General features: G+C 43.8%; 2 protein-coding genes across 10 annotated transcripts; both read right to left on the bottom strand.

Annotated features, from left to right (window-relative positions):
* Window positions 1-10,792: 10,792 nt before the first annotated feature.
* CCNJ (cyclin J) lies at window positions 10,793-26,940 on the bottom strand. 4 transcript variants are annotated; one of them, XM_084749691.1, is made up of 6 exons: window positions 26,764-26,938; window positions 26,116-26,225; window positions 20,527-20,737; window positions 14,507-14,806; window positions 14,257-14,380; window positions 10,793-13,708 (listed from the first exon to the last, which is right to left on the bottom strand). In XM_084749691.1, exons 2-6 carry the CDS (start codon window positions 26,182-26,184, stop codon window positions 13,309-13,311), a joined length of 1,104 nt encoding a protein of 367 aa, XP_084605817.1. In that variant the 5' UTR covers window positions 26,185-26,225; window positions 26,764-26,938; the 3' UTR covers window positions 10,793-13,308. The 4 variants fall into 4 exon arrangements, with proteins under 4 accessions (XP_084605817.1, XP_084605816.1, XP_084605815.1 ...); XM_084749690.1 differs by having other exon boundaries at window positions 14,257-14,383; window positions 26,764-26,937; XM_084749689.1 differs by having other exon boundaries at window positions 14,257-14,416; window positions 26,764-26,935.
* A 2,925-nt stretch (window positions 26,941-29,865) lies between these two features.
* Window positions 29,866-105,539, bottom strand: CC2D2B (coiled-coil and C2 domain containing 2B). 6 transcript variants are annotated; one of them, XM_084749615.1, is made up of 36 exons: window positions 105,432-105,539; window positions 103,240-103,632; window positions 100,961-101,025; window positions 96,851-96,908; window positions 95,075-95,145; window positions 94,240-94,305; window positions 91,653-91,736; window positions 85,060-85,258; window positions 84,765-84,901; window positions 84,533-84,661; window positions 82,663-82,872; window positions 80,274-80,371; window positions 75,969-76,109; window positions 72,862-72,958; window positions 72,589-72,707; window positions 69,126-69,303; window positions 68,098-68,248; window positions 66,276-66,423; window positions 63,967-64,105; window positions 63,023-63,226; window positions 61,624-61,716; window positions 59,369-59,460; window positions 58,298-58,468; window positions 56,761-56,857; window positions 55,899-56,008; window positions 51,983-52,079; window positions 48,398-48,496; window positions 45,920-46,102; window positions 45,553-45,750; window positions 43,798-43,887; window positions 41,917-42,030; window positions 39,933-40,067; window positions 39,496-39,618; window positions 34,311-34,369; window positions 32,325-32,499; window positions 29,866-31,077 (listed from the first exon to the last, which is right to left on the bottom strand). In XM_084749615.1, the coding sequence occupies exons 2-36, from the start codon at window positions 103,271-103,273 to the stop codon at window positions 30,889-30,891; spliced, it is 4,353 nt and encodes a 1,450-aa protein (XP_084605741.1). In that variant the 5' UTR covers window positions 103,274-103,632; window positions 105,432-105,539; the 3' UTR covers window positions 29,866-30,888. The 6 variants fall into 6 exon arrangements, with proteins under 6 accessions (XP_084605741.1, XP_084605743.1, XP_084605740.1 ...); XM_084749617.1 differs by lacking the exon at window positions 103,240-103,632 and having other exon boundaries at window positions 105,432-105,538; XM_084749614.1 differs by lacking the exon at window positions 105,432-105,539 and having other exon boundaries at window positions 103,240-103,734.
* Window positions 105,540-106,327: the final 788 nt, after the last annotated feature.

Genomic DNA, 106,327 nt, shown 5'->3' on the forward strand with positions numbered 1-106,327 from the left:
CCATTCAAGCCTGGTAATGCCAGATCCACATACACATCACACACAATAATAGCAAGAAAATTAATTAAAACAAAAATAAAACAAACAACATGGTGAATCTCAAAAACAGGATGGCAAATAAAAGAAGCCAGTCCCAAAGGGAGCATTTGTGTGGATTCATTTGTTTGACACTCTAGGTGTCCAGAACCAGCAGGAATAAGAGTCCTGCACACACAGCAGGGTGTGAGGTAGAAGGATGGAGGATGCAAAGTAAAGAACACAAAACAATAGCTGGGACCAGGAGGTCTTGCATAAGCGGATGACTTATGCCCCAAGCAAGTTTATTAAGAAGTACGGCATCATATATACTATTTTCAGGGTGTGGGGTGGGGAGGACAGCCAAATCTCACAGAGAGTTAAGTGAGACAGTGTTGGCAAAGAGAACGTTGGATACCTCAGACACAGCTGCCAAAGTACTGATAAAATCACAGCCCAGGAGGGTCGGGTCCCCAGAAGCCACAACCTTGACTCTTTTGAGGCCCTGGCTCCAGCCCTAGACTGGCCCTGCCAAGTCCATTCCTGGATAAGGACACAGAATTAAAGTTCCCCTTGTCTTCCCACTGGGCCTCTGAGAAAGGCTTGGGTTGGTCTGGCTCCCTCCATCTAGGAAACACAAGCCTATTATACATTAGGTCCTCACCTCAAGGAACTGTTCCCATGGGTGCCTCAGCCATGGGCTTGAGTGGGAAGGGACACAGAGGAGCTTTTGGGGACAATGGAAATGTCCTTAGTCTTGATTGTAGCGGTCATCACACAGGTTTATATTTGTCAAAACCTACCAGAGGTGTGCATCCTGTTGTTTATACACTATACACAAGCCAAGTGTGGTGGTTCACACTTGTAGTGTCAGCATTTGGGCTTGAGATAGTAGGAAGATTACCAGTTTGAGCCTACCCAACAGGTGTGGTGGTGCTCGCTTTAATCCCAGCACTCAGGGAGGCAGAGGCAGGCAGATCACTGTGAGTTCAAGGCCATCCTGATCTACAAAGTGAGTCCAGGATAGCCAAGGCTACACAGAGAAACCCTGTCTCAAAAAAAAAAACAAAAACAAAACCAAAAACAAAACAAACAAGTCTGAGCCTCGCCAGGACTACGTAGTGAGACTCTGTCTTGAAAACATATACAATGGCTAGTTTTGTGTGTCCACTTGACACAAGCTGGAGTCATCAGGGAGGAAGGAGCCTCAGCTAAGCAAATGCCTCCTGAGATCCGGCTGTAAGGCATTTTCTCAATGAGTAGGGAGGGCCCAGCCCATGGCGAGTGGTGCCATGCCTGGGTTGGTAGTCTTGGGTTCTATAAGAAAGCAGGCTGAGCAAGCCATGAGGAGCAAGCCAGTAGGCAGTAAGACCCTCCATGGCCTCTGCATCAGCTCCTGTCTCCAGATTCCTGCCCTGTTTGAGTTCCTGTCCTGACTGTCTTTGACTATGAACAGTAATTTGGAAGTGTAAACTGAATCAACTCTTTTTTCCCACAACTTGCTTTTTGGTCATGGCGTTTCATCAAAGCAACGAAAACCCTAAGTAAGACACTGGGCATGTAGATCAGTGGTAGAACACTTGATTAGTGTGTGTAAAGCCCTGGATGAGACAGAGACAGAGACAAAGACAAAGACGGAGGCTTGAGGAGCCAGGACTAGGGAGGAATGCTGATGCTAAACATGACTGGCAATTCACACAGACATAAGAGACCCATGTGAAACAGAACCGAGATGAAACTGAGAGAACCATGCAAAACAACACAGAGGTTAAAGTGTTACTTCCCAGACACAGCTGGGACCCGGATAGACTAGCTCAGTAGTTAAGAGCGCTTGCTGCCCTTGCGGACAACCAGAATCCCAGCCCCCAGGAGCCACATGGTGCAGCTCACAACCACCAAGGGCTCTGATGCCCTCTTGTGGCACCTACACATTTGGATATGTTCTATGGCTGTGAACGGACACCATCACCACGGCAGCTCTTTTGAAGGAAACATGTGATTGGGGCTGGCTTACAGATTCAGTGGTTTAGTCCATTGTCATCATGGCAGGAAGCATGGCGGCCTGCAGGCAGACATGGAGGTGGGAAGGAGCTGAGAATCCTACATCTGGCTCCACAGGCAGCAGGAAGAGGGAGACTCTGGACTTGGCATGGGCTTTTGAAACCCCAAAGCTCACCGCAGTGACACACTTCCTTCAATAAGGCCACACCCCCTAATCCCTCTCATAGTGCCACTCTCTAGTGACAAAGCATTCAAGTCTATGAACCTAGGGGCGGCAGGGGGTGGGGTGGGGGGGAGGGGTCATTCTTATTTAAACCACTGCAAGGAGCCCACACAGACATAGCCATACAGAGATAAAGTAAATAAGGGTTTTCTTAAAAAGAGTTGTAAAGCTTCTAGAAATGAGTCTTTTAGTGCTGAGACTCCTGGGTTTCTTCAAACTGGAAAAAAAAAATCTGAACAAGTATCTATTGAAGCTTCCATCTAGAACCTTCTCTGGGGTGTAATGAAATCAGTTCCCTTTTTTGACATAAGAAGTTTTTTCTCTTAAATATAATTTCCCCAATTGGAAACATTTGCTGCTCTGCCAGAGGGCCCAGGTTTGATTCCCAACACACACAAAGCAGCTCAGAATTATTCCTAATGGTCCAGAGGATCCAGCGTCCCTTTCTGGCATATATGTGGTGCACAGACACACAGACAGACAAAGAATCCATACACATAAAATAATTTTTTTAAAAAATCAAAGTGAACTCGAGGCCATGTACTCACAGTAGCTTACTTCTAAAGGCAACTATCGGAAAGACCCAGCCCCTTCCCATCATGCACTTAGCCCAAGGACCAGTATCTATGCATGGAGGTCAAGTCCAGGCAGATTCTGCAGACGAGATGAGTGCTGCTTCCTGAAGGTGCATCTCATGTCTATAATTCTCTAACTGGGGTATTTTTTTTTCTGCTCTATTGAGAAACTTCCAGAGAGAAATATGAACTCCAGATTTTCCCCCTTATACTATGATGTTAATTGAATGGAATGGCCAATGGCACGAGAAAATGAAATACCAGCTATACATTTTGGAAGGAAGGAGGCAATTTAAAAAAACACACACACATTTTAGTTGCATGGTGGTGGCGCTCACCTTTAATCCTAGCACCTGGGAGACAAAGGCAGGCAGGTCTCTGAGTTCAAGGCCAGTTTGGTCTATAGTATGGGTTCTAGAACATTCAGGATTGCACAGAAAAACCCTAACTAGAAAAAAAAAAATCTAGTTGGATCAAATGGGTAACCACCTCAAAAAGATTAAATTGGATTCATAGCTCAAAAGAAATTACATTTTGACCTAAGAAAAACCATGCAAGAATTATTTTGTAATTAAAAGAAAAGTAACTTTGCCAGGCAGTGGTGGCGCATGCATTTAAACCCAGCACTCAAGAGGCAGAGGTAGAGGCAGGCAAATCTCTGAGTTTGAGGCCAGCCTAGTCTATAGAGTGAGCTCCAGTACAGCCAGGGATACACAGAGAATCCCTGTCTCAAAACAAAACAAGAAACAAAAACACAAACAAAGTAACCTTTATAAACAGGTATAAAGCTGGGTGCAGCGGAACACACCTATAGTTCCAGCACTCTGGGTGGCAGAGGCAGGTGGATTTCTGTGAGTTCAAGGCCAGCCTGGCCTACAAAGGGAGTTCAGGACAACCAAGGCCACACAGAGAAACCTTGTCTTAAAAAAAAAAAAAACTCTAAAGGTAGCCCTGTGGGGGTAGCTCACACCTGTAATCCCAGCACTCTGGGAGGCAGAAGCAGGTGGGTCACTGGGAGTTGGAGGCCAGCCTGGTCTACAAATCAAGTCCAGGGCAGCCAAGGCTACACAGAGAAACCCTGTCTCTTGAAAAACCAAAAAATAAAATAAAATAAATCTAAATGTGATGAATTTTTTACAGAGCTATACAGATATGAAACAAGATGGGGGTGATTACCTATTCCACTGTTATTGACAGAGTGAAATACTACAAATGACTGATATTCATTAGTAAGAGGCTTATCTTGCTATTAAAGTGTCATTAAAACAATAGAGTATTTCTCTACTATACATAGATATGTATATCAAAGGATGAAGATATTCTTACACCAGCACTTACAGGATCACATGTCTCTTACATGACCTGTATATTAAACATATAATTTATATCTTACCTTTTCTATTTTACAATGTATTAGTACAAATTTTCATGAATTAAAATATAACCAAAGCATATTTTGAAAGGTTGTCAGAATAAGTTAAGTATTTTCTAATGTGTTGAAATTATTACAAATGCTTTAGTAAACATGTATTTTTACTTCTCCAAAAATGGGCATTGTAACCAAATGATTTCATGCTTGTAAGCCTAAGTTAAAATATCTTTTAAAAAGTGATTTATTTATTTATTATGTATACAGTGTTCTGCCTGGGTGTGAGTCAGCAAGGCAGAAGAGGGCACCAGATCTCATTATAGATGGTTGTGAGCCACTATGTGGTTGCTGGGAATTCAACTCAGGACCTTCAGAAGAGCAGCCAGTGCTTTTAACCTCTGAGCCATCTCTCCAGGCCAGGTTAAAATATCTTGGTTTTGCTTGTTTGTTTGTTGTTATCTTTCTTAAGTTCTGAGTGTGGTTGAACATCTTTGGAAGAGTTTATCTACAGCATAATTATTTTCTGATGAAACACCTGTCTGTGACAGGGCTTTGTTTCATTTTTCTGCCATATACAGCTGGCTAGCTGGCCTGGTGTCATTATACCGGTCTTGACTGTGGTGATTTGAATAGAAATGGCCCCATGCATAGGCTCATAGATTTGAATGCTTGGACACCAGGGAGCACCACTGTTTGAAAGGATTAGGAGTGTAGCCTTGTTGAAGAAAGTGTGTCACTGGGGGTGGACTTTGAGGTCTCAAAAGCCCATGCCAAGCCGGGCGTGGTGGCACACACCTTTAATCCCAGAACTCGGGAGTCAGAGGCACGCGGATCGCTGTGAGTTTGAGGCCAGCCTGGTCTACGAAGGGAGTTCAGGACAGCCAAGGCTACACAGAGAAACCCTGTTTTGGGGGGTGGGGAGGAAGTTAAAAAAAAAATGCCAAGTCCAAAGTCTCTCTCTTCCTCTTACCTGTGGATCACATGTAGCACTCTGTTACTTCTCCAGAACCATGACTTCCTGTGTGCCGCCATGCTTCCTGACATGACGCTACAGATTAGACCTCTGAACTGTAAGCCAGCCCCAATTAAATGCTTTCCTTTGTAAGAGCGCTGTGGTCACAGTGTCTCTTCACAGCAGTAGAACACTGACTGGGACAGTTGTTAAGAGTTGATGGCCACATCCCGTGTCATGTATAGAAGACTCTATGTCATAACAGACTGAACCTCTGCTTTTACAATCTTTCTCATATTTACTGCTAGGCCATCTGCCTTCTTTTGGAGGCCATTTAACTAAGTGTGTCTCGCAGTATGTCAAGTTAGTTAGTCTTATTTGACTGTATGAAAGACACTTTAATTATGTACCCATACTGATTTGCTGAATTAGCTTGAGGACTGCAATGCCTTTTTTAGTAACTCTATTGCCATTTCTGTCTGTACCTTCCTATCTGCAAACAGTGCTATTTTTTCCACCTCATTCTAACTTCAAAATATTTTTTCCTTGTTTAGCTACACTTCATGTCTTTCTGAACATTATCACATTTGCATTTTGTTTTTCTCTCTTATCATTCATTAATCTCCACCTTTATTTTTTTTCTGACCTACTGCTTTTGTTTGATTTACTTTCTTTTACCTTCTAAGACACTCAACTAGATATTAATTTTCTTCTGAGCACAGTCATAGTTTTATCACGGAGTTCATGATGTATAGAAAATTCTCTACAGTGACTATTCCATATATCCTTAATTTCAATTTATATTGTTTTGTTTGAACCGGAAGTTGAAGACTTTTTCTCCCAGTGCCAGTGTTTGGATCTAGGACCTTGAACAGGACAGAGCAGTGCCCCACCCCTGAGCTACATCCCAGCCCTTTTGAGTTCTTATTGGTGCCAGTCTCTTTGCTTGTCTGGTTTTGTTTTGTTTTGTTGAAAGGGTGTGTGTGTGTGTGTTCCTCTACAGAGCCAGGCTGACCTCTCCTGCCTTGGCATCTCAGGTCCTGAGGTTATAGCCGTGTGTTTACACCATCTGATGTTTAGCTGCATATTCATGACAGTGTTTTCCACATTCATTCTAGTCTTTGAACTTGACCGCAGCTCTTCTTTATAGATTAAGGCATACCCAGGTGTTTATCTTCTTTCTTTTGAAAGTTCAGATTAGCCTTAACTTTATCCAATGAAACATGAAGATCTATGGTCAATTGCAAGTTCACTGTATTCTAATGGGAACCAGTAATGGGTTGGTTCATTGAATAACATCAAAAATGAGTGTTTTTTTTTTTTTAGCAGTTTAGAAACCATAATTTCGTTCTCCTTGAGTGAAAGTGGAAGTGGACAAAGAAGCAAGTTACTGTGTTCAACCTTAGGCACCTGCCCAGGCCAATAAAGAAAGGAACTTCAGTGTCCAAAGACTTGGGGAGCCTAGAGATTTGCTGGTGGCCTGGTGACAAGCTGTCTCCATTTTTTGTACCACATTCCTTCTTAGAACTTCTGTGTACACTGTGAGATTATCAAAATGATACACTTAGATCTTTATATCCTTATGCATAAATAATTGATTCCTGCCCTTTATTTCTAATTTTCCCTATAGTTTTTGCTCAATGTTGCTAAATTATTTGTTCCCAGCTGCTCTGAACTGTTCATCCTTATTGGAGGTACAACTTTGACACTAGAATATGTGTCTGTTACTAAGATTGTCTTTTTCCAATTTGTTTTTTTTTTTTCTTCCCTGTTTGTGTGTCTGGCTTTGCACTGGTGCCAATCCTCCTGCCTCAGCTTTCAAATGCTTGGATTACAAAGTTGAACCACCATGCCTGGCCCGTTATTAAAATCCTGATTTTTTTTTCCTATGAGTTTTTAGTGGTGATTCTTAATTCTTTATGTTCAGCTCTTCTTAATCATTTCTAAAATATCATTAATATTTTGCACTTTGGTTCCACATCTTAAGTAGTAAATTCTTTTAATGTTGTTGTGTTATGTATGACATATGCTTGTATCTGCATGTGTGTGCATGCTTATGCTGAGGCCAGAGGAGGATGTTGGGTATTATCTTTTATTCTTTTCTGCCTTTGCCCCTTGAGACAGGGTCTCTTACTGAACCTGAAGCTCACTTGCTCAGACAGGTTGGCCTTCCAGGGAACTCTGGGGATCTGCTGGTCTCCCCTGTGCAGCACTTGGGTTACAGGTATGCCTGGCTACTAAGAGAGTCCTGGAGATTCAAACGCAGGTCCTCATGCTTGCACAGAAAGTGCTCTTACCCACGCTGTCATCTCCCCTGAAATCATCTTTCCATTAACAGCCGAGTTACCTGAATTATATTGACTCGTTACTTTTGGACTTAAGTTTTGTTATCTTTTGTTCTACTTCCCAGCTCTTGAACCTAAAATAAATAAATAAATAAATAAAAATTTTAAAAAATTAATGAGTAGTTTGATTTTTTTTTCTGTATTTCTTTTAATAATCAGGTAGATTTGTGTTTGTTCTCACAGTTATATCTGTGCAATATCCTGATTTTTATAATAGCCTGTTTCCTATTTCTTTAGCCAGCACCTTAGTATTTCTAATTCACCTTTGTAAATAATACAGGATTAGTTTATCCCCATCTCCAATTCCACCAGTTCTATTCTCTCTCAGTGTTTGCATCTGTAATAGTAAGTTTCCATCCACCTCTGCCTCTTGATGTCATTACTGCAGAAACCCTCTGGCCCGCAGTCTCCTCTTACCTACCATGCTCAGTGCATTCTTTCCTCACAAAGTCACTTGCATTACATCACACACCCCAAGGTATGGGATGGGCCTCACTTCACTTTCAAAGCTCCGTAGCCCAGTGTTATCCCCACATCACCCTTACCATGACCAGAATATTCTTTCCTCTAAATCGGCACATGCCTGTTTAATAGGCATGACCTATTTTAGGACTATGTCTTAATTTCTCTCAAATTCCAAGAGCCTATGTTGTTGCAGGTACCCTATCATACATAAAAAAGATAAGGCAAAGGCACCGCCCGTAAGAAAACGTATTCAAGTCAAAGTCAGTCTCCGCTCTCTACACTTTGACATGAGCTCTGGTGCTCCATATTTGACCACCTCCCCTTGGTGGGGAGGCCTGGTGGCGCTCAAATAAAGAATAAGCAGGCTACCAAGAGGAGACTTGATAGTCTGTGACCAAAAAGTGGGGGAGGAGGTCCCCCTCGGTCATAGTCTTAGGGGAGGGGAATAGGGTGAAAGCAGGAGGGAGGGAGGAATAGGAGGATACAAGTGATGGAATAACAATTGAGTTGTAATCTGAATAAATTAATAAAATAAAAAAGAAAATGTATTCAAATACCTAACCAAGGACTGCTATTCAAAGCTGTCAAAATCATCACTCAGATTCTGTTACAACCCAGAGTTGCCTAAAAGGAAACCTGGCTAACTACTAAATGTGATATACTGGGTAGGAAACTGTGAGGGAGGAGGGATGTTAGGGACGGTGTGAGTTCCCAGCATTCTGTTGCAGCTGGGAAGCAAAGAGAGCGAGGGAGAGGAAGGAGTCCCAGCATCCCCTGCAAAGGCCTGCTCCCAGTGACCTAGCTGCTCTCCACAGGCCCCATGTCACAAGGGTTCTACCACCTCACATTGAGCTAGCAACCCTACAGTGATTAAGACAGCTGCATGCACGCACATGTGCCCCCTCCACACACACACCTACAAAAAGAAGGAGGAAGGAAGGAAGGAGGGAAGGAAGGAAGGAAGGAAGACAGGCAGGCAAACTGGAATCAACAATGCAAGTCTGTAATCCCAGCACTGGGGGTAGGGACAGAATTCCTGGAGCTTGCTAGCTAGCTGCTCTAGCCAATGAGCTATAGGTTCAGTTAGAGATCATCTCAAAACACAAAACAAAAAAGGTATAGAGCAATTAAAGAAGGCATAACCCTCTGGCCTCCACATGTAGACACACGGGAATGTGTACACATAAACTCTTGACTAAATGCAGACTTCCATTAGTGCCCCTCGGTCATTGAGACAAATGTAACACAAGAGGAGCAAGAGACGGGACTGGGTGTGGGGTAGATTGGAGTTCTGTAAATCTCAATTCGTTCTAAAAGGAAATTTTATTAAAAAGTAAAGGGAACATGTCCTACTAGTAGAAGAAGGCTGGCAAGTCGACAGAATGCACGGAATGGTACTGTGGCCCTTTAAGGCAGATCTCTGATTTGACAAACCTTCAGGGACAGAGGCTGTCTTCTTCAAGCTGCCAGAGGCCCATGACTCCAGGCTAAGAACTCCTTTAACTCATGGTGGCAGTTGAGTCTCTGGCAGTGTCCTGGGCACAGAGGTAAGAAGAGTGATGGTGGGGTGGGGGAGCGGCAGCATATATTCCTCCAAGAGGGGGTGACTTCAACCTTTCTGTTATCAACTGACTGTACTTGTTACTTTGAAACAAGAAACAAGGATTTAAAAACGAATGTTGGGTGATCCCTAAACCAACACAATCATTAGGCAGAGTCACAGACTCTATACCTAGTTGTTTTTAGTGTGCCAGCCATATTTATGGAGGTAGATGCTTGTGGGTAGTGGGTGGTGTTTCACCATCTGTTTCAGAAGCAGCTGTTTAGGAGCTTATCTCCTGGGTTAGAGTCACAGTGCAAAGCTTAGCCTGTTTAAAACACTTGGTGCTTTTTCCTGCTTCCTAAACTCAGGTCCCAAGGACACCACACACTCTGTGAGAGCAGGTGCTAACGCCGCACCCAAACCTGGTAAAGCCTCAGCTGAGTAACGGATGATGTTTGTACTTAGGTGACTAAAGGCTTGCTCGTTGCTAACACTCTCACAGTACTGATCACGCTCCATGCCCAGCAGTAGGTGGTCAACTCAAAATGAACTCAACGGTACTTTAGGTTTTTGTTTGTTTTCTCATGCTCTGTCTGGGCATTCTCCTCCCCTCTCACCCCTTACTGGTCTTTTACTTACACTTTGGTTTCTGATTTTGTGTTTTAATGGGCGTTCTGTGTGTGGGTCTGTGTGTGTAAATGTGCTTTTGCTGTTTTGTTCTATTCTGGGGTTTGGTTTTTTTCCCCCGTTTGTTTTTTAAAGATTGAGATAAAGAGGTATGGAGTTGAGTGGGTGGGAAGGATCTGGGAGATGAGGGTTAAAAGAATCAGAATATATTGTATGAAAAATACTCTTTCTTATGCAGTGTTCTGCCAGCATTTATGCTACAGGCCAGAAGAGGGCACCAGATCTCATTATAGATGGTTGTGAGCCACCATATTTTTGCTGGGAATTGAACTCAGGACCTCTGGAAGAACAGTTGGTGCTCTAACCGCTGAGACATCTCTCCAGTCTCGGGGGTGGGGGGGTGGGGGTGCGGATTTTTTTTTCAATTAAAAAAACATTACAGTTACTAACATAAAGCTCATTTTAAGGTCAAAAGGCAGCAGAGTCGTGTGCTATGGGATTCAATGCTCAGGATGGAATACACAAGGACAACCGTTTCCTGCCGCTGGGGTGGTGCTCTGTATCTGGATGCCTCTTATTATATACACTTGTGACTGCAAGTTTGGCATGCATGACAACATGATTCGATAAGGTTATAACCTACAGGCCTATATTTAGAACAAAGCCAAGCAAGACCATTTTAGTGAAAACTACTTTTATTTTAAAACCAAGTGCATAGCACTCATCTAATCCTGCTGTGTAGACTTAGCACCGTATGCACTGTTTGTAGTTAGTCATAGCACAGGTATTTTGGTTTGTATTTTCTACTTGAATAGTGTTTATTTAATGGACTCTGGTTAAGTCCTTTACACACATCATTAATCTTTTCACAGTACACATTTAATGATGGTCCAGTTATCTCAAAACAAAAACTTTTAAGACTAATTAATAAATTAAACAAAACAAACCCCACACACCCTCCCCCCACGCTAACTGTTGTTGAGTTGCATTTATATTGACTCTCACTGTTTTTAAAAATATTCATGATTCTCCAGCCTCCGCATTTGGGTGTGCAGCAATTGTCATAATTATTTGACTCTACCCCACAGAAAGATTAATCCAGTGTTCTTTAGCTTTTTAAATATAAACTGGAAAAATTGTTAATAAGCTTCTTAAAAAGGCAAATATTCTTTGACAACAAGAATGACATATAACCACGCAATAAAAGTATTTGACAAGACACTCCATCACCACAGGCACTGGCTGTTGTTTCAAGTTAGGGTTCTGTCCCAGTCTCTTACATTCATAGCATTACTGAGGTAGTTACAACACTGAAAATTGGACTCCCTGTTGCTGGGCTCTGACTGTGAATGTGAAAGATACTTTATCATCTTTTGAACCTACTTCCTCCTAATAATTCAAGTTTTCCTAAGGTAAGAATTACAAAATCCAATTAGCAGCCTTTTAAACTTTTTAAAGAGCAAAAGTGACATGTTCATAGGACAGTTCCCATGCTTGGAAACTGGCCTGAGTGTTCTGACCCGAGTGGTCTCGTCACCAACTGGTAAGTCCACACCACCCCTCATGAATTCTCATGTCAACGTCAGCTTCCTTTAAGGAAAGAACATTTCTCTAAGAGTCCCTGCCAGCAGACGCTCCCACCAGCACGCTCCACTCACTGCCTCTATCGGTCCGTCATGCTGTGGAGCCCTTTCCTCCCCAACACAAGCCATTGGCTGATTACTACAGGCTCCTGCTGCACACCCACGTCGTCGTAGTGCGCTCCCATCAATACACACTGTGGCTCCACAGCTGCCAGTTTCCCTTCTATTCAAGTGCTAGCTTACAAAAACACAGACACACCTTACCAACTTTAAACCACAAAGTTTCCCTCCACCAGATTTGTCTTCTTCCATGGATAAGAGGATAACATATAGAGTTCATCGGTTATTTTTTACCTTTTAAGTGTATCCCCCCTACCTCCCGCCAATATTTTATGGCCAGGTTGCCCTTGCTAAGACTATTATTGCTGTTTTTACTCACGACAATAATGAATTGTCCCTGGACAATAGTGAGCTGTCCCAAGGCAGCTGCACAGCCAATCTAATGAAAATGGCTACTGAACTTTTGTAATCAGTACCCCTGCTTGCTTAGCTTGACTTGCTAGATTCCAAGGTTGCTTATAGAAGCCCCGTCCCCATAACAAAGTGCTGCATAAGCCCAACCTGAGTCCTCCCCTGGCCACCCTCAGCTCCAGAGCAACCCTACCAGACGCCATTCTAGCACTGAACCTGACGGTGCAGTGCGCCTTCTCCTGAAAACCGTCTTAAAGAGCAACAACACAACTCAGTACAAGCGCTGACTGCACTTGGTGATGCAGCCCGTCCATGCGCGGACACCACAGGACCCACTGCACTGATCCTGTGCTGGCAGGCTCTCACCCTAGCAGGAGCACTGTAGCCTGTGTTACACAGGAGTTCACGACCTAACAGTCCCAAGGCATGTTGGTTACAGCTAAGTGTTCACAAGTACAAGTTCCCTGAGTTAAATGTGCTTAATCCTGAAGAGTTGGGGAAAAATTAGCAGAGCAAAATAAAAATTATGATCATGATTTCAAGGCATGTATCTGCGTCACCCCTAATTTTAGTATACAAATCAAGACTCCTATACTTATGATAGGAAGTTACATAAAATAATCTGGATTTTTTTTTTAACTGCACAGATTAGGATACTTAGTGACTAGTGAGTTTCAACTTAGAAACCCACCAGTAGGTCACAAAAACCCTGGGCTGCAAGAATTAAAACAATTCTTGAAAAATTAATACTGTAACTTTCCTTCATAGAAGATGGTTTGGCAAGTCCACAGGTAAACACTAAGTCTTTGACATAGATGCCAGCATAATGCCCAGAGCCCACCACAGGTCAAATCTTAGAATGGCCAGTTTTCTGCTGTACTGAGGATTTTGAAATATTTGGACCATCAGCCAAGAGCTGGGACATTTCTATCACATAAGGATTCGACACATGTCAGTGTCTGCTGAGTCCTCCTAGGTATTCACGGTACTGAAAGAGATACTCAGTCTTCTGGTGTTGGTGCCTGCTGCATTGTGATGCTATTTGTATTCCCTTCTTTCTGAAGAGGAGTACAAAAAGCCTGCCCAGAGCCAGCCATCGGGAACAGTCTGGGTCAGTCATGACCTGCATATGCATGTCATCACCTCTCAAAGCATGGGGTGATGCATGGAAAATGTTCATTTATCTGGTAACTCCGGTTGTAAGAAACACTGAGACAGGGTTTAACTTCTACTGGTATTGCCAGGGACATCCCAACACCAGTCTGCAGGTGGCCAAGGCCCTGGACACTAGTTTGGAAGCCCGTAGGACAAGTCTGTAGTGTGTAAGTCGAGGTGTGTGTGGTAGACACAATCTGCTGACGACTTGGCTGTTCTGCCACAGGATGTCGATACTGCATTGAGGTCTGATGAAGATACTGAGGCTGCTGGAAATGAACTGGCCGTGAGGGCTGTGCTGTCTGGAGCACACCAAGCTGTGCTGACTGAGGAGCTGACTGTCCCCTCTGTTTGTTCGCTTCTTTCACATCATTATCATGAGCACTGAGACAAAAGAAAGGAAACAATAGCATTACAAAAGCAAAACCTGACAAGAATGCGGCAAAGCCCACTTCCCATCTCTGCCCTGCCTACTGCATAACCGGCCACTGCTGCAGAACTAGCAGCCACTGTCCCATCATTGGCAACAGTGAGGCCTTTTTTGTATCTGTCTCAAGGGTTTATCTTGGTGTGAACACTGCTGGAGCTTCCAGGACTCTTTCCAACTTGGAATTTGAGGTCACATCCCAGTAATCCTTAAATTCAGCGGCATGGAGATAGGAATGGGTAAGATATGCGTGGTCTGATCTCAGGGCTGTGGGCGTGTGCACATACAAGAACAGCTCCTTTTCCCAAACTTAGGGTTGTACCAGCAATGTTAACTCTTACCTGGTTCACAGGCTATGCTGCAGAGCACTATTTGTTCACAGCAGTGAGCAACTGACAGAAGTATACTAAGAGCCCCGAGCTTTGGGGAAATAATGCTTAGGGTACACTATACACAAAGGGAAATGGTTGCTAGAAATTATAAATGCAATAGCAAAGAGGCTTACACCAACAGCCGCTCAATGCACTGCACCAAGAAATCCCAGGAGTAAGCAGTAAGACGATGCAGTCTCGTGGGCCATGTTGGAGAAAGACGAAGGATAATCCTTGAAGAAGCCACACACGCAGCAGCTACTAAAGAAGGTGCATAATTTAGAAAGGCATAATCTGTGGAGACATCAAAAATGAACTTAAGCAATAGAATGAATACAGGAGTCACCAGTGCACAGTCGCATGGCGGTATTCTGAGCAGCTCACCTTGCAGAGACACTTCCAGGAAGTAGTCTGCGTATTTGGCCATGTAGAGTTTAGTCTTTTCCAAGCAAACCATTGGCCAGCCATCATGAAGGTCTGTCTCATGGACTGCTTCAGAGAGGTAATACTCAATGAAATGGGCAGCCGTAGGAAGGCAGAGGTTCCACTGAAAGGTCTCTAACAGTAACAGTTCCATGTGCAGCAGGGTCTGCTTCGTTAGCACTAGGTTCATGTTAGTCATGCAGCCCAGGCTGTTGAGCTGCTCCAGCTTAGGCACACTGTCTTCTTTTTCTTCAAATTTACCTTGTAGAAAGGGATGGAGAAACATCAGGAATGCCATATTTGGAGGTCTTGCCAACTAAATGGGACCTGCTGTCTTGCTAGCAGGATACAGATTTAAGGACACGGTCTGCTCTGTCTCATACAGACGTGCCCGCTTTAGAGTGCTCCTCTGCTCCATGTCTGCATGTTGTCTTTCCTAGTAACTTCCTCAACCTTGACCTTTAACCATTCTCTGGAAAAAATGCACATATATGAATAGTGTCTTACGGCATAAAGGAAATAGTCATATATGCTAACAAGGCAGTAACTACCCAGTGGATTTATGTATGTGTGTGTGTGTGTGTGTGTGTGTGTGTGTGTGTGTGTAGAAAAGTGTCCTCTTAGTGGGCAGGGGGTAGTTGGTTAGAGGAAATTAGCTTAGAGCGTCAAGAATTTGACATCAGAACATCATCTGGTTCAATGCTCTGCTACTGAGCTACCCCCCCAGTAGTTCTTAGCCTTTTCCCAAAAACTAGTCAGCATCACGTATTTAATCTTGTCAAATTTTCAGCATAATCTCAATAGCAGAGAGAAAGGAAATCTGGAAGAAAAACTGAGTAAATACAGGCACTGCTGTTTCACAAATACATACACAAAGACCAAACCTTTCTCTATCTCCCCTCCTCTTTCAGTTTATTTTTAAGGAAGAAAGGGGACTAGGTATGGTGGTGCGTGCACATGACATGTGTGCCTGTAATCATTTGGGAAGCTGACAAGTGACAGGAAGTGTGACTTGAGAACCTGTCTCAGAAAGCTCAAAAGTTGGGGCACAGAGGTGGCTCACTGGGCAAGCCTGACTACATGAGTGCTATCCCAGAACCCACAAGGGTGGAAACAGATCAAATTCCACAAGGTTGTCCTCTGACCTCCACACAGCAACACACCCATGTGTGTGCTTCCCTTCCCTCTAACAATAATGTTTTAAAGCCAAGGGGGTGGTGGGGAAGGGAGGGAGATTCTTCTTTTAAATCCCCCACTCAAAGCAGAGCAGGAGAAACGGTGACACTGGAGAGTTCACTGTTTGATGCACTAACTTTCATTTAATATTCTGACTACTCACAGCTGAGGACTAAGATTTCCTTTCCACCTAAGAAAAATCTTTCTATGGATTATGAACCAATGTACACTTACATTTCTAGATAAGCATTACTGCACATAAAGCATGCATTCGGGACTCCTGTAACCTTCGCCTGTCTCTAGGACACAGTAGCCCACAGAAGGACAGAGATTAGGACTAAGGCAGTCTACCTCTCAGACTTTGTTCTGTTTTACACTCAAGTTTACAAGTCATAATTACAGATTTCTCTCAAGGGGATTTTACATTAATTCTTGTTCAAAACTATTGTTAGTCATTTTTTTCTGGGTGTGGTGATGCACGCCTTTAATCCCAGCACTCAGGAGGCAGAGACAGGTGGATCGCTGTGAGTTTGAGGCCAGCCTGGTCTACAAAGCGAGTCCAGGACAGCCAAGGCTACACAGAGAAACCCTGTCTCAAAAAACAAACAAACAAAAAACCAAAAAATAAACAAGCAAACAAAAAGACCCAAAAAACAAAAATGAAAAACAAACAAAAAAGAAAGCTATTTTTCAAAAGTACACATTCTTATATATAAAAATTGTTTTAATATCTTGATAATGATTTCAATGTCATCTGCTTTCCTTGGAAACCTTGTAATTCTATTCTACTCATTTATAAACATTTTATAGGGGAAAGAAAGAAAGACTGCCAAAGCAGGGACACTGTAACACTTCCGGGTGAAGGCTCTCTTCTTGAAGGGCGGGATTTTTGACAGATGGCAGAGGCCGGGACCACTCCGCTGACCAACATGCTGGAGAGGGTAGCCAGTGGGGCTTCACTGGTCATCTCAGGCTGAAAGTACTGTTGTTTACTTAGTTTTCTTAGGGAATAGAACTGGGGTGCAAAGTTTTGTCTTTGATGCCAGGAGATTATGAGCTCCTATCTTGAGAAAAACTTCAACCCAAAGAAGCAGGAGATGGTGGCTACTGCTGCTCTAGAGACTGAACTTCTTTAGATCTAAACCACAGCTGGGTCCTATTTGAGCTTTACGCTTGTTAGCCAACTGCTGTACAACCGAGTTACACAACTGGCCCTTTCAATTTTAATTTCAAAACACTGATGAAGTTGCCCAGGCTGGTCTTAGACTTGACATCCTCCTGGCTCAGTCTCCTAAGTATCTGGAATTACAGATATGCCCCATCTCCAGCTCAAAACCACTCTTTATGTATTACTGCAGAGGAGCAAATGTAACAGAATTCAGACTTTAAGAATATAGATAGCAGCCGGGCACAGTGGTGCATGCCTGTAATCCCAGCACTCGGGAGGCAGAGGCAGGCAGATCTCTGTGAATTTGAGGCCAGCCTGGTCTACAAATCAGGTCCAAGAAAACCAGGGCTACACAGAGAAACCCTGTCTCAATAACCCCTGCCCCCCCAAAAGAATATAGCCTTTCCCAGTTCAATTTATGTAAGAATGGCATTTTATAACACCACAGTGGTCTTCACAACAGTGATCTGCATCACCACTGAACAGGACAGGAAGCCACTGTTCTTAGAGTAATAGTGTAAAGCTCTGCAGAAGGAAAATGATGCAGGTATTTGTCAATCTCTCCAGATGAATCATCAAGGCTTCCAAGCACCTTGCCATGTGTGTAGCACAGTACCGGCTGCATACTTCAAAGGAATGTCATAAACATTAATGAGTTTATTTATATCATGCTTTAAGTTCCTTTGAAGAAATTACATACCATAATTCACCATAATTTAAGGATCAAGGGTGTTTTAAATTCTCCCTTTGAAACTTTCATCATCAAAAAATAAAACTGTTTATGGTCAATTTCACAACTCAAGAAACCAAGATGTTACATAAGGTCAGCCAGTTTACACAAGGTCAAATAAGTTGAGTGAACCAAACCTGGAAGCCAAAAAACTTTTATATTCCCAGATCTGCACTTCTAAACCAAACCACCATTCCAGATCACATGGGGACAACTATCAAGATGATAAGACTTCTGCATCTATGTTTATAAATATATAGCTAGTAGGTAATAGTCAAGGAGTTTATATGCTGATTTTCAAAGTTAAAAATGAACTGCGTGGGGCTAGAGAGAGGCTCAGCCATTAAGAGCACTGGTTCATCCAGAGGACCAGGGTTCAATCCCCAGCCCCCGACATGGCAGCTTACAACTCCAGTTCCAGGGAATCTGACACCCTCATATAGATAGATATACATGCAGGCAAACACCAAGGCACATAAAGTAAAAACATCATTTAAAAATAAAATAAAAAATAAATTGTATGCCAGGCACAGTGCCACAGGCCTTTATTCCTAGCACTTGAGAGACAGAAGCAGGTAGGTGGATCTCTGTGAGTTTAAGGCCAGTCTGGTGTATCAAGCCAGCCAGCTAAATAGTAAGACCTTGTCTAAAAAAAAATTAAATAAATAAATAACATGCTACATCAATAATCACATTAGGATTCTAATTCAACTTAAGTTTTTGGAAACCTTTCCATTATGTATAGCAGTATACACTCAACTCCATGGACACGAATTTCAAAAGGTGCGAAAACATAAATGAGCGACAAGCATTCACATCTGCCATCGTCGTGTTAACTTCTGCGTGTGGTTTAAATCTACTTGTTCATACACACAGATCACAGAGATCTGGGGATTTTTCACTTAAAAGGAAATACCAGAAGCCATATGAGTGTATTGATAAAGGACCCGAACAGGAAATGAAGATACAGGAAATTCATATCTGCTTCCAAGAAAATAAAGAATTAGAGGCCAGAAACAAAATCCCAGGTTCCTGTACAGGAATCGTACAGATCAGTCATGGAAACCACGTGTTTTTGAAGACAGCAGCACACAGTAGCCTTGTGGAGAGAGGATCGATTCGGTGAGCAGGTAGGTGATGCCATCTGGATCTCAACCAACATTCTATTCTTTCATTACAAATAAAAAAGTCATCTATGCGATATTCAAAGAATCCTCAGGAATTACTAGAACCATCAATTTAATGGAGAAAAGGGAAAAAAAACAGGAAAAGGCAACTCATGGGGAAGGAGGAGGCTAAATTCATTAAAAATTAAGACATAAATCAAGTTTTTATTTTTAATTTTCCACCTAATAAAAAAATTAAGCAACAACAACAACTTAAGCCAGTATTGGTTGAGTCAAGAGAAACTAATGCTTGTTACAAATTATTATCACTGACAGCCTATGACAAAATCTTCACCCTGAGTCCAAGATCATGAGCATCTATCAGAAGCCTTATTTTTTAAGGCTGCTTCCAAACTTCCTGTAAACTCAGTGCTGCTCAAAGAAGCCAAAGCAAGCCAGGGAAAGCAACTGAAATATAATAACTTATTTTCCTGGACAAACAGATCTACTTTAGAAAAAAGGCAGACTCTTTAGGAGAGCTGCTGTTGGTATCCAAATGGAAGAAAACAGGGTGATATATAAGGAAATATAAGAATACAAGAAACACTGGGGGTGTGGCCCACACCTTTAATGCCAGCACATGTGAGAAGCAGAGGCAGGCGGATCTCTGAGAGTGAGGTCACTTTAAAAATCACAGCAAGTCCTAGGACAGCCAGAACTGCAAAAAGAAACCCTGGGGAAGGGAAGGGAAAAAAAATACAAGAAATACCAGACTAATCCCACAGATTTATAAGAGGTATCAGACACTAAAAGTAGGCTATCAATTTATAATCAGCTTATAAGCATTTTTTGACATAATATTAGAGTTTGCGATCAGAGGTCAAGGTTGGTTGTAACAACTATATATACTTTGTAATAAAGCTTAATGACATGGATAATATAAAAACATTATAAGAAAAACAATATTATCAATTCAAGTTCATATCAAATTTAATTATTTTACTTGCCCTCTTACTTCAGTTCAGACACTAGCAAACAACGAAGTGAGTTTTGGCACTGAGAGGCCAAGCAGCACATTCTGTATGGGTGATAAATAAGATTCTATCGGATTATATGCCAAAGCCACATTTGTCTCAGCTGGTCATTAAGCCTGTGCTGGTACTCAAGACAAAGAAGTGTGTGGTGCCTTTAATTTCAGCTACACTGATGTTCTGAGGCAGAGAATCTCTGTTCCAGGGACCTGTCCTTCGAATTACAGGACACTGAGCAGGACCCACAGCATTTACACATTAGATACTAGCAGCAGTCCTGAAGTTACTCCTAGTTGTCAATCACTGATCAAGAAAAACGGTTCTCAATCAAAATTACCTTTGGGATTTTTAAAGTGTTAAAAATAAGCACATCCAGTCAGACTCTGGCACAGTGTGCTAGCTACTGCTCTGCTGCTGCGCCAGTGTCTGAGCAGAAGTAAGCTAATGGGCAGGAATTCCTGTGGCTCACAGTCCAGAGGAAGGCAGTCTGTCATGGTGGGGAGAGCACAGAGGCAGGAGAGGCTCAGTCTGTAGAGCTGGCTGCGAAGTAGTGAATTTGTACTTCTATCAATCTTCATGATGTAGGGTTTGGACATATATATTTTTTAAATGACAGAACTATTTTTTAGTATCTAGCTAACAACCATAATATATATTTCCTAAAAGCAATAAATGGAAATGACCGGGAATTGTTAATCCACTAAGTTCTCCGTAGTTTTATCAAATAAACAATGTACATTTTGAGGCACATAAATCAGATTCATACTCACTTGCTAGAAGCAAACAGGAAAGCGCAACCAAGTGCAGCTGCTGGATAGAGATGTCATAGCGATCCATGAAGAGGTCCAGCAAGTACACAGCAAGGTGTCGGGCAGAAGGGCACAGGGTGAAGCGATTGCTCACGATGGCGATCAAATCAGCAAAATAGCGCCTGAGGCTTAGCTGAGGGGACTGGCCCTTATAAGAAGGCAGCTTCAGCTCCTAAATCAAGAGGAGGAACACTTCATCTATAGAAATACCACCACAACGTCAAGACTTAACATTGCTTTCCCAACATACTGTGTTGTAAGAGCCTAGAGACAATCCCCAGCCAGGTGCAGTGGCGCACGCCTTTAATCCCAGCACTCAGGAGGCAGAGGGAGGCGGATCTCTGTGAGTTAAAGGCCAGCCTGGTCTACAAAGTGAGTCCAGGTCAGCCAAAGCTACACAGAAAAACCCTGTCTCAAAAATAAATAAATAAAGTAGGTTGTTGTATTGCACTGGGTTGTAGGAGTTCTTTGTGTAATTTGGGAAGGACTGGGGATGTAGCTGAGTAACAGGCTGTCCAGCCTGTGCAATGCCATAGGTTCCGTTCCCAGCTTCTAGAACAAGACAAAGCGAGAGTTTGAAGTTACTTTGGCTACTAACCTCTTACCAGATCCATGATTTTAAATGCTTTCCCCCATCCTGCGGCTACCTTTTTCATTGATGGTATCCTTCAAGATACAGCTTATCTATCTATCTATTTATTTATTTATTTGGTTTTTCAAGACAGGGTTTCTTTGTGTAGCCTTGGCTGTCTTAGACTCACTTTGTAGACCAGGCTGGCCTCGAACTCACAGGGATCCACCTGCTTCTGCCTCCCAAGTGCTGGGATTAAAGGCATGCGCCACCACGCCCGACCCAAGATAAAGCTTATTTTTGAAGTCCAGTGTACTTCCCTTTTGTTTTGTTTCTGTGTTGCTTTTGGTATTCATGGTTCTTCCTTTTATTGTGATTACTTGTCAGGTTTAGTCTCAGTGTTGCACTGACCTTACAAAATGAATTTGAAAACGTTCCATCTTGATACACATTTGGACAACCTCCCCCACCCCGTGTGTGTGTGTGTGTTGTTGTTGTTGTTGTTGCATGTTGCTGAGAACTGAACCCCAGGCTTACCACATGATAGAAATATGCTCTACCACTAAACTATACTCCCAGCCACAAAATGTTTAATATTGTCCTGATTAGAAAAATGGCAAGTATATAAAAGGATGGTGGCAAAGTAAAGATCCTAACTGATTGAAGGGAAGTAAGATTGAAAGCTACTGAGGGATAAGTCCTGGTCCCTGCAACCCTGCAAGTATATTGTCTACACTGCTCCAGGAGCATACTCAGCCGCCTACACCCTTTCAGCCAAAGCTTTGATCTCCTTGGAGAAAGAGTGTATTTGTAGAGTGGTTGGCTTTGTGTTTTACTTTCTTAGAGCCATACACCTTCTTCCCCACTCAACTTTATTTCTGCATTTCCTCAAGCACAGTGTGTGTGTGTGTTGGGGGGGAGGTTGTTTTTTCCGAGACAGGGTTTTTCTGTGTGGCCTTGGCTGTTCTGGTCTCACTTTGTAGGACACAAACTAAACCCCCAGAACCTGCATAAAAATCTGGGTACAGCTGCACATGCCTCTAACTTCTGCATCAGAAAAGGCAGAGACAGGCTTGCTGGCCAGCCAGCCAAGAGCTGCAGTTCAGTGAGAGGTCCTTTCTTAAGGCGATACAATTGGAAGAATGATAGAGGGAGCCACCCAGAGCTTTAATCACATACACATAACACACACACACACACACACACACACACACACACACACACAAATTCAATGTAACATAAAGACACACAGAGAAAAAACATAAAGAAACCAAAACAAGCACATAAACAGATGCTCAACACTATTAATCATTAAGAACATGCAAACCCAAACCACAAGCTACCACTTTATATCCGTTTAGATAGTTATTATCTCACACACACACACACACACACACACACACACACACACACACACACAAAGACCACAAGCAAAGGGGAAATAACAAGCATTGACAAGGCTACGGAGAAACTGTACTCCTTATCCATTACTAATAATGGTAATATAAAATGATGTAACTGCTGTAGACAACAGTGTAGTAGTTTTCAAAAATTTAAATATGGAATCACCCCATATTCCACCATTTCCACTTTTAATTATGTATCTCAAATATTTGAAAGTAGGGAGAGAGATGGGTGTACACCCATGTCCGTAACACCATTACCCACAATGGGCAAAAAGTGGAAACTAACGACCCAAATGCTGATGGGCAGGTGGATGGATACACCGCACTATTCAAGTTCACAAGGCGAGTTCTGACACATGCTGCATAGGTGAACCTTGAAGAGAATATGCTAAGTCACACAAATGGACAATTATTATATTAGTATGGTTCCATTTACAGGAAATATTTGGTCAAAGTCACAGAGGCACAAAGTAGAAAAGTGGTTACTGGGGCAGTTGACAGGGAACTGGGTAGTTGTAGAATGAGCACTGAGAAAGATGAAAACGTGCAACTTATAGCCCCAGAGATAAACAGAGGAAATTGTGTCAAGTGAATTAAAATGCAGGCCATTACAATTCACTGTTGATACCAAAGAATATTGAGACCACCAAAGAAGCCCTAGGTTGGCCAAGGGGGTAGGGAGTTCTAGAAAAAGAGGCCTGGATATTACTTTAAAAGACAAACTGGCAATCATACCTGGAAAATATTGGTGGGCTTTACTTTTAACTATGTTAATCTAACCAACATTAGTAAAAACAGCCTGGAAACCCAGGGCCATCAATACCAGATTTTACTTTTACTTATTACTGTGTGAGCACGTGGTCTGTGGGTAGGCATGCATGCCACGGTACATGTGGAGACGGGAGAACACCTTTGTAGAGCTGGTTCTCCCCTGCCATCTGGAGAAACTTGAATTACAAGTACCCTTACCTGCTGAGCTATCTCACCACCTCAACAGAAGATTTAAGAGAATATGTACAGCACAGTTCATCGTCTTCTTCAGTGGGAAGGCACAGTGCTTAACAGATGACTGTCAGTACCCGTTAACTTGCTGAGGTGCTACAGCCTCACAGGCATGGAAAGAAACCACACTTTTCTCAGCCACCCTTGTTCCAATTTGCTTCTCAGGAATCCAGAGGACCAAAGCACAGGGAAGTCAAATGCTCCGTCTTGAGTCTCCTCACCTCTCTAGTCAGGATGGAACTTAAGGCCTGTAGGAATCTCACACGTGTGGCTACAACTCCTTGGGACCAGTGCTGTCCTACTGTTTCTCACAAAACTGTAATTGCTTCCACTCGTCTTCACAGCTCATCAAGTACTTTCCAAAGAGTTACAGCACGGGGATACAGAGCAGGATGACAAGAGGAGGAGACAAGCAGCTAAAGGAGACAGATGATTGCTAAGTCGGGAAACAATACTTAAAAACTTGTACAGCTGGTGTTCACTGTATTTCAGTTTTCCCCAGTAGAAACAATGCTGGTCATATCAACTATTTCTTTAAATGCTGGTGGGTCTAAATATGGACCATTTTCACCAAAAAATGAATGGCAACTGCCACGGGGAAGAGCTGCCTTTGACTCATAAAGCAGATGATGGAGTCTGTGCAGGCAAGGACCATGCCTGTGGCATTCAGTTATTGCTCTAATGCCTTGTGTAGACTAAGTACTGAACACAGTGCATAAACAAGGACCAACGCACCGATTAACAGCCAATTTTAGCATTTTTTAGTGAGAAAAATTGACTTAACTTCCTTGACTCCAGTGCATTCCGGTGATCTCTCCAGCTGTAAAGTTTAAGTCCTACTAATTAATGCAAATCCTTTGTAAAAGGTTACCACAGCCTGAAATCAGGACTAATTTGGTCTAAACTGAACATCAAGGCAACCCCAAACTGTTTGCAACAGGCTTGACACCGGCTTCAGAAGTAACCCCTCACGTCCACTTGTCTGAAGGCTGCCTTCTTGTCTGGCTCCCTCAGAGACTACAGAGAAGCACACAACAAACCCTAATTTAAAAAAAAAAAGTCACGCCTTTAATTCCAGCACTTGGGAGGCAGAGGCAGGCGGATGGCTGAGTTTGAGGCCTGCCTGGTTTACAAAGTGAGTCCAGGACAGTCAAGGCTACACAGAGAGACATTGTCTCAAAAAACCAAAAACCAAAATCAAAATCAAAAAAGTCTATGATCACCTGCAAAATCAATTCAAACTATTACTTAGTATTAAAACTACCTACATATAAAATATTAGAACTAAAAATCATGGAACCCAAATTTTCCCATCCACACATCCAGGAAGTATCATTTATATCAAGTAACTAGTTTTGCTACATATTGGAGAGATAGAAAAGCCAAAATCTCTCTCCCCGGAATTGAAAGTGTATTGGGACAACTTTCCCCCTACCATTCCAAAGAATCACCCCATAGCTGGAACATTCATGAAGAGCAGTCTCACAGGGGTTTGGGTGTATTCAGGGTAGGAGACCGAATACCTGGATTAGTAAAGAGCATTTAGAAATTTCAAATTTCTCTGGGGGTGGGGGTCAGGGTGGGTGGGAAGGTGCAATTTTAACAACCTAGGCCAGGATTCGTGTCCCAATCTGTTTAATTTGGTCTGATAGACAAGATACAAATCCATCACCATCCTGGGCCCTCAAAACTCAAGCTACACGAGCTCATTAAAGAGTCAGCTGTTTCGATTCTTTCGTGGTTTTTCTACACTTAATGTAGCTCTTTCGATCCAAGGTGAAACTGAGTTGTTAGAGATCTTTCTGGCTCTTTCCTCTGGCTGTCAGAGAAGCGGAGCTGTTCCATAAATCTGACACTCAGCATAAAATCGTTACTTAAGCAACAATACACAGACTTAGGTCCAAAAAGAGAGTATTCTTTTTTTCTGTGTTTACTGAGTGCACCATGTCCACTTTCTACACGGTTATCACCAAGGAGTAGCTCCTTTCCTTAAGACTTTTTGAACAGCGGCTGAACAACCAAGTAACAGCAGGTTAACACATAGCTCTTACTAGACGCTGGGCACTGATCTAAGTCCAGTCCAGTCCAGACTTATCAGATTTCATAACCACCCCATAAGAAACGCTCCATCGTTGTTAGTTCTCCTTTTACAGATGAGGAAACTGAGAAACAGAAAATTTAGCCTGAAGTCTCACAGCAAGTTAGAGGAAAGGCAGGGAACCGAGTTACGTACAAAAGTGGGGCTTACAAGAGCTGCATGCAGCATCACGTATGAAGCAAGGGCGGCTGTTCTCTTGATACAAATTCAACACACACACACCACACGATCACATCCACGGTCCATCTGACAATATCGGAACCTGGCTTTTCTCCTTCTCCCACCTACCACGCCCCACTCATTTCCACATTTACAGGTTCATCCGATGCAGGACAGGGAAGGAAGAAGTTAATTAATTTTGACAAATAAGCAAACTCGCCTTCTCTAACCTGGAAGGTAGAGAGAGTAAAGAACCCGACCGGCCTTTCCAGAGGCACAAGAGCCAGGATGGGAAGGTCGGGCTTCGGGGTTACCTTGTACCGGAGCGCCTGGTGTATATCCGCAGCCAGCTGTCCTCGCCACCACTGCCCCTCCAGCTCCATGGGAGCCGGCGGCGCGCTCCGCCAGACGCCGCAACTTCAGTCTGGAAGACACGCCCCAGACGCGGTCACCACGCCAGCAACTACCCCCACCCCCAAGACCCTCCGCGCCCCCTTTTCTAGGGATGTGACCTCAGGTCACCCCGCGCGAGGCTGCTCATCTTCACCTGACCCGACCCCAAGCCCCCGCCCCCCAACCCCCTCCAATGCCCGATCTGCACAGTGCAGAGGAGCGGGCTTAGTCTGCAATCGCCCGCTGGATGAGCTGCGGGACGGTGTAAGCAGGGGAAGCCCGGGGCGGACTGGCCAGGCTCCCGCTCCCCGAGTCCTGGGTTCGAACAGTGTGGCTCGCGCAGAGGCGCGGGAGCCCTGACATGGTCCGGACGCCGCCGGGTCCACGCGGACAGCCGGGCACGCTCCACCCCCGGGGGAAGGGGAGGAGGGGGGTGTCCGAGGGACAGTCCGCCCGCCGCGGCCCCAGAGCGGCAAACAAAAGGCCGGCCGGCCGTGCTCCGTGCCTCGCCTCCCCCTCGCCGACGCTGCCCTCCCGGCCGGGCCGGCACGGCCCACGCGGGTTCTTACCCGGAACCGCGGCCCTCAGAGCCCCAGCCCGGCCGGCGTGCGCTGGGCTCCCGCAGCGCTCATGCCGCGGACGGTCGGCCGCCCAGCGCCCCCGCCTCAGCTACGGCCCAGCACCGGGGCGCTCGCGCCGCCCATTGTTAAAGGACCGGCTCGCGGCTCGGCGTACAAAGCCAGCGCTGGGGCACGGGCCGCCCCGCGCTGCCAATCTCGTCTCGCGATACAGCGGGGTCGCGCCGCGCCGCCCAATCGGAGGCCCGGCCGAGCCAGGTGCGACTCCGACTCTGCGGCCCCCCGCCGGCTGCCGGGCTGTCTTCGCCCAGCAGCCCCGGGAATCGGTCGGCGCCCACCGGCCACTTACCTGCGGAGAGCCTTCGATGGGCCCTGGATGCAAGCAAGGCTAGTTGCGACGCCTCGGCCCTGCGATTAAAACCCGGCAGTGAGGATCTAGCCCGCTGTCTCCCACTTCCGAGGGGCTGCCTCCCAAATGGGCTTTAGCTGTCACCGGTCCCCAAAGCGCTTTGCTTGTCAAATTCTGCTCAAGTCTCACCTCTGAACCCAATATTCTTTTAGCAGTCTAATTCAGCTCTTCTTGTAGCTTTTGCTTCAGCGATTCTCAAGAGCCGTGAATGGAATTAACATCTTTAGTAACCTGGCTTGTCAAATCCATAATGAATGTAATTGACCATCTGCGGTGGTCAATGAAGAAACCCCAAACCGTGGAAACACTCCTGTGTCAATTCAGGTGATGCCGGAGCTGGAATGTGAGTAACAGAAACTACCGATTGTATCTGAAAGTGTTTGGTGGACCACCACAAAAGAAGGGACCGTGGTCCCTCAATTTTCCACAGAGCATTGAGTGACTTCTTACACTATTTAAACATAAATCATGAGCCCTCACCCCCTACTTTGAATAGTTTGCTTAGAAAGAGGAAGAATGATAAAGGGTTAGTGCAGAATGGTGAGCGCACATTGCAGGAACAGGGCTTATCACTCTGTGTTTGCATACATCCCGCAGGAGCTGGCCTGTGTGCTAATGCGTGCGCGGGGAAAGCAGGGATTCAGGAACCGAGGGCAAGAAAAGGGAAACAAACAAGTGAAAGTCCGCAGGACCCAGCCTAGCCCAGTGCAGTTCAAGAAGAGGCTACAAGCAGAGGAGGGGCACAGACCAGGCGAAATTTTCCATGTCATTTATGGTATTTAAATAGTACCAGTATCCATGTCCTCAGTTTCCAATTCATGACTACTAAGCAGCTTTATGGCAGTAATTTGGCTTCCAAATGATTTGGAGTCCAGGCCTTTCTTAAAGACCTTTTCAGAAAAGTGGGTCACAGACTGTAATCCTATGTGTGATCCTGTAATAAGCAGGTTGTCCCACAGTCTCTACTTTGAAGACGTTTGTTTGCCAAGAGATACTTGTGTAGAAATCATGTATTATTTTCTAGACGTAGATGGGTCATTATAAGATGTCAGTGTTCGTTCCTGTTAATGCTATGTGTGTGTGTCTGGTGGTCTTAAAGTATACATCCCAAAAAGGCAAATTTCAGTCTTATTATTTTTGCATTCCTTTGGGGAGAGCAGGGCACGTGGCAGTTACTTCAACTCTGCGTTCTACTGGGAAGAGAGGGTCATGATAAATGAAAGACAAATGCATACCACATGGTAACAAGTGCTGTGAGGCAAACAAGGTAAAAGGCTAGAAAGGTGGCCATTGTTTTATGACATGGGAAGCCATGCAAAGTCCTGAGGGGAAGTAAGCGACCTGGTATCCATCTGGTGGATGGGTGTGCCAGACAGAGGGGACAGTGAACAGGAAAGGACTCGCAGGGGAGAACACAACTGGAAGGAAAATGGAGGACCATTTGTGTCTTGGGTAAAGATACTCCAAGGTTTAAAAGGGAAAAAGGCAAGGCACCTGCACAACCGAGAATGGTTGCAGCCTAGGATGCAAGTGGTTTGGCGAGAGAGGAGGGTAGGACCAGGTTCTCTGGAAGGCTTCTGTAACTCTGGGAACTTTAGGCAGGAGGAAGCCACTGTGCTCTGGCAGCAAAGGCACTAACATCAGAACACGCAGAGGAGATTATCCATGAAGCTTTCCATACTCAAAGCCTGTGTTTATCCAACATTGTATGCTGAGATCTAGGGGATAAAGACAGCAGTACAGGGTTGGCCCAGTATCCCCAAGACTTTGGGTTCAAGTGCTAGTACCACAAAACCAAAACATTTTTGTAAACCAACCAGAAAGAATGTATTTAAAGGTTTGTTTTTTTTTAAAAGGCCATTGCTTTTCATTAAGAAGAAAACACGTTTAATCAAATGCATGCAGAAGACAAACACTCAACCAGGTCAGAGCTGTGTATAACTAGCAGCTTCCTTTCTTCGCCGACTGCACGTCTTCGAAGCGGCACCACTACTGCTGTGTCTTTGCTGTACCTTCCCAGAAATACACAGGTCGTTATAACAACACGTGAACGTAGCCCACTTGCCTCATTTTGTGGGTAAAATGGCAGTTTGTTCTGTGGAATCCTGTGTGCCTCATTTTGTCATACGTTCTAGCCTAGCGAACATTCCGTAATGGAACGTTCAGGATTCTTCTTGGGCTCCATCAAATTCTTTTGGATACAGAGCACTAGAAGCCCTGGGCCCCGTCCTTGATTTGTTTCCTCGGTACAAATTTACACCTGTGTACTATTTAAGCCACTGCAACTGCATTAGCACCCAAGTACCTTTGCCTACAGCACCATCATCTCCCGCTTAGATTTGGATAAGCCCGTAGCTGGTCTTCCTGCCATGACACCTTCCATCCTTCCCTCCAATATTTGCCACTCGTTAGTTGGAGAAGTTGAGGAAAGGTAGACCACACATTAATGACCTTGATATTGGAAGATCCTAGTTAATATTCCCAAGCCACTATGACGCAGGATGTTAAGGATCGTCTTTATGCTAGTCTCAAAAACAGGGGACAAAATATGCAGTTATTTATAATATGTAATTTGCCAGGGAGTGCTCCAAAATTAAAACTGTAAAAAAGCTGGGCGTGGTGGCGCACGCCTTTAATCCCAGCACTCTAGAGGCAGAGGCAGAAGCAGGCAGATTGCTATGAGTTCAAGGCCTGTCTGGTCTACAAAGCACGTCCAGCATGGCCAAGATAACATAGAGAGACCCTGTCTTGAAAAAAAGGAAAACCTTGTACATACATATTTACTTCTGTTTAAAATGGACATAGATTGTTATTAATGTGTTGGGCATAGATTGTCATATCTACCTGACTGGGCCACAGGGTACCACTCAACAAACATCCTGAATGTGCATGTGATGGCCTGGAGAATGTGTGTCTTGGTAAAGCAGGTTGCCCTGGTGAATGTGGGTAGTCCTCATCTAGTCAGCTGGAGGAGGTCTGAGTAGAATTAAAAGACCATCCTCAACCGAGTGGGAGGGATGTCCTACTACTTAATCTCTTTAAGCTGGGGCATAGGCCTTCCCTGACCTTTAACTCAATCTGAAACAGGCATTTCTTACATCAGGAGCCTCCTGGCTTTCAGACTAGGACATGACCTCCGGGTTCCCTCTGCGGAATTTTCACCTGGCGTTGTACCAGGACTAGCCTCAAAGGTGCCCATGTCTCACTACTGACAAAATTCTGCAAGGGTGGGCTCTTGCTCAACGGGGGCTCACAGCTGCCTGGGAGCTTGTTGAAAATAATGCTGCTCTCCTCTCAGGGATTCTGATTCAGGAAGTCTTGGGTGGATCTAGTAATCTTCATTCTTAGTAAGGCTCTCCAGGTGGCTCTGACGGAGGTGGTGTGGCTTGCACGATTTGAGCAGCGTGCCCTTAGGGAGCAGGCCAGAATTGCTGCTTTTCCAGAATGAGACATAATGCAAAACTGTGGTACACAAAGCAGCCAGACGACTGGAAGGATCTCCCAGAAGACGCGTGTTGCTAAGGAGGTTATCTAGACTCATCATCAAAGGCTAGGGAAGGGTTGCTGATGTGTTATCCATAGTCCCCGCCTCTACACAGGAGTCCAAGTTATGCCCAGCATTGATGAACTTGAAAATTAGCATCAAGGTGTCAGGAAAGCTTGAGTCTAGGACACCATAGTATTCTTTGCCCTTCCCAGTTTCTGTTTCACTGATGTCGGGCTAAGGAAGCCAGATAGACCCACACGGATAAAATGTTGTTTGGATACGGATGAATGTACACAGCAAGAGCAAATTCCGTCTGGGGAAATTCAGAAGAGTGAATTCCAGTCTGGTACACAGCATCAATGACGGCCTGGACATCTGTGTAGGGCATCTGGATGGGAAATCCTGTGACCTGCATCAAGTTAGAACAACACAAAGACACATTACTGTCTTACAAGTCTGGAATTACCATAAGCAGAAAGACCACAGAGGCCTCGGGTGATATGGCAGTCATAACAGTAACTGTCCTCTGTGAGTGACTGTGATACTCTAGATAGAGTGTTAAATAAGCCACAGATAACTTGAGGTAAGATCTGTCATCACCCCAGCTCTAAAGACTGGGTGGAGCAAAACCAGGCCTGTCGGATGCCCGGATCTGTACAGTTGACATAGCACAAACATGGACCCTCTAAACAGCACACTGCTAATAAGGAAAAGTAAGAAGGATGTAAGTGGAATTTTTGAGGGGCTTACTCAACAGCAATCATGTTTATATGAAGTCACTACTGTGAGGCCATATTGAAGGAGTGGGGAGCATGGATCTAAGACTGTTACATATAGCACGCAGATGGCAACCATGAGCCCTTTATTCAGCCCCCCACTGCTTCCCTCAGGCAGTCTTCTCAGCCTTAAACCTGCTCACGTGCTTTCCCCATGGGCTTGAGTAATGCACTTCCCTTCATTGGCTCACCTAACGAGCTCTCCTTGTTAGTATTTCTGATCTGCCACTCTAGCCCACCACCTCTGTGAATGCACTTGATTGTATCTTTACTGTTCACTGCCATAATCCCAATGCTAAGTGTAAACTCTTAATCCTCACCACAACTATAAAACAGACTTTTTTTTTTAACCTTTGTTATCCAGTGAGGCAAGAGGTATAGACAGGCTAGGTGACATGATCTGGGTTGAAACCAATGGATGGTCAAATAGGATCTAACTACAGGTTGCAGTGCTCAATCTTGACCTAATTATTGCCTCCTGTGTATTATAAGTCAGATATTTTTACATCGAAACTTCAAGCTTTATACCTAACTATATTTTACTTATCTCTTTAACTCCAAATTCTATCAAAAACAAAGAAAGTTAGCGACTTCCTCCCTATTTCTGAATGAATGGTGCCTGCGGACTCCTCCCTGACAGCAGAAGTACTCAGCTCCTAAAACAGAACTCTTCTTCGCCCTTTGGCTCAGCGCATTCTCCTGGGAGGCGTCCAGCCTCCTGGATGGTAGAGTGGGAGATTCTCACTCTTCAGATTTCCAAGTCATCTGTCTTTGGTGACCAACAACCAGGTGTTTCAGAGATAGTTTTAGATTGCTATGGCTTGCCAGTTAACAACAGGTTAAAACCAAATGCCCTTTGCACATTAAATCATATACAAACCCAGTAAAACTGTAGCAGCCTTTCCAGTTCACTGTCTTCAAATGAAACAAAATTTCCCATGTAAAACTCTAGTTTAGGAAGGATTTGTCGCAGAATAGCAGTGCACTGTCGATTCCAGCACGTTGGCTGCTTCGGTCGCCATTCCATCATTTTACACTTTAGCGCCCTTTCTATCCTATAGTAAGAATGCAGAGATAATCGTGACAAGTTGCTACTTGCGTATTAAATATCACAAGAACGTTGTCACTTCACAGATGAAAAAGAAACCTTAAGATTTGGGGTTGAAACCAGGCATTTATGGTGAGAAGTTCCAACTATGATTCACATTGACCAGTCAGGTAGGGAGAAGCAGGCTCTTGTTGGCTCTGGAAGGCCAGAAGCTTCCATGCATAGCCAGAAATAAGTCTACAAAGAGTGTCTCTTCCAGATACCAAAGTATAAGGAGCTGCTGTTTGACAGCGTCTGTCATGTGATTACCGACTGAGGTTTTTTTACTTGTCAAGACCCCTCTGACAAAGGGCATCGTGTTTCCAGGAAATTGCCTTTACAAACACTCAGCTATCTAGTCAGGTGTTACGGGTGGAATCATTTGTTCAGTCAACTCAGGATGTGGACTTGGGAGGAAAGGAGGCGGGCAAGGAACATTTGGTGGTTACACTTAACCCACCCACTCACACTAGAATGTCATTTCACAGGGGCACAAAGCTCTGGACCAGCCTTGTTCTAGTGCCTGGTGGAGCCATGGTGGAAAACCAGGGGAAGGATGTGAGTTGGTTCAGGGGGTCCTGGGAGTGAGATGACCTTGTGGAGTTGAGTCTACAGGTTTATTACAGAGAAGCTGCCAAGAGTGTCTTCCTGACTGGGTTTACATTGCAACTCCTGACTTTGTAGTGTGTTGGCTGAAGTGTGCAGTGGGTCTCAATGGGGTTTGGCATTGGAGTGATTCACCTTGGCATAATGACCCAAGTGGGGCCTGGGCCCCTAGAGCCTGGAGTTTAGATAGTTCTGGAAGCAGTTTGAATGCAAACCAATTGAGAAACCTTTCTCTACTGTGTGTGTTCCTTGTTTTCTTAAGAGCTAGGACATGAGGGCTGGAGAGATGACGCAACAGTTAAAAGCACACTGGCTGCTCTTCAGAGAACCCACGTCTGATTCCTAGCTCCTATACAGTGGCTCACAGCCACCTGTAACTCAGTTCCAGGGGATCCAAAGTCCTCTTCTGGCCTCTGTGGGCACCAGACACACACGTGGTGTCCAGACTTACATACAGGTAAACACTCACACATATAAACATATTAATAATAGGGTTTTTTTTTAATCTAAGAAAGGGGTAGTAATGGTTGGGGATGGAATAGGCTTGAATGCTCACAAGAAAAGGCAGTGAAAAATGATTTTGGTCACAGCATTTTGCGTGGCTGACAGTGGGTCACAAGCCAGGCTGCTGTGTGAGTGTGAGCCCCTGCAGGAGGTCAGATCCAGAGGGTGCTGTCACATGTGGAAAAGGAATGATGCTTACTATAGTCTATAACCCGTTTGGAGCTTGACTGAAGTGCTCCATAAGGCAGTGACTGTATGTGTTTGGGGAAGTGGGGAACATCCAGAAGTGACAGTGTTGTTGGGTGTGTATACTATGCAACTGATGTATTTTCCCCACAACTGTAGTCTTAGCTATTAACCTTCATATTCTTCTTGAAAGTGTTGGCTCTTGCATAATTATTACCATAGGCTTATCAACTATTTACACTAAGGATACTTCAACCATGGCCAATGATGTCCAGAGTTAAGTTAGACCATGCTTTCAGGGGATACCTCTGTTGGTAGAGGGACCATTTATCCATGTCAACACCGAGATATGGTAGTTCAGTAGGTCTAGCCATGGTAATCTCCCTTTCTTGCTTCTGTTGTCGAGTCTAACGAGTAATTTGAGAGGCTGGGCTAGATGACTAGAAGGTGGCTGGAGAAGGGGAGGGTGGGAGGACACGGTACCTGCTCTTTAGATCTTCTACCATGCCTTTATTGGTATCAGAATAAACTATTTCCTCAGGCTGAAACAGAGACAGCTGAAAGTTAGCAACAATCCTAGAGGCCACATTTATATTCCAGTCACCCCTGACGTCCTGGGCTGGGAAAGCTCATGCAAGAAGTCAAACAAAGATCACCATTTCCTTTGGTCTCTACAGGGTTATAAAAGAGATTTGTTTTAAAGATTTATTTATTTATTTATCAGGTATACGATGTTCTGCTTGCATGTGTGCCTGCCCCCCAGAAGAGGGCACCAGTCTCATTATAGATGGTTACGAGCTACGATGTGGTTTCTGGGAATTGAACTCAGGACCCCTGGAGGAATAGCCAGTGCTTTTAACCTCTGAGCCATTGTTCCAGTCCATAAAAGAGATTTCCCCCTATGGATAAAGCTCATTTGTTATTCTCATTTCTTTTTTAGACAAGCATCTGGCATATTTACTGATACCACCAAATAATCTCACACTGTGATCTCCTATAATCATGATGACTTTGACAAAATCACATAACATAACATAACATAACATAACATAACATAACATAACATAACATAACAACTCTGTTCTAACTCGCAATTACTTTGCTCATTAGAACAGGAACAACGGTTGTGACTGCTGCTCTGGAGTCTTAGAACAACTTAAAATAAAGCAATGCATGTAAAGCCTGGCATTTAATGGGATGCTCAGAAGCATCAGGTAATGCTATTATTCTTCCAGCGTGGTCTAGAACCATCCTTCTCTGGGTCTGTTTCTTATAGCTAATAGGAATCAATTTCTTGTGCCTATATGTGCCTGCAAATGCATGTATACTTAAATACACAGAGAATCCATTTCATGCTCCCATCTCCAAACCTGTGCTCCACTCCACACCTCTAGCCAACAGTAGGGAGCAATGTTCTTCATGTTTGCTCATTTCCTGTCCTGGCTTGGGTTTACCTTCCAAGTTCCTGCCTAAGCCAGCTTTACCTTCCTTGTGAGAGTCACAGGACCAGTTTTTGTTTTTGTTTTTGTTTTTGTTGTTGTTTTGGTTTTGGTTTTGGTTTTTGAGACAGGATTTCTCTGTGTAGTCCTGGTTGTCCTGGACTCACTTTTGTAGACCAGGCTGGTCTCGATCTCACAGCAATCCATCTGCCTCTTCCTTCCAAGTGCTGGGATTAAAGGTGTGCGGCACCATGACCAGCTCTGTTTTTGTTTTAAAGTTTTATTTATTTTTATTTTATGTGCACTGGTATTTTGCCTGCATGTATGACTGTGAAGGTGCCAGATCCTCTGCAATTGGAGTTACAGAGAGTGGTGAGCTGGCATGTGGGTGCTGGGAGTTGAACCCAGGTCCTCTGAAAGAGCAGCCAGTACTCTTACCCACTGAGTCATCTCTCCAGCCTCCATAAGATCAGTTTTAAAGGGCTGGTTTCCGACAGTAGCTACTGGGACAGGTGATCCCCAGAGAAGAAAGAAAGTGTAAAAAGGGAACCACACTTGATAGGTCACTAGGTTCCCAAACTGTGGCCCCAGAACTAACCCCAGACATGGGAACTTGTTAAAAATGCAAATTTTCAGCTCTGCTTTCATGGCCACTGAATCAGAAACTTGCCTTAACAAGTCTTCTGATGATTCTGACACTTGCTGTGGTTGGACAGCTGCTATAGTAAGAGCAGCCTCAGGCCCACTGAACATGGCAGAACAAGAAATAAAAGTCTGAACTCCAGAGACACCTTGAAGGGGCAGCATCAACTCCAGACAGAGTAGGGAGACGGATGCCCTGACCCAGCAGCCATTGCGTACCTACGAGGCAGCTCCTGGGGCATTAATGAATCCCTTCAGGCCTGAGAATGAGTTTGGCTGAAGGTACCTCTCTTTGCAAGGACTTGTGTTCCTCAAAACTTCAGAAAGGTTCCTGTTAACCCTGGCTCTGGGTGTGGCTGTCGTGCACAATGAAATGTGTGTTCTTGATCATGTAAAGTAGTGGTCATTCAGATAGTGGCTTATTCTGCAATGGATGTGGTAAGGCAGGAGACTGACTGGAGAGGTCCAGCTCAATGGCAGTTCTTGCCTTGCATGCACAGAGCTCCGGGTTCAGTTCCAAGCACCATAAAAAGCCAACAGAGATGCAAGTCCAACAGTCACAGAAGCTTTTGAAAAAGTGTGTTTGATTATGGCCTCCCATAGTGATGTTGGCTTCTGACTTTCCTGAAGATTAAGGCTCAAGTCCCTACCAGGATTTTGCTCATATCTCTGCTCATGCAACATATAAGCCAGTCTGAAAGCTCCTGGAAAGACACTCCCTGGCCACTGCGGTCTTGTTGCAAGTTACCCCCTGGAGGCCACGCCCCTGCCCCACCCCAATCCCTTGCCTCCCTGAATGAGGCAAGTTTAGCTTATCACCCACTTTTCTGAAGTTCCCCCTCCTCCTCTTCCTCTCTCTCATCCTGCTATAAGCTCCCAAGAAACCCAGTCATGACTTCTTCGGCAGCACACATCGCTCCCCCTGACTACTGTTGGGAATAAGGATATGTCTTTTACCTTGTGGCAGCTACATCTAATGCAGCACCAACTGGAAACCACTAAACCCCACCTGACTGGACAAGAAAAAGTAAATAAATAAAAAGCAAAACAGGCCACAGCGAACAGACACAAGACCTCTGAGCAGATCATTCTCTCTCTAGGAGGCAGCAGAGCTGCAGCCACCGCTAGAGCAGCGTGGAGGAAAGGCATGATGGGAGAGGTGGTGCGTGTGGTTTGCACAAGGAAGATAAGCACATTTCCCCTTTTTAAAAATGGCACTTCAAACAGGAAATATAAAAATACGCACATATGCTTAATCTGTGGAGAATGTTTAGAAGAATGCATAAGCAAACGGTGGATGGCAGTTATTTCTTGGGAGATGGGGAAAAGGACAGAAGACTTTGAAGCTGGGGAAAACTCTATACTGCTTGGCATTCTTGACGTTGGCCCCTGTAACTCTGCATTCCTTTTGATACTGTGAGTTGCCTTGCAGCCACAGACAATCATAGGGAATGATGTAATGAACACCCACCCAACATGCGGCCACTCAGCTATAAGTAACCATTGCATTCTCTTCTGTATGTGTTTACATTTTTACCCATTAGTTTTATTTATTATCTATTTTCAGTACTGAAATTTATTGAACCCAGTGCCTTATGATTTGCATGATAGGCAAATGCTCTACCACTGAGCTACATCCCTGGTGTCCTTACTTTAGATTAAAAAGCAAAAACAAAAGCAAAAAAATGACAAGCCAGCTCTCTATGTGTAAGTAGTTCTCAGCTGTTGTTCCGGTGTCTGCCTGCACGCCACCAGGCCTCCTGCCATGATGGTAATGGACCAAACCACTGTGTCTGTGAGCAAGCCCCAGTTAGGTGCTTTCTCTTATAAGAGTGGCCTTGGCTATGGTATCTCTTCAAAGCAATAGAATAGTGATTAAGTCAGAGATTGGTACCAGGATAGTGGGATGTTGCTGGGACAGACCTAACCATGTTGTGTCAGAGATAGCAAAGACTTTCTCAGGCCATTTGTGTGAAGACTCCGCAGTGTCTGCTGAGCTGAGGCTGAAGAATCAACTGTGATTAAGAAGAGGGCAGCATCACAGAGGTGAAACCTTTTGGGAAGTGTTTCCTCAGAGTCAGCACATATGTATACTATACTCTCTAGATCTCCTGCTACGCATGCTTCTCTTTGTTACTGTTCTCCCTCTGCCAGTCTAAAGGTACCTTCTAACCTGAGTTTGGTATTTAGCATTCTCGTAAATGCCTTTATAAATCCATTGTATATAAAATTATGTATACGTGTACATCAATACATTGGTACACAATGGAGTTTTCAAACTTCACTGAAGTGGGTTTGTACTTAGTGCATTACATCATATCTGCTTTATTTTTCTTCACACTACAGTTTTTATATCCACTCTTGTTGATGTGCATAGCTCCAGGCCAGTGCTTCTCTACCTTGGCTGGAAACTGCACATCAGGGAACTTGAAAAACTACTGCTATGCAGATACTTGTATGTCCTAAGGTCATACACGCACTGACTGAGAGCCACTGTAGACTGGTTCAAATGTTTTCCACTGCTGCGGAAGAATTCACTGTATGTATTTCACAACTCACAGACGAATTTCCTAATTGTGAATTGTTTCTAGTTCCTTGCTATTTCAAGTAATTCTCTGGTGACCACTGTATTTTTCTAGCCCTGTGCACGATCTCTAGGGAACAGCTAGACGGTTGAATTGTTGGGTCACATGTTGTGCAAGTTCAACTTTATCGTTTTATCAGGCAGTCTACACCTCCTCCATTTTCTGCTTTTTGTCAACATGTCTACAATCCTCCATCTTTTATTTAAGTTATATTCCCTGAGGCTAAACATTTGAATTTCTGCTCCTATGAATTGGCTTTTTCCTATTATTCTATTCTCTCTTTTTCCTTCTTTCCTCCTCACCGCCCCTCCCGTTTCTCTTGTCTCACAGCTCCTAGTTTGTGGACTCCATAGTTGTCCTCAGTCTGCGACCCTGTGACCCTCAATCCAGAAGGTGCTATTTAGATCACAGCTCAGATCTGCTCAGTCATGGCATTTAAATTCTGGTCAGTTCTGGCGTCATGCCTCCTGAACACCAGGGCTTTTCCCTCCCATCTTATTTCAAAACCAAGGAGAAGGAGAACGTCATCACAACCAAGGCTTCAGAAGCGCTGCCTGCTCCAGCTCCGTCATTCGCTGAACTGGTTATAGACCTTTCTGCCATCCTTGCTTCAGCCCCACCCATGGGTACTGTTTCTGTCCAGTTTTCATTCTGCAAGGCAATGACTATGGTTTGGAGTCCATGAAGCACTTTTGTTTATCAGTTTTCATACTTGATCATCACTAGACATAAAAACTATGCCATCAGAACATTATATTTGGTGTTTCTGATGGGAAAGGTTGTAAGAGCTAAGTGACATTGGAGAGGACATTCTTTGTTCCCAATTTCTCTTTTTCTGCAGATAAAGGAAAGGAGTCAAAGTAGCCCAAACATAAGCTGGATGGCAGAGAAGATTGATTTTTGATGAACACTGCCGAGTAATTCAATATTCGGGCTGTCACAACTAGCAAAGATTAGAAGCAATAGTAACACTCGTTCAGATACACCTGAGTGAGAGCTTACCTGTATACTCTGGGCTTTGGTCCCCTGAGAGTTTTTTGGAAGTAACTGTTTCCAGATGCTTTCTTTTGAGTAGTCAAAATGCACAGCCATAGGTGCATTGTTTTGTTGAATATTAAACCAGACCTATGAAAATTTTAACAAAAGGTCAGTGTAAGCCCACAGGGATACCCATAGCGGGTAAGGATGATGCAAAGTTTTACAGCCAGCACAAGTGGCTCAAGCCTGAGCCAGGAGCAGACTCAAGGGCTCTCCAGGGCAGCATGAGCTTGGAGGCACCATCTCTGGAAGTGTACAGACCAGCTTTAAGGGTAAAAGATGGCCTGACCCTTGACTACAGACACTACTGAGTACCATGACTTTAAAGTTCCTGGGTGATTCTAATGTGTTCTCAGAGTTAGTTCAAGAAATAAATCAAACTATTTTCTTCATATACTTACATTTTTTTCGTTGAACAAACAGTCCACACTTTGCAAAGGACAAAATGGGTCAAACTGCTTATGACACTGCCCTGTTGTTGGATTCCAGAGCAAACACTCTCCGGTTTCTTGAGTCAATACATAAGCCACATGCCCCTATATAAGGAAGAAGATTCAGTTATGTTTACTGTATTTGTTGACTACCTTCTATATGTGGAAATTATAATTATTCTGAGTTTTAAAAGGCTTTCTTTGGGGTTTAAAAAAAAGTTGTTGTTTAAAGAAAAACAACCTGGCAGCAATAACTAAAACAAAACAAAAACAACAAACAAAAATTGAAGTTGCAGAAATCCTCAGACTAGGTAGTATGAAGTCTTAATGAGAGAGCCTGCGACCCAGGGCCACTGCTAGAGGTTCTTTAGCGTGCACCGATGGCCGTGAAATATGGGACTCTAACAATATCAGCATTCTATGATGACTTTCCAACAGACTTTCCTAAAACATTTTGTGGCAGCGTTACTTTTGTGTAATTCACGCAGAACTGCTGTGGAGACTCATTCTGGTTAGAATATACTTGGAGACTGAGTACCAGGCTAAGTGAGATAAACTGGCCTAAGGCTCAGAGGAGATTGTTAAAGGAGTTTAAAATCTGCTAAATTCAGATTGAGAGAAAGACTTGGAAGTAGAAACTAAAGTACACAGGTGCGCATGCACACACATTGATAAGATAGGATTAGTTATGGGGCCAGTGAGGTGGCTCAGTTGGTAAAAGCCTACTGGCCTGGTCCCAGGAACCTGTGTGACGTGGAACGAGAATGCGCTCTCAAGGTTTCCTATAACCACCACATGGTGCTGTGGCATGTGACTCCTCACTAATAAGTAAAATTGTAAAAAGTTTTTTTATATATAATTTGCTTTCCATGTATCTTTTTAATAGTGTTGAGGCTTAGTGAAAATAAATAATTCAAGTAATAATAATATTTAACATTCATTGTTTATGCTAAGACTCACATGGATTTTCTCCTTTTAATTAATTCACTCTCAGTTCTGAAGGAAGGAATGTTTATTATGCCCTTCTTTAATGAGAAATCAGAGTTTAAGGGGCTAACGTGATCGTGACGGTGATTTACTTCTGTGCAGAGGTTAACAGGATATGAGAGGCAAGTCAAGCGGAGCCCAGCCCAGACCAGTCTCAACTCTGCTCTGTGCAGCCTGACACTCCTGCGTCTCTGGCCCATAGCACTTGGTCTTCATCACTGTGCACCTCCACAGCAAAGAGGAGGCTCCGCCCTAACCACCAAACTGAGGTGAAACTTGCCTCCAATGGAGTTCCTTTCTGGATACAAATAAAAGTATTTATTGAGCGCTTGTGTGTTTACTGCCACCTAGTGGCATTTACAACTACGGCAGGGCATCAACAAATTTGATATATTAATAAGCTATGGCATGGAATTTGGGGAAATAAGTCATAGTGACAAAAAAAAAAAAAGTCCACAAGGCAAGACTGGAAATGCTGAAACATGAGAAGATATCCATATCAGGCTAGAAGCAGGCAGGGATACATTCTGAATTGTAAAATGCTTCCTCCCAGTAAGCACGTGCTTCTGGTCAGTTCTCATAAGGTAAAGTCCAGAAAAGACGCCATTAGAGTGTTTGTTCAAGGACTTGCCATGTGCTATCTAGAACCCAGAACGGTGGTGATGGATGAAAACAGCCACAGCTCCATGCAACTGGCGCCACACACCCCCTGAACTCATTCCCTGGCCATTTGCCACAAACAACTGCTGCCCTATGAGGTAACCGAATATCCCCAGTGGCCCTTTTGAGCAGCACCGGTTCACAAGGAGAAGAGTGAAAGCTAGTCTTTGCACTGCAGACATCCTGGCGAACCAACATTGCCCTCCAGCCACAGATGTTTGCCTGTGAGCTCTCTGGCTAGCCGGGAGTCTGTGTGTGACGCGGCTTACATCTGCTTTGGTTTTGTTCACACTTGCCCGGCACTTACTTCTAGCACTGAGGTCCCCAGGATCACCGATGCCTTCTTTCCGAAGTACAGAAAGAAATTACAGAGAAGTATGGCGTGCTCCTCTCTATTTCCAGTAGCCAGATTAATGCAGCACTGGGCAAAAGAGGAACAAGAGTAATACGGTGCGCTCTGAGGGAGCAGGGGAGGGAGGGGGAGGGCGGGCACAGAAAGCCCAGTAGAGTCAGGGAAAGCAATATGCTTACACTCCTTCAGACCAGGCACCCTCACGTCACCAGGCTGTCGATAGGAACGCAAATCAGAAAGCTTGGGCCTACAGGTTCACAACGGGAGCACATTAGGTTTCTCAGGCTGTCCCAGGTATCCAGAAACAATCTTAAGCTGGACTACAAGATTCCTGGCACTTAGATAAAAGCCAGACTTTCTCAGGAACTTGTGAAACTGGCTCTCATCTGCCAGAAGGAGTTATTTCACTTGCCTCTGGCAGAAGGGACATACCTGTGGCGTCTATCAGGACATTAAAGTTTGCACTGGCCTCTGGGCTCCCTGAGTATCACAGGTGCCGGTTACACATCTCAAAGTCCGTGTTAGCATCCTGGGCTTCTCACCTTCTCTTCTAACCTAAGCTCCCTCCAGCTCATGGACTTCCCTCCCCCCCCCCCCCCCCCAGCTATTCATCCTTCTCATAGCCCGGCTAGCCCCACTACTCTCCTTGCGTACTTTCTCTCTGTCGCTCTTGCTATTCACTTGCTATTCTTCATCTTTTACTCTGGCTCACTCTTTATTTCACCATTTTCCCTCTGTAACTCCTGCCACTCTCCCCTCTCTCATAGACAGCCCCGGCCATGTCCAGTCTGTTGGCCATGTCCTGTCTACTTTTTGTCTCTGCCCTGCATTCTGTCACATGGCTCTGTCTACTCTCTTTTATATCTACAACAAAACCGCTGCCCATGGAGCGGTCGTGTCGGCAGTGTCTTTACTGTGCCCACTGGAATACAGCAGCAATCTGCTGTTGAGTAGAAATGATAACACGTGATGAGACATGTCCTCTCCAGTTCAGTCCAGCCCCAAAGAGAGCCAGGGAGATGGGTGGGACGAGGAGACCGCTGAGTTCCTGGCACCAACTGTTTATTCAACATCAGGGAAACATCTTATGGGAGCCACACCAGTGCGCCCTGGCTGCATCTGACGTGAGGTGACAGGGTTCAGAGAGACCATGATTTTGCACTGCTGAAATTCCCATGGGATAGAACATCATGAGGGATTACTTTGAGCTTTGAATAGAAAATCACCTTGGTGGCTTATTTTCATAAATTATTATGGAGCTGGTAAGTATGCCCAGGTTATTAAATACTTTCTGTTGTGAGGCATCCACCAGAGAAGACTGCTGGGACATGGCTTTAAGCCAATAGAAAGTCTTTATTAGCCAGCCAGTGACTACTCTGGGTGTCCAGGGTTCCAGTATAGCCCTGAGCCTTTCTCAGGAAGAGCTTTTAAGCACAAAAAACCATATTTTGGGTTAACATACTTCAGTTAACCAGAACGGTTAGCCAGGAGCAGAACCACAGAAGCCAAAAAGCAAAGTTAGTACATTTAGAGACTTTTCCAGAACCATGGGCTTTAATGGATCTTCTTCTTTCTCCTCTTCCTCCTCCTCCTCCTCTTCCTCCTCCTCCTCCTTCAGTTTTGTCAGGTGATGCTGTCTACATGCTGAGTTTTACGGACTGAATGGTACTGCCATCATGGAGTCAGTTGTGCTAAGGTCTCAGAGCCTACTAAGCTCTGGGGACCTGTTACACTTTCACATTTCACAAGGAAGAACATTGCATAAGAAGTGCTACTTTAAGAAGAAAAACAAGTGAGAAATAGTATACATTTTAACTATAAAGTGTCATTTGTTACCTCTGACGTCATCCATATGTCAAAACTGTCATTTTCATCCAGTGTTTCTGCCGTAAAAGGAATCAAAGATACAAATCGGGCAATGAGGTCCTGGAATAATATTAAGTGACATTCACTGAGCATGTCTACTGTCCAGCACAGAGTTTTACAAGCATTATCTCTCTCAGATCACACTACAGGCCTCTCAGGACAGAAGGAGCAAGCTTAGAGTGATAAAATAACTTGTCCAGAGTCATAAAGGTAAAATTCTATGTGATTCTCTAGGGATTGGGCCCAAACCGCCAAACCCAGGGAATACTTGCTAGGTATTACCTTTTATTGTAATACATTATTACAATTTAAAATACTATAACACTGTATCAGCATTAAATGTGTACTTTATAACTGGTCAGTGTTTTTTTTTTAAGGTGTGAAACAGCGAAGCCTTCAATCAGCGAAGCCTTGAATTACTTTTGGTTCAACATCTTTCTGAATTCCTTTTCTTATAAACTTGTACAAGCTGCTACAGTATGAGATACCGGTGTGGGTTGCTTCCTCTCACAAGAGAAGTTCCCACCAGAACATGGCAGATTAAGACTCAAAGGTAAGAAAGGAGAAAGGGCAACAACGCAGGGAGTGATGTGTAACAGATGTCCTTTATGCGCCTTCATGACTTACTGCGCTAATTACTTCATGTGGTTAAGTCACGTGGCCCAGCATGCTCAACGAGTCCTGAGAGTTCCCTTACCTCCAGGACAGTGCATGTTCAGACTGAGCAGCAAGAAGAAACCAGGACGGGAAAGTAGAGTACAGTAAAAAGCAACCTGAATTTGGGCTTTGATTTTTAGGTTGAAGGGTTCTGTTAAGAAGGCTTTATAAGCCGGGTGTGGTGGCGCACACCTTTAATCCCAGCACTCGGGAGGCAGAGGCGGGCGGATCGATGTGAGTTCGAGGCCAGCCTGGTCTACAAAATGAGTCCAGGACAGCCAAGGCTACAAAGAGACCCTGTCTCGAAAAACAAAAACAAAACAAAAAAAAAACAACAAAAAAAAAAAGAATGCTTTATAGCACTGGGTGTGGTGGCACGCCTTTAACCCCAGCACTTGGGAGGCAGAGGCAGGTGGGTCGCTGTGAGTTCGAGGCCAGCCTGGTCTACAAAGTGAGTCCAGGACAACCAAGGCTACACAGAGAGACCCTGTCTCAAAAAACAACAGCAACAAAAAAGTTGTAATAAAAAAAGAATACTTTATACAAAGAGTCCAGGATAGCCAAGGCTACACAGAGAAAACAACACCACCACCACCAAACAAACAAACAAAACACCAAACCAAAAAACAAAAGCGAGAGAGAAAGAGAGAGAGAGAGAGAGAGAGAGAGAGAGAGAGAGAGAGAGAGAGAGACTTTATAACTCACAAATAACATAAATTGTCTGAGAAGAACCAGTCACCTACACTGATCCCCAAATAAAAGATACAGTTAAGCCAGACACTGGTGGGGAGCACCTTTAAGCCCAGAACTTGGAAGGCAGAGGCAGGCAGATCTCTATGAGTTCAAGGACAGCCTGGTCTACATAGCAGATTCCTAGAAAGCCAGATCTATATAATGAGATCCTGCCTTGGAGAAAGAAAGAAAGGAAGAAAGAAAGAAAGAAAGAGAGAAAGAAAGAAAGAAAGAAAAAGGAAGGAAAGAAGACAGACACCCTTGTTCTTCATGGGTTCTCTATAATCTCTGTGAAGCTGGTAAAAACAATAACCAAAAGAAAAAGTTGCCACTCACAAGAGTTGCATTCGAATCATGAAGAAATATATCCAGAAGCTGCTGAGGTGGATTCAAGGCCTTGATGTATCTTGTGACTAAGATTTGCATCCCTTCTCCATTGAAAACGGTCGCCACGACTCTTCGGCTGGGAAACATGGCCTTACAGTTCCTGGTGAAAGTCTGTGCTTGCTGCAAAATATCTATTTGACCTGAAAACTAGGACCAGATTTAAAATAGCTGAGCACTATGCATCCCCTGCACCTTAGAAAACAAGGGGGGAAAAAAACCAATGTTTGCTTCTGATAAATATGAAATTACTATGGGCTTTTGAAACAGTTTAAGTTTTTTGGTCAGCTGTTTCAGAGTGATTCAGCGCGAATCCTACCTCATCTAGTTTCGGATTGTATGTGACGTATGATATCTGAGGTTCGATTGTGGCAAAGATATTTAGAAAGGTGCATTCTTTCGGGCTCTGCCCACTGCAGTCTTCTTTAGGAGGAACGTAAGTGTTACTCCAGGTGTACCCGAGCAAAACGGGTGGGATGTTCACTCGGAATGTCCCGCTAATCTGAAAGAGCACACGATTAGAAGCAACATCAGCCAAACTTGCACTGCAGATCAGAATCCCCCCCCCCCCCCCCCCGCCCCAGGAGAGGCTTGGCTCGCACAGGTCAGGGGCTCCTGCCAAAGCACGACCAGGCTCTCTGGGGGGCACCAACGAACACTCTTGACACTTAGATCCCTGGCCAGCGTGGATTACACAAAGAGAGCAAAAGTAAGAAAAGGGTGAGCCAAGGAAGCCAGTCACCACACCACAGCGACTACAGCTCTTAAGCACTCTAGTTTAAGGGGCTGGAAGGACGGCTCAGCAGTGAAGAGTGCGTGCTGCTCTTCCAGAGGACTCGAGTGTGGTTCCCAGTGTCCATGTCACAAAAGCCCACGACACCAGGTCAGGGGATTTGATGTCCTCATCTGGACTCATGTGCCCACCCCACCCCACCCCCCACCCAGAATCCAAAATAAAAATAAACCTTAAAACAAGAAAATCTAGTTTAGGCTCAAAGAAGATGCTGAGAGAGCATTACATTTTGCATTTGCATCCAGACTGGGAGGAAAATGGAACGGCAGGAAGGGCAGCCCTGAGCAGGGCTTGTGGGGACAGGATCAAGGGAGACAGTTAAGAGCTGGGAATCCTAGCGACAGCAGCAGCTAACGGTTACAGAGCCCTTACTATGCACAAGGCCCTGTGCCAAGTGCTGGAACAGGCTGTTCCATCCAGTGAGGCAGCTACTACCCTTACCTTTAGTTAGAGAACCAAACTTGAGGTTCAGAGAGTTGATGTAATTTCTGAAAGATCGTAGAACTAATGGGTAGTGGAGCCAGGATTATAACCCAGCTTTGTTCAGCCTTGAAACTCACACTTCTTAACTACCTGTCCCTCATACAGCTGGGTCCGAGGCAGAGAGAGGATCTATCATGGCCTCACGTGACTGCCCATAACATCTATGTTCCAGCTACTGTCTGTGATCTCCCTCCTTTAAAAAAAAAAAGTCAACAGTTTCTGTTGGTACCCTGACAGAGGGCTGCAGTCACATAAATACAATGCAAGCAGAAGTCTGGGTGACTGTCTTGTTTCTCCTTGCTTCCTGTCAGGACACAGCTATGAAGCTGGAGTTGTAGCAAAGAGTGCGACTTGAAGGACAAATGAGGAGAGTGGAGCAGAAGGGTAAGGAAAACTTGGGTTCTTGGTAATATCCCTGAGCCCCTGGTCTCTGGACTTCTCTTTTTTTTCCCCCTTAAGATTTATTTATTTATTATGTATACCATGTTTTGCCTGCATGTACACCTGCCCGCCAGAAGAGGGCGCAAGATCTCATTGTAGATGGTTGTGAGCTACCATGTGGTTGCTGGGAATTGAACTCAGGGCCTCTGGAAAAGCAGACAGTGCTCTTAACCTCTGAGTCATCTCTCCAACCTGCATCTGGGCTTCTTTACTAAGAAGCTAAGTAGACCCCTGGCTTTTATCAGACACGGTTGGCTTTCTGTTGTACCTGGCCTCATCAAGCCCTAATGAATGTACACACGGTTCATTTTCACTCAAATGCTCTCACTGCTTGTGAAATTTACTGAACTATTTACTTCAATGAGTCAAACGAGTAGGGAAAATCAAACAAGTCACTGAGCCATTCTTCTATTGACTACCACCAAACGCTCTAAGCCTCCCTTGCCCTAGCATCCTAGGCAGAGTGAGGTCCTGTTGCTCTGTACCTTCATAGAACCCATCCTGTCCCACCATGGAAACACTGTCTCATGTCACACTGCGCCAAAATGAAACTCACTTCTGACTCTTCAAGTCCTTGAGTGTTGAATGTCTGGCATAACTTTGGGGGTTTGGGGTACCCTGCTCACGATCTCTAAGTAACAGTCTAAAGTGGGGCCTAGGCTGGAGTTTCACCCTTGTTGGTCGCGCAGGCTCGCTGCTGCTGTTGAACAGTAAGAGCTGAGCACCCAGGATCCTACAGAGTCCAGGTCTCCTTATCAACCTGGCATAACTGATAAGCAGGTCCGACAAGATGCAATTCTTGGCGAGATAAGATTCTGGATCAGGCCTTAGAATGACTTAAGGGTGGCTATATTATTATGTCTTGTTAAACACTTTAAAATGCAAGAAATGAGTTTATGAGTATCTCCTAGAGCTGGCCACACCCTGCAAGCACTCTTAAAAACTCCAGAGCACTTGGGAATACAGGGTCACTTTAATAACCTTTCACCCTGGTGGTCACAGAATCTGACTCAAAAACACCAGAAAAGGCTTTTATTAGAGACAAATCTTGGACTAATTAGCAAAGGACTCTGCTGTTACCTCAGACTGTTGCAGCAGCGCTGAGAAGGGGAAGCAGATGGAGCCCAGCCAGTTCTTCTGTATGTACGAGTGAGCACTGCAGCTCTTGAGGCAGTGATCCTATGAAAGCAGGTTTAAGTTAAACTCACAAAAACATTTCCCATAAGATGAATGCTTTTCCAGGGTCATGGAAGTGCCCTGGCTTTTAGATCCTCCTGACTTCTTTGTACCTGCAGTCAGGCTTTGCTGCCGGCAGCTGCAGGACCTTGCCCAGAGACCTCATTCCTGGCGACTAGAAGCTGTGGTAGCTAAGTAAGCTCCTCACCTCTACTTCAGAGCTTCTTGGTCCCAAAGAATTTGGGTGTGCTGGTGCATACCTGTAATCCCTCCCTTTGAGCGACTCAGGCAGGAGAATCGTGAGTTCTAGGCTAGTCTGAACAACACCTTAAGATGTTGTCTTAAAAAACAGATACAAGGAGCTGAAGAGATCGCTCAATAGTCAAAAGCTCTTGCTGCTCTTCTGGGGGCCTGAGTTCAATTCTGAGTGCCCACATCAGGCTGCTGACAACCATTACTAGCTAGCTCACTCCAGTAGCCAGCTCACTCCAGCTCCAGGGGAGCTGACGTCCCTCTTGCCTCTGCAGGCACAGGCGTATAAGCACACACGGACACACAAATAAGTAGTAACACAAACCTTTTAAAAAACAGACACAGCAATACAATCAGAGGGGGGGGGGGAGCAGAAACACTTGGAAAAAGTCAGTAAGAAGAGGCTAACAGTGTATTAGAGATTATAAGATGCTGACAATGATATGTTAATGGCATGAGAACTTTCCTTTTTTAAACTCTATTTATTCGTGTATTTTATGTGTATGAACGCTGTGTCTTCAGGCATATCAGAAGGGGTGGGGGGGGGGGGACAGATCCCATTACAGATGGTTGTGAGCCACCATGTGGTTGGTGGGAATTGAACTCAGGACGTCTGGAAGAGCAGCCAGTGCTCTTAACTGCTGAGCCATCTCTCCAGCCTCCAATGTGAAGTCTTTCAGAAGAATCCTTTCTTAGGTCTGGATGGCATAAACTAACAAAGAAGAGATCCATGGGGCATAAGAAAGATTTGATAATGGGGGAACATATAGAAGAAAAGAGGCATTTATGAACAGAGTAGTGAGCAATAATAAACCCAAAGTATCTTTCAAATGGGGGCTTATTAGTGTGACGTATGACTCTGGGTGTTCAGGACCCCAGTGTAGTCCTGAGCATTTAAGCACAGGGTGAGCTTTTAAGCACAAAACCATGTCCTGGGTTGACATACCTCATCAGTTAACAAGAACAGTTAGCCAGAAACAGAACCACAGAAGGCAAAAGAACAAGGTTAGTGTATTTAGAGACTTTCCCAGAACTCCGGGCTTTGATGGATTAGACCTTTGTTTTGGCAGGTGGTGCTGTCTACATGATGAATTTTACAGCCTGAATGGTGCTTTAATCATGGAGTCGGTCGTGCTAAGGTGGGAGTCTATTATGGTTATTTTGTCGATTGTTCTAATCTTTTATGGGAAAATGGAATGTTTGGTCTACAGTTACTCGCAACACTGTCTGTGAGGGAATCCATTATGGGACAGTTTCCTCTTCCCAAGCATATCTCAACACCTGACACATGCAGACTCAGCCCATAGCAACACAAAGCACTCACAGAAGCTCAGTGTCAATCAACTTATTCTAATCTGTCAAACCAGTCACCGGGCCAGAGTCAGAAAAGCACTCAGCATAAACCCTTGGATGTAAGTCATCAAGAAGTTACCTCTTAATACCCTAGGCTCAGTCTTTACTAAGGCTTCACTAAAAGTTTTAAGGTGGATGTTTGTACACTCTTGGAAAGCTAGCTTGAAGGCATTGCTGGTAAGGCTTTTTTTTTTTCAGTACTATTTACAGATGCTCTAACCCTGAGCTACGCATTGCAAGGTCTCTTCCAACTTCTCTGACCTAGATTCCCCATCCCCCCAGGCAGAAGCATCTGTCCCTTCAATAGAAGGGTGATAGCAAGGTCGGTTCTCCAGCACAGCCATCTCTACTTCCCCTTCCTGTTGTCCTTTTTACAAGTTGGTTCGTTCCCCTTTATCTGGCATTCTAAGTTCTAAAGTATGGGTGTCTGGCTTTTTTATATTGTGTATGATGTCATCTACAAATCGTTTGGGTCTTATCATAGCTATTCCAGGAGGCGTTGGACTGAGGGTCACAGGTTGGACACACCTACAAGAGAAGGCTTACCTAAATGGCTAGGATAGTAAATAATACTTCTTTCAATGTAGATTTACGTTGATAACCCAGATAACCCGGAACATCTATTGACTTTTATAATGCTCCTTCTGTTCTATTCATTACAGACACATGTAAACTGCTGAACAGTTTAAGTTGCAGGAAAGAAAGACATTTGTCTGAATAGAACCACAGGAGGTAGCGCCAGGAGGCTGAGGTCCATCAGTGTTTCAGAGAAGATAGAAAGAGACACTTTGGATGCAAAGACCTAAGGCAGCATGTGTCCGGCCTGCCACCATCTCTGCAAATCCTTTCCCTATGATGAAGCCCTCTGCATACCTGCGCGCCTCAAGATTGAGCTCTGAGATGATGGTTCTTGAGTGGTCCTGGTCCCTTTCTACCAACTCCCATCTGCATTCCAATGACTTTGAAAACCATTTATATGAAAGCATTTCCCTTATCTACCCAAAGGCAGTACAGTAGCTACTGTAAATACACATCTTTGTATTTCTCACGTCAAGCTAATGTTTATTACATAGCTTGCTATGGTGCTAGGCATTGGGTTGAGGCCTTTCACTAATATATGGCGAAGGCAGTCATTAATTTAGAAATTATAGAAACTACAACATAATTCTCATCCTAAAATAACTTAGTGTCTTATATAGAGTGGTTTGAAATTTTTGTTTTTGGTCAGATAATGAAAAATATATGAGGTTCTCTGCATATCTTTCCATTCTTTTTTTTAAAAAGATTTATTTATTATTATTTATGTAGTGTTCTGCCTGTGTGGACACATGTATACCCGAAAAGGGCATTAGATCTCATTATAGATGTTTGTGAGCCACCATGTAGTTGCTGGGAATTGAACTTGGGACCTTTGGAAGAGCTCTCACCTCTGAGCCGTCTCTCCAGCCCTCATATCTTTCCATTCTTACTACCAAGAATACGAGTGTATTTAGGTATAATGTTCAATCATAAACACCTGCTTCTCCCAAGTCTTCGGCCTGTTTACCATCCTTTCTCCTTATAGGTTGTTATGATTTGTTATAGTTAGAGTGGTTTGTCATGTGTCTGCCCTCATTGCACATTGACTCAAACACTTTTAAGAAAATATTACATATATCACATTAAAATCAAGTCACACCATGTGTGGTGGTATACACTGGCAATAGGGCTGCTACAAGTTCAAGACTGGCCAGGGCCACACAGTGACTCCAGGCCAGCCTGGGTTGCATAGTGAGTCCCTGTTTCAGAGACAGACAACAATGTAACTTCACAAATATGTTCCAAGATTTCATTCAGTTTGGCCTCATTATCATTTCCACAATAGTCAGTCGTTTTCCTACATACCTCATGTTTTTCGATCACCACCTCATCAAAAACATTGATGTGTATGTTCTCCTTCGTCTTAGATAAACTAGAGAAGCTGTAATCATGTCCTGCTGAGCTGAAAACAAGAAAAGCACACTTGAATGTTGAAGTTTTTCTCAAAATCCACTTATATTCTAAGCACATCGTTGATAAAGTGCAGTAAAGTACCTATGATCTTTTCCTTTGTAAAGTTTAAGCTTAGAAAAAGCCATATGCCTTGAGGCCCAGCTTCTACTGTTCTTGAGAACTAATGTATGTATTATAATTTGCCTTATATTCCTCTTAAGATGAAATTAAAAATAGACAACAACACGGTTCAACTGGAGATCATGTTAAGTGAAATGAGCCAGGCAGAGAAAGACAATGCTTGGTACTGTCAATCCTAACGAGAAGACTTGTCAGAATGGCCAAACCTCCAGATAGCCCTTCTCTGGATTTACAACGCCCAGACCACATGACACCAGAGTGTGTAATGCCTTCTTTAGTCTTTACTTCTGTGCAGATACTAATACAAAACATGGACATTGTTTTGAGGCTTAACGTGTAGAAAAGTAGTATGCCTCACTGAAGAAAGTTCAGGAATTAGTCAACTGTTATGTCCTGGCATCAGATAAAGAAGGAAGTGCTTGCCGGGTTGATGATGGCCCTGCCCAACAGGTATTCTTCCTGCTCCTGCCTCACTCTACTCCTTTTTCTACCTTTAAGAGCTCTCTGGTACCTGTGACTTTCCCAAGATAGAGCTGTGAGGATGACAGTTCCCACATGCCAGGATGCTGGCCCTTTAATAAAAAGTTATTTCTTCCCCACAACCCCCAGGTTCCAACTGTTGGCTTTTAAGTGGCAGCAGCACAGCCCCACACCGCTGCTACTGACATTACTAAAGCTTATTGTTGTTGTCGTCGTTGTTGTTGCTTTAAATGAAGCAAGTGTCATTTCAAGAAATCTCTAACAATTCCTATAATTTTCTGATAATGGGTACTGGCAGTGACCACTGAAAAACACTGCTTGAGTTTCGTGGCAATGTTAAATGGAATACTCTTTATATTTCCAAGAAATAAAAATAAACTTATTCTCCTACTTTGTTCCTCTGGGGTTTCACTTCATGCCGGGGATGCCCAGGCCAAGTCAGGGGAGGCGATGCACACTTACAGCACTGTACCAGCAGGAGAAAGGACACGAATCACTCCAAGACACCTTTCAGTTTGCCCATTTGGTGTATATCCTAAGTTGCCAAGTCCTCCGCATCATCTTACATCGTATAGTCTATTCAAACTCTCCTCAAATTTTGCCACAATTCTCCCTCCAAAGTAGAGTTTGCTAATTATTCTTTTTTTACTGCCAGTAAATGTTACATTTGCATGTAGTTTTTTGGTTTTGTTTTGTTTTGTTTTTGGGTTTTCCCCCCTTTTCTAGTGCTAGGAATTGCACCCAGAGCCTCATGCACACTAGGCAGACACTACACTACTCATGACCCTTGTGTAGTTTTTATTCACTATTATGTCACAGGGAAGAAGGAGATGGAATGGAGTCTTCTATCACAGAAGAGTTCCCAGTCCCCACGCCATCCTTGGCTTTTCTCACTGTTAGAATCACAAAACCGTCAGCATTCTATAGTCTTCCCTTTAGATCACTTACAAATTTATGTCTCTTACTGATTCTTTTTGTTTTGTTTTTCGAGACAGGGTCTCTCTGTGTAGCCCTGGCTGTCCTGGACTCACTTTGTAGACCAGGCTGGCCTTGAACTCACAGCGATCTGCCTGCCTCTGCCTCCCAAATGCTGGGATTAAAGGCGTGCGCCACCACTGCCGGGCCCTCTTACTGATTCTTATGTGTCATCCTAATTAAACTACTTTGATGTAGTGCATTTGTCTGGGTACACTGGCCAAGCACTCAGATTGCTGAGGCAGGAGGAACAGGAGTTCAAGGCCAGCCTCATCTATACAGTGAAGTCAAGGCCAGTCTGGACCACACGGCAAGGCCTTGTCTTAACAAACAACCCCCAAGAATCAACTCCAAACTCTAATGTCTAAATTAATAATCCAAGTATTTCCAAACACACATAATCATCTATCTTAGTTTACAAACTTTTCAAGCAAATATATTTTCATTTTCTCCTCACTCATCCTTCTCCCTCCCTCCCCCCACTTCCCCCCGCCCCCTACACATCCTGGTCAGTGTCTGGTAGCTTTCACTTCAAAAGAGGAGTCTTGTATAAGAAAGTAAATATAACCTGCAAGTTGTTGCCACAGAGAGCATGATAATTATATCAGTTCTTGGCTATATGTTAACCTGGGAACCAGACAAAACATACAATATAATAACATATGGACTATGAAATGATATAAAATATTTATAGAAAATCATCTTATAGTTATATTATCTGAAATCTGTGTAGGTGGTTAGCAGCTATAGACAACTGGTCACGAAGGAAACGGTAAGCATGTGCCCAGCAGGGAAGCACAGCCGTATCAGAGGAAGCAGACATGGAGTTTGACCCATTTTTATTGGGTCATGTGTGAGGTGTTATGGGATTTTTTTTTTAAGACCATATTCATTTTTCTTTCTTCTTTGAAGCAAGCAGAAACATGGGGACAGGTTTCTTCTGGAAGTTGAAATCTGACTTGCTAACTCGCAAAAATGTCTTTTATAAACAGGAATATTATAAGAAATGTGGTTTTACTTATTCTTGACAAAATATAAGTATTCTAAAATATTAATATAAATGGCCGCACATTTTAATAGAAGGACAACAAAGGAAAGCCACTGCTGACTGAGCACATACATGTTGCATAATCTTACTAGACATGGAATCACTGGGCCTTTCCCTAAACCTATGAACTTAGAAACTAAGAAGGTAGGTGCAGACACCTACCTTTAAGAAGACGTCTAGGTAAATACAATGCACAAAATGTTTAAGAGCCACTGACTTAAAACAATGTGCTTTAGTACACAAGTGCAAGGATGGGCAGAACAAGGCTGTTAGCAAAGGTTAAAAAAAGATAAGAAAGGATTAAGTAATTATGGAGTTTTCACTCAATAGTTAGGCTAAATAAAGTTCAAATAAAGGGAATAAAGTGTCTTAGTCTGTTTAGCACTGCAATTACAGAATGCCTGAGACAAGATGACTTGTAGAGAATAGACTTTTCTTTCTCACAGTTCTGGATGCTGGAAATACAGAATCTATGCTGTGTCTGGTAAGGGCCTTCTTGCTGTCTCTTCACATAGCTCAAGAGGAAAACCCACTCCTGCAAGCTAACCCCCCTTTCCATAACAGTAGCAATTCACTGATAAGGGCTGGTGAGTACCAGGACAATGAGATAGTCTGTGTTCCATAGTGATACCTTTAGAATGGAAACACTTCTATTCTAGAGGGAGGCTGTTTAAGACTCATGAAGTCAACAGCTTACAAGGCTCAGGAAGTCCCTGAAACAAACTAGATTCATGAGTCCCATCTCTCAGGTTATATAAGCAGTAATGGCTACTAAGGAAAGCATGCTTTGACTCATTGAGCTGCCTATAGGTCTGCAGAGCACTGTAGGACTGCAGTTTCCCTGATTTGGCATCTGGGCAGGGTGGGTTTTCCCATGGCGCTGTCTTCGAGTCATCCATGCTTCTGTAAGTAAACCCTCACCCACACTCATGCCAGGCGTTGGTTTTCTAAGTTGGATTTTGGTAGAATTATTTCTTTGGTCTGTCATTGGTTCCCTGTCTGAGGTGATCAGACATTTGTTTGTGCCTCCCTACAAAAAGCCTCACACAACTTACTCTACACCCCCCCCAAAAAGAAGGATGGTACTTGCCTCCACGTGTGCTCACACCCAAGCACACATGAACGTGCTCCCTCACCCCAGAGTTACTCTGACTAGAAACTGCAGGAAAATGAGCTCCAACTTACATAAAATCTACCTTGATTTCTTCATTCCAGCATGGGTGAGATCCATTTGCAGTGTTGGTTTGATACACAGTGTGTTGAAAAGAAACTTCTATGAAAGGGTGCACAGTATCCTGAAATGCAGAGTAAACACTGACTAGATTTTTTTTTTTAAAATCTTACATAATAGAGTAAAACAAAAAGATGGGAGATTCCATGGCAGCTGGTTTCCTTAGGTTTCATAGCTCTTCCTTCCAATAGCTACTGTTGGGTCATTGATTTAATAACATCTATTGGTCTTATTCTATGTCAGGCACTCTTCAAAGAAGCCAAAGACGAATAGAACCTTCCTTTAAAGATTTTAAGGTTTGCCAGGAAAACACAGACAAGCAGATGAGAACCATGACGCATGAGCAATGCAGCAAGAGAACAGGCGTGCAGCTGTGGGGTCAGGAAAGGGGATGGGTGTGCTTCCGGGGTGAGGACCAGAGGAGCATCACAGAGGAAACCCTGCGTGAAACACCATTGTGTTTATCCGGGAAGAGAGGTGGGGGATGGGTGGGGGCCATTCCCAGCAAAGGGAACAAGTCCTGGAAGCCACGACAACGTGGCTGTGCAGTGAACAGACAGAAGGACAGCTGACAGATGACAGCGAGGCTACCAAAGATTCTGTGTGTGAGTGAGGAGCTTATACCTTGTTATACAGGGCCTGAGAACAAATAATATGAATTATATTCATAAAGAACGTGAATTTTTTTTTGAATTCTTTACTTTGTTAAAGGAAAATAACAGCAATCGGAAGAATGTAGCTACGAAGAGATCAGCTAGGAGGCAGGTGCAACTGAGAGCAATCAGCCAGTATTAGACCACATAAGAAGTTAAATACCTCATTTAAGGTGTCGTTCGAGGCCACGGATTTGGCTGCCTCTTGATGTCTGAGGCGAGACATGGATGACTTCAGGTAAGTAGGCATGCTCAAAGTTCTTCAGGAAAAACAACATAGAGACACGGTTGTAAGGTAAGTGTTAGTAGGCATGAGGGCTAGCCTGGTCTCACAGACGGCTCTGCAGGAGTGGCTCCTAAGTGCTGAGGCATACATACGCTGGATCCAGAATGCAGTGACATGTTCTCTGGTTTTCAGCACAAGGCCAAAGTAAAGCCCAGTGGTATTCTGGGAATGTAGCCTTTCTAGTTTTTTCAGTGCTAGAATATTTTCTTCTGAAGAATGATGGTTATAGAAAATGGTAGCAATTTTATGTCCTTTCTTCACAAACAACCACTAGGATGTGCACTGGCTATGAAAATAATTAGTTTTGTTGAGAAATAAGGTTGTAGTTTGTAAAAACAAAATCAACACTACTTTAAGAGATTTTAGATCTAAATTGATGGCCAGCAAACAAAATGCTTGTTTTTTCACGGATAGAATCCATGAGTTGTATTAAGCTGAAAGCAAGCAAGCAGAGCACATATGAGGTAAACATGGAAGAGGGAAATACCTGATGTTCCTGGGGATTTGGGGGAGTAATATTCACGTTTATCAATCATCCTTGACACTAAACATCCAAGATACATTTAATGAAGTGGGTATTTAACACTCACGATGCTTTCATCTGACCAGCGATTGGTAGGTAAAGAAACACAAATAAAACATGCTCAGTGCACACAGGAGGGGGAAGGCGAGCTCCTGCTCTGCAGAGTTACCTATGGGTCCTAAGCAGAACAGGCTGTCCTTGTGGTGACTGAGCACACAAGCCGTTCTATCTGTAGACTTTCCTGAAACAAGATGTGCGCTCCATCTACTTACCCGGCTTTCCTTCTCCTTCCAGCACTGAGGGCTCACCGCTGAGACCGTGAATGGAGTGGCAGGCAGCAGAAACTTGAAAAACTCACAACAGGGGCAAGAGGAAATCACTTGTGCCTGTGCGGCAAATATCTCTGAGGCATATGCTAAGGTTCCTTTGGGAATCTCATATCTCTGTAACTGTTTTTGTTTGGTTTGGGCAGTTTATTCTGGGCCAGGGCTTTGAGTGTGTTATGCAAACACTCTACCTCTGAGCTACGATGGAGACTCTTAATATGTGAAATTGAGAGTAGGTTTGAAATGAAGGTTTAGAAGTTCACTCATTTTATGCATATGGTTTGTACGTGCGAGCGTGCATGTGTGTACGTGTGTGCATGAGAGTGCACATGGGTCGTGCATGCATGTGTGCATGTGTGTGTGCATGCATGTATGTGTGTGTATTAGAAATCAAACCCACAACATTGCAGGTGCTGGGCAAGTGACTGTCCATTAAGCTGCATCTCCAGCATTATGTACTGAAATATTAGTGAAACACAAAGCTTTACAAATAAAGTGATGAGGGTGTTTATCACATTTAAGAGAGAGATTCTGTAACTGCAGACCCTGGAGCGCGTCACCTTACCTATAAGATGCTGTTTTTCTGGTGGGAATGTTATAGGCCCTCAGGATCCTGACAAGAATCTTGATATCTCCATCGGAGACGCTCTGTGCTGTGACTTTTCTTCTTTCTTTCCTCTGAGGTTTTAACTTCCTTCGTGGTTCAATGAACTTACAAATTGCATCTGTCAACTGGCTAAAGAGCAAAAAGTGACCAGCTCCATATACACAAAATAATACCATTTTAAATATACTGGCATTTAAAATACCTGCTAATAAAGCCGTTATTCTGAACCGTATTATGTCCATTACAGATGAGGGCAGAGCTCTTTTCAACCCAAAGTAGAATTCATTTCCTGAGCTTAGAAAGAAGTGCCTCTGTGTCCCCTCATGCCAGCAGGACATAGAATCACACCAGCTCTTAAAAGGCAGCAAGATAAAGCTATAAAACATTTATCTCTCACCACGATTATTACTTTTCTAAAGCAACCACTCTCTCAAAAATAACTACTATTCCAGTATTCTGCATGGCTCAGACTCAGTTATTTGCCCAAGCTGATAACCTATTTCTGTGGAATTACAGTTTGATAGTCACAGCAGCTTCTGTTCAATGTCTGGAAACACACAGCAGTGGATTTCAGTGCCCCACAGCTGTCAAGACCTTACTGGGGCTGCCGAGCATTTTCACGTAGCCTCTGGAGGGGATCAGACCCGCTCGGGACCCCCCCTTGAGCTCCTCTGTGGGCACTGAAGAAAAGAGATAATCCGGCAGAGGCTCCACCGCCTGCCCCTGTGCTGCTCGGCGCCCTGGGGTTTGCAGGGGGAAAGCACAGGCTTCTAGCACTGCTACTCACCGTGGCCCAGTAGCGGTGGCCCCAAAGGAGAGAGAGCCCAACCTCCTCTGAAGTGTTGCACAACCACAATTACGTCACATGGGTGACCTAAAGTGGCCACATACATCTTGCCGCCAAACCTTACTCTGCATTCTGAAGCTGCAGTTTTGACACGTAGCATAAGCATTTATAAAATGCAGAGAAGCTGGAGGATTCTGAAGAATCTTAAGGCTTTAACTTCACCCTTCATAATGCTAACGCACCTTGTAGACACAATTTCTTCATAGTCAGCCACGATATCCGACAAGCTAAACTTGCTGACTTTGATGATTCTCTTCATTATCAACTTTCTCATCTAAAGAAAAATGCGGAAGGTAAAAGAAATGGGGCGCCTGGGTTGTAAGGTTGTGCGTCTGCGCTGCTTCTGGTGCACTGTGCATTTCACGCCTTGATATTTCAAGCAGCGAGAGGGTAGGGAGCTAGGGAAGTAGAAATGCAGCGATTTCTGCTGTTGCTAAAGTCATTCTCAGCACACCGTTGCGCCGAAGCGAATTCTTTCTACAGCCTTTCCTTCCTCCGTCATTGGCTCTTACCCGAACTCCTTGCTCAGTTTCCCCATCCAACTCACAGTCTGCGTTGCCAGAATGGGTCTTTACAAAGAAAAAAGGCAGTGCTGGGGGCTCATTTCTACAACAGCCACTAGTGACTGTTGACCTAAAGACTAGAAGAAATCTGCACATATGTGTTTTCCCTTGAGCCCACCAGCATGGCAAGAGAGCCAGTCAGAGCTCAAACCTTCACCTCTGCTGCTATAAACCGTGACTTTTATTTCTTCTTTTTGAAATCCGAGCCATGGTCTCAGTATATAGCACAGGCTGGCACGACCTTAAGTGGACCAGGTTGGCCTTGAACTTGCAATCCTCACTCAGCCTCCCAAGTACGGGGATTACAGTTATGTACCATTATGCTTGGCTTAAGTCCCCATTCTTCTAAAGACTACTGTAGTCTCAAGGAACTCTTCACTCTCCCCTCTCCCCTCGCTCCAGTCGTCAAGATAGGTTTAGGCTTTCAGACATGAAACCAGAAAGTGGAGTTGGCAACTTTCGGCTTTTCGTCCTGCTACACGTCATTCTGGAGACAATGCAGCCCAAAGCTTGGTTATCTGCTTGAACTGGTTAGGAAATGGAGCTGTGGCAGAGGAGTGGGCAACGCACCCTGCCACACAGGCAACAACCTGTTCCCTTGAAAGTGAACCGGACCTCCCTTCCCTCGGGAATTTTACTCTTTTGTCTCCTTTGGCATCCTGTAGGACTGGGCTTCTTGCTGAGTTTTCAAATATGTATTAGCCTGGAATGTTCTTTTCCAGAAAATTCCATGGCCATCTCCCTCACCCATTCCATATCTAATGAATAAGCAGTGAGCTATTATTCCAAGTATTGCTTTCTTGTAGGCTTCCTTTCTTGGCCACCTTACTTAGGTTACATCCCCTAAACACACACACACACACACACACACACACACACACACACACACACACACATGAAAGAGAGAGAGAGAGGGTTCATGTCCTCATTTTCTACTCTTTTCCCTAGCATGTTTCGTTCTCTCAAATATGATTTATTTTATTACATGGCTTCTTCTAAAATATAAACTTCAGGACTCAGTGAATATTCAATAATTGCCACTGGATAAACAAATAAAAGGACAACACTGAAAAGATGCACTAGCTTCTGAGATGCCATCATTTCAGCAAAACATTACCTGGTGACCCTTGGGCCAGCCTGCGCTGTACTCCTTACAGCTCAAGCCCCTGCCGCAGCCACCACTGGTGCTAATCTGACAGCAAACTAGCGCACACAGTGGAACTCCTGTAGAACACAGGAAACTCTGACAGGGCACTCCAACAAAGGGAGGGGTTAAGAACCTATAGACCAACAAAATTTGGGGTAAGCAATGTCCATTCCCTGTAATTCTAGTATTCTTGTATGAGCCTACCTACTGTGTAGGTTTTCGCTAACCTCAGAGCAGGGTCTATATACACCTTTACGTCCCACTGCAGGGCTACGCAGCTTTAAGGCTCCTCCCTAGGATTTGTCTATGCTTTTCAGGCATCCTCAGCTCTTACTACCTTAGCCCTCGGCAGAGCCCACTCGCCTTCCTCTTGGACCTCCCAGACGGGGTAAAACAATATGAGTTCTCTTTCCTCAAGAGCAAGCACATTTCCCTGCTTTCCATTAAGGCAAACTCATTATTAACACATACTGTAAGGCTTGTTTTCAAGGCGCAGTGCTAGTTTGGATGAGGGAAAAGGGTGAGTGACACTGTAACTTTCTTACACAGGAGCCGGGGCTGAGCTCTCACATTGCGTTCATCGGTGATGAATAAACTAACCAAGAAGGAAATCTGAAGGGAGTTGCCATCCAACTCTCTATGAAAAGTATCTACCATGCGCCCAGCCAGCGGGGCCTCACCTCACAAAAGTAAACCAAACATATCGACAGTGCCGTGCTGTCATTACCTTTTTCAGAAAATTGACAGAATTGATCCTTTGCGCGGTAATGGAGTTCACATCTGAAGTGGAGATATCCTTCTGAGCCTGACTTTCACACTCCTAAATAGAGAATTAGGTTAGTTCTGCCTGAATCCAATCCAGGGATCAACCTGAGCACTCCAACAAAAATACTGTTGTTTGTTTCCACTCAAGCACAAACATGGTGGCAAACACGTTTCGGGAGGAGCCATCCTTTTTTGATTCTCTGAGAACTGACCCAAACTAGTTTATGACTAAATTCCATTTTCTTCTGGCACGGAGTCCACTGATCTTTTACTTGTATTCATCTGCTTAGTATATGCACCTCTACATGTGTGACAGTCAGCAGGAGTGGGTTCTCCTTCTACCATCTGGGTCAGGGATCAAACTCAGACTGTTGGGCCCTTGTCCTCGGACCCACTTGACAGGCCCACTGATACTCTACATTGTAGGGATGACCAAGAAAGGCTGTCATTTTGACAATGAAAAGATAAGAAAAGTCTTTCCTCTCTAAACCACACCCAAGGAGCTTCCGTGACACTCCTGGCCAGGCTGTGAGCATGTTCCCACTACAACGTGAGCTTTAAATATGAGTCCTGCGTAGTTTTTGTAGCTTCTAAATGGCTAAGTGGACATCAGAATCTGGCATTTTATTCATGTTGGCTGGCGTCAGCCTACAGCTGTAATTCCATGGCACAGGGGGTTTCCTTAGAGAAGAGAAACAGTTGTTTTTGAACTGTCTAAGAAAGCTCCAGAGCTGGGTTATGTCAGCTGGCCCCTTTATAGCTGTCTGCTTTTACAGTCCCCTCCCAGGAGACTGGTGGTGGGCTGCTAACGTGCTTAAATGCAGGTCTTTCTGAAGTAGGAAGAGAAGCTTCTGTTTGGAACATTTACTAATCCATGGCACAAATACTCCCTGGCTACAGATTGAGGGCAGCTGCCAGGAACTCCCTGCACGTGTGCCCGGGAAGGGACCTGTCTCCCAGACTATCGCTGGCTGCACATCTGCAAATCTGAAGTTGCGATATGTTTTACAATTAATGCCTACATCCCCCATGGTAGTGTTTCTCCGTGACTCCTCCCCAGAAATGCTGCGAGATTGGTGATATATTTTTATGATGACAAAAATACATCAGCCACATCAATTTAGAACACACTTAAAGGGATTTGTACTGTTAAGTAGATTGGATAATACTATACTGTAAGGTCCAGTTAAGGGCTTGGTGGAGGTTTAAGTGATCTGTTCAATTTTAATATCTACAGAGAAAGTTAAAAGTCTGTGTTGATTATTAGTTACCAAAGTCAATACAGAGATGGCAATGGGTTTAAGGCAGCGTGATACTGACTCTGCCGTACAGTGAGCGGCGTTTGAACAGGAGCCAAGTACCTGGAAGACTACGTCCGGGATCTCTTTGTCATAGAGGGGCATCTGCTGCAGGAGGAAGAGATCTAGCTGGCCTGCATTTCTCAGCTGCAACAGCTGGAAGCGTTTGCTTCTTCTCATTTCTTCCTCAGACACAAAGTTAAATTCATCCTGCAACTGCTCGAGACGGAAATATTTCGGAATTTCCTGTCCTTTGTGCCTCAGATACTGTAAAGCACGAACATGCAAAGTCTTTACTTAGGAAATTATTTTTTTGATTCGAGGATTATTTCAGAATACTGTTTCTGCTCCACCGACAGTGCAGCCTGGCTCCACCTGAGTAGGAAGAGAGCACTTGAACCTACAGAGGTATATGGCCTGCAGAAATCCACACCCGGCTGACATGGCTTTCTAATCTGCCTGGCCATGGCTGACACGGTGCTGTATATAAACAAAAGGCAGACAGGGGCATAGATGGGCTATGAGTACCAGGCCCAGAGGGTGGATATGATAGTCACTCTCAGTGTCCTAGGAAGAGATGTGACAGTGATGAAAGGAGGTGACAATAAAGCATGCTGGGAACACAGAACAGCTCAGTTGGCTGTAGGGATGGGCACAAGTGACCAGATCATGGTGGCTGAGTGCAAGAGATCATTTTTATGTCCTCTTGATAAATCATCTCGGCATTTTTTGTACCTAATAGTATGGTAGCATGTAACAGATGTTTAACAGATGTTAGCTTAAAAGTCTGCCTGCCAACCATCAAGTCTAAAGGAGTCATTTCACTTGCTGCATTTCTGACGCCTTTTCAATACTCTAAACTGATTGAAAATCACATGTGCCCTCAATTTTACTTTTATATGCACCCTAAGTGCATATAAAAACACACAGCAAGTAATGGAGGAATGTACAAGATACATATGAGGGAATAAAATACATTTATAGTATCGATAGTTTCCAAAACTTACCATTATAAGTTCTGTTATATCTGAATACTCTGGATTGTTTGGATCAATCCTGACGTCATCTGCCCAGTCACAAAGCTTTTGTGAGTTCATGATCCATGGGAGTCCAGGAACACCTCTGGCGTCAACATTCCTTAGCACACTGATGAGGGGGAAATATTTTGTGACTCTCCATACAATATGCAAGTTACACATTCCACCCATGGTTGGAACCCAGAGATAAGTCTACCCACATCCTGTATTTAATGATAAAACGAATCTATCTTTATGATATGCAGGCCAGTGCTCCTCACATTCTAATTTCACCATTGCTTTCTAATAAGTGTGCATTCCCCCTTAAATGACAATATACTTTGTTAAGCAAAAAACCACTACAGATATTCATCTGTGCTGCCTCCAGTTTACAGAGTAGATGAAACTCAGCAGATGTTTAAACGAACAGTGCTTCTTGGGTGTATTGTATAAACTCTAAACATAATAACAGGTTAAATATTCTATGTGATACACAATACTAAAATGTAAGCCAAATATTTGCTTGTGCCAAATCAAGAAAGCACACAATGTAAAAAGTAAACTTAAGGGTCTGTCAGGATGGTTCAGTGGGTCCACATGCCTGCTACAAAGCCCAATGGCCTGAGTTCTGTCCCTGCGACCCACATAGTGGAAGGAGAGAACTCTTCCAAGCTGCCCTCTGACCCCCATGGGTGCTACGACATGCGTCTGTAAATATATGCGAAAATAAAATAAACACACAAAACAAATACATGTGGAAAATACTTTAAAACAGTAACACTGTAATGGTTGACGTATAACAGAAAGCATCGTGATTACATAGGCGGTATAGGCCAGCGGAGTATCTTTGCTCATCTTCAAACATGAGGGCTACAAAAATAAGTTAGGTTCATGGTCTATCCTTAGTGACTCAGCTGTAGACTAAGAGCAGAAAGGAGGCAGCCGTGGGGTATGTGCTTGGAATTGTCCATTAACTTGATGTCCTCACAGATACGTTATCGTGCCATGTGTAATTAGAAGAATTTGGAATTGGGTTTCTAAGATCTTTTTCTCTCAAGCACCTGAGAACAGTTCCCATCTGTCAACTGCGCTCACAGAATTACAGTTTGGGTACAGACTCTATAATGCTTTAGCCCAAGCGTGATGCCCACTTCATATAGTCTCCTTTCATCCGGATCTGCTCTTAGCTCTCCAGCGACTGTCATTGAGCGGTAGCATTCCCACCCTAGGACACGGTAGCTGTGAATGAACTCACAGACATCACAGGGGGAGTCTGGGTTGTTCTTTCTTTTATTTACTATTTCTGTCCTGGAAGTTGAATTTTTCTATATTCGTTACAAAAGATCTCTAAGACCTGACACCCTCAACATCTCGCAACAAATTCTCCTTCCTCTTGGGACAGTGTGGCCCATCTGCTCCAAAACACAGGGCTTGAGGCAAAACTTAAATGCTCACAAGTAGACTGGCAAGAAAAGCTTACACAACTTACCTTCTAAAAAAAAGGGACCTGTCATTAGATTTCAGGGTAGTCTCATGACATCTACCTCATTAAATATCACAAACCTAAGAACCATGCTGCAGTGGCTTCCCTAACTACCCTACAGCAGCAGTTCTCAACCAGTGAGTCGCAGCCCCTTTGGGGGTCACTTATCAGGTACCCTGCATCTCAGATATAATGGTTCATAACAGTAGCGAAATTATAGTTATGAAGTGGTAACTAAGTAATCTTTTGGTTGGGGTGGCAGGTCACCACAACATGAGGAACCGTGTTAAAGGGTCGCAGCATTAGGACGGTGAGAACTTTCCTAGTAGTGGCCTCACAGGCACTCAGCTGTGGGGTGAGGCACAACCCCCATCAGCAGGAAACCATTTCCACAAACACCGAGTCAGCCGCACTGTCTCTTAGCTCAGGGCCAATTGGAGAACTAAAGGCTGCACTATGCAGACAGAGCACATCCTGGAACTCTAGGACTCTCCTTCCACCAAGCTGATAATCCATAAATGATTCTTTGGCAATCCAGAATGACTGGGAAAATTTAAATCCTCAGAAATGAACTTTGGGGAGTCTGGGCCTTTGCCTGCAAGTTAAGGACTACGGAAATGCCTCTCTAGCTGTCCATGTGACTGCAAACCTGGACAGTAAAGAAACACATCGTCCTACACATAAAACACTGTCACTGTGGGATGAGTCCAAAGAAAAGTCAACACCCTGCTGCTATTTGTACCCCCCCTTTATACGCATTTCTCATGGGATGTCTTGCTGAGCTGTAGAAGGATGCGTCAAATACACAGTTCATTACCTACAGTATGCTGATCTCAGCGACTGCGACACGGGTGTCAGGGGGATTCCATTTTCATCTAAAGCCCATGAGAGGGAATAGCTAAGTTTCCCTGAGGTCAAAAGGCAAAGTTCTTCATTGTCACTTCCCTCAAGATTAAAAGGCACATCTGTTAAAAAAAAAAAAAAAAAAAAAAAAAGAACCACATTTAGAACACATCACTGATTTAGAAACACACAAGTTGAGGGGCCGGGACAATGACTTGGTGTGTAAATTGCCTTTTGCACAAGCATAAAGATGAGTTTGGATCCTCAGAACCCACAAGGAAGCTGTCTGTAATCCTAGAGCTGAGGAGGCAGAGGCAGGTGGGTCCTGACGCTCAGCTATCCAGCTAGCCCCGCCAAACTGATGCTCTGCTCGGCTGGTTCAGGGAGACTCAGTTAACAAGAAAGGAGCAAAGGTGGAAGGTCACCACCCAATGGCAGCCTCTGGGCTCCATCTCGGTACTCCTCTCTCTCCTCTGAGATGCTGCGAGGAGGACTGCCTTAGACTGCAGGTGAGAGAAAATACTAAGCCACGCACAGAGATGAGCGCCTCTCCATTTTTTTTTCACGCCTAGAATTTTGTAACCATTCTTCCTGGGGCTGGCTTCCAGTTAGGAAGGATCATTGGCAGAAAAAAACACCCCAAAACTCAAAAACCAAAAGGCAGACAGGCAGGCAGGAGGGCTGGCTCAGTAGTTAAGAGCACTTGCCACTCAATCCTAAGGACCAGAGTTGGGATCCTAGAACTCACACTGAGCATCTCATAAATGCCTGTAACTCCAGCTCCAAGGGATGCAGCACCTCTTTCTCTTCTGCCTCTTTCTGTAAGTGTTTACGCATGTGTGTGCGTGCGTGTGTGTACACACACACACACACACACACACACCAGAGCTCATATTCCACAGGACTAGAAAAACCACAGGTGTTCCTGGCAATGCTTAAGTTTCCCTAAGATCTGATTCAAGATAAAGTTTTAATTTTTGACACTTGGAGTAATTTTTTTTTTTTTTTTTTTTTTTGAGACTTGCTATGGATCCCAGGCTGGCCTGGAACTCATTCTCCTCTTGGGCCTTCTGAGAGCTGAGATTACAGGTAGATGTCACTTAGCCAATGTTGTGTACACTTCCTTCAGATTGAAACATTCTACTTTTGCAAGGAAACTCTTTAAACAGAAAGGCAAACCCCTCAGGAAGTCCCTGAAACTGGCCAGATTCACTAGGCCCCTCCCTGCCAGAGTAAGCAATAAAGACTGAGAGTCCCTCTGAGAAGAAGGGAAACTGAGCTGCAAAAAAGACTCCGAGATCACACCAGGTACCTAGGAGAGGCAGAAACCAGCCTGGGGGAGGTTTATAGCAGTTGAGGCACCGAGAAAGGACAGCTTCCAACAGCCTGAGCTGTCTGCAGGCTGTGCAGTACACTCCAGGTTCCCAGCTCTGTGAGCTGTCTCTCATGCTGGGGTGGGCCTTGGTGATACATTTGTCTTTGAGTCATTTCAGTTCCTGTAAGTAACCTCAATAAAATCCCCTGGTTCACAAAGTTGGACTTTGGTGGTATCCATACTTTGGTCTGTCGTGGGCTCCCTCTCTGGGGCAAGTAGGGGTGTGTGTGCATGCGTGTGTGTGTGTGTGTGTGTGTGTGTGTGTGTGTGTGTGTGTGTGTGTGTGTGTTGTATCTCCCCAGGAAAAGTTTTATTGCAGAATACCCAGCGAGGAGTCTTTACTCATGAGCATGACCCAGGGTCATTTAGGGTTTAGTACACATGAGGAAAGCCTAGGGGAGGAGATTTTAAACAAACTCACTGCTTCCTACGCCTCCATCCATGGGTATGACCAGTTTATCAGAGCTAAATTCTGTGTATTCCAGGACAGTCTTTCCTTTCAGCTCTGTCTTGTTAGGTAAAGGCAGATATAATTTAACCAGTAAACTTTCCCTTTTACTTATTTCATAAACCTAAATATAAAAGAAATGATTGAAACGCACCAAAATGCAAAACAAAAACAGTAGAAAAATAGAACTGCCAATAACACATTTTTTTGTCATTGCACATATAAGTAGCATTACTCTATTGTATTTCATTCACACAGTTAAGGCAGGAACAGGAAACTGGCAGGCCACATTGCAACTGCGCTCACAAAGCGGAGCAAGGACAGGAAGTGGGGACAGGCTAGAAAACCTCATCTTATATTTTACATTGACTCACTTCCTCCAGCAAGGCTCTACCCACTAAAGGTTCCACAGCCTTCCCAGATCATGCCACCAACAGAGGGCTAAGTATTCAACCATGTGAGCCAATGAGACCAGAGGTCTGTTGGGTGGTAATCTGCCTGATTTCTTAAAGGGACCCAGAGAAGGAGGAAGAGGAGGAAGGGGGGGGGGGAAGAGGGGGAGGAGGAGGGGGAGGAACAACAACAACAACAACAACAACAACAACAACAACAACCAACCTGCCAAGAGACTAAAGCCACCAAGTCAGGGCTGGAAAATTGTGTAGTAATTGCTTGACACCCACAATAGCTCTATTGCTTAATGCAGCTTAAGTAGTTCACTCAGAGTGAATAGTGACACCGCCATGCCCAGGCTGGCAGGAATATTAGCCAAACAGAATTATGTGGAGCACAGACAAACAAATTTTGTACTTAAGACATGAAAGGCTGCAGCAGAGGTGAATTATGCATTTATTAATTGTAAATACATTGTTAGCTATAGAAATCAGACATTCCTTAATAGAACATAAATAACCTATCATAAATAACAGACATTAACAACAAGAAAAAAAATGACACATGTGGCATAAAATAAGACAGAAATATACATGACAATGGCATACCTCCAAGCAAATTGTTTCAGGCCAATATATCAGCTGAATGTTAAAAATTTGTTGAAACATGACTTTAAAATCAAACTGTAGGGGAGATACTGAAGTGCAAGAAACCTGTTTGCCATTGTAAAATATTTTGATAAAATATTTAAGCTTCTGAATTTTGGCTCTCCTCTTTTGCTCATATCTAAAAAAAAAAAAAAATCAAATTATTAGATGACCCACAAAATCAGAGACAATGTAAAATGTTATTTTTCCCTCAAAATTATCTTAGGATGTTTAAAAAAAAAAGAAAAAAAGAAAGAATGGCATCATCAACACCACCACACAAACTCAAGTTCAAGTGCACCTTTGTTTTCTCTGTTAAAGGAACTGTAAATCCTTTAGGCTTCAGGCTGTGTTTGCCCCTTTGCTGCCGGCCCACAGGGAAGCCATTGTTTCTCTCAATAGGTGAGGCACTGTGCCACTTTCCTGAGGTCTCTGGAAACACTTGCTGGTCACAAATCACCCAGCGAGTGACAGGAGGTTCCCAGTCTTCTCTATGCCCATCCAATCACCTAACCCAAGTTTTTAATCTTCTCAGCCACAAGGCTACTGACCTGGTGATCATTAAGGCTTGCTCTTAGAACTGTTATTGGGAGGTAAACCCTGGGCCCAGGCCTGAAACACCCCCACCCCTTCAGCTTATGGGAGGGTCGGAGTCTCTCTTCCCTTTGTTTGTCTACACATCTTCTTGTAACCCGCTTGGAAGGTCAGAGGACAACAAACATGTTTCTCCAACCTTCTCTTTGTCTCCCCCACCTTCCCAGTTACTCCAGAGAAAGCTACCCTGTGTGTTGTCCTCTGAAAGTAGTTTTAACAACGAACTCACAAATAGATTATGTGTTATATACATAATTAAAGAAAAAAAATTTTGTATAACTCAGAAACCATTTGGTGTACCTCAAAAGCCATTCTCTGTGATTTGAGATATGACGCCTAAGCTTACCACTGGGCAGCTAGGGTAAGAGACAGGCCTTAGAAGCAAGCTCCTGGGAGGCTGCCTCAGATAGGGGCCCTGCCGGGGGTGGCCTTGATATTTTAATGAAGTAACCCCAAGATGTGTTGATGAACCAGCCATGATCAGTGGGCCCTGACAGCCTACAGCTACTGCCCAATGACATGATATGAAAATTGGAATTTTGGCAATGGTCTCTAGGATCACACTGTCATGGTCCCAAGACACGGCTCCTGTCCCCCTATGTTGACACCATCAGCAAGACTTTGAGACTGTGTGCGGTCCTGGCCTCAGTGGCCGTTGGGACTTCCAGCATTGTCACTGGGCTCATAGAGGCCACTGGCCAGCATTCTTGGGGACTTCCTGGCCTCTGACCTCCATCAATGCCATCCTCCGGGCTGCCACAGCCGAAGGACTTCACTGCAGATGTGGGTTGAGCCTACAGGGTTCAGTGTTCACGCCGGAGAAGGTTCCCCAGCAGCATTTCTGCCCCAACAGCTGTTCTCTGCTTGCTGAGATGTCTGCTTTAACTCTTTGTATTAGCATGATAGTGTAAGGAGTGTTTGTTTGAATAAACCGAGCACATTTGAAAGTCAAATCTTGTGTGGACATCCTAATTGCTGAGGACCTTATAGATCTCTGGCTGTGCTTTCCACGTTATGAAAATTTACCAACTCAAGAGTTCCATTATCTCCAGGAAACAGTGCCTTTTCTTCTGCTGTAACCATCGTTAATCCTTCCCTCATCTCTGTATTCTTCCCACTTCTGGCCTTGGCATCAACGCTTGACTCTTTTCTAAAGAATCGATTTTGTTTGTCTGTGAAGGGGCAGCCACACTATTTGTTGGCAACTGCTTTGCAAAGCTGCATTTCCTGTATTTTGCTGTAACCCTTCTGTGCCTTTTCTAGGTTTTCTGTCAGGCAGATCCTCTTTTCCTCGGTCAGGTCTCGGGATCTCCACATGTCTAGAGATGAGCTCAAGCTGGACCATAGGAGGGTTTCTGGCGGTTAGAAGCCAGCTTTCCTCAGGGACTTGTGAAATGGGTTTACCATCGCCGGAAGGAGTCCTTCTTCCCACCTCCTTACACCCTTCATGATCTCAAGGGCAGTGGTGGCACACACCTTCAATGCCAGCACTGAGGGGGCACAGGCAGGCAGATCTCTATGAGTTCAAGGCTATCATGGTCTACAGTGCAAATTCAAGGACAGTCTGGCCTGCACAGAGAAACCGTGTTTCAAAAAAAAAAAAAAAAAAACAACAAGATAATAAAGTAAAATTAAAATAAAAAACAAGCTGCACGATTTGTCCACCGCCTTCTCTCTCACACTTCCTCACCACTCCATTCTCTGCTTTCTGGTGCCTTCTCCCCTCCCATAGATAGCCTGATCATGCCTTGTCTACTCCTCTTTTTCTCTGCTCTGGACTCTTCTAGATGCCTCTGGATATTTTCTCTCTCTTATTCACAATAAAAACCTTCGCCCAAGTAGAGTGGCAGTGTCTTTACTGCGGCCCCTCCCAATATCTTCTCCAATGTCTTTTCATGATTTATTTCCCTGCTTTTGTTTTGATGGGCGTTTTGTACATGTTTTACCTAATAAATTATCTTAGGCCCTCATGCAAAGGAGCTCCAGGACAAATAAAAGGCTGCTCTGTTTCTGCTGTGCCGCTCTGCTCAGAAAGAAGGTGGTGATAATTGTGCCCTCCGTCTGCTCTTCTTTGTGCTTGTCCATTTGCTTATAAGTGTGACTAGTTACTGAGGCATCATCCATGTTCCAACTCTGTACTAAATGATGCATTCACAATACTCAAAAGATGAAATCATCCTGCCTCCTCTGGGATAGGATGTAGAAAACTAGATGCAGTTCAGTGCCCTAAGCTGCAATATCCTGTTTATGACAGATGGGACCCATAAGCCTTGTGGATGAGAAAAATGGGCATCATATTTGTTTATGCATAATGTCATAGGCAAGGATGAGGAAGATCTGGAAAGGAATGGAATTTGTACTGTCAAAAAAAAAAGAAACTGTCCAGGGGCCCTCTTGATATAAATGCTAGGTGTTCTATAATAGCAAGACAACAATATAATGTTACTTAACAGTGGCTTATATCCCCCATTGATACCTGAATAAATACTACTGCCATGACAAAGTATAAGACTTACTAATATAATGGGCTTGCTAGTGAAGACGGTATAGATTTTATGGCAAGTTAAAACGGTCTGTGTCCTCCCTGAGGAATGTATTTGCTATGTGGCCAGGAGCAACTTTACCTTCCCTTAGGATAAACTCCCCCATTTCCAAGACGAGGACAGCATCAAACTCCACTGAGCTTTGGGGGGCAGTGAAACGTGAACATGTGGATATGCAAACCTGATGGTGAGTGCCAAACAAATGGTACTCAAGAGACCTGACATCACTATTAGGAACAACACAGTGCGTAACGGGCAATGAGGAAACAGTTCTCTACGGTGCTTACAGTGAACACTTGGATAGGTTTGTTAACTCTGCTGTGAAAGAAAGTTGTGGCACCAGAGTGATTGGCTTTGTCCTTTCAATTTCCATTCCTTCAAGGTCTGAAGCTGGAAGGGGGAGAGTCTAGAAACCAAAAACAGAAGGACATGTAATTTGCCGCATAAACCGTCTACCCTTGTACTTGTGTGGTATTGTTGCAAATTCCAATACGCATGTACCGAGCAACAAAATCCCCTAGCTAGTTAGCCCGGTGGGCGTCACCACGCGCACTACAGACCTCCTCCCGCGTGTCTTCATTCTGAACCGGCGGCGTGTCTTCACTTTCTTCCCCAGATACTTCTGTCCTTCCCGCTTCCCACGTCCTCATTTTTAGCCTAATTAACAATAAATAAAATTGTTTAAAGAGGAGGGAGGGGCAGGGTTCAGGCTGTAGTGTGATTAACTAAATAAACAAATGCAATTTTTTTTTTGTTTAGAGTAGAAGCAATGTAGGTATTTGGAGTTGTTAAGAGATAAATTTGGAAAACAAACTTCCTAAGCATTTTGGCAGTTTTCATCGTTTCTTCCTCGTCGGTAAATCTGCCACCAGCATTCCTCCTCGGGTGAGAAAAGCATCCAGAGGAATGGGGATATGTAAAGTGAAGGGTGAAGGCCACATGTCTGCCATCTTCTCTCACGGTCTATGCTATGCAAACAACCTGGTGTAGAGGTAGGTGAAAATGACAGTGAGTGCACCGCCCAGCTGCTCATGGGAAGTGGGGGAGGGGGCAGCTGGGGGGGGGGAGGGGGCGAGGGCAGGGAGGGTGAGGGGGGGTGTGGGGGTGGGGTGTGTGTGGCTGCCACACTAACAATAAGAAATTCAGTGCTGGGACTGTTTCCTCTCCTACTCAGAGCCCTGAGTCCCTGCTACACATCGGCTCCATTCTCACCGCTCAGTGCAATGGGCTCTACTACAATTCAACCAAGCTCCACTTACCTGAAACGTTTTCAGATAGCAACTGTCCTGGGAGCTGAATTTTCTTGATTAAGGGGTTTTGTGCTTTTCAGTTCAAAGCTTCGTGTTTGTATGTGTGTGTGTGCGTGTGTGTGCATGTGTGTGTTGTTGTTGTTGTTGTTGTTTAAGCTTTAGGAGGAAATCTTTTGGGATGATGTGACCTCTGCTTGGAGTATAGAAGGGCACAGTTACTCTGGAAAGCAGTCTAGCTGTTCCTCAGAATGCTAACCAGATTAGTACCACATGATCCAGCAATTCCTCACCAGGGTATAGTCCCTGAGAGACCTGTCCACACATTTGAAGGGTGATTACAAACGGGAAGGCAACGTTTTCTTTTTGGGGTGATGTGAGTGCTTTCTGACTGTGGAATATACTAAAAAAAAAAAAGATAAACTGTGAAGTATGTCTTAGCAGAGCTGTTTGAAAAGGTATATGCTTTACCCTTGGACACAGGGATGCTACAGAATTGTGACAAATGACTGAAGCATCTAGGCCTACTCTCATCTCACAATCAGGCTGACTGGAGGCCTGAATGCCTTCGGTGTCTTGTGTAAAGTGCACATCCCAGTAATCGTGAATCAGATGACTTACTGTTCTTTAATGCAATGGCTCACAAACTTTGTAACATATTAAATCACTCAGAGAGATGCGGTTTTAAGAGGCCTGAGATCGAACCATACACCATACCAACTAAACAGGAACAGCGGAGGTCAGGCTTCCGGTGACACTAATGGATGGGATTCTGGAGAACCAATGTTATCAGTAAACTATTAGTCAATCTCTATTGGGTGCCATTAGTCACGTGTCATGAGGCTGTTTAAACCAGAATCTCTTTCAGACAGTTATTGAGGAAGAGTGGTCTTGGTTTTGTGGACTCCTTTTTACTCTGGACCATTTGGAAAATAACAACTTTCTGGTTTGTTTAGTAAGTGCAGGGTCTCCTCTTGTGTGGCTTGCATTCGCCTTCTCCTCTTAGGCACCTCTCGTGATCTGAATCTTCTCCAGGCAGTAGAAGCAGGACACAGGTGAAAATAGTAACTCATTGGTAGTTCTCAAACATCCTAATGCTGTCACCCTGTAATACAGTTGTGGTGGCCTCCAACCATAACATTATTTCATTGCTACTGCATAATTGTAATTTTGCCACTGTTATGAGTTGTAATATAAATATTTAATATGCAGGGTATCTGAGAACCATCCCCTATGAAAGAGTCATTAGAACCCAAAGGGGTTATTAATTTATTCATATTATATCTCAGTTGTTATCCCATCCCTTGTATCCTCCCATTCCTCCCTCCCTCCCATTTTCCCCTTACTCCCCTCCCCTATGACTTGACTGAGGGGGACTTCCTCCCCCTGTATATGCTCATAGGGTATCAAGTCTCTTCTTGGTAATCTGCTGTCCTTCCTCTGAGTGCCACCAGGCCTCCCCATCCAGGGGACATGGTCAAATATGGGGTTTCTAAGCAGAAGTGCTGTGGAGAGGTGAGTCCCAGCCTGAGTCTGCTGAATGCTAGGAAGAGCCAACACCGAGAGCCTCCGGTGGGATGGAGTTCAGAGCGGCGAGGACAGGACTCGGTGAACAGGCTTATGGTATCCTCTGTGCGTGGGTCTGTCGAGTTGCTTTAAAAGATTGGAAGCAAGTTCAAGCTCCCACTGATTCGGGGGCTCAGGGTGAAATTCCACACTGGGCTTGGGTTTGCAAACTGAAGCACTTTTGTCAAAAGCTACTGTGCAAGAAGAACAACAGAAAACACACCTTCCCTGGCCACCTGAAACCACGCTCGCCCTTACCAGTTCTCGGGACAAAGGGCTGTGAGAAGGTACCTCGTTATTTCTCTGGAGTTCATGAATAGCTTACATGACTAACAAACTTAATTCTGAATTACACTTTTGTGACTCAGTCTAGTTACTTATAACATTTTATATATGGTGTATCTTATATGCAAAGTACGATTGCTGGGTCCATGTTCAATTTAATGAGAAGGTGCCAAACCACTTCTGTGCCCATCAGCAGGGAATGGAGACTTTTTCCTCTCCAGCATCTTTGGCAGCACTTGTTAATGACCTTTTCATTTTTAGCCATTTGAACAGTATGTTAATACTGCTTAACTTACATTTCTTTCCGGCTTGTTGAAAAGCATTCCTTCATGTGGCAATCTTTCATCCACTTGCCTTCTGGCCCATGTCTGTCCAAACCCTTTGACCACTTATAAGTCAAGCCACATTATAGCTGAATTGTAAGATTTACTCATATATTCAAGGTACAGGCCTTTACTGAGTATGTGAAACAGTTATGTTTCTTTGCCATCTTTTTCAGTCAGTGTGAATTCTCAGGATTCACAGGATTTCCTCAAAGGCCAATAAGCACAAACAGAGTGATCACTTACCTATGAAACTGCAGCTTTACTGGGGTGCTTGTAAATCCTTGCTTTTGCCGGAGAGATTTCATCTGTTTCCAAGTCTGTAAAACACTGTGCAGCAGAGAGTGGTCCTTTTCCCTTTCTGCGTCATATAGCCGCTTTGTGTCACTGTGAAAATAATTGCAGACCAAGGGTGGGCTGCTAGATCAGAACTGATAAGCCGATAAGACTGTAAGTCACTTGGAACGTTGTAGAAGAACATATTGGACCCAGATCATCTGCTCCCGTACTATACCCACATCTGAAACCTCTATCTTAGGATGCCTTTCTTTTATCCACTGAAAACCCAGTAGTAATGTACTCTGCAAAGGTTTTACCACCATTCTAAAGTGCTCTGCTAAAATGTGAGCTTTCTACTGAGAGAGAGAGACAGGAGAGAGAGAGAGAGAGAGAGAGAGAGAGAGAGAGAGAGTGAGTGCAGGACCCCAAAGGAACATATAGATGTTGGAAGAAAGCAACAGTAAAAGAAAGGGGCCAAGAGGCCCTGGCACCTTGGTGACGTTTCATGCTACCTATGTGACACTTTAGATCATTTCTGCCTGGGATTCTTCTATTGATGGCAACACTGTATAAACTAGCTGGTGCTTTTATTTGCTCTAATACAGGGATGTGCTCCGGCTTTATCTTGCCGTCTAGTAAGTTCTATTTGAGCAGCCCCACAGCCACTAATTTAGAAACAGTTCAGACACTTTCAGGTCTCAGAATCTTAAGAGGTTTTGATGACAGGGAATGGTGAGGAAAACACCGAGTATTAGACATTCCAGGAAGGTGCCGTGGAGGGACTGTTGTTATTTGAAATACTTGGGGAGTAGAGAAACTCTACACATTATTCAACCTAGATCACTTCCCTGGTGGTGGGCAGAATCCATTCCCAAAAGCACTTGTATTAAGACATTAAAACCCACCGCCCTATCATGACTATGGGCCCCTCATGGCCTAATCAGCTTTAAAGGACCCCACCTCCCTCCCAATACCCTTACCACCAACCCATTTGGACTCCCTCCCACACACACACTGATGTACTGTTAAATGACTAATGCTTGAGGATTCTAACTTAACTAACAATGGACCTGTGATCTGGCTGTCTCCCTGGCAGGGGGTGGGGCCTTGCTGGAGGAAGTGGGTCACTAGGGTACTACTGTATGGAATGCCTCTTGCACCCACACCTTCCTTTCTTCTCTCTCTGCTTCCTGTCTGCTTGCTCTTAGGTCAGTATCCTCTTCTGACTCATTCTCCCCGACCATGGATTCCAGCCTCCTCAAGTCTGTCGCATCCTTGTGGAGCTCCTGTGACACGTGTCAATCTAGGTAACTGCTCTCGGGTGGCCCAGGCTATGATTTTCTGCTTCACAGACTTTCCATACTCTTATCTTCAGGTTCACTGCCTTTTCTGTCTGCTCAGATCTGCTTTTAAACCAAGTCCTTGAGTGAGTTTCCTTTTCAGTTGTCCTACTGTCTTAATTAGAGTGGCTATAAAGAGACACCATGACCAAGGCAACTCTTATAAAGGGCAACATTTCATTCGGGCTGGCTTACAGCTTCTGAGGTTTAGTCCGTTACCGTCATGGCAGTATGGTGCTGGAGGAGCCAGGAGTTCTGCATCTTCATCTGAAGGCAGCCAGGAAGTGACTGGTACTTCACATTGGGCAGAACTTGAGTATAGTAGACCTCAAAGCCCACCCTCACAGTGACACACCTCCTCCAACAAGGCCACACCCCCTAATAGTGTCATTCTCTATAGGCCAAGCATTCAAACACATGAATCTATGGGGGCGGGGGAGGGCTTAGCTATTCAAACTACCACGTTCCACTCCCTGTCTCCCACAGGCTTGTAGTCATAGCATAATGCAAAATGCATTCAGTCCCACTTCAAAAGTCCCCACAGTCTATCACAGTCTCAACAAGGCTTAAAAGACCAAAGTCTAAAGTTCAATCTTTTGAAGACTCATGCAGTCTTTTAACCGTAATCCCCTACAAAGTCAAAATAAAAACCCAGATGACATATTTTCACATATCATGGCACAAGACACACATTACCATTCAAAAGTGTAGGGAAGGGAGCCTAGTGATGGTAACTCTGTGTCTCTCGAGATCTCCGACTCCCTTCAGCTTTGTTGACTGCAACTCCTTTCTTTCTCTTGGGCTGGTTCCACTCCCTGTTAGCAGCTTTCCTTGCTGCTCTGGCATCTTTTACCTCTTGGGCTCTCCCAAGATAAACCAGGCTTTACCTACATCGCTTCACACAGTGGCCTCTCTGGGCCTCCATGCAGGGCACCCTTGCCACACACCTGGCCTCGGCAACTTTCCTTAGTCTTGGAGGAAGAATTTTTGACTCTAAAGCCAGAACCACAGGGCAGAAGCTGCCAAGTCCTGCTGTTTGCTGGGGCTGCAATGTGGTCCTCTTGTTCTATTACAATGTCACCAGCTTTCTGTTTACCGTGATTTCCTCCACTGACTAAGATGGACTGTCAATGAAACTTGTTCTGTAGACCAGGCTGGCCTTGAACTCAGAGATCTGAATACCTCTGTCTTGTAAGTGCTGGGCTTATCAGGGTGTACCACCACACCGGGACCTAAGCATTTCTTCCTTCCTTCCTTCCTTCCTTCCTTCTTTCCTTCCTCCCTTTCTTTCTTTCTTTTTTCTTTCTTGACCTAAAAATGTCTTTAATTCATTTTTGTTATGGATTTTTAAAATCATGCTGCAAGATCTATGCAGATCTACGCTGCAAGATCTGGGTTGTCTTCCTGACTCAAGATCCGGATCAGGTGTGCCCTCCATTTCTGGATTGTAGTTCATTCCAGATATAGTCAAGTTTATGGTTGATAACAGCCATCACAATCCACCCCTTGTCAATTTGACACACTGTCATATTTCGTTATGTCCAAATGAAAACAATAACCAGGTTATAATAAGGCCTACCATGATATAACTATGCCTTGTACAACTGTAAATGCATAAAGAATAACCAGGCCATAATAACATCTAGCATGCTATAACTATCCCTTCTACAAGCACAAATGCACTGTAATTTTAGAATAGGTGGCAATGTCTGTTTGGAAACATCCTTTTCACAAGATGGAAGCTTATCTGGTGGAATCTTCCCCTGAGGTCACCACTCCTTTAATCATATTTAACATCTTCTATCGGTTTATCTCTTTGAACACAGGATTAATTCCATTCCACTTCCTGGTGCTCCTTTAGCCCTTGAATTTTGTATTTTTGTATTTTTCCTTTCTCACCTTCCTACATTTGATCAAAAGGTTCTTCATCAGAGTGAACCATAGAACAGAGTCTATTCTAGGCTGTTTGAGATTTTCTTTGTCAATACAATTAATCTAAATCTCTTCACCTTAGGCCCAGGCAGACTCTTCTGGCGAAGACAAAAAGTAGCCACATTCTTCACCAAAATATCACAAGAACAATCTCTAGGCAACATAATAATGTTCTTTTCCTCTGAAACCTTTCTGAGACAGGCTCCCACAGTTCAAACCACCCCCAGTACCAGTCTCTTCCATGTTCCTATTAGCATGGTCCATCAAGCCCTGCTTAAAGCAATCCACTGCTTTTCTAGTCCACATCCCTCCAAACAAAAGCACGGTCAGGCCTATCACAGTAATAACCCAGTCCCTGGTACCAACTTCTGTCTTAGTAAGGGTTTCCTCTTGCTGTGAAGGGACCATAACCATGGCAACCCTTATAAAAGGAAAACACTTCATTGGGACTGGCCAGCAGTTTCAGAGGTTTAGTCCATTATCATCATGGTGGGAAGCATGGCAGTGTGCAGGCAGACATGGTGCTGGAGAGGCCAAGAGTTCTATATCTTGATCTGAAGATAGCCAGGAGGAAACTGGCATTCCACACTGAGTAGAGCTTGAGCATAGGAGACTTCTAAGCCCGCCCCCACAGTGACATACTTCCTCCAGCAAGGCCACGCCTCCTAGAAATGCCATTACCTACAGGCCAAGCTTTCAAACACATGAATCTATGGGGCTATACCTATTCAAATCACCACCTATACTTTCCAGCTCTAGTCTTTCTCTTCAGAAATTTTGGAAAGCTTTTTATTAAGTATTTTCTCATGGTAGTTCTATGAATTGTTTCTACATAAACATGAGTCTTAAGGAAAAACTAGCAACATTTCTGTAATCTCTTAAAGAATAGGAAGCTCTATTTCTCAAATTTTATATATCTCAAAGCAATCACAACATGTCATCGAAGGAAGTCACTTAATAAATGTTTGATAGATGCAGGACTCACTCAAAGCCTACCTACCTTATCTGCCAATAATAATCTTGTAATGAATTTCTGGTAAGCTGGTTTATTTCTGGGTTTTCACTTGCTAGTTTGGTAGCTTCTGTCAGTGCTTTCAGCTGCAATCAAGAAAAGAAGTTTTTTGCTGTATTTCATATACTTGTGACTGTCACTCTAACTCACCTGTAAAGATTTAAGTCCAGATGTGTGCAACAGATTCACATGAATGTAAATTTTGTCCTCCTACCTTTCATAATTTAATACTTAAATTTAGTAATGGAAACAAGGCAAGACTACATACATAATAAATGTAATGACAGTTCTTGCAGAGCAGTGGTGGCACACGCCTATAATATCAGCACTTGGGAAGCAGAAGCAGGCTGATCTCTGTGAGTTGAAGGCCAGCCTGGTCTACAGAGTTGAGCTATAAGACAGCCAAGGCTATGCAAAGAAACTTGTCCCAACAAACCAACACCAACACCAACAAAAAACAATCAAACAAAAAAGACAATTCTGCAAGTCAGTACTGAAATCGTGGTGCTGCTATCTATCCCAGGCTTCACCTTTGGAGACAAATAATCAAGGTGAAGCTCAATTTCATCTAAGACCCAGCTCTGAGTTACACATAGAATAAAAAACTACAGGTTATACACACGTCATAATAATCATTAGAAAACCATCTATAATTTGGTCTTTCAGATACCAGATACTATCAATTGCCCTTAAATGATCATTTTTCTTAGCTAACAGAGTATGGATTGACTCAGAAGCCTATAGTGTGGAAATATGTGACAAACAGTAATGTCAAACAGATTTTTTTATGCAGAAATCCATGAATATCAACAATAGAGATAAAGTCTCTCTGTAAATGTATTAGTAGATAGTACTCTATGGAGATATAAATTATTGTCAATATGTACAATTTTTAAAAAATATTTATTTATTTAAGTATACAGTGTTTCACCTTCATATATGCCTGCAGGCCAGAAAAGGATACCAGATCTCACTATAGATGGTTGTGAGCCACCATGTGGTTGCTGGGAATTGAACTCAGGACCTCTGGAAGAGCAGGCAGTGCTCTTAACCTCTGAGCCATCTCTCCAGCCCTGATACATACAATTTTAAAGATGATGTAATTTGCTAGGTACATTATATAGAGCAGAAATTTGTAAATAAAATTCCTCCCAAGGTCATGTATCAACTTCAGAATTAGGGCTTCTATGTGTGAACTCCATGACAACACTGCATTAAAACTTAGAATCTTTGGTATTCATAGGGACTATGCCCATGCTACTAATGCATTTCCTCCATCTATTAAATTCTCCCACACAATCAATAACACAAAAGTCAGACAGATGAACCAAGTTCTGGGATTTCTGCACTCGCAGTTTTTTGTTTTTCTGATTTTTTTTTTTAAAGAGGGTTTTGCTATCTATCCCAGGTTGGTCTCAAACTTAAAGCACTCTTCCCCTTCAGCCTCCAAGAACTGGTACTATTGTGTGTCCCACCACAGCAGGCTACACTTGTATTAACAAATGTACACTTATATTAACAAGCGTACACTTATTAAGGTACAATTCATTTACAACTTTATGAGATGCCTGGTGGCTCTGTCAACATTGCATGGTTACTGAAATATGTACTATTTGATTTCAAGCATACTCGGGTGAATGAGACCAACAATTTTTCTTCCTAAAAAGAATATTCATTAACAGAATGCTTGGGTACGAGGAACCCAAAGAAGGCTCAGAGGAGAGGAGCTGCAATATCCAATGGATACATCTCTGATGTTTCTTCAGCACTCACGACTCTCCTCATAGTGTCCAAAGATGACTACTTAGATTAGTCACCCTCAGAAGAATCTCATAGAGGTTCAAGACTGCTACTCATTTTAATGCAAGATTTAAAAGTGGTGCCTCTTAACATCACTGTAATTTCAAACACTCTTCTTGAGCCATAGGGCCAAGAGCAGGACTGACTGCTGGAGTGGTTCTCAGTCTTCCTAATGCTTTCACCCTTAATACTCTTCTTCATGTTGTGGTAAGCCCCAACCATAAAAAATATTTTTGTTGCTATTTCATAACTGTAAGTTTTGATACTTTTATGAATCATAATGTAAGTGTGTATGTTTTCCAATATACACTGGCGATCCCTATGAAAAGGTCATTCTATCCCCAAGGGGGTCATAACCCACAGGTTGAGAATGGCTGGACTAGTGGGTGTCCTCTGAGGCAGCCTTGGGGTGTCTCCTCAACAAGTCAAACCTTCCAACTTGTTGTCAAATCGCTGTTCTAACAGGTTAAATATTCAAGCACCAAGGGAGACTGTTTGCTGATAACCGCTCTATACCAAGAGCGTCCTCTCCCAGGATTAAGTGTTGGGCCCTGGAAAGTCAACAAGACCCCCTCACCTTCTCATAGAGCAGCTGGGATAAGCTCTGCTTCTGCCTGTCCTGAAGAGACTCACAGAGCTGCAGCAGCCTTGCACACAGCACTTGTTCCTGATTGAAGAGCGGGTGGTGGCTGAACTGCAAGCCCACGATGTTAAGATCTAATTGGTACATTTCCCTTTGACCGTCCATTCTGCTCCTAAAACAGCATCCCAGGTCAGATTTCACTGCCTTTTAAAGAAAAATATGCATGGAGTTCATTCGATTCTGTTGCCTTTGAAACCACAAGCGAGTCTTCCATATAAAATAATGTGCCGGGAGCATTTAAATCTCAGAGCTACAGAACTATAAAGGCAGTGAGTGAGTGGTTCGCCTTTGAAATTTTTTTAGGCTCTTGATTTAATCAAATAGATTTATAGTACTTCTTTTTATTATAATAGCTTATTTTAACACAGAATCTTAATCATCTTGCTGTAAAGTATTGTCATCCACACCATGACTGTTTATATGGATATTAGGTTTTCAATTTACAAAACCCAAAATAATGTTTTATAGGAACACCATGGCAAATTGTGTTACAACTTCTGCAGTAAGAGTTTTGTCTTGTGAGTCAGAGTTAAATGGAATCATCTATTAAAACATTATTTAGAAGTGAATAAAACTGGTGATCATCTGAAAAATCCATTAAAGGAACCCAGACTCTCGAAGTGGTCTGAGGACACCATGCCTCCTGTATACAAGACTATCCCCATTTGGATACTAGACTGAACCTCAGTTATAATTGTTTCAGTCTGGAGGTCCTAGATTATATGCAAAGTGGTCCATCTGTGTCTTAACCTGTTCTTCAGTTGCAGCATTATGTCTAAAGACAAGTGGCAGACTTTTAGTGATGCAACTTGAGAGACCATAGTGAGCTCCTTAGCGCACACAATCTAACCTAACTCCCAGGACCGAATCCACCACAGAAGGACAGCACTGAGCCCTCTCTCTCTCTCTGGATCAGTCTGCTAGAAATGATCTGCTGTTGGGGTTTGAACAGGGCTTTCCCCCCTCTGAAGCACATATTGAATTTTACTGCTATTCAGGGTTATTGAGAAGTTGGACCCAGTGAGACTTTTAAAAGGTAACTAGTCCTCTTTTCTCATGAACAGATTAATCACTGTTAGTAGTTACAGGCGATTAATGGTGCCTTGGTCTGCTCTCTATTGCTGTAATACAGACCTTGACCACCAACAACCTGGAGAAGAGAGGGTGTCCAGTCTCCAGACTGTACACATGCCCTACAGACTTGCCTACAGGCAGCCTGCTGGGGACACTGTCTCAGCTGGGGTTCCTTGTCCCAGATAACTCTAGCTTGTGTCATCCTCAGTGAGTGGCAGTGTTGTTACAATGGCCAACAACCGGATACACCTGATATCCATCAACAGAAGAGCAGATGCACAAAGTGTGGTCCTCAAACAATTGAGATCTACATAGAAAAGATACAAGCAAACTATTGCTGTATACAAATAGAGTAAAGTTTTAATGATTCCATTTATGTAAAATGGATGAAACAGGAGTAATCCACAGAGCTAAGAGTTACAATGGTGGTTCCCTTGGTTACCATTCATTTGGTGCTTAAAAAACAAACAAACCCAAAAACCCACCAAAGTGAGGATCATACAAGTTTTGTATTGAGGCTTTAACTTCACATCTTATTTGAGCATTTCCCACCATTAAACAGACCTCAATAATCTCAAAGGTTACTTAACATTTTATCTGAGGTTAGCTATTCTATGACTAGGCTCAGTAGGCTTAGAAGGTAAGAAAAAAACATGAAAATGTAAGTTGTAATTGATTATCACAAGAACCATTATCCAAGCATTATTGTAAACCGGCCGCTGTTGCTTACCTTCTTATGTATAGTCTTTAGTGCCGGGTTCAAGGATTCCTTGCTTGTGCTGAGCCTAAAATTCCAAGACTGCCTAATAGGTGAAGGTAAGGACATTATTTCTCCACTTTCTTCAAACCAGCATTTTCCCTATCAAAAATAGGTACAATATATAGTAACTGAATATTCCACTAAAAAAATAAATGTCAAATGCTATCTGCCACTGGTTTAACTTATTAGCTTGCATACTTGCCTCCTGTAGGCTGAGCAGACGATTTTCCATTTTGTTGCACATCTTTTTATATGTCTGTGGCTTTTTCTTAATGTAAAATCCTTCATCTTCTAAGATTCGAGGCATCATGCCTTTTGGCAGCTTATGCTGGCTGTCCACTTAATGACAAAACTTAGATAATCACTTTAAACTCCATAGTGGGAGAACAAACACACAAAATATCATTTTTTTTTTTTTGCTGCTCCAACATGCATGTAAGCTAGTGTCCTATAACATGGGGCATGCATGACTTGTATAATTTGGGGGAGTGTTTTACCTGGAGAGCTACTTGGCACAAAAACACATGCCTCTTGGTTTTTTATCTGTTCTTGATCATCTTCATATTCCGCAGCTTTAACCTCAATTAAATCTGTTAAAATGACTTCTTCCATAAAATCCTCATCTTGGCCTTCAGCAACACTTTGTAAACTACCACCAAATGCAGAGTGTTTGAAGTAACTATCACTTACTGTTTTCTGTTGAACAGCAAAAATAAAGGTCAGTCTGCATGCTTTCCCCGCATGACCATTTATGCAGATAAATGACACGTTCCAGGGCCTTACTATGGACCAAGTGCTAGCTGAAACTATAACATGCATTACTGATAAGATAAAGTTTCTCTGAATAAAGGTTATGTTACTGCTATGTAATATATTGCTGTAGCGCACTGTTCAATTCTCCAGTGAATGTTCCTGAAACAGAATGACACCTTAGGCTCCTTCTGCCCCTGGGAAACGGTTCAGGCACAGGACTGGCATGGGGGGCAGGTCTAGTGCCACAAGACCTCCCATTTCACTTTCATCACCCCCCAAAGCAGCACTTCCTTAAAAGCAGACAATTTTCCTACAAGGTGTTTAAGAAGAAAAATAAAGAGGAAAAGCTGAAGTCTATGGCAAGATGGTTACAGTGAAATTCTGAAATACAGGATTATCTATAAAAGCTGTTTTACAATAAAGTAGAATCGCAGAATTTTGGTTCCATTTTTTGAGATAGAGACTCAGCATGTTGCCTTGGCCAGCCTGGAACTTACTTTGTAGGCCACAGTAAATAAAACCTAAATTGACCTAAAAATAAAACTCAGGATCCCCCTGGTTCAGTGTCCCCAATAGCTGTGAGCCTCTGTGACCCATCACGTGTGTGATAGCAAAGCTGGATCGCAGAATTCTTGTGACCTACAGACCCTTACCTGGTCTTTCATGAATCCTAGCATTTTTTTTTTGAAAATATTTTGAAGTTGGGGGGCTCAACAACTTTTCTTTTTATTAATGAAGAACTGGGTTTCACGATGATGTCCCTTCTTTCCTTCTTTCTTTCCTTCCCTCCCTCTTTCCTTTCTTTCTTTCTTCTTCTTTTTTTCTTTTTGAGACTGGGTTTCTCTCTGTTGTCCTGGCTGTCCTGCACTCACTCTGTAGGCCAGGCTGGCCTTGAACTCAGAGACCCGCCTGCCTCTGCTTCCTAAGTGCTGGGGTTAAAGCCACCATGCCTGGCTCATGATGACATTTTCAAACATAGTTTTTGTTGTTTTTCTTTCAACACTCTTTCCCACTTCCCCTCCTTCCTTGCATCCTCCCAGCATTAAAACAAAGCACAGTTAGGCATCACTTGGGTTTGTATCAAGTCATTCTACACTAATTCCCTCCTTCCTATCCCTTTTATGACATCACAGAAATACGTGACATCCAGATATCTGTGTGCTGTCTTTTTAGGATTCAAACAAGGTATAGTACCAACAAGCATAAGTAAGATTTGGGGGAATCTCCACACGGGGGAGCTCCTTAAATAGTATTACAGCCAACTAAGATGGGCTCTCTGGCCTTGCTGGTGCCTCCATGCCAATGTTCCTCTACACCACTGCTATAGGTCAGGGTTCTCAATCCTGATGGCTGTGGATAGTAGAGTCCCCAATTTGTCCCCTGATGTTTTGACCTACAGGCACCTGTATGGGCCTCACCTAACTGTCTTTGTTTTCAGTTTGGGCCAAGCTACGATCGTGACTCAATAAGCCCTATGTGCCAAACTCTTTCTCTTTTAATCCAACCCAGCTGCTATCTCAAGTCGTCACCTTCCTGGTCTTCAGTTTGCGACTCACAACAGAACATTCCTGTGCTGCCAGCTGCCTAGAAGATCTAAATGCAGATGGACATAAAGTGAACTGTGTGACAAGCGAAGATGCAGTACCTACCTATTTTGAAGGAGCATCCCTCCCTGGCTAGGAAGTGAGGAACAGAACCCTTTGAGGACATCCTCAGACTTCACTCTGGGTCACAGGTTAGGTTGGACCACCCATCTTTCTCTCAACAGGAAGGGGCCACACTCAAATTCAGACCCTTGAAAAATAGATTTCTCCTCGATGTGACAGGGACGGTACCTTCCAATGGCCTTCCGGCAGGAAGACAACTCTCCCAGATAACTCCATGTTGCAACCACCTAACCTGGACTCCGGAATGCCCCGTTAAGCCTGGGGCCCTCCCTACCTTTGCTTGACTTCGTTTGTCCTTGCTCTGTGAGAAGGAAAGTGTCCAGTTATAGCACATGGCTCCTGTGCTCTGCTCAGCGGGAAGACCAGGACAGAAGTTTCTCCTTTCCCAGAAAACCCCACCCCTTAACCTATATCTTAAGATGCTAGAAGGTCAGCTTGCTTCATATTTAAGACCTCGGGAAGGATTGAAAAAACATATTTTTGATATTCAAATATTCATTGACTACCTAATACACTCCAGGAAAAAATTAAATAGACAAAAATATCTGTATTGGGCAGTATTAAGAATTATGAAGAAAAATAAGGCAGGGTAAGGGCACAGAGAGCTCTGGACTAGGTTGGCCGGGGCTATTATTTCAGATAGGACTTTCAGGCACAATATCTTTAATCATGTCTCATTCATGTGGACTCCCAACAGTAGTAAGGGGCACAATATATATATACACAAACATAAGAGAGGACCTTTCAAAGCAGACAAGTAAGTGTGAAGTCCCTAGGGCAAGAGGGGGCTGTAAGTGAGGAACAAGGGGAACATGTGCTGGGGTTAGGTGATGGAGAAGGAGAGCAGAAGAGATGAAACTAAGACAGGATGCTACTCAGTGGCCAGGTCATGCAGGCCTTGGGGAATGCTGAAGAGACTTGTGCTTTCCTCGTAAGTGAGCCCGGAAACTCTTAGAAAGGGCTAAAGCAAGAGATTGCTACAAGTGCACAGTGACTTCGGGGGAAGGCTCGGCAGTGATCCAGGTGAGAGTCTGTGATGGCTTAAACCAGGGTGGTACCCATGAAGGTAGAGAAACGTGGCTCTGATGATGGGGAAGTCTAAAAGCGGGACTGACAGACTTGCGATGAGCTAGGTGTGATGCATGAGAAGAACGGAGGATCCAACATGCCACCAACAAGCCGGGCTGGACAACCGGAAAAACGGAGCCAGCACTTACTAGTTCCTTCTACGAATGAATGTCCAGTGTCCTGTTTATGTAAAGCTGTGGGGTGCATGAGCAACAGAGAACATTGTGACAGATTTCAGACTGTTTATTTTTCCCTTGTAGTTTCTGTATTAAGTTTCTGGGTAGCATGTGTGTCTTATTTGTTCAAGTTTTTTAAAGATAAGTTTTTATTGCTGTTTTGTGGGTTTTGTTGGTTGTTTTTCATTTCGTTTTGTTTTTGTTTGGTTGGTTTTATTTTTTGAAACGGGGTCTGACTACACAGCTCAGGCTGGCCTCATCTCTCACATGTTGAGATTATACTTATGCTCCATTATGAACAACTGACAGTAGACAATTTTATCCTGGGATAACAGCAACAAAGGCAGTGAAAGGATTGCCGAGAGCCATTGATTTGGGGACATTCAGTAGGCACAAGGGCTTTCTGGAAGCTAATCCAGGATTTTGTAAGGTTTGTGCTGCAATTTACTCCAGAATTGCTTTCAGCCTCTGACATCCCATCTTCTCTGTGCTCTGGCATGATGTGAACCCTCACTTTCTGGGTATTTACCCAGTCTGACTGAAGACGCTTCCTATGGGATCGTTATGAAGATGCACTGCTGTTTAGACGAATTAATTCCTGATAATGGGATTCCTGATTTGATTCAAGCTATTTTAGAAAAATTAATAGAGACTTAGTAGGAAAGTCAATAGAGACTTTACAGCTGCAGTAAATGCTTTTGTGGACCTCCAGATGCCTTGCTAGGCTTGAGACAGATTTGTACCTTCAGATAAGCTTTCACTCTAGAGATGGCACCATGAATCCTGGTAAACACCATAAATATTGGCAAGCTGGTTAAACTTCCCATGAACCCAGAATATAATGGGGATACCAAGAAACGTTTGAATTAAGTACAAACCTTAATGTCAAAATGTAGAAACTGGCTGGGTGTGGTGGTATGCACCATTAATCCTAGCACTTGGGAGGCAGAGGCAGGCAGATTGATGTCAGTTTGAGGCCAGCCCGGTCTACAAAGTGAGTCTAAGACAACCAAAACTACACAGAGAAACCCTGTCTCAAATATATATATATATATATATGAACTGTTTCGTTGTAATTCCTTATATCTTGTCAGCTTATGACATAGAATATTGTCATTCTAAATTTACTTTGTATCTTGGAATGAAAGAGAGATAAAATTATTGTCCTAAAATCACTATAAACTAAGAGATAGCTGGAAAATGTGTAGCCAGGTCAGTCCTAATTGAAAAGATATATATCTTGTGTAACCACTTAGACCCTGTTAGCCTCTAAGCCTTGTGAACCTTTGTCATTCTGAACTCACTAGGAATGCATGTAATGGCTACAAAGATAAGAAATGTTTAGTTTTAATGAAAAAACATGTAATTTATTATTCTGGTGCATTCGTCTGTTTTGTTTTTTGTGTGTGATGAATTGTCTTTTTTGACTATGAGGTAATTCCTTTTCTGATGTAGAGAACTTAGTCTCAGAAGTATAAAAACTATGACCAGACAACAAATGTGTTTAAAGTCCACTGAATTTGCTTCATCCATGAGTTGTGAATATGTATATAGATATATGTTTGTATGTAAATGTGTCCATCTGTCTGGTTTTTGTGCATATGTTACATGAATGTATGCCAGTTGTCTGTCTGTATGTAAGGAGCTCCTTTTGTATCACCCATTGAGTATGTACATGAAGATAGATGTACAGGTCTATATGTCTGATTGTTTGTCTATGTGTACATACAGGCTGATCCTGTGGAAACAGCCATAGCAGCTAGTCAGGAAAGAGTCCCCTCCCCCCAGAGCAGCCTGTACTTGCTGAAGTTTATACAGAGGAGATAGCTGCTCAAATCAACATCATCGTCATAGGTAAGCCTGTGGGAATTTGTTGGTTAAAATTTCTTGTTTCATCCATCTTTTGAATGAATGAATGTGTGTGTGTGTGTGTGTGTGTGTGTGTGACCTCTTTCTTTTCTCTCGCTTTCTCTTTGCTTCACAGAGGGTCACTGGGCCTCCAGCCTTTATCAACAGTCTGAGCCTGGCCTTACAGCCCCAAGCAATTAGCTCTGACTGTGTGAGAGGACAGGAATCCTGGACTGGGCCGCTAAAGTCTCTGAGCAAACAAGCCAGTAACTCTTTGTCAGCCTAATTAAGACCTCTTGCTGTTAAGCAACAAAGAAGTAGCTTTGGTGACGGGAAGGCTAGGACCCTTAGGTGGCTCAGTGGGTAAAGCACTAGGTTTTAAGTCTAGAGGTCTGGGGTTCATGTCCAAGAAAGACTACTTTTACCCTACAGTCACCTGACTCCATCTATTCCTCCCTGGAATAGAAAGAGAGAGAGGAGAGAGTTGGGAGCAGTAGGCTCTGGGTGGCAGGGCTTTAATAAAATTCAAAGGTGCAGAGGGATTGGAGAGAAGGACCAGGCCCAACAGTAAAGGCAGAGAGATGGGTGAATCAGGAAGGGGTCGGGAAGAGGAGTGAGAAAGGGAACTGGGAAGTGGGCAACGCGCAGCAGCAACTGCTGAGGAGAGAGAACAGGAAGATGCGAGAGAACTTGTATTGTTGTTGGCTGTGAAGAAACAAGAACTGGAGAGACGTGAGAGCACAAGGCGAGGAAACACTTTTTAGACAACAAGAAAACCAAGACACAAAAGAACTCAGGTTGAGGATGTGATACCCACACTCGCCTCCTGTTTGGATGCTCAGCTCTCCCGCCTTAGCTTCCTTCTCTATATAACATAAACGATCAAGACTGTCTCACAGGTTTGGGTATGTGTGCACGTTGAGTGTTGAGGCAGAGGCAGCACCTGGTGGTGTCCTTAGGTGCTCTCCATCTTTTTATTCCGAGACAGCCTCTAATTGGCCTGGAATTTGCCAAGTACCAGCTGTCTCTGCCTCTTCAGGGTACCAGTATTACAACGAATACCACCACGTTTGGCTTTTTTACCGGGGTTGTGGGATCAAACTCAGGTCCTCACGTGTGCATGGCAAGCAACCGAGCCACTGAGCTAGCTCCCCAGCCCTTACCTGTGAGCATCAAACAACACAATCCACTTTGATAACATATCATATCACATATAGATATGTAGCATGATATAGCTATGTAGTATGGTAACATAATAAGCACTCAGTAAGTGGTAGGTGTCATAATGAGCTGCTCAACTACTCGGGAAGAGAAAGGCATAATAATGAAGTTTTCATCTTCCAAGCCAGACACGAGGATGCACGTCTGCAACCTTAATATCAGGAGGTTGAGTAGGAAGGTCTGGAGTTCCAGGCCAACCTCAGTTACAGGGAAGACCCCGTCTCAAAACAAAACGCGCGCGCGCGCGCGCACACACACACACACACACACACACACACATGAATCCATCTCCTGTCAGCTCTTTCATCCTGTGCCTGGTGGGGGAGTAAGGATATAAAATGGAGAAGCAAGCCTTACCTGCTGTGAAGACCGGCTTACAGCTGAGGCTTCTTCCCCACTCAGGATGAAAAATGACAGGCCTTCATCCAGCAAGACTTCAGTCTGTGGGTTAAACAGAAGCAGACAGTAGTCAGTGTCATCGTGAATACGCCTATCGGCGTGCAAGGGGAGAAACACGTTTCCATAACATGGCAGCCAGCAGCTTAGCAGCAAGCAGGAAACAGCACAGCAGTTATTTTATCAGCTTGTTAACACTTAGCTTTGATTCATAACTTACACATGTGTGTGAGCGTGCGCGCGTGCATGTGCGTGGGTGTCTCTGTGTGTATGTGTGTGTGTAACTGTAGTGAGAACCAGAATATAACAAAGCCAAAATCTCCTTCTCTGATCTCTGACCCTAGCCTGAGTAGAGGATTATTTCACAATTTAATCAAAATGCTGCCTCTGGTCAAAGTTCTCCGAAGCGTTCGCGTGGACGCGTGCTCACATACACCCACATGCACCTTGCCATCCTCTTCCTACATTTGCTACCATATTCTTGGTTACAGACTCATTCATAAATGCATCCTCTTTTTTCCTATGTTTCAAATTTTGATTCTTTGAAATAATAAAAAAAAAACGCCACTTCTTTCTCATGCATATATAAGGGCCTTAAGAGAAGAAGTTTTTTTTTTGAAGGGACTCAGTTCCACAAAGAATAAGTCACAGTTAAAATCAAACAATTTCAAAACATGCACAATGTGAAAACTTACTTTAGATTCTGTTTGTATCTAGAGTTTAACTGTCATTTGCACGTACAAACTGTCCCAAGGTCTCTGCTTATCCTCTGCTTCCTGAATACATAAGATTGTATTTAGTATGGAAATCCTTTATTTACTCTGTGTGTGTGTGTGTGTGTGTGTGTGTGTGTGTACACGCGTGTGTGCTTATGTGAGTTTATATGCAGCATATATGTAGACCATCCTTGTGTTCCGAGATCTGCAGAGCTAACTACCCCACCTGCTTATGACAAAGCTGCCAGCTCCCAGCGCCGTCGTCCCTTCCACTCTAATCACAGAACCCACCGCTAAGTGGATACTTAGCTGCTTCCTCCATATTCTTTTATTGGAAATGATATGCTCAATTTGCATACCTATCCTGTAAAAAACAACCTGCAATCATTTCTTTCTTTCTTTTTTAAAAATTTTTTTATCTTTGTCTAGCAAGTGAGAAAAACAGAGCTTTGTGCCATGGGCCCACAGGTGAGGCGCACTTCGGAGGCGGTAAGACATTCATTCATCAGCCTGAGTAACTTAACTGGTAAACTAGAGAGGAGTAAAACTTCTCTTTTAATGCAGATATTTTTATTTTTAATTAGTAAATTAATGTTTTATGGGGTTTTTCTTATAGCAACTTAGCCTGCACTCTAACACAGCTACTATTCCAAATTTTAGTAATTTCAAATATGGAATCGCACACAAACTGTAGCACCAAGTTCGCAAGTCTGGGAGCATCTCTTGTTGACAAAATCTTACAGTGTGCCGTGTACAGTTCACCCTTGTCCATTCAGATGCTCATTTCTCTACTCCACTATCTGGTTTTAATCCCGGAATCTCGCTGTAATGTTTATTCTAAGTACCTCCTGTCTCAAGCTTGTGTAAACATGCCACCATTTTGTTCTCTGTTCTGCCAATAAAATGCTGACCAGCCAATGCTGAGTGATAGAGAGAATAGGGTGGGACATCCAGGTCCAGCAAGGGGTGGAGAAAAAGAAGTAAGGGACTGAGCCACCAGGAGAGGACCAGGAAGCACCAGGAGAAATGAACAGGAGTTAGGAGATGATTAAAAAAGCAAGTACTAAGGGAAGTTTGGCTGGGAGGAAGCTAGACAAGCCTGGAGGTTTAAGATGGAGTGTTGCTCGGCATTGTCCTCAAGGCTAGTTAAATAAATCATAATTTCCGTGTGTCGTTTCTTGAGTACATAGCTGGCTACAGATAAACTGCTGCCCTACTAAGTTTATGATTTGCATCACACTAATAATCAATCAACAATCTCTAATGTTGTTAGCATAATTAGCTGAGAGGTCCCTGAAGAGTCCTCAGCTCCTACGAAGCAAATTGAAACCCAGTTCAGTGTGGCAAGGCTGAAGCCGGGAGCACAGACTGCAGTGTTCAATCTCAAACTCCTGACAAGGGACACTACAGTTCTCGCCCAAGTTTTGCTGAGTCTGGTATTTTCTCTGCCTCCCTTCTTGAGGCAGTCAGTCCCTGGTCACTTTCCCTTAGTGCTCCCCTGATGGATGCCTACCTACCTGCCATCTGGAGTTGCCCAAGTCATGAGTCACTATCTGCTTAAGAAAACTCTGTACATTTTAAATGCACTTGTGCTTACTGCTTACATTTTAAGGACATCTTATTATAACTTATTAGGATAAGTCATTTCCAAATGGGGAATAGAGATTGCAAAAGGGCACGATGGGCCTAAAACTGGGTTGCAGTGCCGACCACACAACTCTATAGTGGCTTTCAGCCACTGAGTCGTAAGCTAAAAGTGAGCGAATTCTTGTCGTGCAACCTATGACTCCATAGAGATGTTTTCAAAACGTATTTTAAAGAAAGTTACTCACCTTAGACCATCGATGAATCTTTGTATCAGTGAGCGGCTCAGCTGAAGACTTTTCATTTTGACTGATCTGAAACACAAATTTTTTTACAAAAAATGAGCATAGGTGAGCATGTAAAATTTCTGTCCAAAATGAGTAAAAATTAAAATTCTGCAATGTGTTTCTTCTTAAAGGTGTGTTTATGTATGTACACACACACACACACACACACACACACACACACACACACACACAATTTATCTTTACCTGAGATGTCATATATAATTACTATGAGCAACTTTTCTGTTTGAGTTTAATACAGGAGGTGTGTGCTCGCTAGACTCACATCAACTTGACATAAGGTAGAGCTATTGGAGCAGAGGGAGCCTTAATTGAGAAAATGCCTTCATAAGATTGGGCTCTAGGGAACCCTGTAGGGCATCTTCTTAATTAGTGATTGATGCCAGAGTGCACAGACCAGTGTGGGTGGTGCCACCTCCTGGGCTGGTGCTCCCGGGTTCTATAAGAAAGCAGTCTGAGCAAGCCATGTGGAGCAAGCCAGTGAGCAGCACTCTTCCATGGCCTCGGCATCAGCTCCTGCCTCCAGGTTCCTGCCCTGTGTGAGTTCCTGTCCTGACTTCTTTTGATGATGAACAGAGATAAACCCTTTGCTTCCCAACTTGCTTTTGGGTCATGGCAGCAATACAAACCCTAACTAAGATGGGGTATTGAGACATAAAAGACCACTTCAGCTTTTTCTTGACATTAAAAAAAAAAAAAAAAAAAAAGAGGTTTTAGGACCCATGTTCTACTTAAAGCAGTCATTCTGAACACAGGCGAAAGCGATTAAAAGCATTACCTTAGCATTTTTTAGCTTCTCTCTTACTTTGCCCCTCAGTGTCTCTGTTATGTTTCGATTTTCCTCTGCACCTAAATGGAGACACCAACATTACACAGAATTGACATCACCTTACTATAAGTAGTCAGCGCTCGCTGTGTGTCTCAGCTGCGTCCAGGCCTAACCATCATGATGAGCAGGGAGAAAAGGCCACTGCTCAGGAGCACTCGGAACCCTGCGTCTCTTCCCCACCTCTCCCTGCCAACGGTTTTATTTATGGTAAATTGCGTTTCTTTTGCAACGTCTTCTCTTTCCTTTGTCACTTCTCTTGCTACTTCCTCGGGCATCAGCCAGAGTCTTTCCTGTAGCCAAGCAGAACATAAGGCAGCTCAGACAAACCACCTTTGTTGCCGTCTTCTTGTTAAAAGAAAATTCTTTGAGAGCATTTATATTCCAGATAGACTGCACTGGGGGCATGAACTAATATCAAAGCCTGATTGTGTTGTTGTTGTTGTTGTATTAAACTGGAAGAATGGAATCTGAAAGTGAATGTGTGTGCTCCAAGCCGTTTGTTACTTTCTGCCACTCATAGGATAGACTGAGGAAGACAGTGGTTGTACATGATAGGTATTCTAAGCCAAGGAAATGAGCCAATTCAAGACAAAGTCAAGTACATAAAGGCACGTTTATCGGGGGGGGGGGGTATGGGGCAGCTCTCAGGCAGGTTCACCAGTCCCAAAAGAAAGCACGCGTGCAGAGAGAGAAGAGAGCAGAGAGAAGCAAACTCTTTGGATTGTATAGTGAAGAGCCTCTGGGGGAGGGGAAGCCCAGCCCCTCGTCTGGAAAGTTCAGGTAGGGACTGAGGGATGCTGGGAGAACCTGGAGGCCAGGTCTGCTTTGGTATGTTAAATAGGTATCTATCTTGGCCACTTGTCCTGGGTTTGAACCCCAACAGTACAGTTCTGAATACAGTTTATAAAAAGGAAGATGAATTGGTCATGTTCCTTTGAGTTTGCCTTTTTCCTTCCCCTCCTGCTGAGTTCCTGTAAGTTGTTCAGGTAGGAATATACTATGGGGCTTTGACGGATCCTGCTTGAGGTTTCATTAAGGTAGAGAGGCTGTTGGCTTTTTGCTGGGGCAGTCTCTCAGCTAGCTTCGACCTTAACTTCTCCTCCACTGCCTTTCCACACATGCTTCCCACTGCCTGCTTTCCTGTCCCCTTCTGTCTCCCTTTCATCTCCTGCGAGACCTCATGCATCCTTAGGCAGCGGTCTACACTGGCCTGCCTCTCCCTGCATCTCTGTCTGCCTGGAAGTCCCGCCCCTACTTCTTGCCTCAGCTCCTGCTGCTGGCTCTTTATTAGATAAAAAGCCACATTCCTTACACAACTGGTGGCCTGGAGAAGGTCGCCTTCCCCAGGCAGCTTGCCTTATTTTTAAGGGCAGGTGAGGAAGTGACATTTACATATCCTGCTAGCAGGCACTGCCAGCTTCAAATAACAATTAACACATTCTTTTTTCATGGTCAGAAATTACAGCATTTGTTGGGCCACCCCAACGTGAATAAGGAGTAAGACTGGAGCTAAGTCACAAGAGGTTTTGCATCTACACGCACTGAAGGTCTAACCCAGTCTCAGGCACCAGTGACTCCTCCATGTGCAGATGAGTGATGGAGAAAACGGAACTTCAGGAGGCTGATTTCTATGTATTTTCTTGGGCTCTTCCTCTATCATATAGGAAGCTTTCTTTTAAAACTAAAACCCAAGGATATCAGAGTTGGGCCACGCTAAGGGAGAACCTTTTGACGGCCGCCTGTCCATTACTTCTGCGGTACCGCTGCATGCTGCTTCTGACATCTGTGGGGGAAAGCAGGGAAGGTTAGGTTGCACCCGACAGTTATGATCAGCGTTTCTTACGTCAGCATCTGCACATTGTCTCCTGTAAAATATCAATTCATATTCTCTTGTCTCTCTACTCAAACTTGACTTTTGTTTTTTACTAATTTACATGAATTCTGACGAATTTATACACATGTAAACGTACTTTAAAAATCCACAATTGTTGGGGCTGGAGAGATGGGTCGGAAGTTGGGAGCACTGTCTGTTCTCTCAGGGCTCCTGAGTTCGGTTCCTGGCAACCACATGGTAGCTCACAATCATCTGTGATGGGATCTGGTGCCCTCTTCTGGCATGCAGGCGCACATCAGAGCAAAGTAGCGTATAAATAATAAATAAAATCTTTTTTTTTTTAATCCACAATTGTCATTTCTTGAGGGAGTTCTCTGCAGTATCTGACAATGTGGACACCTTCCTTCCTGAAAAGTATCTCAACGTTGCCTTCTATTCCTCACTGTCCTCTCCCCTTTATTTTCAGCAGCCGTACTATTCCCCATCACAGAAAGGCAAGTGTGCCCAAGGCCTTGGTAAGTGTGTGCTCTCCACGGCCTCCCAAATATGTGTCTCTAGCTCTGGCTTCCCTCCCAAACATCAAAAAACATTCTAGCTACCTCCTGGCAGGAGGAACTGAGCGCCATTACTAAAAGTTCAGGATGCTAAGAGGAACATTTGCAGTTTCTCAAAGCTCAACCCTACAAAGCAACTGTTCTCACGCTCCGGTGGCATGGAGTACGAGTTTGTTTTCAGCTTTAAATTTGAGGTATATAGTAGCAAAAACTCTTGACAAAGCAATTGCACCTGCTGACCAAATCGCTTGAACCTGGAGTGGAAAAAGTAAAAGGATACACATTAGCTGCACATTTGCATATTCAAGACTTGGATTTGAGGGTTAGTGAGATGGCCCGGTGGGTGAAGGCGCCAGAACTCTATCCCTGGGACCCATATTGTAGTATGAAAGACCCAACTCCCACAACGGTCCTCTGACCTCCACAGGTGTGCTATGGCACGAATATGTATGTGTTAACACACACACACACACACACACACACACACACACATAAATATATCTAAAAACTTAAGAATGGACTTTTATTGAAAAAAATCAAAGCAGGGTATCCTGATTTTTAAAAAATTAATATAAAAAGAATCTAGATAATGGACTTTATGGAAGAATTTGAAAATCTGCCAGTGACTCCTCCATCACAGTATCACTCTTGAAGGTCACCAGGAGCCGATATGCCCCCTTCTCACTAACCACAAGCCACCCTCAGGACAACTGAAGACACTGAGGACAGTGGCCCCTGAAGAGACAGTAGAGCACCGGCCTTGGCAAGAGACTAGTAGAGGAGACCTAGCTCTAGTTTCCAACAATTTTGTCAAACATTCCTCAGCTGGGAGGGCACCCTGACCTAACGCGTTTGAAAGGAGAAGACAGGCTGCTCTCCTCCCACCAACAACCCATCTTATTATAGATGGCTGCGAGCCACCATGGGGTTGCTGGGAATTGAACTCAGGACCTTTGGAAGAGCAGCCAGTACTCTTAACCTCTTGATCCATCTCTCCAGCCCTTGTTTGTTCATTTGTTTGTTTGTCTTCTATTTGGGTTTTTAATTCCTGGTTTTGATTTTCAGTTTAATTGTTTTTGGCTTGTTAAAACCTGAGCCCATATAAATGGATCAAAATAGTTTCTTGCGTCAGATCATAGAAGAAACTTGCAATTGACAGCAGCTGAAACCCTGGAAATTACAAACACTTGGAGATGGAACTGTACCCTCTTGAAGAAACAGTGCATTCTTGAAGAACTCAGGGAGGAAATGTGAACATTCCTGGAGTTGAATGAAAACGAAAGCACAATTATCCAAACCCCGAGGATGTGGCTAAGGAAGGCAGACGCACTGGTATAAAAGCACCTGGACTTACAGATATAAAAGTTTTTAAAGCCCAGCACCTGCAATCCCAGCACTCTGGAGGCAGAGGCAGGCCAGTCTCTGTGAGTTAGAGGCCAGCCTGGTCTATGAAGCAAGTCCAGGACAGCCAAGGCTACACAAGAGAAACCCTGTCTCAAAAAACAAAAACAAACAAAGTTATCATATCAGAGAATTCCAAGATAAATAACATGTGGATTTATTATTTCAAGGTCTTACAGGAAAACAAGAACGAGTCGATATAAAGATAGTAGTTAGCAGAGACAGATCAGGGCAGCAGAAATTAATAAAACAGAGACTAAAAGAACAACACACAGAATCAATCACATAAGGAGTTGATTCTTTGGGGGGAGGGGGAGAAACAAGACTGATAAACCCTTCCAATGGTTAATCTTGGTTGTCAACTTGAATGAAGCCAAGATTAACTGAGAGACACACCTGTTGGTGGGTCTTTGTGGCTACTTCCCAGAAGGATTAACTGGGGGGACCCTTCTCAAAAGCCAGTGGCATCTTCCAGCATTAGCCTGGATATAATATAAGGAGATCCCAGGTCAGTTTTTGCTTCTCTCCTTGCTGTTAAGTGCATCTGCCTTGCTGCTGTCACAGCTGCTACTACCCTGACTTACATGAGAACACAGTTTCCGCAGTCTCCTAATATGGGGATAAACCCACACACCTGGAGATGCCCAAATTTTGAAAAAGGTGTCAAAACATAAATTGCAAAAAAGGCAACATCTTCAACAAATGATGCTGGGGCGGGGGGAACTGTATGTTCACGTACAGAACAATTCAGATCTCTTCCTTTGTGCAAAAATCTCCTCCAAGTAGATCAAAGACCAGACAAACTGTTAGGCTTTTCTAGAAAACACGGGCAAACATTTCAAGATATAAGCACAGGCAAAGACTTTCTGAAAAGGAAAAATGTTCTCTTCTCCAACAGATGAGATCCCAAGAGTTGACGAATGGGATTATGGGAAATGAAAAGGCTGCTATACTGCAAAGAAAACAACTGGCAGAGGAAAGACACTTAGAATCTGTAAAGAACTGCAAAGTTACACACCAGTGCCCGTCATCCAGCCAACAGAGGCTTGGCGCACTAAAAAGCTCTCAAAACAGGAAATGTGAGTGCCAATCAATGTCTGGAAAAAGTGCTCAAATCTCTCAGGCATCGGAGAAATGCAAGTTAAAAGTGGCGTGAGATTCTATCTCATTCTTGTCAGAGCAGCCTTCATGAAGAGAGAAAAACACTCAGGCTGCGCATATGTGAGGAAGGCGGGAGTGTAAACTGAGGCAGCCACTAGGGAAATCAGTACGCAGACTCTTCAAAAATAAAAAATAAATAAAAAATTTAAAAAACCAAACCTGAAGATGCAATGATAACATGGCCCAGCTACACTATTCCTGGCCATAGAACCAACACAAGCCAACATATCAAAGGCATTTGTAGCCAGGCATGGAGGAGCATGCCTATAATCCCAACACTTCCGGAGGCGGGAGCAGTCAGGTCTCTGTGAACTCAAGGCCATCCCGGTCTACTAAGGAGCTCCAGAACAGCCAGGGTGACAAAAAGCAAAACAAAAGGCAAAGGCAGTTGCACATCTGTGTTTATTGTTCTGCTTCTCAAGTTAAGAAGCGGCCTCCAGTAGATGGACGAGTAAGATGAGTTCCTGTTGCCTGGGAGGAAGCAGGGATGCTTCTAATGACCTCTCTAAGCCTATTTCTCTCCAATGCTACTATATACAAGTTTATTACAAACTGCTTGAGGGTCAAAATGTACAACGGAGAGCATAAAAGTAACTGAACGCAAATGAATACTGTTTTCAGGAAATCATATGTCTTGGTAAAATGCTATAAAAACGTGTTCTTTAAAAAGCCATTCCGTTAGCCGGGCGTGGTGGCACAGGCCTTTAGTCCCAGCACTCGGGAGGCAGAGGCAGGTGGATCGCTGTGAGTTCGAGGCCAACCTGGTCTACAAAGCGAGTCCAGGACAGCCAAGGCTAACACAGAGAGACCCTGTCTCGAAAAACCAAAAACCAAAAAAAAAAAAAAAAGAAAAGAAAAAAAAAAGCCATTCCATTAATACTTTACCTTTCTAAAAATCTCTTGTCTTCTCTTTGAGATCTTCTTCATGATGACTCTTTTATTTTCACTTTCTAAATAAAGGAGACCAAGAAGCTATGTTATTAAAATAAGACCATTGTGCTAGGATTAGCAAGCGTGGGAGGGGCTGGAGGGTTGGCTAGGTGGTGGTTGAGAACACAGGCTGCTCTTCAGAGGACCTAGGTTTGATTTCCCAGTACCCACACGGCAGCTCACAACTACCCAGAACTCCAGCCCCCAGGCATCCAGTGGCCCCTTCTGGCCTCCCGAGGCTGTACATGCACATGTTTCACAAGCCATAAAACAGGCAAAATACACATACACATTAAAAAACTAAAAGAATAGCATTTGAAAGCTCAAAAAGATACAATAAAAGATGAAAAATATTGTCATTTTGCTCTATCTAAGATTTGTCACTATATTAATATGAAAATATAAAACAAGCAGGGCATGGTGGTGTACACCTTTAATCCCTCATATGCAGGACCAATCTATCTATTTATGACATGAAAATGAAAATGCGGACTAAGGGAGAAGAGAGGAATCGAATGGAAATGGGCAGAATTAACAAGGACTCAAGAAGGGAAAAAGAAAGACAAATGACATATTTTGTCACATGGAAAACACACACACACACACACACACACACACACACACACACACACACACCGGGGATGGCATGAAAGTACATAGGGTAGGACATGGTGGTACAAGCCTTTAACACCAGTGCTCAGCAGACAGAGGACAGTGAATCTCTGTGTGTTCAAGGCCAGCCTGGTCTATATAGCGAGTTCCAGCCAGCCATGGCTACACAATGAGACTCGACCTAAAAAATCTAAGAAAAGAAATCTGAAAAGTAGAAAGGAAGAGGAAGGAGACTCCTTGAGAGGGCAGACATGTGATGGGTAGTAATGGGATAGGTGTGAGCAAATACAATAATGTGCGTGTGTGAAAATGTCATAAGGAAACCCATGGCTTTGGACAGTAACAAACAGCTCCTGGTGGGAAAGAAAGCCTTACTTAATTTGATAAGACATGCAAGAGTTACAATTCTTGGGAAGGGGAAGATAAAATTATCATTATTTACAAATGATAGATATGTATGCATAGAAACCCAAGGAATACAATAGAAGAATTTTTGACACAAATAGAAAGCTTTTCAACAGCAGAATACACAAGATACATATAGAAGTTACCTATGGTAAAGTTTTTTGTTTGGTTGGTTTTAGTTTTAGTTTTGTTTTGAGACAGGTTATCGTTATGTAGCCCTGGCTGGCTTCGAAGAGCTCACTGTGTAGACCAGGCTGGCCTCAAACTCATGGAGACTCACTTGCTTCTGCCTACTGAGTGCTGGGACTAAATATGTTATAAATATACCCTAATATCATAGAAAAATAGCATATCCCCTTTTAAATTTTCAAAATACCTGGGAATTTACTTACATGGCAACAGTAAGAGTGGAAAATTGAGTGACTACAGATATATTTCACAGAAGCAGAACACTTTTAATAGTCCTAATAAGGGGGTGCAGAGATTGTTCAAAGGTTAACATCCTGGCTACTTTTTATAGGAGACCAGGTTCGAGTCTCAGTACCCACATAGCAGCTCACAACCTCTGTAACCCCAATTCCAGACAGGGGATCCGCTGGCCTCCACAGCACTGCATGCTAGTGGTGGACATATCTAAATAAGGCAAAACCCCTATGTATTTCAAAAATTCAATTAATTCTTTAAAGGTATGATAAATGGCAGCTGGTCATTTAAAAAAAGAAAGCAATACTAGAGAACCGACTTTAGAAATGGATGTCGGGATGGAGAGTGGAAGCAGGTGTATATGAGAGACTCGGGGAAGAGGTTTGGACAGGATGTAAAAATACTGAATAGATGTAGAATAGAAAGAGTCAGGTCCAAGTTATCCAGATTTTTTTTTTCTTAATTAGTAGATAGGACACATTGAAGTCCTGTTAGTCGTTAGGGCACACTGAATGGCTTAAGGACACTTAAGGTTCTAACTGCTCATGTGCCAAGATTAGACACAACAGGACTAGGACCACAAGAAAAGTCAGTTTTTAATTTATCAGACCCTCCCATTCTTCAATACCTTCTCAGATGAACCCCAAGCCCAGCGTGATGGTTCACACCCATAGTCCTAACATTCAAGGAGGCTGAAGCAGGAAATCCTAATTATTGTCCTTTGTGGGCTGCATAGGGAGGCTCTATCTCAAAACACCAAAAAACACACATTAAAGTGAACCTCAAACAAATACCTGGCTTTCTGGTGCCTCTGCAAAGTTTGTCCATAAATCACAGGAAACATCCTCTATATAATAAAACTTCAGTGATTTATTAAATAAAATGGAGCAGATAAAATGTTGAACTTTTTTTTTTTTCAGATCTGAAGATATCCTTAGCCCGCTAATATTCCACAAAGGATATAGGATAAATAAACACTGGATAAAATTACAGCGCTGGATGAAAAGCACATTTGCTGTACTGAAACCTCCCTCCTACAGGGCTTGACGTTTTCTGTGTAAAAGCTGGCCTCGGGTGAAGGCCAACCCTCTCTCAGAATATTATGTCATCTTCTTTTTTCTTTCCTTTTTTCTTCTTTCTTTTTGTTTTCTTCTTCTTCTTTTTCTTTTTTTCAGTTAAAGCTTCTTCTAAAGGGTAGGGAAACTGAGGATTAACACTTTCTGTATCCAGTGCCCTACAAGTCCAGTGTCAAAACACAGCAATTCCTGTAGCCAATTACGACCCACAGCAAGCAGATGGCAATTTTATTAGTAAAAGGTTTTACTCCTTGCTTGCCCTTTAGAAAGCCCTGTATGCTGGGATGGGAGAGATGGCTCAATGACTAAGAGTGCTTCCAGAAGTGTGTTTGTTCATTTTTGTTGTTGTTGTCAAGACAGGGTTCCTCTGTGTAACCTTGGCTATCCTGGACTCACTCTGTAGACCAGGCTGGCCTCGAACTCATAGGGATCCTGAGTTCTGGGGACTAAAGGTACGCGCTGCCACCACCACCCTGCTTCTCCACGGGTTCTTACTGGACTTCTTTCAGAAGCTAATAATGTCCCCTCTTTCCTGCCTACAACAGACTTCAATGCAATGAGGTTGCATCTTCACCTCAGTGAATTAACTGTCATACAGCTTGAAGGTTTTAGTTAGAGTGCTGTGCCAAAAAGACTCCAGTGAAAATTAAAACAGTGGTAGCATTCTGCCCAACTAAAAACCCACTAAACATATAGCACCAGCTACCCCTTAGTAGTAGGTTACCAAAAAAGCAGAATTTAACAAAAGCATCCCACCAGCCATAGTCTGTGAAAAGCATCGGGACCCTCACGTAGTTTGCCTCCTGAACATGTTTAAAAAAAAAACTCTCATCTTCTCACTAACTGTGACTTGTTCTCCCAAATCAGGAAGCAGGAACCATGGCTCAGGCTCAGCCTGGGGATGCATGCTTAAAATCCTAGCATAGGAGAGGCAGGAGGCAGGAGGATCAAAGGAACACATGGCCTGAAAAGAAGCCTTCTGAACTACAAACTGGTGTCTTTGGAAAAACATCACCACCAAGTCCCCGGTGCTCTCAAGACCAAGTGGTAAATCACAGCCTGCTCCTGTGTGACAAAGACTTCACTTTGTCCTTTTGTCCCCTCTCTCTGCTGCAGGGTGTGACGAAAGTGTGATGAATAAAAACTGAAATAAATACAGACACGGGTGGCCCAAACCGTTACATAGATTGAAAGTTTATATCTAATGAACCCAAGGCAGCATAATTATGGTACCTGGAAATTGATCACAGGAATTATGAGAGTATATTAATCTATGGAGCAAACATGGCCACCAGGTCCAGGAAGCTGATAGGAATCCTGTATTGTCTATAGTGTAGGCTGAAGAGCCATCTCTGGGTCGGCACTTAGTCTCAATAGGAGAAAGTCAACCCAGAGGCCCTTCTCAGGGAGAAGGCCCTCAGGCCACACTTGCCACATAGCCCTCTATGCAGCAAGTCTAATCTTTATTCTCCCCAGGCATCCCTTATTTATTTATCGCAACTTTTCTTAACGGGGTGCACGCCATGTTTCTAGACTAATTCACACTCTGCATTCTTCTGAGGACTTTTTCCTGGCTCTTGTACACACCTTCTGTTGGCCCTTACTTTCTACCTTGACGCTCATATTTCTGCTAGTTCTAAGGTGCTATCTTAATGCTTATCCTAGCAAAGAGTTCAACTCCAGCCACCCACACTCCTCCACTCAAGGAAATAGTTTTCTGACCCGAACTTAACCCAAATCCCACACTGTGGGATTTTAGCTCTGTCCTAATGGGACCGGCTGGCAGGTGACCCGGTTCCGTGTCCTTCAGGTGCTTCACTCGGTTGCCGAGATACCTTACCGAGCAAGGCTCCACCCCCAGTGTGCTCAAGGGACCTTGGTGGGGACCGTAAGGGTGGCAGGACATTCACCTGATGAACACTGCCCTTTCAGAAGGCTTGGGATGCGAAGGCAGATCCGCAGGAAGCTTCCAACGCCTGCGGCTCAGGAGCATGCGCAATGTGGATCCCCGTCTTAGGGAATGTTCTGTGCTTTGCCCCTCTGCTCTCCAGCCACAGGGTTTTGACCCGTCTCTCTGCACGAGGTCTCCCCGTGCACCTGGGCAGCCCTCCCCACCTTAGGGTCCTCAGCCTCTTGTGCTCCGCTCGAGTAGCCGTCGGGTCTTGATTACCCCACCTGGGTACCGGAGAGCTGGCGCTGGTATGGATGCTTTCATATTAGGTGACCCGAATGTGGCCCCATGCCGCAGCTCTCAAAGCAAGTGATTGATTTTTATTTTCAGAGCGTACAATTCATATCACAAATTTACTTTTACATCTTAGGCTGGGTGCTGGAGAGATAGATTAGTGGTTAAGAACATTTAACTGCTCTTCCGAAGGCCCAGAGTTACCAACATCCAGTTGGGAGGCCCGCAACTGCCTGCAACTCTTGCTCCAGGATGTCTGATGCCCTCTCCTGGCCTCAGTAGCACCTAAATCCACACATACACATGTTCCCCACCCCCATACACACATAAGTAAAAATAAAATAAGTCTAAGAAAAAAGTTTTAAGAAGTCTTGGATTGGGGAGGTAGGTCAGTATATAAAACAATGTGAGATCGGTGATGTTTGGATTTCCAGAACCCATGGTAGGCCAGACAAGTGTGGAGGCAGAGGCAGGGATCCCCAGGGCAAGCTCTGGGCCCCAAAAGAGACCGATATCTCAGCAAATAAAGTGGACTGTGGTGGAGGAAGACAGCCAACGTCAAACTGTGGCCTCTGAGAGTGCACTTACGCAAGAGGGCATCACTCAGAGGCATTAAATGAA

Source organism: Acomys minous, assembly GCF_964271855.1.
Source record: "Acomys minous genome assembly, chromosome: 2".
Classification (NCBI taxonomy): Eukaryota; Metazoa; Chordata; class Mammalia; order Rodentia; family Muridae; genus Acomys; species Acomys minous.

Bases quoted from the DNA above. Each gene is read 5' to 3' on its own strand.
- CCNJ (XM_084749688.1), bottom strand. From the start codon at position 26,184: ATGGAGCTGGAGGGGCAGTGGTGGCGAGGACAGCTGGCTGCGGATATA. The intron at 20,738-26,115 runs GTAACCCCGAAG...CTCTTGATTTAG, and splicing joins ACCAGGCGCTCCGGTACAAG to GAGCTGAAGCTGCCTTCTTA. The intron at 14,807-20,526 runs GTGAGTATGAAT...CCTTTCTACAAG, and splicing joins TTCCTGTTTGCTTCTAGCAA to GTAAATTTGAAGAAAAAGAA.
- CC2D2B (XM_084749615.1), bottom strand. From the start codon at position 103,273: ATGGACAAACTTTGCAGAGGCACCAGAAAGCCAG. The intron at 101,026-103,239 runs GTATTTGTTTGA...TCCTTTATTTAG, and splicing joins CAGAGGCACCAGAAAGCCAG to AAAGTGAAAATAAAAGAGTC. The intron at 59,461-61,623 runs GTAATGACAGCA...ATTTTTCTTTAG, and splicing joins CTGTCAATTTTCTGAAAAAG to ATGAGAAAGTTGATAATGAA.